The sequence below is a fragment of the Zootoca vivipara genome, chromosome 14 (genome assembly GCF_965207765.1).
Source record: "Zootoca vivipara chromosome 14, rZooViv2.hap1.1, whole genome shotgun sequence".
In the NCBI taxonomy this organism is placed as follows: Eukaryota; Metazoa; Chordata; class Lepidosauria; order Squamata; family Lacertidae; genus Zootoca; species Zootoca vivipara.
Window position 1 is genome coordinate 28,379,799 of NC_142597.1, and position 144,179 is coordinate 28,523,977.

At 44.4% G+C, this 144,179-nt stretch overlaps 2 protein-coding genes across 5 annotated transcripts; one reads left to right on the plus strand and one right to left on the minus strand.

The window, feature by feature from the left end:
• Positions 1–5,499: 5,499 nt before the first annotated feature.
• On the plus strand, positions 5,500–64,175 carry APLP2 (amyloid beta precursor like protein 2). 4 transcript variants are annotated; one of them, XM_035138844.3, is made up of 18 exons: positions 5,500–5,646; positions 31,144–31,317; positions 32,661–32,790; positions 39,508–39,620; positions 40,653–40,843; positions 41,402–41,613; positions 43,886–44,053; positions 46,463–46,593; positions 47,042–47,116; positions 49,394–49,552; positions 49,975–50,103; positions 52,809–52,908; positions 53,189–53,362; positions 53,918–53,953; positions 58,423–58,505; positions 61,280–61,354; positions 61,756–61,911; positions 62,674–64,175. In XM_035138844.3, exons 1-18 carry the CDS (start codon positions 5,533–5,535, stop codon positions 62,773–62,775), a joined length of 2,322 nt encoding a protein of 773 aa, XP_034994735.1. In that variant the 5' UTR covers positions 5,500–5,532; the 3' UTR covers positions 62,776–64,175. The 4 variants fall into 4 exon arrangements, with proteins under 4 accessions (XP_034994735.1, XP_034994736.1, XP_034994737.1 ...); XM_035138845.3 differs by lacking the exon at positions 53,918–53,953; XM_035138846.3 differs by lacking the exon at positions 43,886–44,053.
• A 2,680-nt stretch (positions 64,176–66,855) lies between these two features.
• On the minus strand, positions 66,856–71,171 carry TMEM45B (transmembrane protein 45B). The gene is given in 6 exon segments (XM_088658196.1): positions 66,856–67,018; positions 69,400–69,458; positions 69,460–69,543; positions 70,653–70,770; positions 70,772–70,814; positions 71,090–71,171. Coding segments are annotated over 6 exon segments (549 nt in total).
• Between the last annotated feature and the right edge of the window lie 73,008 nt (positions 71,172–144,179).

A 144,179-nucleotide genomic window follows, 5' to 3' on the forward strand; every position in this document is an offset into this window, starting at 1 on the left:
CCAGAACCAGAGCTGAAATTAAGCTTTCAAGGGTAATTCAGGTGGTCAGGATTCTATCCAAATATCTGCTCCTTTCCCAAGTGCAGATCTCACAGGTAGTTCTCATTGGAACTGACCAATGATATAACATGGCAATTCTTCATGGCTGCATCATAGGATGTTGTAGTTACAGGTAGGTAGCCGTGTTGGTCTGCCGTAGTCGAAACAATTTTTTTTTTTAAATTCCTGTATCTGAAGAAGTGCGCAAGCACACAAAAGCTCACACCAATGACAAACTTAGTTGGTCTCTAAAGTGCTACTGGAAGGAATTTTTTTTATTTTGTTTCATAGGATGTTGGAGTTTGGTAAATATATTGCAGTTGGGTATGGAAAGAAAAGAGTCTGGTAGGAAGGAAAACTTCAGATTTACGTATTAGTTGTGGCAAGCAAAGCCATTCTATGTACAGACTGTTTTTGGTTTTTTGTCTATAGTATATCCAAATGGAAGATTCAGCAACCCTGCTTAGGTCATATCCTCCCATTGTCAGCAAAGTCAACTTTGTTCTCAAGCTTCGCAGATAAGCCTCCCATTACTCCTGCGCCTCCCCCCCCCCAGTTGATTTCAAACTCCTGGAGTCAATTTTGGCTCCATCTCCGAACTGTCTCGTCTGCACGGATTATTACAAATGATCTCACCTTCCATTTCAATATTCAATCAGGGGCCTAATTAAAGTGCTCCTACTTTAAAAAAATGTACTGAAGGCTGACCTGATTACATCCTTTCAACTGAAGTGCTTAAAAAGAGAATGGAGGGATTTTGCTTTTTTTTCTTCACACTCACAGACCTCCCTACAAGCAGCAGTCTGAGTCTGAAAAGAACATAAGAAGCATAGCTGCCAGGTTTTCCCTTTTCTCGCGAGGAAGCCTATTCAGGATAAGGGAAAATCCCTTAAAAAAGGATAACTTGGCAGCTATGATAAGAAGAGCCTGCCAGATCAGGCAAGTGGCCCATCTAGTCCAGCATCCTGTTCTCACAGTGGCTGAACAATTGCCTGTGGGAAACTAGCAAGTAGGATTGGTAGTTTGTGGTATCCAGCAACTGGTATTCAGAAGCATCGCTGGCGCTGACTGGGAAGAAAAATTCACAATTGAGGAGCCACCACCGAGAAGACTCCATCCCCGGTCATCTTCACCAATGGTGGGCCAAAGATTAGGAACTCTGAGGCAGATCTTAACATGGGTTAACATGGGTTCTGGTATTCCTTCAGAGAATCTGGTCCTACCCAGTTTAAGGCAGAGGCGGGGAACTTGTGGACTTCCAGATGTTGCTGGACTCCAACTCCCACCAGCCCCAGCCAGCATGGTCAAGGATGATGGGAGTTGTAGTTCAGCAACCAGCCCTGCTCTATGGCTTTAAAGATCAGCGCTCCTTCTGCTTCGGAAGATGTTGGGAAGAGGTGCTGCACAGCACAACAACCCCATTCTGCCTTATTAGCAAAAACTTGATTCACTGTCAGATTTGGGCTTAAACAAGTCGTGCCTGAGCTACTTACACAAGACACCCTTTGGAAACACCCCCAGCTTCCCAGTTCCAGCTCCCTTCCAGCTCCACCTTTGCAGTCTTGACTCTGAAATGCAAACAATTGTGGCCATAGGCGTTTCCTGTTTGCATCATACCAAGGGCTCCTCCTTGAACTTTGGCTGCCGTGAAAATAAAGGGAGCCATCCTGAGTTTTAAGTAACCAGCACCATCACAGTTAGTTATTGATTAACTCGGCAAATATCATCTTGAAAACTGCATCTGGAGAAAAATCCATGGATAATTATATTACAAGTTGCTTGGGAAAGCCAAAATGCCTTCCTCATTTTGGATCAATGTTCTTAAGCAACAGCTTCATTTTTCCTTTACTTTCATAATGGGCCCTGGTCTCCTGTGAATTCCAAACAGTGTTTTTACACTACAACTCTATAGTACTATATAGCATGTTTGCTCACAAATAAGTCCCACTTGGTTCAAGGGTGTTTACCCCAAGTGTGTGTAGGATTGCAGCCTTAAGCACGTGACACTTTCATGCCCTCCCAACATTTCTCCAGCGGTAATAGGGACATCCTATCCATACCCTCCAACATTTTTTTCTGATGAAAATAGGCATGTCCTAAGAAAAACAACAACAGGACATTCCAGGATGGTTTCTGTAAATCTGGGCCGTCCCTGGAAAATAGGGACATTGGAGGGTCTGCACTTTATATATACTGTAATTTTTTTATACAGTGGTACCTTGGTTGTCAAACATAATCTGTTCCAGGTGTCAGTTTGAAGTTGACTCCTGAAACGGTTCAAAAACCAAGGCACGGTTTCCGATTGACTGCAGGGGCTTCCTGCACTCAATTGGAAGCTGGAGAAGCCATGTCGGACATTCGTCTCCCGAAAAACGGTTGCAAACTGGAACACTGACTTCCGGGTTTGTGGTATTTGGGAGCCAAAACGTCCGAGTACCAAGGCGTTCAACAGCCAAGGTATGACTCTATAATCTCCTGCACAGGGACACATGAAGGCTGATCCTATGCATGCTTACTTGGAAATAAGTTCCACTTAAGATCATAGGCTCTTTCCCCCAAGTAAAAGTGCACAGGACTGCAGCCTTAGCAATGTGACTTTTTAACCTGCAAACTTCCTGCATTACATCTCACAACAACTACAAATTACCGTAGGTATGCAGCCAGTGTGGATAATAACTGCAGACCTACCTCAAACCACATATGCTGAAGTGATTACTGGCATAATGAGTCTCAAATGCTTTTAAATTTCAAATGTGCTATATATAAAGCATGTAAATACCATTAAGCACCAGCTTATCATACCTGCTGTAAAATTCTAGGTGCGCCTTAATAGGTTTACAGCTAAAAGCAACATCCCTCCAGAAGCATAAGGCTGTTGCAACAAGTGACTGACTGAGGCGGAAAGAGGGTGGCCAGCTTTTTAGCAAACCTTGCTCCTGTGCTTTTCATAACAGCTGAATCTGCAGGCATTGCCAAGTCATTACACTTTTGTGGCAGGAAGGCAAGTGCTTTTGCTTGCTAATGCTTGCAAATCAAGTTGCTGTTACAGGTGCATTTGCAGGCCAGTGTGCTGCTCAGATGCAAACCTTTTAACCTGCTCCTTTCAAACCTTGTTTCCTAGGACTAGCAGCACCAAGAAATTAATGTCTAGTTTGGGGTGTACCAAGGGCTGTGCCAGGGCAGTGTTGCAAAGCATGACGAGAGCCTGGCATTTGAGCGGCATTCTAGTGGTGCTGCAGGCTTGCACGCTGGCATAAACGCTGAGGATTAGGGTGCCAGAGGCTCATATAATAGAGCTGGAGAGCTGGAAAAGACACAATGGTCCATTTACTCCCAACTGCTGGTTGTAGCAAAATAGTTTGTTCCGAAAGCAGATGCCCTGGAAATCTCCAATGAAAAAGGACCTCCGGCCTCCTTTGGCAGCTTTTTTATTATTACCAAACCGCTTTTACAGTTAGAAAGCGTGTCCTAGACCACACACAATTCCTCTAGCCTCGAAGGACGATAGCAATGGGGAAGAAGCATAGCGGAGTGGTAGAGCATCCTTTCCATGAAGAAGGTCCCTGGTGCTGGGACAACTCTGTTGCTAGAACATGAAACTCTTTATCTCCAGGTCATGGAACTTGGGCCCACATTGGGCAAAGTATTCCTGTAGCCCCTTCCAAATCTACAATTGTATGATTCTATGATTCCATCCCTTGCAGCATCTCTGGGGTGGGGGCTGGGGAAAAACCCCTATCTGAGGAATTGAAGAGCTGCTGCCAGTCAGTGTGGAACAATACTGAGCTCAGGTAAACCAATGAGTTGACACTATATAAGGCAACTTCTTATGTTCCTATGTCTGGATTAGAAAGGTGATTCTTTAGTGGCCCCATTGCCCTTTTCTGTTCAGGAGCAACATTGTTTCCAGTGAGGCCTGCTCCCCTAGTAAGGGGAGCCCTATGGCAGGGTCTCCATTCATCCTCAGATCAGGAATCACACAGTTGTGTTGCTGCCCTTTAATGGGGTTGGTGCCCCTGGCCAAGGCTAATGGCAGTTGCAACCCCAAAGAGCTGCAGGTCTTAGCTAATCCATCCTCATGAGAAGCGTATGAGCTAGGTTGTCACAAGAACATAATGTTGTTGTTGTTTAGTCGTGTCTGACTCTTCGTGACCCCATGGACCATAGCACGCCAGGCACTCCTGTCTCCCACTGCCTCCCGCAGTTTGGTCAAACTCATGTTCGTAGCTTCGAGAACACTGTCCAACCATCTCGTCCTCTGTCGTCCCTTTCTCCTAGTGCCCTCCATCTTTCCCAACATCAGGGTCTTTTCCAGGGAGTCTTCTCTTCTCATGAGGTGGCCAAAGTATTGGAGCCTCAGCTTCACGATCTGTCCTTCCAGTGAGCACTCAGGGCTGATTTCCTTCAGAATGGATAGGTTTGATCTTCTTGCAGTCCATGGGACTTCATGGATCAATGCCTTGTCGTGGCGAAGGGGCTTGAAGCTATGAGCTATGCCATGCAGGGCCACCCAAGATGGACAGGTCATAGTGGAGAGTTTTGATTAAACGTGATCCACCTGGAGAAGGAACTGGCAAGCCACTCCAGTATCCCTGCCAATAAAACTCCATGGACAAAGACAACAAGAACATAATACTGTAACATAAAAAGTGCCTGCTGGGTCAGGTCAGCGGCCCGCCTAGTCCAGCATCGTGCTCTTAACAGTGGCTGAACAATACCTGTGGAGCCTGCAAGCAGGACCAGAGCACAAGAGATCTCTCTTAATATGCGATTGCAGAAACTGGTATTCAGAAAAATTGCTGCCTCCCCCTGTGGAGTCAGGCCTAGTAGCCATGAATAGCCTTCTCCTTCATGAATTTATCCAATCCTTTTTCAAAGTTGGTGGCCATCACTGCCTCCTGTGGGAGGGAGTTCCATAGTTTAACGATGCGAATGGAGATTTCAATTGAGACGGCATGAAAAGCAGCATTTGCCGTGTTCTGACGCTTAGCAACCCCCCCATATACACCCACCCGCCCTGACTGCGATGAATTTATGCCTCTCATTTTTTCTCAACGCAAAGACACCCGCCAGGTACAGTTGGAACTACAGCTCCCATTAGCCTTCGAGAGTGGCGCAACGCCCACTTAGGCTGCTGGGAGTCGTAGTTCAACGACAGCGCCAGGTTGCGCAAGCCCCGCCTCCTCCGAACACCGCATTGTGCTGGCTCTCGCCCTCGATTGGCCGACACTGGCGGGGCGGAACTGGAGCGGAGGAAAATGAAAAAAGGAAAGAAAAGAAAGCGAGCGCCTCGATCTCTCTTATTGGCTAAGAGATCAGTCTATTCAAAGCGGGGCGGGGGGGGGGAGGGGAAGAAGCTCTTTCCCTTCTCCAAGCCCGGCCCACGCAGGGGCTGTTGCTCCTCCCACGCGGGTGACGAAGGCGGCGCTGAGGCTGGCGCGGCGGCAGTTGCTTCCAAGCGGCGGCGGAGAAGGGTAGCCTCAGAAGTAGAGGATGGAGACGGTGACGGCGGGGGGCAGGACGGGCACCACCGAGCGGCTGGGATGGTCGCTGCTGCTGCTTTTGGGGCTCACCGGCCCCGCGGCGACGCTGGCCGGCTACATCGAGGTAAGGAAGAGGAGGAGGAGGAGGAGAGCACCCGCTGAGGGAGCCGAGAGCGCTTCCATGGCTCCCCTCACCACGCGCCTCCTCCGCACCGACCACGCTCGCCTCAGTCGGGGGACCTGGGAGGGTCCTTCTCCGGCCAGGCTCGTCCTTCCCTCCCCTCAGATCTATTTCATTTTTAGCCTTAATTCCCCCACCTTCCAGAAATCCTCCTTATTATCTATTGATTCATTGTGTAATCCTAGGATGAGTGATTATAAACTAGGTTTATTGGTATTTATTTTATTTATTGCATTTGTATCCCAACCTTTTTCTTGTTGCTGCCATGTCCGCAACAACAACCCTGCGAGGTAGGTCAGGCTGAGAGGGGCAGTGACGCACACATCACCATCACCAGCAAAGCTCGCATCCAGTGAGCTTCATGGTGGCTGAGTGGGGCCGGGGATTTGGACCCCCTGGTTTCTTCCGAGTCTTAGCCACTGACCACTGCCCCCCACCCAAGTATGTAGCATAATTAATGTTTTATCATCATCAACATCAGTGATGTTCCTCACAGTAGTAATGAGAGCGAGTGATTATCATTGTCGTTGTAATTTTTCTGCCCTTCACTATAAGGTCCCAGGGTTGCAACATTGAAACAGGTACTAGTAATGGTTTAAAAAGACTTACAGGTCCGAAATATATACACCTCCAATGTTAGAAGCCAGGGTAAATAGGGGATCAGTGCTACAACATAGTACTGTATTCAGTGTATATGGAATGCTTCTGTGTCGCCAGAGTTCTCCAGGATTACCCTTACAACCCCCTTGCAAGGTAGGGCTCTGCTCCACTTTGATCCAGCAGGACTTGTCTTTAATACGGGATTTCACCTTGTGTAATATGTTGACGGGTAAAAACAAGGCAGTGGTGCCTCTTGGTGCTGCTGCGTACAGGTTCATCAAGATTTCATTAGGACAGTTCCTCCAGTGTAGCATTCATGCCCTTTAAATCTGAAGACTTCAAAGGACTGGGTTGTTTTCAATTAGGATACTTGAGCTAAACATTTTAATAGGGAGTTGGACTTGATGACCCTTAGGGTCCATTCCAACTCTACAGTTCTATGACTCTACTTCCTCCTCCTCCAGATTCTGTAACTTACCATACCTTGCCCTTCAGTGCCTATGGCTTTCTCTCTCCCTCCCCCCCAGTCTTCCAGGAATTTCTCTTGCCCGCCCTGCTTTCCTACTTCCACCTCTGTGTCCTCCATTTGCTTACAGCCATTTCCTTTCTCTCTCCCCCACCCTGCCACTTCAACACTCCCACAATGAGAAATCCTGTCTCTTTCTGTACAATCTGCCTTAAGCAACAACCCCTTCAATCAGAGATTTTAGTGTTCTGGAGGTTTTTGCCCCCCCCTTCCCCGCCCCTCCCAAAAGAAGAGAAAAGAGCTGCGGGGGGGGGGGGAGAAGATTGTGCCTCATTTTCCACTGTCCTTAATCTATCCCTTCTCCTGGCATACCTGGCTCTCATGACGAGATAAGGAGGGAAAGGCCCAGAAAGAACCCTTGCTGAGATTTCTGCAGTGCATGGCAAAATGTCTCACTTAACCATTTCCAGCATTGGTTTCGGATTTGCATTGTATATTTTGTGTGTGGAAAGTACCTTGCTTCTGCTGTATTTGTGGTGTTGTTCTCAGTTCTTTCTCAACCTGGGGGGAAACACTGCTGTGCTAGAGGGTGTGTCATACTCAGCCCCTTCCTGAGCCTCCTTGGATACTGTAGTTTTCCACTTTCCTTGAAGCGTAGTGATCTCAAGTCTGTTGTTCTGCAAGCTGAGGTGTTCCTTACCTGCTTGCTTTGACAGTCTTTCTGTGTTGGATATGAAGCTGATCAGTGTGTCCGGTTTCATCCAGCATTTTAAGTATTCTTATCCAAAGATAACGACTTGGTAGAAAACAGTGCTGCAAAACTAATTTACGATGTTGCCGGTATTTTATATTCTAAATCTAGCAAGCTCTTACCTCTTCTGGTGCCATTTCATAACAGGATTTTGCCTGTGTTTGTGAAAGCATTTCAGGGCTCTTGATATGTAAGGCATTGGGGGCTTAAATGAATATGGGTTTTTGCCAAACCTTTATGGGATAAAAACAAATGGTTTTCTGTAGGAGTTCAAGAAGGGATGCTGTAGTGGTATGCCAAGAATTTGGATTGCTATCTTAAGATTGAGTCTGAAACCTATCTTCTGAGTCTTTGTTTTACCCTGGATGTGTGCTTGCAAATGCATGAGAACTGACCTCTGCATTCTTGGCACAGTAACAAGAAATGTGAGTGTCAGATTGGTCTAGAAGCTTAGAGGACAACTTTGTAGGGAAAAATCATTTGTTTTCTGTTATCTGCTTAATATATCCTTTCTAAATCTTCTGGTTTCAACTGCCTATTTCATTGTCTTTCAGTTTCAAGCTTTATCAGAGCATAATGGGTATTTATGAAACATTTAAATACTTCCTCTTCTTAGATGACATGGAAGACCTGCCTTCCCATCAACATTATTTTAATTCTCAAGGTCCACATTAAAACATAATACAGAAATTTCTGCACTGTAGGATGGTTTTGGGCAGAAGTTAGCTAGAGAAGCAGGATATAGCACATAGGTAGTTCAGCAGAACTACAGTAAGTCTACCTTACACAAATAGAGATGTATATACCCATCAATAACATATTCAAAAGTGTTCAGAAACATATTTCAGACATTAACTCAGCTTTCAAAGCAGCCCTGCAGGGATAATTTTTCATGGATTATTTTAAAAGAAGATCATACTGTTTACATGGGAATTGCCTTGTTCACATTGCTAAATTCTACAGAATATGATCTTGAGCAAAAAGATAGACTCGTATCTCATATTTTGCCCTTCAGAATTCACTATGAGGCTTCCCAAATTCATTGGCTTCTCAAGTTTTGCTTATATGAAAATTATTCAGATTCCTCAACAATTGTTTGCAATGTGATGACAGTTCAGTGACAATAACTGATCTTGAAAAACCTGCCAAGATTCTACCAGGTTGATAGCAAGACTCAATGAGGCTGGGATTCCAGCTAAAGCCCCTCTCAGATTACTTGGCATGGAGGGGGGGCTTCCTGATTATGGGATTAATCCCTCACACCTGTTAAAATCTCTTCCAACTTCCTCTCGCATATCCGAGACAACTTCAGCTGCTTGTTTGTATCCTGTCTGGAAGCTGTATCATGTGCAGGAATTAGTGGCAAAGGCCTGCCTTACTTCCTTCCAGTATAGAGCTATATATGCAAAGCAAAATCTCAAGTATGTATTGATTACGTAGCAGCCATTGAAGTGGAGGCTGTAGCTAGACAGAAGGCTGCCATCTAAGCTTACAGCTTTGTGTGGTAGGTTAGCAATGGACCTTGCCGTCTAAGTTCTAGACATCCGTGTTGCTATTTTAATCATGAGAATAAAGAGAGAAATTGGGGTACTTTGGGTCTGAAAACATATTGCCCAGAGTAACTTTTGTTGGTTTATGCCCATTTGCCTTCCATAAGAGGCCTTAATAGTGCTTAATAAAGTTTAGTTCTATCACCGAAAAAACAACGCAACAGTAGATTTGGCATCTGTCAGGTGGATTTTCTTTCACTCAATTATCTCAGATAACCAGTCCCTGTCCCCAGGACACCCATTAATCTGTTTAACATCTACGACATGCCTGTTTTCAGTTTGTGCCTCATGTTTGGATGTGCATGTATGTGAAGTTCAGAATGTTGAGTAAGGCATTCTTCATAGGCCGTTCAATGGAATGGCAAAAGAAAATTGATCACTACTTCTTAGCTGTCTCTTCCCAGACAGGGCAGATTTGCTGGGTTCTACTTGTTTAGACACTTCTGCCCTACATTTTGGCCACAAAGGTTCCTAAGGTAGTTTACAATGAATAAAAAGGCCATTATCAAAGATCCAATCTATAAAAAATATCTATAGCAAGGAGGAAATGGTTCTAAGGGCTTGGTGGAATAAACTTCTTGACAATTTATCTAAGGGTCAGAAGAGAAAACTAGGCATGCTGTTTTCCTCTTTTAAATGATCTTATTAGCACGAAATGGTATTTTTGCACACTGGCATGCAGGAAGAGATGAAATGAACTCAAACTAGATGCTTACCTGCTGGACTACTAATATATTTAGAGCTGCCCTGAAATGGAAACTGGCTGCACTGAAACAAATCACTCTACAGTATTAGTGTGCCTTCTTTGAAGGGGTGAAATTAAGATTGTTGACTTTGAGCTGCAGCTCTGTCTGTTAATGCATTCTGTATACACGCTTTTTGAAACTATCTGTTTCATTTAATTTAGCACATGGTTTCTGATCTGTAAATTCACCTACACATTAAAGAACAAAGTTATGTCAGGTTCCAAATTGGATATAGCAGCTCATGAATCAAATATATATATATATATAGAGAGAGAGAGAGAGAGAGAGAGAGAGAAAACATAGAAGCTATGCTTCATATAGCTTACCTTGACATTCTTTGCTGCAGCAGGCACATAACTTAAAAAAATTGGTTTTTAAAACAAGTCATAACAATGAACTTTAAACAACATTAAAGGTTATAATACAACTTTGTCCATTGCTTGTCTTCACTGCAGATCAAGTTACATGAAAGAAATAGAACTTGTTGCACTCAATTCTGAGTAATAGTTGGAGTAATTTGAATTAACATTCTGACCCTGTTGGTGTTTCATTGTGGAATTGATTTTGCACATTTACATTTCTAGTTGTTACTCATTCCAATAAAATTTCTACAGCTGGAATTTTTGTTGTTATGGATGAGTTGCCTTCTGGAAGGTATTGTACATATAAGGACAGAAGATGGATGTCACACAAAAATCTAGTTTTGAGGAACTATGGTATCCTCTGGAAATGGCAACTTCCAGCTTTAATAGTGTCTTCTAAATCAGAACTTGCAATTTGTTTATAGCCTTCAGCTATACACTCTATGCATTCAACCTTTTTATAGTACACAGCTCATTGTGCTCAATTGCTCAATACGTTTTGAGCTAGTAACTTTACCCTTGAAGTCTTATAAGCAGCATATACAGCTTCTATGTACTGCTTCATTAGTTCCATTTTCAAGTGTGCATTAACTTTAGCCCCTGTTCTTAAAATATTCCCTTTCACATCTTTTGTTCTCTGCACAGCTTTCTCAGGTCATGAAACAGAAAAGGTCTTGAACAGGCGATCTGCTCTAAATGTTTTTGCTTGCTTACCTTTTCTCATATACTTCATTCTGCTTTGGTGCAGCATTATGGCAAAACTTATTACTAGTACTGCAGGTATGCAAAAGCTACAGTACTTATCACACCTATCTGTAACTATTTAAATCTTAGCAGATACAAGAATGCTCATTGATGAGGTTGAAATTATGTCTTGATTTATTTTTCTCTGTAGGAATTAGAAGGCAAAACTAATGGATCATGCAAATAGAGATTTGCATGATGTGCAGTTGAAGACTATGGGCACAGTCTAGCCCATGTTTGTTGTATGACGTGAGTTGTATTCTAGCATGTATAGACTTGGCTGGTTGGCTAGATTAAAGTAATTGTTTAAAACTGTGTATGTGCCTGTGAAATGGATTGTGCACAGAATAGCAAGCAGATCTAGTAGCTAGCTGTTCTTAACTACTTATTGTAGCAGAGCTTACTGACATACTGCTTTAGAACATTTTTAGGTGCTGCCCACAACCCTTCCCTGAATTGCAGTTTTCTTGGAGAACCACTGTACTTGCTGACCAGAGTTGAAAACTAAAAGCTGAAGTCAGACTTGACATATGATAATGGGTTATCAGTAGTAGGTCCACCACATTTTCCTCCATGATTGCAGTAGTGCAAATTGTCGGCCAGCATGTAATGCTTGCTAACAGCTGTGGTTTTGACAGCTTAAGATACTGTCCATGGAGGTAAAGTGGTGAAAGAAAAACCCTTCTGTCTTCTAAAATGTGGCCTGTAGAGGTGAAATAGGAAGAGTTGAGATCTATGTTTGGTAGATTGGTAAAGCTCTGTTTTTTTTTAAAGCCAAAAGCCACATACCTACCTATTGGAGACAGAACTGTAGCCTCCAGGCTGGCTGCTTGCTTCTGTAACCCTGGTATGGATGATTTATGCTGTTTTATCCTGTTCAGGTGGCATATTTTCTGGACGATGATTTTGTTTTTGGTCTGTTGGCGTTGTTTCACTGATGTATTACATTTTATGTTGCTCGCTATAACCTTTAGTCTACAGCAAAGTACACATTGTCTATTCTTATATTGATACAGCATAGTTTGCAAACAGCAAAACACAATAAAAATGAGTGTAAAATCTATTTAGACACAATCATCTGTTTCCTCCTAAAACTGTTATGTAAAATGCTATAAGATGTTTTTTCTTTGTGGCAATGGAAGTGTGTTAATTTTTCTTAACCCTGCTTCAAGATATAGTCTAGTATTGCAAATCACCCTAAATGCCTGGCAAACAAAAAGGTACAGTACTAGAAATTGCAGCTGGAGATTCCCAATTAAGTGCAATCACAAACAGAATGCACTGAACATCAATTTTAGATGTGCTTCAAAAGACTATCAGTTTGCAGGTAATACTTAGCTACCAAATATTTTATGTTTCCCCTTTGAAAAAGTACGTATTTAATCCGGTATTGTTCATGTCCCTCTTCTTGGTATTTCCACATTTGATTTATTTTGATCAATTATGGTATTATTGGAGATAGTATGTTGGATTTGATAATAGAAGTTGGCACATGGCCATCAGGATCTGTATTTAGCAAGTTTACTTTTCATTTGCAAAGCCCCCCCCACAAATCTTTGTTTTGTTATGTTATCCAAATGCTATAATCTGTTAGCATTTAGTATCGGTTGTCAACAAGGCTGTGGTCTGTTAAATTTGTGGACACTGGGAATGCAGTGGCAATATGTACAGTCTTTTGGGCAACTGTAATCAAGCTTTATGTATTTTTGTGTTGAAAGTAATTTGCTACGTTTGATAACTGGCAAGTGTAACTATTGGGCATAATTCATGTCTAATTCATTGGAGACAGTTTATTTTTGTGGTTGGCATGCATACTTTTGAGTTTCTCAGTGGTCCATGTCTAAACTAATCAAATCTGACATGAATATCCCCCATTTCTGATCTTAAACTGGAAAACAGTCCAGTTTAGTACAGTGTCTTCATGCTTTTGCTCATGGGGGAAATCTTTAAAATTATTCATCATTTTCCTAGCCATGGGCTACAAGGCCTCAAGATCATCAGTGCTATAATCAATTTGCCCTTCAGACCAGCTCATCATTGATGGGATAAAAATGCATGGTGACAGCACACTGACTGATGTCTGAGTCTCTTTCATAGTGGAAGGAAGTTAAGACTGGTGGTATGCTTTTTCATTCTTATAAAAATTGGTTTACAATTAATTCTGTTGCCTGCATTTTGGGGAAAGTGTATTTTTGGCAAGATGTCCAGGAAAGTCTTCTTGTAAGCTTGTAGCAGTTTTTATTTTGTAATTGCTAATTTAGAAACATCTGAGTATTAAGAGACTGAGGGCTAGCATGCACAGTATTCTTTCCTACCATGGCATCACTTCCTGCATGTTCAGCTGGAAAATAGGTTCATGTCCACATGTAGGCACAGCAGTGGCTAGTTGGATGGGTGAGATGATCTTGGAAGGCCATTGTCCTGCTTTTGCCTCTTTCTGGTGAACTTGAGCTCTAGTCTGACTTCTGCCATGTAACAACCAGTCTCTTAATTTAGTGACTTAAATCTAACAATTTGTAAGGGAGCTAACAGCTTCTGTGGTTAACCATACAGACTGTGGTAGGCCTACTGCAGTCAGGATAGAACAGCAATCCAGAGGTAAAATTCTTCAAAGAAAATGTCATGTTTCTCCACTTGAAGCAGGAAGCAGTAGGGCAATTCTTCTTGCAGAATGTAAACCTCACATTTTAGAGTTTCTTTAACAACAAACCATAATCTGCCATGGTGGAAAGAATTAAGAGACATCAAAGAAGGCATGCACATCTAGAGTTTAAAAGTTTAACAAATTTGCTCACAGCACATGCACTTGGCAGTTTCTTGTAATGATTACAAGAGTGCCTGCTGAAAATGTATAGACTGTTTTTCAGGATCAAACAAAACCAGTTGAACTGGCAGATTCTCTTTGCCAAGCACTGTAATTTACTTCTTAATTTTATATTACCGTTAAGCTTTTTTCTAAGCATAGATTTGTGTTGCCTTTGGCTGAACCATCCTTTGAATTTTGTTACATTGTTGCCCTGGTATACAATTTTCATAACTAAGTATGGATACCAATATGTGATTCAGAAACTTGTTAAAGGATTGGCTTGCTTAGTGATGATATTAATACCATCATGTTGTTGAGACTTCTCTTTCTCTCAGCATCAACAAAAGTGGGTCTGAGGGAAGAAACAAATCCTCTTCACTTTTTACTTTGGTCATGCAGGTGTAAATGAAAGGTTAATTCTTGTTATCGGCAGATTTATTAGTGGTGGAAGGAGATGCAGGAGTTATAGGACTCTGCATTTCAATAGATATTAAGGTCCTGTCTGGACCTTGGAGCCTATAAAACCACTAATTGAAGGACTGTAGTCTTCCTGTTCAGGTGGGAATGCAATTTTACAGCCAAGCTATTCAAATAACTGCAAATCTGATATATTTTAATAAAGTTGCTGTTCTTTCCGAGATGTTTCTCTTTGCGGAAGTAAACCTGACGCTTTCTTCCTTTTCTTCTCTACATACTTGCATTATTTCTTTAAATAAAAAGTTGCAATCAGGGCTGTATTTGTTCCTCTTGTCTTTGTGGTTCTTAGCATGATATTTAAAGTTTTATCTATAACTTTAATATAATGTGTTAAATTTAAATATATTTTTATCTAGAAGCCCTTTATAATTGCAGAGAGAAATTTCATAGGGTTGTAGGAAAGAACCAGAAAGTGGTTTGCCAAGAATTGGGAAGTAGTGAATCACTGCTCTTTAGAGCTTCCCCTTTTCGTAACTTCTTCTTCTGACATTGTGGGCAAGATTTTAAAATGGTGTTTCCCAAACTTGGGTTTCCAGCTGTTTTTGGACTACGACTCCTATCACTCCTAACTTTCAGGACCAGTGGTCAGGGATGATGAGAACTGTAATTCAAAAAACAGCTGAAGACCCAAGTTTGTGAAACCCTGTTTTATATATATATATATATATATATATATATATATATATATATATATATATATATATGCCTCAGGAGAACAAAGCAGATACTCCCAGTGTAACACATGCGCACAGGTTTTCCAGTTTTTGTATGTGTGAGAGCACGCAGATTTGCCTCTGTGGATATATTCCGAAAACTCTGGCACCTGGAGAGTGTACACTAAAATCAGTTGTATGGGCTGCTTCATACTTTATAAATGTTGTCCATGGAGTTGCTGTATAGGAAATAATAATATCCTTTTCATTTGTGAAATGTGTTGCCTTCATTTTGCCAGGAATGCATGGGTCAGCTAGCAGCTGTTGATTCATGACCCCTGCACTCAAGGCAAAATAAGCATAACACACTTCATAAGGTGTTCCTGCCCTCCCTCCCTCAGCTTAAGTATAAATGAATGGCTGTTTCCCTCACCTTTATTGCATTTTCACTGAACGTAGGGACAGTGCTTTGTGCTAGCAAGTAAATACTGAGTCACAGGCTCATCATTGTATTAATCAATTCAAAGCAAGAGTTAAGCCTTATATGATACCAATATAACTTGTTCCTGTGTAATGTAGGTGGTGGTGCCAGCAAATATATGAATATATTGACACCAAGTGTCATTTTGTAACAAAAACATATTTCAGTTGAAGTTGCCAAGCTATCAAAAGCATTATCAAAGTGAAATGGACAAAGATGCACCTTGTCGATGCAATGGCAAGAAATTCAGTCTAGGGTTTATCCATCCATGCTGAACGGTCCTAAGCAATATCTGCTCCATGACTTTGAGTTACTGTTTCTAGTCCTCTTTCATGTAGTAAAAAGGAGACATCTATACTGTAGTCTGGAGCAGTGGTTGGCAAACACACCTTTGGCTAGGGAAAAAAAGCTCATGGTTCTCTAGGCCATGGTTTTGATGTGTTATCTCTGAAATGCAAACAATGCTTACCATAATAAGATAATCCCTTGCTATGGTAGACTGGGTGATGACTTTCTATACGCCTGTGCCAGTTACAATTATCCTTGAAAGACTGATATGCGAATTCAGCACCATTTTGCAGATCAGATATCTTATTTTGTGTTTCCTCATTAACTGCCTCATGCACCTGGACATAGTCTCAAAGAGGATATGACCTCTAATCAGTAACTAAACATGTAAATATTCAGAGATGTTAATTCCAGCACTGAATATGTATAATTGTTGAATAGAGTTGGGCACCTGTAGTTTTCCATTGGTTTTGAGTGGGGTGTGTGTGTGTGTGTGTTTATGGCTATATTAAGTGCTGGATAGCTTTTTTACTCTTCCATCATAGCTTGATCTCACTACTTTGTGACCACTGAATTTGTTAGTTTGGGGGTGATGTGTGGCTACACAGTGTTTGCCTTTAGGTTCCTGTTAAGGATAAGAGTTCGCTGAAATCCCGGGGTGCTGGGCATTTTAATTAAAAAAGCTTGTCTTTTATTTATTCTCCCACCTTTAGAAGTGAACTGGGTGGACATGAGACAGGTTCTTTTCAGTTGTAGCATTGTGTTTTTTGAATTACTTCCTGAGGGAGCCTGCCTTGTACTGCTTGCTTTTCCCTAGCCTTTAAAGCAAGCTTCTAGATCTGGGGTCAGCAAACTTTTTCAGCAGGAGGCCAGTCCACTGCCCCTCAGACTTTGTGGGGGGCCGGACTACATTTTTTTTTTGGGGGGGGAGAATGAACAAATTCCTATGCCCCACAAATAACACAGAGATGCATTTTAAATAAAAGGAGACATTCTACTCATGTAAAAACATGTTGATTCCTGGACCATCTGTGGGCTGGATTTAGAAGGTGATTGGGCTAGATCTGGCCCCCGGGCCTTAGTTTGCCTACCCATGTTCTAGATGCTGTTTCTATGATGGTGCAGCATTATGTGTATTTTTCTGCTGCCTTTATATTTCATTGTACTATTCCTAAGGGGGCTATTAACGGGCTTGGGGGAACCCTAAAGTTTGCAAGAGTAGAGTTTTCCTTTTAAAAATTGGGTTGAATTGAGGGTGCATAGTCACTGGTAGGATGACAGGTGTGTGAGAATGAGAGAACCACTGGATGAGCAAATATTTCTTGAGTACTTGGTAAGGGCGAAGATGTTGAAAATCATGGTTTGGCCCTGGCTGTTGGGGGAAAAGATGATCCCAAGATCTTTCCCAATTGATGAATGTGTGTGTAATGTGATGGTAGTAGTAATAATAATAATAGCAATAATAGTTGTTGTTGTTATTAATTTGTATGGTTAGATTTTAGTGCCTGCTGTGTCAGCAACAGACAGACTCATATTATCCACATAGATCAAGCAGAACTGCAGCATATCTTAGTAATGTTTTTTTTTAAAGTTCTCATTGCAAAAGAGAAGTCCTACTTTTGAAGCTGGTTGCCCACAGTTGAAATAATCTAGGTCAGGAGCAAGGAATACCTAGGAGTCTAAAGACTGTTCCTGGTGCTCACCTTTTTAAAGGAAGTTATGAACTCCTTGTAAAAAAATGTTTCTGGGGATGCTGAACGATTGTTAAATGTTTTATTACATTGCAGGGGGGAGCAGGGAGCAGACGCCTTCCAAAAAGTGCGTAACTCTAAAACAAAGGCAACTTCTTTAGCTTTCTTTGTGGATTAAACTTTCATAATTCCTGTGGGAAAGCGGTAATTTATCATCCTATAAGACTAATTACAGAGGTTAGTGGGAGGAGGAGGGATAGGTACTAATCCAGTCACAGTAATTACCATGACCTTGAATGAGTCCTCTGGCTTTGCACTAAATTCTACCAGTAAAACTGATCTGTTTATCTAATGCACATATGTATCAAGATTTGACATTGCTTCAGTAAAACAGGAGTCATCTAAATGCATGCAAAAAGAAAATAAACTCCAGTAGCAACATGCACCACATTTAAAGGAGTATCACTAACTTTGATTCGAGATAAAAAATACCATGGCTTGACAGTTAATTTAGTTGATTAGTCTTGGGACAAATCTTGTATCTGATGTCCTGGTACTGTCATATTCCTTGGATATCCAAGAAGATTGAGGAATTCAAAGAAAAATATATTTTTGCTTACATTTAAATAAGTAATGTTCCAGACTGTTTAAATTACTGTTTTATGGTGGCATAAGCTGTTGTGAACAAGAGCCTACCTTATCAAATGTTTTGGTACACACAATTCACACTCATGCACACAGGCAAGAGAAACAAAATATAAACATGTCAATGATATACAGTACATGATCTGAATGTCATTTTAGGGGAATTTTTGCAAATTTATTCAGTGGGGGGTCTTTTTTTGGGTGTGAGGAATTCAAAACTGCTATTTTTTGTGATTGGACAACATTTAGCTTGGTAAATCTATGTTTGATTAAAAAGTGCATAAATTGCTATAAAAAAACCAAAGAATTTTTACTTTACCTTCTAAATATGTCAGGTAATGTTTTTTAAAAAATAGTTTCTCTGCATAAAACATATCCTGATAAGCATACAACATTAGCTTGTCATCATAAAACAACATTAGGAAGTAATTACAGTACATCAGTTAATAAGATATACAGTATAAACAAGTTTCATCAGTTTTTTTTAGTCAAGTTTAAGTCGAGTTTAAAATTATTGGAAATGTCACAAAAACGTTCAAAAGTAAATATTATGTATGTATTTACCAAGCAAAACAAAACTACTGTATATTTAAACACAATATCTTTTGAATTCCCAAGTCATGTTGCAACTTTTTAGCACCCCTCATTTTGGGAATTTGAAATTGGATGAAAAATTCAATGTGTCCTAATTATGTACTGTGTCCATGCTGAGGAAGCAAAACTTATTCAAACAGTGCAGTGTATATCCACAGCAACTTTATTATAACAATTATAATTAGAAGTACTAGTATCCATATTGATAAACTATATTGAAGAAAAATGCAGCCATAATGTTCCCAACATCCACTTCTGAAATGTAAAAATTCGAAAGGCTGATGCGTTCTTCCAAGGTATTTTTCTGTCCAAGACTACAAAATAAAATAAGCTGAGTTGCTTACACATGACTGTGCTGCCTCCTAAAAGGCATTAAGATTGGGTGATGGTAGCATATTCCCTTGAACCTTGATGTTGGCCGTAGAGTAGATCTGTGCACTAGGGTTTCCTATAGAAATCAGGTGAAACGAATTCCAGAAAACCAGAGAAGTATCGGTATGCTGTTATGCACCGTTTCAATTCAGAGTCACTGAGTGGCTGGTATTATCTAGGTGCACCAGATATGACTACAAGCAATAATTATTCTCCTCTTGCCTGAGTATGTTGTTGCAAATACTAGCTTTTAAAAAGCTAAAAAATACTAAAGCTTAAAAGAGTTGCTCATCTTTAGATCTATGGCTTGTTATGTTAGGCATTAATTAGTTTTCCTGAGCTCAAGCCATCTAGCTGCTGAATAAAGGCAGGAAGAGCAACTAGGAAAAAACAGTTTGAAGCACAATGCAGAATTCTTTCCGCGCCAACAATAATTTCAGAAAACTGATGGATTAAAAACCTTCTACATCTACCTCCTTAGTCTCATCCTAAAAGGCATGCACATCACAGGTGAACCATATATGAACCTGAATCATATGTGAACTTGATCTACTGTATTTGTGTAAATTATTATTATTATTAATAATAATACCATCCAGTGAATGTATGACTGTGACCTCAGAGATTAAAGTCTACAGCCAGTAGAGGTTTGTAGTCTTGTGTGTTCTTTCTGCCTCCCAGTGTTTTTTCAAGTGCTGGGGAGTTGGTGCGGAAGGGAATACTTGAGGCTAGCTCCTGATCGCATACTATCTCTAAGGATCAATTTCCTAGGAACAAATTCTTTGTCCTTGCTGAAGAGAGTGAATTACATCAGTGCTCCAAAGAAACTGCTGGAATTTTCAGTACACTGAAGTAAAGTGAGAGCTAATGGATCACTGAAAGGTTATTCAACCTCTGAATAGTTCTAGAACAGACATTCCCATGGGCTGAGTACACTGAAATTTATGGCTAAGTCTGCATAAGATCTAAAGAGTAATGTAAGCGTACTTCATACTACAGACTGGCTCAAACTACACTTGGCTGGTTTATTTGCAGCATTTGCTTCATGTAACAGCTTTTCCTGGCTAAATCAAAAGTAATGGCAGTGATTAATTCTTTTTACATCTAGCTTAAATGAAGATGGATCATAAAAGCTGGTTGGTCAAAGTTCTTGATGTAATGAAGTAGTTGTGACTTTAAGACAGGGCAGAGAACCCGTGACTCTTCAGTTGTTGCTGGACTTAAACTCCCAACATCCCCAACCATTGACCATGCTCTTGCATCTACGGCTATTCTCAGTCTAATTAAGGCACAAGTCATTGTTGTTCAGTTTGATTAATTTCACTCATTTGTTTTAGTTTAGTTAAGTATTAAAAAATCTAAGTGGTTACACAAATTACAATTGAAACCACAAGCAGTGAATCGATACATAACAGCAAAATACACTAAATATCCAGGAAAAAATTAGGCACAACATTAAAGAAGAAGTGCTGAAATTATGCCTGTGGCCTGTTACAATGCTTTGAAGAAAAGGCATACAGTGGTGCCTCGCTTAACGAATGCCCTGCTTAACGAAATTTCCGCTTAACGAAAGGTTTTTTCCAGCGGAGGTTGCCTCGCTAGACAATATGAAAAATTTGTCTAGCGAATCGCGGTTTCCCATAGGAATGCATTGAAATTCAATTAATGCGTTCCTATGGGCAAAAAAAAAAGTCAAAAAAAAATTCAATGCATTCCTATGGGATTCGCTAGAGGAAATTTTCGTTATAAGAAAAGACCTGTGGAACGAATTAAATTCGTCTAGCGAGGCACCACTGTAGTGACCGACAACCAGGGGCGTAGGAAGGGGGGTGCCCCGGGTGCCATCATGGGGTTCCCCCCAAAACAAATTATCAAGGAACAATTACTGCCCTACTAGGGCGGTTCATAAATAGCTTTTTTTTTATTTTTAAAAAATGCCTGCTCCAAAGGTCCTATCTTTGGGATTATATAGCTATATATTAAATTTCATGCATATCAGTTAATACCTTGACCCTCCTCCACGGAAATAGCTGTTTACTTGGCCGTTTTCCTATGTCGTGAAGGCTGAAATTTCAATTCAGTGGAGCTGAATGAATAAAACAAAACCTCCCCTTCAGTAGTTTCAAGCACTACTACAGGTTCCACATAATATCTGTACTGCATTGTTTACTGTGACAGCACCTGCACTTTGGAACTCCCCACCTATTGCTACAAAGCACGTGCCTTTGCTAGACACTTTTCAGGCACCTGCTAAAAGCATTCTTCTTTAGACGAGCATACCTAGATGCTTAGGAAGTTGAAGTAATCTTAATCTGAATATTTTAGCTTTTGTATGTTTTAAAGTAGGATTGTTAATTTTTCTTGATTTTACTGCTGTGGTGTTTTTTTGTTTTTTAAAATAAATTTCATTAAATACTGTAAATAAACAATAAATATAAATAAAATAATACAAGCAAAAACACAATCCATCCTGTAGATTTAAGTATCTGTCCATAGTCACCTACTTGTTATCGGAGGCCCAGAATCCACATTCCTTTGTTAGAAAATACGAAATAATGTAAAACCATTTTTGCAGGCAAAAGAAGTTGGGGGGGGGGCGAGAAATTTTCCGCACCGGGTACCACCTGACCTTCCTACGCTTCTGCCCACAACCCTAAAGAGTTACTAATAGTGAAGGCAATGCTGGACAAACATGGCAGCCTCATGTGCTCCTTTCATGACATCATTGGAGGAAGTTGATAGGATACCTACAAACTCAATGAATGATCCCCCCAACTTCCTTTAAGGATCAAACTCTTCCCATGAAATAGTTCAGTTCTTAGGTCCCAGCACCTAGTGTTATTTTAGGAGATAACTATTGCAGCTAACCAGTGGTCACTCTCTCTTTTGCAACCAGCACATTGACCTGCTCAGTTGACATCTTACTGGGCAGCTTTTCACACTCTTGACAGCTCATCCTTGACTGAGAACCGCAGGACAGGAGCCCTTTTGTTTGCGTTCTTGCCAGACATGAGGTTTAATACAATTCAAAACAAGGAGCCACAGCTGAATTATTAGTAGCAGTTAGGACAACTCCTGTGTCCACATTGAGCCTTTCTGGTTTATCTAATTGCAAACAAACTGAAGCTTCCAGGTGGGCGCATACAGTGTGCTTTTGATGCTGGAAGTTTACATTCAGTGACATCGTGCTTTCTGGAACACTTCTTATTTTACTTACACATATTTACTGTCTCCCCAGCCTGGTAAAATCAGTTTCCGGCTTGGGTTATTATCTCTAGCAAAGATTAGGTGGCTGGCTGGCTGGCTGGGTCTGGGAAGTGATCTCGGCTTCATTATAGAAAATTGGTACAGCTGCTGGAAAAGCTTACCTTGAACTAGTACCGTGTTTCCCCCTTTTTAAGACACCGTCTTATAACTTTTTTTCCTCAAAAAAGCACAAGGTGTCTTATTTTCAGGGGATGTCTTAATTTTTCATTAGGTTTTTATTTTATTTTATTATGGTACCTTCTGTTGCTCGTTGGTCTTATAAGGCAGGCAGGAAGGGTGGAATTTGCAGAGACTGGCTCTTGGAATACAGGAAGGGAGGAAAGTCTATCCGCTGCTGGGTGCTCCGCGGGCGCCGAGGCCATGCAGCCCACAACATTCCGGTGGGGCGGAAGGGGGCCAGCAGCGCTCCCGCCGCTGTCCGTTCAGTGCCGAAGCCGCGGCCTGAACCTGCGCACGCGGGAACCGGGCAGGTTCCACGCCGGGGGAGCTTGGTGCTCGCCGTGAGCGGGCGTGTGAAGCGATGGCGCGAGGCTCCCCCAGCTCCAGCCTAGGCAGGGATTTTGCTAAGGCAAAGCCTTCAAGGAGCCAGGCTTGGGCGGCTGGCTGGCTGGCTGGCTGGCGGGGGTTAGGTCGCACAGCGGCTGAGGAGGCAGGGCGGGAGTGGGGCGGAATCTGAAATGGCCCACTCGTGGGTGGCAAGGCGGATTGGGAGCGGGGCGAGACGTTGCCGGGCTGCTCCGGCACAACATGGCTTTAAGGGAGGGGCGTGAGGGCTTCTGCGGGGGTCAGCGGGGCCCTCGGCAGCTGCGCTTCTCATGCTTCCTCTGTGTGGGAGGTGGTGCTACAGAGCCCAAGGCGGAAGCCGGGAGAGCCTCTCTGAAGAACTGTTCTCCCGGCACGCGCTTAAACAGAAAGAGCCCAGGCGGACCAAACCAAAGGTCCCTCCAGTCCAGCGCCTTGTTTTTAAAAGCGATTAGAAAAAAAGCCGTCCGTCGCCCCGGCAGCGCGAAAGGGCCCACAGGCCTCCCGTCACTGTTCAGCCTTGGGCCATGCAGCCCACGACGCTCCAGAGGCGCGGGAGGGGCCAGCTGCGCTCTCACCGCCACCCATCGCCCCGGCAGCGCGGAAGGGCCCGCAGGCCTCCCGTTGCCGCTCAGCCTTGGGCCATGCAGCCCATGACGCTCCAGAGGCGCGGAAGGGGCCAGCAGCGCTCCCGCCGCCACCCATCGCCCCGGCGGCGCGGAAGGGCCCGCAGGCCTCCCGTTGCCGCTCACCCTTGGGCCATGCAGCCCACGACGCTCTAAAGGTGTGGAAGGGGCCAGCAGCGCTCCCGCCGCCGTCCGTTGCCCTGGCAGCGCGAAAAGGGCCAGCAGCGCTCCTGACGCGGGGGGGTTTCCCTGTCCGGGCGCTCGGCCCGAGTGGAAAAAAGTCCTGGGAAGAGCGGGGAGGCTCCCAGCGCGGCTCGCCTGGCAACGCGCTCAATTCATGCACCCCCTCCCACATGGTCTCAAGCCTCTCCGAGGTATGTCTTATTTTCGGGGTATGTCTTACGTTTCGCAAATGCCTAGAAATCCTGCCATGGCTTACTTTATGACTACGTATTAAAAAAGGGGAAACACGGTAATAGAAGAGGAATTTGTTTGGTCCACATTTTACAAAGCAGTAATCTGATGACCAGAAATTGCTTATGGATCAGAGTAAAACTCAAAGTCACATTACACATTTCATGAAAATTGTGTTGTAGCATTTGGTGAACAAAAAGTATGTGCACATGTATTATTTAATATGTATTGTATGGATGAATACACTGAAAAGGGTACATTTTACGCAAGTATGTTCACAATGTGTACAGTTTAAATGTGAACTTGTCTTTCCGCAAAATGGGACAGAATGGGACCTTTGATTGAATGCCATAAGGCTGAAATGGGAACAGGATTAGGCTGTTCAGACTGTCACACCATGGAACCCAGAATATCTGAGCAGCAACAGGGTGGTAGGTAATATCCCTTCCTTGGGCAAGGTGCTGGAGTGGGTGGCTGCTAGCAAAATCCAAGCACTCTTGGATGAAATAGATCCATTTAAATTGAGGTTTAGTCCTGCTTTTAATATAGGGACCCAGGTGGCGCTGTGGTTAAACCACTGAGCCTAGGGCTTGCTGATCAGAAGGTCGGCGGTTCGAATCCCTGTGACGGGGTGAGCTCCCGTTGCTTGGTCCCAGCTCCTGCCAACCTAGCAGTTCGAAAGCACGTCAAAATGCAAGTAGATAAATAGGAACCGCTACAGCGGGAAGGTAAGCGGCGTTTCCATGTGCTGCTCTGGTTTGCCAGAAACGGCTTTGTCATGCTGGCCACATGACCTGGAAGCTATACGCCGGCTCCCTCGGCCAATAATGTGAGATGAGCGCACAACCCCAGAGTCGGTCACGACTGGACCTAATGGTCAGGGGTCCCTTTACCTTTACCTGCTTTTAATAATGAAATAGCCTTGATCACTCTGTTGGATAGCCTTTGTGGGAGATGGGTGTGTGTGTGACCTTGTTTATTATTCTTCACTATCCAGTTTTTAGATCTGATTTAAATCTTTTTAGAAGTCTGTGGCTTTTATTATGTGAGCCTTCCAGATAATTTCTTGTTTTAGGGTCGCCTATAAATAATGTAAATATGTTGGTAGAATTACAAGTAAACAAATCTCCCCCTGCCTCCTATATTGCTTAACTGTGCAGTTGTTTGTACAAAAGTCTTTCTGTTCCGAATAGCCTTATATAAATTGTCCCAGTTTTAGTGCCTTGGGTTAATCTATTTCAGTTTATTCCAACCCAAGTTAATGTGCACAAGTCTGTGATCCTGCTGTGTGCCTTCTTAAATATTAGAACCAATAGTCTCGCTCTTCCAGTTAGTTCATGCTGCAATTACAAGATGTGACACCAAGTGTTTGCTTTGACAAATCCTCTTTGGTGTCTCATGGGTGAACTTGAATCCAAGTTTTGTTAGAAGTGCTCTGCAGAGTGACAATGCATACTAATCTCAGGAGTTTATTGCTATTGTCTAACGTAAAAACTTGTTCACACAGCATCCTGCATTCAGAGGTCTTCCATTAGTCTCTCTACTTAGTTTTTGTTGTAGTGGAGTCTGGGGCCTGCTGACTAATAAAGTCAAATGCAGATGGGAATCAGGATGATTGTTGGGGAGAATTCAAACTGCTGTTCTCTTGTTCCTCCATTAATCCCCCTTCCAAAAACTTAGCTTCTAACTCTAGGGTTACCATATTTCAAAAGTTGTTGAGCTTTTTTTTTGGGGGGGGGGGGATAGAGTTGAGCCAAAATCTACACTACTGGCATGGGTTGCCATGCACAGTATGTAAATTGTACATTTTTCCCCCTGTTCGGTTTACAATACTAACAAGTCAAATGAACGTACTAAATAGGATCCACCTAGGGCATCAGAACCTTTTCCAATTTTTTAAAAAATTGAGATTTCACATCACTTGCCTCATATGAACCACCAGGCGGGGGTGGGGCTGGTTAAAAGCTGATGTAAAAGCTCTGGTCTCAGTATTGGTTGATTTTGAGGCTAAATGATGAGGACTAATGTCAGGGGTCCATTTACCTTTACCTTTTAATGTGCTTTTAAGTAAACATTCTTTCCATGTGTACTTAGATTGCACCAATAATCACCATAAATACTTGAGCAAGCACTCACGACAAATTTTGCATCCTGCATAAAGTAAAACAAAGAGCAGTTAGGCCCCCACCCAGGACAATGAAAATTTCAGAGACCTGCCTCAGCTGTGCAAATGCCATCGTAGAACCTGCTGCTGTTTTGAAGGAAACACATAGTTTAGCAGCCTGTTGGCTGGATTAAGATTCTCTCCATTCCAGGGGACATGATTAAAAGTCTTTTCATCTCCACTGGCTTCCGGTGGCATAGAAACTGTTGTAAAGTGGAGCAATTAAGGCAGCTAGACATTAAAAATGAAAAATAAATCAATATTGTGGTTGGATGCAAAGACATTGAAAAAAACACAACGCATCCTGGAATTTTCCTCCCATCCGTGCCCCATTCCAGCCTTCAGATTAATGTCGATTCTTGATCATTTATTTTGCAACCCAGTGGAAATTTTTGAAATTGACTTTGTTCAAGAAAAAAAAAACAAGCTTCACCAGCTTTGCCCTAGACTGGGAAAATGCACATACTGTCCATTTCAATGAAGTTACTAAAGAGCAGAATATGTCTTTGTGGAAAGCAAATTTGCAGCAGAATTTGGCAGAAATTGCCCAGAACATCTAAAGAAAAGCCTTGAAGGCTTTTTGCAGTGGTGGTGGGAGAGCAACTAGTGGGATGTCACAGATGAACCTAGTATGAGGTTTCTCAGCCACATATGAGAGTGAAACCTGCTACAGTCATACCTCGGTTTACGATCGCTGTGGTTTGCGATCGGTTTGCAACCGCCGCGGACCCGGAAGTGCTTACATCTGGGTTCCGTGGCACGTGGATGCGTAGAAGCTATCGGCGCTTCGCGCACGCGCATAAGACAATTGAATGCTTTGAGCAGCCTGATTGGACTCTGATGTTCAAAATGTTGTGTACATGGTACTGGCTAAGCACTGACCTGTACTGCTGGACATGAAATGTTCTTTTCTGTGGTTCATATATCTACCTGAAATTGCTTTAGGTAACAGGAACATCTTGAGGGTGAGTGACTCATTTAGCTTATTCACTTGTGAATAAGTATTTTAAATGTCTCTATGGCAACCTGTCTCCAGTGATATGCAAACAATCCAAGGAGGAGCGATACCTTTCCCTTAGTAATGGGATATGCTTCCCTTAGTAATGTGGCGATAAGCTGAAAAGATGGCTAAAATAAACACTTCAGCATTAATGTTTAAACACAGCATCCTCTTGACTTTAAGATCTCTGTTTGAACAAAGTTCATGCTGGTTCAGAACATATTTTGGATGAATTTCTAATAGGCATAGCTGACTTTGCAGCTTCTTGCACTTGATTTTGCTGTATACATTTGTTAGTACCATTCTAAGAAAGAAAATTACAGTGGCTCACAGTAGGATAGACCTTATAAATCCTTTGCATGTTATAAGTCAAAGTCCAGGACTATTTTTGCACAATGCAGCATGTGAACACCCAAGGTTAACATTCCAGACACGCCCTGTCTCCTGTTTCTCCTGGCACTGAACACTGTTCCACCCTCTCTTTCTGAAACGTTTCATTTGCTTGCTAATATGGTCTTCAAACGACAGGCATTTGCATTTGTCCTCCCCTGATATTTGAGTAATTCCAGGTTGTTCAAGACCTGTATGTGAATACCATAGTGTGTGGTAGAAAGGCTCGTTTTAATCAGCCTACAGACTAGAAATCAGTGTGCCCTGCATGCAACTTTTGTCAGTTGTAAACAGATTTTGCTTAATGGAGAAGCTACATGAAGGCAAAGAAGGGAGTACAACCTTTATTTTATATTCATTTCAGACTCCCTTTACTTTTCTGTAGTACAGTAAATGGATTCTGTAGACTAGGAAGGCAATTAAGACTGAACGTTCCAGGTCTGTAGCAGGTACTTTGAAAGTGGGATACCATAGCTCAAGGGTAGAAAAAATATTTGGCTTCCCAGTAGATGGAAGACTGCCTTTGAGCCCAAAGTGATAAGGAGGGGAAAGTTGTGTTGTAAGAATTTAAGAGAATTATCTAGATAAAGGGTCCGATTCCGGGTGGAATCCTGAACCCTGGCAAGACGGTTTTAGAAATCCCTGCCAGCGCAAAATTAACAGAGACCAGACCAGAGGTCTAATGGAAAGCAAGGCAGATAGTTAAGCCTGATCTTTATTAAAAGCTGTTGCAACAGGGTATTCCCCCCCCCAACACACAGGAGGGGGGTGGGAGAGACCCAGAGCCATGCATGCAAGCCCTTATATAGACAATTTAAATTCCCGCCCTGGAGTCTAAGACCACTCCCAGAAACATCATAGATACATTTTTTTTTATTTTTTAAAAAGGCGGTCTCCAGCAGAAATCTGAGTGCGTTGTTTTGGCAAGTTACCTGATTGCATTATTTGGCTTGACCACTCTTTTGTTATTATAACTACTTAATTCCTGAATCTAGGTCACAGGTCACAGACTCACACCCTGCTCATATCTTGAATGTGCCCTTAAGACAGGATTTGTGAGGACAGGATTTTGTGAGGAAAGAGACAATGGGGAGATTTCCCACTTTGACCTTTCAGAGAAATAGTGAGGTCAATTCATTCAGGACCTAAACTGTGGGGTTTCAAACATGTGGTCTTATATATACAGTTATGAACCTTAAAATTCTTATAACAATTGGAAGGGTTTCCAGAGGACATGGGCACAGGGAGCTGGTGCTTTGTTTGTTAGTACAAATGAGAAGCTACACAAGTGTGGAGAACAAGAGGTTTATGGTGTGGATTCTCAGACTTGCCTGCAAGAATTCAATTCAAGGGATCAGGCTCCCTTGACTTGTTTGTACAGTGACTTAACAATGTGTTCAGAGGACAAAACACACTCATAACAGGCTGGTTATTGAGGCTAAAGTCAACCATTTATCAGTTAATGTGCAAGATTGTTTAAGACAGAAGTCATTCCTCTCAATAAATTTGCCAAGCTGCCCCTGAAAGAAGTCTCTTATCCCAAATATTGAGCCTTTATAAACGAATCTCTCTGTGCCATTGTGTTTTCTTCTTTCCTTCCTGTGAATATGCTGTCCCTCCCTTCCCAAAGAGAATATGAGGCTGTTTTCTAGAAGTGTTAAGAATGTTCCTGGTGTTGGGGCCAAACAACTTTCTTCCTAATTTAGACAAAGTATTGGAAGGAATCCTCTTCTGAGAGAACAAAGTAGTAAATCACAAATTCTCCATTTGGGTCACTGGTCCAGTTGGTGTATTGATGTCTGGTTTAGGTTGAGTTTCCAAACTTTTGTACCTGTAGTATGTCGTATAAGCCGAAGTTTTTGGCTTTCCTTGCATCAGGTTCAGGCCCTAGGCAGAGAATAATTTGTTGGCCTTACTAAATATTTGTCATCTTCTTTAGAATGTGTTATGGAAAACACTGAAACCATCATGGGATATATTATTAAATGATTAGTCACCAAGTATACTAGGTTTATTGATATTGGATTCTCAAAGGGAACTGAAAATTGTAATGAAGGTTGAAAATGGCAAACAGTAATGATGAGATTCTGCTTCACTATCTAAAATTGTACCCCTCAAGTTGATTTTATTTGGGGAACAGCAGCAGAGTGAAGCTGCTATAAGTGAAGCTCTTCAGCTCTGCTAATTCATAACTTCTGGCATTGACAGTGAATGCCATTGCATCTTTACTGATCGAGTCCTCTTTCTTCAGGGGCAGCTTAATTTAGCCTGAAAATTTCTTGTCTTTTTGAACTGGTTCGGGCAATTGTATCTTGCCTTGTTAAGTTGAGATATGCAGCAAGTCTTGCTTGTGCATGGAGCCCCTTGGTTCCTTGCTTTCCTTTTAACTATACTGTAGTTTCACATTTAACCCAAAGTGGGAAAACAAGGTTAGTAGCTTCAGTACAAGCCAGGAAATTAAACCAGATTCAAACCATTGTTTAGTATCTTGGCTTGTTCTGAACCTGCAACCTTCTTTTTCAGTCTGGAAGAAATAGCTAAATACCGTATTTTTCGCTCCATAAGACGCAACCCCCCCCCCCCCAAAGTAAGAGGAAATGTCTGTGTATCTTATGGAGCGAATGCATGGTCCCTGGAGCCGAATTGCCCAGGGCGGAAAGCAGATAGCCTTTAGCTCTTTCTTTTAAAAAAAAGCGTTAACAAGAGGGAAAGAGAACTCAGCTGATTGCAAGAGATCAGAAGGGAGACAAGAGAAGCTAGCTCCCTTCCCGGCCCCACCCCCTTGCCCAGGCTTCCATTGTTGTGTTTCCCCAGCAACATGTGACTGGCTGATTAGATTATCTGTCTGGAAACTGTAGAAATGGCTCCCTTTCATTTTCTTTCCTAAAGAAGCTGCAGAACTGTGAGTTGAACTCCATAAAAACAGGGTTTCTCCCCCTTTGCAAGGTAAGCTGCACAGCTTTGAGCTGATACTCAAAAAAATTGGAGCTTTCCCCCTTTGCAAAAAAGCTGCACAACTGTGAGCTGATCCCAAAAAACAGGGCTTTCCCCCTTTCCTCCTCTAAAAATTAAGGTGCATCTTATGGAGCAAAAAATACGGTAGTTATAGTAAAATAGGTTTGATGGCATGAGGTCTATGCATGAACAAAAGACTTGCACATATCTTAGTTTAATAATCTTAGATATGATGCTCCAAATGTGGCTGTTAGATATGCATACTTGGACGTATACACACTTTACTTTCCTGATTAAGGAAATGTGTTTTGAGTTCCTTTGTCTGTTTTGAAATGCTGCAGAAGGGTCACATTTATCAGTAAAGAAAGACATGCATGACACACACACACATCAGTGGAAGGAATTAAGAGGTGGCTTTAAGGACCAGTTTGCCTTGTATTCGCCTTCCAGTGGGCAGAAGGAGCAACAGCCCCCTGGAAGTGTGGCCATGCAGCTTAGTTTATTAGTACCAGTAGCAGGTTTGGATTGGTCTGTCATGCTGCATTGCAGTGAGAGGAAGTTTTCAAGTTCTGAAGGCTCATCATATGCATGGTGCAAGAGAGGGTAGTTTTTATGAAGTACAAAGTTCTTTCCTCAGTTCTTTTCTTTCCAAAGTTCTTTTCCTCAACATGGTGCAAGTGTGGTGGGCTTCTAGCTGTTGCTGTTTTTAGTTTTGTAATTGGATTGTTTTATATGTATTTTTAACACGTTTTATACTTCTATTCTGTTTATAACCTCCCTTGGAAGATCTTTGCCATGAAAGGTGGGATATAAATTTCTTAAATAAAAATATGGAAAAGCTAGTTGTGTGTAACATCAACTTCTTTTTCTCCATAGGCACTTGCTGCCAATGCCGGCACAGGATTTGCTGTGGCTGAGCCTCAGATTGCCATGTTCTGTGGTAAGCTTAATATGCATGTCAATATCCAGACTGGAAAATGGGAACCTGATACTTTTGGGACAAAGAGCTGTTTTGAAAGGAAAGAAGAGATTCTGCAGTACTGCCAGGAGGTAAGCAGTCATTCTTTGTAGCTGGTGCAACCTTTGTTTAGATCCTGGTGACTCATAACTCAGCTAAATTTCCCAACTGCAGTGCAGTCCCTTCCGCAAAGCACTTTGCCACAACAGTTTATGTAGAGATCATGAGGAAGTACCACTTGTGACGTAGTTCCCCTGTGCATGAAAACTAGATTTGTGTTGCCCTTGTCTGTTCAGCATTTTGCAAAGGCTTCCATTGTAAAAGGTTTGGGGATTGCATTCCTTTCTCTGTCTAGCTATTCTGAAGTATTTGCAATGACATACATTTTCTGTGTGTGTGTGTGTGTGTGTGTGTGTGTGTGTGTGTGCGCGCACACACACACACACACACACACACACACACTGCATATCTCTAATTGCCTTGTTACCTGAGGTAAATAGTGATAGTTCAACCATCATTTAGATCCTGATGACTGCTAACTTCAGTGATAGTGCATCAACAAGAAGAAGTGACAAAGAATGACTGTAAACTGCAGATTCTGGCCTGATACAATCGCATTTCCTGTGTTTTACCTGGCCATGCCAACCAGGATACTAACCCCAAAGCCATCATAATAGCTGTGCTAGACGATTGGTGTTACAACAGCAGCACGTTTCAGCTTCTTTAAGGTGCTGCATTGGTAGCAACAATCTGATAGTGCCCACCCAAGCAAATAGAGGAGGAAGATTTCAGCATATGTGTAAGTCATGCATATGTTTTTGTGCTTAGGAAGCAAAGAACCAGCAGCATTGTGTTGGCAGTTGTGAATTTTGGGAGATTTTTTTTCTTGACAGGTCTGTTTTACCCATGATAAAATTTGATTTTTCTGCAACTTCCAAGGCTGGAGTATTTTCAAGCCCAGAATAACTACCTTCAGGAATTTCCTCATCTGTATAGGAGATGGTCAGGTCTGAGTGGTGTTCAATTTAAATATCTACCATTTAAATATCAATTTAAACACCACAAGACACAACCAGAATTCACTCATGCAAACTATAGTTTGCTTATTCAAGTGTAGAAGTAAGTTATGGTTTCTGTTAAATAAAGAATTACTTAGGAAAGCAGAATATGTGAAGTGAAGGGGGAAGGAGGAGGCAAAAGGGAATGTGCGAGAAAAAGGGTCGTTCATGTAATGCCAAATTTGGATTTGGCATTACATGTGAACTGGCTTGTTGTTGACCTAGTTTCTTATTTCGATAAACATAACAGGCTTTTTGCACATTTTGTGTCCCTCAAGGAGTCATCTTTCCTTCTTAAAATGTTGTTTTTTCCTGTCTCCTGCCAAGAGTCTATCAATTCTCCATGTGTATAGTATTTCTTTTCACTTTTAAAATAGATTTATCCAGAGCTTCAGATTACAAATGTGGTGGAAGCCAATGAGCCAGTCAGCATTGAAAACTGGTGTAAAACAGGCAAGAAGCAGTGCAAAGGCCACACCCACATTGTTGTTCCCTTCAAGTGTCTTGGTAAGTACTTCCGTTGACATGCCTGACTTTTGTTAGTGTCTATTTCTTTTAGTTATTACCGCCCCACCCCCATATTTGCATGTAGAAACTTCATAACAACATTGACTGTGCATATTGATCATGCCAATGGTGTTTCTTTCAGTAGCAAATGTTCTTTCAGTAGCAAATGTTAAAAATATTTATGCAGAGAGTGCATAGAACACCTTTTCTATATTTTTTAATTCTGGCTGGTTTAATGGAATTAATATGGTAAGGCTCATGTCGTTGATTTAACTATGATTTGTTTAGTTGATTGTTACTTGCATTGAATCTTTGGGCATAAAATGAACCCTGGAATTTTAAGAAAGTGCAGTGGATCTTTCATATACTTAAGAGCTACCTAAGAAAGGAGTTTTGGTTGTTGTTGTTTTTTGTCAGGGTGGGCATATTTCAAGCTTAGGAATTCTCCTTAGTTTTTTCCTAGAACTCCGAGGTCCACCAGTTTGGGGCCAAGTACAGGCTTAGAGAGAGAGAGTGGGATAGGCATATTGTTAGAATTGAGGAATAGTGTACCAGCCTGAAATCAAAGAGAGCCACTTCCAGTCAGTATATACAGTAATGCTGAAAAGCCCACCAGTCTGACTTAGTATAAGGCTGCTTCCTATGTTCCTTAAGCTGGATGGCTCAGTCTTGCCAGTAGAATGTCCTTTGCCTTATAAGCATGAAAAGTCCTGTCTCTGTTGCTGTGGAGTCTCATGAGAAGCACCTCTCACAATTGCCACCTGAAGCTGCCTCTGCGGCACCTTCTCCAAATTTGTGAATGGCTGTGTTAAGACTGCTCCTTTTAGTGTGGTATTTATTTTGCTGATCCTTTGTGTCTCATACCTGATCATAGTTTATTCAGATCGATGTCCTAGGTTGTGAAATGTGGTTTAAAGGTGAAAATGAACAAAATGGGGCGTTTTCCCTTGTACCAGTGCAGGCAGGTAGTGGCCATCATTTTTATGGCATCCGAGGGAGGAAGAGTTTGTGGAGAATCTTTACTGGGTGACCCCTGACAAGCAACACAATGGTTTGCCACTGGAGCATGTCATGCAAACAGAGTCTGTCTCTGCATGGCCATATTGTGAAAGGCTTTCTCCAGTTTCCTAAGTCAGTCACATGTACCAATATCCTTTAAAGAAAAAAAAACAAATTAAAGTGAGCTCAGATTGTGGGAGATTTCTGAAATTCTCTGCAGAGTCAGTAAGCATAAGATGTGCTTCTAGATGAACTTGGCCTGTGAAAGGTCTAGTTTCAATGAAAACAGGCCACTACTGTGTACTGTGATTGTGCTCCTTCTCTATCTTCTGTGCAGCCTCAGTTTTTTTGTTTTTTTTTACAGAATTTCAGATGCAGGTGGAAACTTAACCTCATACACCTTGTAGATAATTAGCTTTGCTTTTCCTCTAGTTTCCCTTTTCCTATGGCTGTGGAGAATGAGGCGCAGTTGGCACTCTTGCTGAACTGTAAATATGTGAGACAATAGGTTGATGGGAGTGGGAGCAGAGCTAGGCTTGGTGAAGAAGGAAAAGCAGACTATATGTAGACTGTTTGGTTAAGCTGCTGTGTGGACTAGAAATGCCTCATCTGTCTGGGCTTAAATGTGAAGTGTTAGCTCTATTAGCAGTGTTCTCGAAGGATAGACATGCATACCGCAGCTTGGGTTACTTCCTTAAAAACTACTGATCCTTCAATATATAGGAGATCATTTTAACAGGAACGAGAAACTTCTTTAGTTGCACAGCTGAGTTGGAATTCATGTGTGCCCTTTCTAAAATTAACTTCATTCACATTGTATTCTGGCTTCCATGAATCCATAAGAAGATATAGAGGAGACATATTTCTTTCCAGGTTCATTGTCCTCACTGTGTAGATGTGCAAGCCCTTGTTCTTGGCTCTGATACCAAGTCAAAGCAGACTTTGGAACAGTTTAGAGTTGGCAGCAAGTTAAATGAAACTGTAGTGGCAAATACTGTATTGTTGGGCTTTTTGGCATGGATGCCTTTCCTGTACATTAAAGCAGGTGAAAAACACTAGTGCAGTGTTTCTCAAGCTTGGATCCCCAGCTCTTGTGCTACAACTCCCATGATCCTTACCTAGCAGGACCAGTTGTCAGGGATGATGGGAGTTGTAATCCAACAACAACTGGGGATCCAAGTTTGAGAAACACTGCACTGGAATCTATAAGTTTCTTTTTATTGCGTTTATCCCACCTCTCCTTCAAAAAGGACTCCTCCTTGCAGGTTTTTTTCTTCTTCAGAAGAACGTTATAAATAAGAAATCAGTGTTGCATGTTGCACTGTGAACTTCTGTGTCATGATTAAGACCAGGAGGGTGAGAGGCACAAGCAGCTTCTACAGAGCCAGTGTGGTGTAGTGGTTAGTCTGCTGGACTAGGACCTGAGAGACCAGGGTTTGAATCCCCCCACTTGACCATGAAGCTTGGTGATCTTGGACCAGTCACTGCTTCTCAGCCTATCCTACTTCACAGGGTTGTTGTGATTAAATGAAGATGCCATGTACCCTACCTTGAGCTCCTTAGGGAGAAAAGTTGGGCTAAAAATACAATAAATGCAGTAATAAATAAATATTTCCTAGGCCGTGGTTGCCTTTTGGCTACTTGGTGGTGGCGTGCTTCCTTCTCTGGGCTTTGTTGTTGCACTTCTCCATTTCAAGGAAGCCAAGGGTGAATTCCCTTCTATCACCACACTGGCTCATCCAAGCAAGCTGCGTCATTCTGGTGCTGTGGAATAATATAGGAACACTTGCCTAATACTGTTGGTTTCAGAATTGCTTCTGCTTATGGCAGGAAATACCCATTGACCCTCACGCCCTTGCTCCTTAATTCTACCCCTCACTGCTGTGCTTTCTGCCACACGTCTACATGTGGCATAGCTTCTCTGGCCCTTATCCTGCCACTTCTGATACAGGGTGGTGATGCAGATAGTATTTGTTATCAGGGGACTCTTGCTTCCACTTCCCTTGCCCCACCTGAAGTGAGATGAAACTGCACAGAAGCTTGTGGGGGGATCACAGGGGGCTCATTTCGTCAGCCTCAGGTCTGCTTTTGGGGCATGAGGCGTGTTGTGCTACCTTAAGCACTGTATGCTTTAATGAGAACAGGACTAGCAATGAGGGCATCACCCCAGACAGAGGCCTTTCCCATCTTGCCTCTCACAGAGCTTTGCTGCCTAGAGATGGGCATGGGAGGGAGGAGAGGTTGTAGTGAGGACACAGTTTCTTGGCTGGCAATCACAGTGAAAGGAGCTCATTCTGTCACTAGGGGGTAGCATGCAGAGTCGTACCTAGGCTCCTTTGCACCCTTGGCAAGGAGCTTTATTGGTGCCCCCCATGCTCTTGGCAAGGAGCTCCACCAAGGCTCCTAGAACAGCCAGAGTGGAGAGGTACAATTTTTGTGTCCCCCTGAGCCTGGGCCTTTGGTGGGGGCCAACCTTGCCATCCCTTAGGTGCACCCCTGGTAGCATGCCTAAAGAGCCTTGTCGTTCACCTTGCTGTTTGGGAGTATAGCTGGAATCCCAGTGTGGGTGGGAGTCTTACCTCAAACGAAAGCAGGATTTTTAATTACCGGTTTTTACCTTTTATTTCTTTAGAACATTTTTATATCCTACTTGTCAGCCAAAAAGGCTCTAAGAATATCTTAAAGGTAAAGGTAAAGGGACCCCTGACCATTAGGTCCAGTCGTGACTGACTCTGGGGTTGCGCGCTCATCTCGCATTATTGGCCGAGGGAGCCGGCGTACAGCTTCTGGGTCATGTGGCCAGCATGACAAAGCCGCTTCTGGCAAACCAGAGGAGCACATGGAAACACCGTTTACCTTCCCGCTGTAGCGGTATCTATTTATCTACTTGCATTGATGTGCTTTCGAACTGCTACCGGTAGGTTGGCAGGAGCTGGGACTGAGCAATGGGAGCTCACTGACCTTCTGATCAGCAAGCCCTAGGCTCTGTGGTTTAACCCACAGCGCCATACAATCAAAACAAGACAATACATACTCATAGGCTTACACTTAAAAAGAACCAAACCAAAACCCACGATACACAATTTGTTCCTATATGGACCAGTTGACGAAGTTCAGGGTCAGGAGGCACCTGGTGGAGCTTGGCCTCCAGAAAAGCTGATGGACTGAGCCTTCTGTTTCCTGTCTCTCCCACTGAGGCAGTCTGATGGAATGGCTGCCCCCAGATGACAGTTTGAGGGAGAGGAGTGAGCTCTGCTTCCCAGTTCTCCCGTTGCTGGAATAGCTGCCACCACATCACTGTTTATGTATAGCAGGGGTGGCTCACCTGGTGGCCCTCCAGCATCACCCCTGGCCAGGGATGATGGGAGCTGTAGCCCAGCAAACACCTGTATTTCAACAACTTGCTTCCTATTAGCTACTGAGCCTAATTCAGTGTTTTCCTTAAAGCAAATTGGGACCAGGATACCTAAGCAGGATTGGCTCTCCTGGACCAAGCTGGTTTTTCATTTTGCTTTTGTTTTATACCCTGCTCAGTTTTATTTGTGATACACAGTTGTATTTTGCATCTATCTAATTTATCTAGCCTTTATTACACTTTATTGAAACCTCTATTTTTTATTTGAACTGCTTAGATATTTATTAAGTGGCATAAAAACTTTATAAATAAATAATGCTTCAGCTGCCTTGGTTGGAGACTGCTGTATCTTTTCCTCTTGTTATGGTACTTGATTTGGGCTGTTAAATGAACTCCTGAACAGATTGCTTGATATGGTTTTAATGTTGTTGATATTATTAGTATTAAATGCTCTTAATTGACATATTAGTATGCTTTATGCTTATTTGAACTTTATATGATTTGAATAAATTGTTAATTCATTTGTCAATGCTAAATTGCAACCTATTATGCTTTTTATTGTGTTTGTGCTACTGTGTTTTAATTGTCTATTTTCTGTGACCCACCTACTCAGAGTAGGCCCACGGAAATCAATAAATTTGACTAGCTTAGACCTTTTAGTTTTAATTGGCCTGCTCTAAGTAGGACTTTGTTGGATGCAACCCAGTGAATTTGTGAAAAATGTCATATATAAATAAACTGACTGCTATACTTGCTTTTTATTCAAACATTTATTCAACAGCTTATTGCCTCATCTGTTGTGCAGCTTCTTTATTTAGTCTCAACTTCTTCTAACTTTTGTCACTCTTCCCTTTCCCTTTCCCTTGATTCATCTAAAACCCAGCTTAGATTAGTGGAACACATGATATAGGCCCCATGCAACATTGGGACTCCCAAATGCATGAGGTTGAGCAGCACACTTAAATGGGCCTCAACTCAGAATCTCCCTGCATGTGCAAAGTTGGCATAATACTATTTGCGTAGTCTAGTAGTGCCCAGAGGACATAATGTTCCGTGTAGGACTTGGCATGCTGTTAGCACTAAACAAGTGTTAAAAAATAGCATTAGTAATAATAATAGCCGTGTCCATCTTGGATACTGGACAGTGAAGTGGTTCACATGTCAGGCTAAGTCATAATGGCTCCAACAAGACTTTTTCAAGCCTAATTATTGGGGGTAGTACAAGCTTGCTGGAGTGTGCAAGCTGGCAAAGGAAAGTTAACTCTTTCCTCCCCAGCTGCACACTCCAGGAAGGTCCAAATCCAAATCACTTTATTTCAGCTTTAAGCTCATAGACATAATAAAACAAGAACAGAACCACGCACGATTACCAGGAAGGTCTGGCCCCCCCCCCGGACCAAACTAGGCTTGGTAATAAAAGCAAAAATATCATTTTCTAATTAATTACTGAGTGGGGAGGGAGGGAAGTATGTATGCAGTGTGTGTGTGTGTGTGTGTGTGTGTGTGTGTGTGTGTGTGTGTGTGTATGGTTCTGGCAACAGTTTCTCCAGTTTGTACATATACCTGCATGCCCCGAAAGGTTACTGACCCCTGGCTTAATTGCGAATGTGACACAATCAAGAACAAACTGTGGCTTATTTCTGACTTAAAACAATCTGTGTTTGTACAACATGACAAGCCATAATATGGCTTGGCTGTACTGCCCATGCAGTATTTGTGAGATGGGTATGGGAGCAGAAGCATGTTCATTGTTTAAGATGGGCTATGGCTTAGTGTGGCATGTGAACATGGCCAGTGGCTGTAGCCTTTATTAGAGAACAGAGTACTGATTGTTCCTTTCTGGTTAACTTTCTTATTGTATTGGGTGTTCAAAGAAAAAGTTGAAGTAGCTTAGGGTGCAGACCTATTCATACCGGGCTTACTCACAGGTAAGTCCTATTTGTGTGACTTACTTCTGAGGAGACATATTGGATTTTGATGTCAATCTCAAGTTTCCAATTATCTTCAAATGCATGTTTTAAAAGCCTTAGTCATGTCCTCTCCCTGTTTCAATTAATTTAATATCCTGAGCTCCTAGATAAAATTGAAAATCCTGACAGTTGAGAGGCCTTCTAAATATAGAGATATTTTACCATTGCTATGGATCCAGTTGCATCCTTTTTCTGAGACATGAAACTTCAGTAGCATCAACAAGGCATCCTGTGGTACCTTATAAGCTAACAAATTTAATGTAGCATAAGTTTTTAAGGTTGATGGTCTACTTCATCAGATGGAAGTAAATGTCTCTAACTAGAAAGTAAAGCTTGGGACTTGTGTGAGAGATATGATTTTGCAGTTGACTTGTGCTCTTTCCTTCTCCACAGTGGGTGAGTTTGTCAGTGATGTCCTCTTGGTTCCAGAAAAGTGCCGATTCTTCCACAGGGAGCGGATGGATGTGTGTAAAAGTCACCAGTACTGGCACACAATATCAAAAGAGGTACGGTACCTTGGCTGCAAGAGAAGGAATGCTCAGGCCTTCTCCCATAAGATGCCATGAAGTGGTATTTGAGAGAAAGCTTGAAATACAGAATTAGAAATGCCTTTCTTCTTTCAAGGAGTAATAGAGGGGAGAATTTGAAGAATATCTTCAAGTTACAAAGTTTTTGACTAACACTGAGCCACCAAAATGAAGCAATTTAGATCCTGGGTGTAAATCATTGTTCAGCCTGATTTACTAAGCAAAACAACAACCTGTTTTCCACAGAGTCATGATTTCACTAAGTTAGCCGTTTGAGAACTCCAGTTTGTGCCAGTTTCATGCAGGCTTTGTTTGTCATAATTGTGGAGTTCTGTTGACATTTGACTCCCTTGCTGCTAGGACAGAGTAGCATAATTGGGGCTTCAGGGTTCTCAATTTGGAACACTGGAGTTTTTGGTCCAAGTTTTTGGAAGGCAGATCTATTTTCAGATTTTTATTTGAGCATCATCTTAACATGCTTCTAAAGCGTGATTCCTAGAATGATAAGGAATGTTCACCCTTTCACTTCCTTGGTTTAAAGTGCAGAAGTAGTATATGCTCTTCATAAAATTACTGTTGAATTGCACAACTTGGTTTCAAGCTAAATTGTGCATTGCATTAATATGTAACTTTGCACCAAGGCTGTTGAAGTTATAAAGCCCCAACCCCTGCTGGAAGGTCTAATTGAGTCAGCAACAAGTTGGTATCTTACTTCTTGGATGTTATGTGCAGTTTCAGCTTCCAGGCATGGACCTTCCTCGACATTCACTGCCCTATCCTTAGTACTACTTCTAAACAATCAGCAGTTTTATTGCAGATGATTCTAGTGACCCTTTGCAACCTAGGCTAAGATGCAACGCTATACCAAATCTGTGTGTCATCCTTTAAATGTGTGTGTGTGTGTGTGTGTGTGTGTGTGTGTGTGTGTGTGTGTGTGTGATGGAAGAGGTTCACGCATTAAAACAGCCAAGAGTTTCTGTTCTGACCCATTGCTTTTAATACTTATTCCAGGCCTGTTTGACTGAGGGGATGATCCTGCACAGCTATGGCATGCTGCTTCCTTGTGGAGTAGACCAGTTCCATGGCACAGAGTATGTGTGCTGCCCTCAGGCCAAAATTGTTGATGAAGCTCTTTCCAAGGAAGAGGAAGAAGAGGAGGAGGAGGAAGAGGAGGAGGACGAAGACTATGACAGTTACAAAAGGTAATCGTTACAAGCTCTTTCCACATTTTATTGCAACGTTTTCTTCCCATTGGTTGGGCAGAGAAAAGCTTTGTGAGGATCATTAAGGGCCACCTTAAGAGCATAAACATGGGATGGAATCATGCTAGCTTGTTACGATCCATAGATCATTAGCATTACTGCATGGGGTGTCTGCCTGGTTCAAGAAATGGGTTTTATTTTTGTTGAGCTCAATGTTTTGAAATTCTGTGCTCCTCTTTACTTCTCCCCCTGCCTGCTCCTGGGTCCCTTAAGTGTGGTTGGGCAGGTTGAGGGTCATGGACTACTGAGGTGCTGGCTGTTGTGAGTCTTTGGAAATAGACCCATATAATAAAACTTAAGAGCCCATCTTGGAGCCACTGCTACAATAGCTTGTGTAGATGCAATAGGGTAGTTTCCAGAACTGAAGTTGGTTGGGCTTCCATTCTTTTCTTCCAGTTCTTTTAAAGTTGAGGTGAGGAGACCCAAAGCCAAATCGCTGCACATTCATGCCTGCAAATAGCAGTTGGTTTGCCTTCTAATTGTATGTATCTTTTTTAGTGAGTTCCCCACTGAGGCAAATACAGAAGAGTTCACAGCGGCAATAGCAACAATGGATGACGAAGAGGAGGAACAGGAAGAAGATGAGGAAGAAGTGGTGGTAGATCGGGATTACTATTACGATGGCTATAAAGATTACAACGAAGAGCCTCCGACAGAACCAAGCAATGAGAAATCGCTTGCTGAGAAGGAAATAATGAGTGATGTGAAAGGTAAACAGCCACATTGCAGCTTCACTCGGCTCTTCTTTATTCCAGTAGCTGTCAAATTGATCTTGCCAATCCATATGTTGAATGTTCCACTTCTAGTCTAGTAGCCTTTTTCCTATTTAGATGTTTTAATTGCCAAATAGGTCAGTGGAGAAGAGCTTGTATGCCATTCATTAGAGACTAGTCTCTTCCTGGCCCCAAATTGTGGGACATATAGTGCCTTCTTGCCAACTGTATCACTGGCAACTCTTAACCTCTGGCACTCTTTCTTGAGACTGCCTGGAAATAGCTTTCTGCTATCTAATTTTGGAAAACATTGCAAATCAAAACGTTGTTGTTTTTAAAATATGGGTTACTTGGGTGAAAAGTTGTTCAGATTTTCTCCTTCATAGAAAAACTAGGAAGAATACTATCAAAAATGATGAAATGGTTTGTCATTTATACATTTCTTATGTATGCTACAGTTTATCCATCAGTCAGCCCATCTATCCCAAAGTGGGGCAAGCTTAGTATAAGCAGTTCTGCTTTTGGCTACATGCTCTTATAGTGACATTTACAGCAGGCCAGTTAACGGCATCGGCATAAAATGTAGATAAATTCAGATTGTCAAACAGATGCCAGCAACTCCTGTAACCTTGCAGGTACAAACTCTTTGGTAATCTTCCAGAATACTGTGATTTCACTTGCTGGAAGCTTAGTTAGTATGTGTGGAAGGGCCACCTGGGATCTTCATGCTTTTCCAGCTGCTTACTCTTTCCCCCTTCAGTATGATACCTTCAATATTTCAAATTGCACCAAGTAAGCACTCTTCCTCAAACAACAACAACCTGAAAACTACAATTGAGTAGTCAGAGGTTTTTTGGGTGGGTGGGTGGGTGGGGTGGGGTTTGGGGAAAACACACACACACACACACACACACACACACACACACATTTTCTGACTCAAACAGTGTCTCCTAAAGCCTCTTTAATGTGAAGCAAAAGGGATTAAGGTGCACCAGTTTTTGTGACTGATGTATGTCAGTTCCAAATTTTGGACTTCTCAACATGGTGCAAATACATAGCCAAGAGGAAGCCATGCAGTAGGAAATGCTCTTGAGGAATGTAGAAATGCTTTAGCCTCCTTGCTTCTGCCTTCTGTAATTGTTCCTCAGATGACAAAGTACACTTTATGACAAATACACTTTTGCTATGTAGAAGAGCAAATTCTCAATCTGAAATTTATAACATTGTCAGCAAGTAGGCTTTAAATCCAAAAGTAACTTTCTTCTACGTGCGTAGCGTTAATAGTCAAGTTGTTTCTAAGTTTCCATTCAAGTATATTGGGAGTACAGAATGCCATCCATATTATGTGGATGTATTTCAATGCTTCAGAGAGAAATGGTCTCAAATTCATACTCCCCTCCTAAATTTACTGTGTCCGTTCCAGGTTTATCGCCATAAGTGAGAACTAGGGCAGAGCCTCAGTTTTTAGGAACTTCTAACCCAATGATTCCACTCTCCTGAGGTCCCTTGAAAGGGAAAGGTGGTGGGCATGGTTGCAGCTACCTAATCTGCTACCATATTGAAGGTCTTTTTCTTACAATGTTCTTTGCTTTTAACCAGTGTGGCCTGGCCATTTAGGACACCCCCTCCCCCTCTGAATGAGGTTATGGGCTTACTTTCCACAGTAGATGACCATTTCATATGCCCAAAGCAGTATTTGTGGATTCTTCAGACCGTTTTCCAAGTTGCACAATTTACCTAGTTTCCAAAGAAAGGTGCTGAAAGGTGGCAGATACAAAGCATTAGCTGTGGTTGAGAAAGGGAAAGGCTAAGCTGAAGGAACTGAGGCAGCAAAGGAAATCCCCCATCCACCAATATTGTCCTTTCTGGGAAGCAGGAAGAATAAAATCTTTCGCCACATAACCTGCCTAACCTGGTTGCTAACCACAGAACATCTTATGCATGAACTGAATGGAAGCTTTGGGACAGTTGTTTGCATGGTGCAATGTGGCCTAGATGTTTCTGTGCTACAAAATATTTTTTTCTTCCTACTTCCCCTTTGTGGAAGTGGCACAGATGAAGTTGAGTGGGATAGCGTTATCATCGCTGGGCCTACTTTTGGCCCTAGTAAACAGATTTTTCTTTTCAGTGATGGGAAAGCTGGATCTGTAGCACCCCAGGCAAATGTCAGTTCTTCAGCTAAGACTAACCTAGAGCCATCGCTGCTGTTGTAATAGCTTAGCTAAGCTGTGCTTGTCACCAGCTGATGCTTTAACCATCTCCCACACAGCTGTCTGCTCCCAGGAGGCGATGACAGGTCCCTGCCGGTCTGTGATGCCTCGTTGGTACTTCGACATGTACAAGAAAAAGTGCATTCGCTTTATATATGGAGGCTGCGGAGGAAACAGGAACAATTTTGAGTCAGAGGACTATTGTATGGCTGTGTGTAAAAAGATGAGTAAGTCCTGCCTCCCACCTGCCCTCTTGCAGCAAGCTGTTGTCCTGTCTGTCTTCTCATCCTTGACCAGGTCAAGGAAAGAGCTGTGTGTAGCCTTGTTCTATGAATCCTGGTGTCTGCTGAAACGCTGTCTGTCCTGCAGTAGTCTTTATTGTCTGTGCTGCTTTAGGTTTTAGGTCCAGCTTACGTTTCTGCAGCTTGGGAAGACTGGCTTCCCCTTCACACACAGGTCTGCTTCTCTAAACGCACCTCACCTTTGCAAGGTCAATGAAGGCTCAATTGATCTCTTTCTACTTTTTGTAGTTGGAATTGAACGTTTTTGTTTGTTAAAACTTCTGCCCTGTTCACCTCAGCCGACCTCCTTTCTTGCTCCCATCCCATGGAATCCTGCATCCTTTCAAACACTTCCTTCATATGTCGCTACTGGTATGAGATACACACTGGTACTCTCCCTCTATCCCCCCCTCTTTTTTTGTATGGAAGATACTGCTTCATTTTCTGCACCATTAGAAATATGAGCTACAGCTTGATGACTCTATTTGATAGCTTGAGGCTTTTGCCTGCTCTCACAATAAAATATCCCCCCCAAATTAAGTTATTGTTAAATTCCAGCACTTTCCTTTTTGGCTGTTGCAGAGGCCTTTTGAAAGGCTTTTTTGTGCTTTCTAGGGCTTGGCAGTCTGTCTATACAGCAGTAATCCTGTTTACAAAATGGGTTCCATGCAAATGCTTTTGATTAGGTTGATCTGATTGAAGTGGTGGAATAAAAGATGTGGATGTCAGGAGCTTTTTGGACAAAAGTTCATCCCATCCGAGGAGGATTTGGGGGTGGAAATTGGAGCCTCCATATCAAAGCCTGATTCAGAAACACTAAACAGTATGCGACACATCCAGTCTTGGCTTCCATCTGCAGGGAGAGAGAGAATGCCTTTTTACATGTGCAATGTGTGCTGTCTTGCCACTGTTTCACTTAATGCTTACCATGTTGAACTAAAAATGTTGTGGGTTCAAGTGCCGTGTTGCGACTCCCGCTCAGGGCTTTATACAAGGTATTGGATGAAATGTGCAGTTCTATGAACAAAATCTTTCTGCTTGAAAGCAGTTCAATTTGATATGAGATTTATTGACTTCAAAATGGATTGATCCAGGTGATCAGGATTTGTGATGAACTTATTCTTGCAGAGATATTGAGTGATGGCTCTCATTTACTTAAAATATATTTTTATTTCCTTAAGACATTAGTACCCCATCTTTTTACCAAATGTAGGCAATGCAGCTAACCAAATAATTGAATAAGAACAATATTTTGAGACTAGCTTAAAATGCTTCTGGAGGAAGAAGATAAAAGCCCAACAAGATATAAGTCTGTTACTCATCTTCTGGGGAAAAAAATATTGGAATTCAAACTCTGGAATGCAAGCATTGGTTGCGACAACAGGAAAAAGTCCTTTCCCCAGTCACTGTATTGGTTCAGGTAGCATGGGCACCAGGAGCAGGACCACTGATCTCTGCACAGAAGCATGTTTATATGAGAGACAGCAGTCCTTCAGATATCCTGGTCCTAGATGGTTTGATGATTCCTAGCACTAATTGCTCTTAGCTGCAGAATGGGTCAGGATGCAGACCATGCCCCAGCGATAAGCTGGAAAAGGCATAACCAACAACCTGTCACTTAAAGATAATACTGTAGCCTGAACAACTGTTGTGTCCTAATGGCACAAATATGGTAGTCTCATCCTTTCCACTTTGAAAAGCTGTCCAATTTGCTGCACAAGTCATTGTTTTTACTATGCCTCTTTGTGCTGCATAGCTCTCTCTCTCTCTCTCTCTCTCTCTCTCTCTCTCTCTCTCTCTCTCTCTCTCTCTCTCTCTGTGTGTGTGTGTGTGTGTGTGTGTGTGTGTGTGTGTGTTTGAGAGAGAGAGAGAGAGAGGCCATATCACCTGATAAAGCTATTGGGGTAAATGAAGTTTGAAGTGTGTAAATCTCTCCTTGGGGACTGAATATCTGAAAAATCTGGACATTTCTGCACTAACGATCTGTGGGTAGTTTCACTGAGCAACAAATGTATGCAGCCTTGCATAAACCTCTTGCGAGATTAAAAGCAGCATTCTAAGCAATGGTTTGGTTACTGATCCTGCATAATACTTGCCTTACTGTTGGAGAATGGGGTGGTTTTAAAGATATCCCAGTATGTTGCTTGTCTTCCCGTAATACCGTGTGAGGTGCTGTAGAAAATTGTCAAGTGATAGAAGCGAGAAAGGAGTTCTGGAAGGGATTGTTAAAGCCTGTTTCTGAGAGGGGAACCACCGGCAGCATGTTCCCCCTGCCCTGGCACCCTTAGTTACAGCAGCAGCTGACTGATCCAGGGCCATTGACACAACGGGTCCTGCCTTCTGTCATCTCCCCAGTTCCTCCTACTCCTGTGCCTACTGATGATGTGGATGTCTACTTTGAAACACCAGCCGACGACAATGAGCATGCGCGTTTCCAGAAAGCAAAAGAACAGCTAGAGGTTCGACATCACAACCGCATGGATCGGGTGAGCCTCCTCTTAAACTGTAGCAGGGCTGCCCTTGTTCTACAAATTCAACTCTGCAACCTCGTTGTGGCTAGCCAGCTGTTTCCAAGCCATCGACTTCAGGCTTTTGCTTTTTAGTTGGGCCAAGTATTTTTTTTAAGCTATCTTTTTGGATAGTAAAAGCAATAAACCCTCCAAGCCAAATTGCTCCTTTGAGAGCCTAAATTAGAATTTTCTTTCCACAACAGGAATTTTTCTCTGCAGCTTTCTGTTAAACCTTTAACAAATAGGTTTCTTTTCTTTTTCTTTTTATTTGTTTTTTTATAAAAAAAATGTTTATATTTGAAACAGCTGTGGAAATTGTATTGAGTGGTGTATTAAATAACCTAAATGAAGTTGGTGTGTTACATGTGGATCAGCCACGCTTGTCCTCACGGACCAGATTTGTGTCTCTTTCTGACCTGTTTAGGTGAAGAAGGAATGGGAAGAAGCAGAGCGCCAGGCTAAGAATCTCCCAAAGGCCGAGAGGCAAACTCTCATGCAGGTAAACCAGGGGTCAGCAAACGTTTTCAGCAGGGGGTCGGTCCACTGTCCCTCAGACCTTGTGGGGGGCCGGACTATATTTTGAAAAAAAAAAAAGAACGAATTCCTATGCCCCAGAAATAACCCAGAGATGCATTTTAAATAAAAGGACACATTCTACTCATGTAAAAACATGCTGATTCCCGGACCGTCCGCGGGCCAGATTGAGAAGGCAATTGGGCCGCATCCAGTCCCCCGGGCCTTAGGTTGGGGACCCCTGAGGTAAACTATCGGAGTGAAGAGGGTTGTTCTCTCCCAGAGCATGAATGGATGGGTGGGTTTTACAGTTTCTCAACAGTCAGAATAAGACCACAAACTTGAATTGTTTTTGCCATCTAGCTGTTGACCTAGGGATGACTCGTTTCTCATTCATGGGTTTCCCCCCCATTCTTGGATTCAGTGCTCCGTAGTACCTACTGCTCCTCTGGCTGGTAGTAGAAGATGAAATCAACCACTGAGCATGTTGGTGGCTTGCTAAAATAGAACTGTAGAAAACCAGCCATGTTTGCTTCAGCTGAGACTGCTCAGATGTGGCCCATTTGAAGAACCCACAGATCTTGTTTGTTCAAAACTGGTGAAAAGCCATGAGGATGAGGAAACCAGCTTCCTGGTAAAATAGTTTTGAGAATAAAATCTGCTGTGACTTTTTGTTAGTTGTGTGCTGGAAGTTGGTTCATACCAGCCGAGAAACATGTAGAGAACAGAACGTTTTGCAAATGAACAATTCCAAATTGATTTTCTTCTATTATCTTTTTAAAATTGTGTTTGCCTTTATTGCCTTTAAATTGGTTTGCAGTGGCATAAGCAAATTTGTTTTCTCTTCATGGCAGAAAATCACAAGCATTTTTTTTTCTAATTTAGCCTTATAAAAATGCAAAGTTTCATACAAGCTACTAGCAAAAAATGCAAAGTTTCATACAAGCTACTAGCAAAAACACACACACCAGCCTCCTATTCTTCTAAAATTAAACTGCTCAATCACTTCATCCTGAAGGATTGTAAGATTGAGGTTTGGAATCTTAGGAAGTAGTTAATGTGCTGGACCCTCAATTCAGACATTATTTATTTACAGTATTTGTAGCCCACTCTTCATTGAATGTTTTCAATCCCAGAGCAGAGAACACATTAATAAAGATGAACAGAGAGAAACAATATACAGTCAAACCTCGGTTTACGCCTGCTTCGGCAAGCGACCACCATGAACCCGGAAGTGTTTACATCCGGGTTCCGCGGTGTCGGATGCGCAGACACGATCTGCGCAGAAGCGCTCTTTCGGCGCTTCACGCATGCGCAGAAGCGTGCCTTCGGTGAGCGACCGCCTCCGCGGAACAGATTGTGGTCGCAAACCAAGGTACCACTGTACACAAATTACAAAATCATATAAACAGGACAAATAAGCAACTAAATAATTCAATTATAAGGCAAACAAACAAACTTACAGTAACATAAATTAATATTTCCAATTTAACAAAATATGGACCTCAAGGTCAGCATGGGTGCCAGGTAGTGATATTCGGATGGATTTTCTGGCCTACCCCATCTTTCTTCTCCTTACCAGCTGGTAGAGACAGGATCCTTCAGGGTCTTGAAAAACAGTGCCTTAGCAAAATAAAAAAGTTCCTTCCAGTAGCACCTTAGAGACCAACTAAGTTTGTCGTTGGTATGAGCTTTCGTGTATCTTCAGATACCAACACGGCTACCTACCTGTAACTAGTACCTTAGCAGAAATGCATGGGTTCCTGGAGAGGATAAAGTGGCTGTTCTGCTTCCCCAATGTTGTGACCGCCACTTCCTCTCTGAGAGTCTGTACATTCGCACTAAGCCATGGTTTGGCTTCGGACTACATTTGAATTGAGCCATTGGCAGGCTTTTGGCAAGCCCTCAACCTGTTTGCTGTCACTAAATAGGCAAATGGTCACCAGTACTAAAATAGTTATTCAATTCTGTATCCTGAGAGTGACTGCGGTGTTAGATTGTCCAGGGCCAGTACTGCTCCTGTTCAACTGACTGCAAGGGTTTTTGCATTTTCTGCTCCAAAACCAGTTTTGGACTAAGTTGCAAGGACCGCTACTCCACCTGCAGAATGCACCTACCATAGATTAAGAAGCCAAATCTGTCTCCCAGGTGTCTTTCAGGTGCTGTCTGACTAAATGCATCTGAAAGTAGCTAATCAGAATAGCAGTAATCAATTTCTTTGCCACCTGTTAACATGTGTTACTGCACCATTTTCCTTCTGCAGCGATTCCAGGCAATGGCTAAATCTCTAGAGAAGGAAGCAGCCAGTGAGAAGCAGCAGCTGGTGGAGACTCACCTCGCTCGTGTGGAAGCCATGCTGGATGACCGCCGTCGCATTGCCCTGGAAAATTACCTAGTTGCTCTGCAGACCGATTCTCCGCGGGTACGTTCCCCTTGGGATGTTTCAAGTACATGCATTAAAGGGAAGGCCAGGAGTGTCTGGAAGAAGTGCAAACATTGACAGCTAGTGGAAGAAAAGGGTGGGTGGGTGGGAAGAGAGGCAATAACTGATTGAGCAGCTGTAAGGCAGACATTCTGGGCGTATAGCATTAGTATAATGGCTGCTGAATTTTCCTATAAATCTGAATCCTGTCCAGATATGTCTTACCTGGCCTAGCTCCAGCTTCTTGCCTGTGGTGCTGCAGCAGCTCATGTGTCTTGTGCTCGCTATATCACAATATTTTAAGACAAGTGTACTTTGTCTTGCTTTTCATATAAAGCAGATGAACCTCAAGGGGCACAGTTGAAATCATTGGACAGTCTTCCATTCTCTATTGGCTCACCAGTTTGGTTTAACTTCTACAGCCTCACCGTATCCTGCAAGCCCTGAAGCGTTATGTCCGGGCAGAGAACAAAGACCGCCTGCACACGATCCGCCATTACCAGCACGTTTTGGCTGTTGATCCAGAAAAGGCAGCGCAGATGAAATCACAGGTGCAGAGTAATCCCCGGGAAACATTTTTGTCTAACGTTTTAAGACCCACTCCTAGCTGGGTGTTGCAGTTTATCTCTTCTGCCTAAATGTGCAGGCTTTGAGCTGGTTTGGACATCACAATGAGCCATTGTCCTTCTGTGCATTTTTGGTATTAACGTGGGCTGTGCCTGTTAAACAAAAATAGTGCCTATTTACATTTACCAGAGTTACACAGCTTTTGGGTGCCAGCTGGAACATATATGAAACATGGCCACTTCTTAAACTGACAGCACCCATCCCTGATGCATCATTTATTTTGTTGTGTCCATACTGACTCTGCGCTTGTCCAGCCAGCTTGTTGACAGTAATCACTTTCTTGCATTTCTCATGCGTCTTTTGCTTTTACTGTTTGCCAAAACTACCTCCCCTTCTTAGCAGTAGTATAGCTTGAGTAAAGCATAGATGCATTTGATCGCTTACCTGAGGCTTCGTTTTTGAGGAGCAAATTTTCCTCACTCTTTTCGATTTAGGGAAAGGAAATTGCAACAACTCTATCATGCATTATCCACCAAGCTACTTCTCTGAGCAATTTTGCGTTCCTGTTTTAAATTTTGTTTCATAGCCAGGATATTCTTCTTTGTGACTGAGAGGGTGAGAAGAAAAAAGGGGGAAGGCATTAGAAGGCCTTGCCAAGGTCAAACAAGGTCACTAGCAGAGCTGGAAGCCAGTTTTCTGTAAGATGGGTGCCTTCCTGCTAGACAGCGCTGCTTCTGAGCTCTGCCAAGTGATGTTCTTTCAAAGAAAATAGCTGCCAAAGGTGATAAGTGGTTATTTTGCGTTGAATTCAGTAACTTGCATTGTCTGCTTGAGAAGCAGGACTGGAGCATGAACCCAATTTCACCCAGCAGCAGTGGAAAATGCTTTCCCATTTGCTTAGATTGCTTAGTTTGGTAATGCTGAAATCGATGCTGCAGATCTAAGTGTATTCATATTTGTACTCTCAAGTGCTGGGCAGTTTTCTGAATATTTTCCCTTTAGTCATTTGACTGGCAAATGTTTCCCTATTCTTTAGTTTTGGCCCATCCTACTCGGATACCTTTTGTGTCATGCAAACTTGTCTTCCCAGGGGATGGAGTCCTGTCTTCACACAGCCAGCTCACTTGATTGAGCAGTGTCCCTGCTTGTGAACTGGAGGCTTAGGCCACGGTGGGCAGGCTGTGTCATTGACCAATTGACATGCAAGGGACATGGGTGATCCCTTTTGATTCCTTACATTTTGGATTCACGTCAAAGCTCCTCGATCGATCCAGGAGATTGACAGGCTGCCACATGGAAAATTAAATTGCTTTCCTTCTTCCCTTTAAAAGTCAGATACACTTCAGACCATAAGAAGCAGTTCATTAGTGTTCCAGCTTGGTTATCCATATTAATGCAGCTCTGTAGAATCCGTTAATGTGCAGCACCCTCTGCAGGTCAAATACATGGTAGCCATAAATTCAAGAAGCCAGTGGGAAAGGTTGTGCCTGTGTACAGAAACAGGAACCTGGGTTGTAGATATGAAACCACACCCGGCCATTTTGTCCAGGCAAGTCTCCCTGAACAAAGGCCAGCATTGTAAGAGAATGTCACTGCCTCTGCTTTGAACAAAGTGCTGTTAAGCTACGTAACCTCTCCTGAAAAAGCTGTTGCTTAGGGTAATGTCCTGTGGGGGAGTATTATTTTATGCTAGTTTTATCGGAAGCGTAAGCATGACCCTTCAGATCTATATAGACCCTTCAGATCTATATACATAGATTCATGCAGATTTTTCTTCTGCTACATAATAGAAATTATTGCTGGGTGTGGAAGGAGTCTTCCCTTGCCAGGCACGCAACTGGACAAACTTCTGAGGTTCTCAGGGTTATGGCTTAAATTGCAGGGAAACTGGGTCTTCTCTCACTGTAGAGAACCTGCTATTGTTCTCCTTTTCCTTTTCCTCACTATTGCTTTAGCAACAACAAAGGTTTTCTTACATCCTATATTAGGGTGAAACCCAATGCCTGGGTTGCCCAATTAAGGTGACCTACAGGTGAGAGCATTGCTTCGCACAGCACATAGTTATCTTATGGGTTCCTCAGTCACAGCATGTGGTGATGAACACTAGCTTAGATTGCCTAAAAATATTCCAAGTGTGTGTTTAGCCCTATTAAATGGCTGAGTTAGCTGCCTTGAATATCAGATGATGAGACAAATAAAGATCATGATTCCTTTCCTGACATACTTAGGCTATTCCAGAGATATTTGTGTGCCATCTGCCTAGAGATAGTATTCTGGGCAGATGCACTGGCCTGATCTGATATGGCAGTTAGGTTTTTGCCATTCCGTTTAAGACTGGTTTTATGAGGTTGTGTTGTATCTTTTTATGTAAAGATTAAGAACAGCCCTCCTGGATCAGGCCAAAGGCCCACCTAGTCCAGCAGAATACAGTAAACTAAAACATCTACCATGCAGAATACAGTACAGTAAACCAGATACTTCTGGAGAGCCCAAATGCAGGATTTGAGCGCAAGAGCACTCTCCCCACTTGTGAATCCCAGAAGCTGCCTCTGACAGTGGAGGTGGAGTATAGCCATCCTGGCTAGTAGCCAATGGCAGCAAATATGAGGTTTATCTCTAGAGCAGACTTACTTGTTTAAGTAAAAATAGAATTGATACTCTTTGTGAACTCTGCCCTCTCTCTTGGTAGGTGATGACGCATCTCCATGTGATTGAAGAGAGAATGAATCAAAGTCTGTCCCTGCTCTACAAGGTACCTTATGTGGCAGAAGAAATCCAAAGTGAGATTGGTTAGTACCTTTGACCTCTTTTTACGATCCCTAAGCTAGTTCGCCAAAAGCGCCAAAGCATTTTGGCACCTGAGATCAACAACAACAACAACAACAAAATAGTAGTACAAACAGAGTATATACAGTACTTGTGAAAAGTTCCACCCCGAGTATCTAGCAAATTATTTCCTCCATAGATGAATGAAAATAATCCTGACTCAAATTCAAGAGGTTGTGTTGAGATTCTTGGAAACATCTTCTAGGACAACGCTTCTAACTAACTGAGCACTACTGCTTACAGATGAGCTCCTTCAAGAGCAGCGGGCTGACATGGACCAGTTTACATCTTCCATCTCCGAATCCCCTGTGGACGTCCATGTGAGCTCTGAAGAGAGTGAAGAGTCTCCCCTTTTTGATGGCAAGCCCTTCCGTCCATTCCAGGTGAAAACTTTCCCAGCCTCATTGGAAAATGAAGGTATGTAGAATTGTGAAAGTGCTGCTGTATCTGGCCTGAGCTGACACCATAGATCAGGTTAACATACTTGTCTTCACTTTTATTCTGGATATTTTTCTTGCCAAAGCTGCTTTAAAAGTAGCTCCTGACAAAAGAGCAAGTAGGAAACTAGTTTTGTGTCAGACGTCATGTTGAGGCACCTCCAATTCTGTATTCCTTTTTAAGTTTAGAATGCTGATTTTAATTTGTCCACAAGACAATGCAATAATGATCTAGCTTTGCTTTCTTCCCCGGATGCTTTGCTTACTTTATTTTGAAACTTGGCTGTGAATTAATTCCCATTTTCTTTCATAGGGCCCTTTGCCCAAGCTCAGTTTCATTGCACCTGTTGCTTGCTTTCTGGTGTTCAAACGTTGGAATAAAACAAAAGAAGCTAGAACTTGCTATTAATCGCTAATCTAAATGTTGCCCAGGATCTGAGTTAGAAATCGTACACAAGCCTTTTTCTTATCTCTCCTCTTAATCTCCTTTCTCTGCTATTTTTTTTTTGTTCTTGTGTTTTCCTGCCTGCTATAGATTCTCAGCCGGATTTGTACCATCCCGTGAAAAAAGGTTGGTTCTAAGCTGATCCCTCAAAACGCCTTCTGTCATGTCCCCAGCCTTTCCAGTGTGTTCTGATAGCTTTTGCTTTTAGTTTCATAACATCAACTTCCACCTCCTTCTGCTGATATAAAGCTTCAGAGATTAAAGCAGCCACCCCCTGTGCAGAATGAGTCAGTTTGGCTGCCCCTGATTAGTTGGCTAATGTTCCAATCATGGTAAATGGTATACATACAGTGTTGGCAACAATGTAATACTGGCTTTAGATGTGAGAGTTTGGTGTTCTCTAGCATTGGTAGGAACATAGTGCTGTGAATGCTAAATCAGTTTGTTTTTAGAGCTGCTTGGGTGAAATATCAGTTTTATTTTAATAGCCCTTTGCCATCTGTTCTGCGTCATAAACTTTATATGGAATGGCAAAGCTTGAGTTGGGCAGATCTTTTGGAATTCTACAGGTTCAAATATGTTATCTTACATTTTGAATGTCCTGCTCTGCACAGAAAGACAGAATGCTGCTATTCCATATGAAATGCCTTGCAAGGCGTCTTGACCCACAGTGTTTCCAATGGACAAGGCATATTTGCCAAAATGCAAATTCCAAGCTGCAAATTCCATAAGCCTTCCTTCATTCGGGTTGGAGACCCATGTGCAAGATCCTTTCCTCAGTTTCTCTTCTGGTGTGTTTATTTATTCCAAGTCCTGCTTTGTAGCAAAAGCTTCTTTTGAAACAAAAGGTGCAACAACTGCTTAGAGGTTGTCCTCTTCTCAATGTGGGCTGTGTTGCATTTCAGCACCTCATAGTGGTATTAGGAACTGACACTCTTTACTATTTTCTATAGTGTATCAGGCTTTGTTTTATAATTACTGACTCTGAAGCGACTACAAAAATCTTAGCAAGTCTCATGCTCCTTGAATCAAGTTTCAACATGAATAAGCAACTGCAGCTGCTTCAGGAAAAGGGTTATACTTATTCTGAGAGCTGCCTTGGCTAGGACAGATGTTCTACTCCAGACCAACTTCAAGGGCAGTCCCACATAGAATGCATTGTAATAGTCTGATCTGGAGGTCACCAGAGAATGGAATCCAGTGGCCAAGACATTCCTGTGCAAAAAGAGCAGGAGCTGGTGCATCAGCTGGAGCTAGAAATAGTCTCTCCTGTCCAACAAGGCCACCCGAGCCTCCAGCAACAAATGATGGATTGAGGAGTTCTTGCAAGCTATGCACCTGCTCCTCCTTGTGGGCAGCAACCCTGTACAGAGCAAGCCATTTCCTTGCAAACATAACACCTCTGTCTTACCTGAATCCAGCCTCAATTTATTGGCCCACATCCAGCCCATCGCCACCTCCAAACCCTGAATACAATGGAAGCTCTTGTCCCTTGAAACTGATTTGTTCTGTCTTCATAACTGCCCTGGAGTGAGCTTCACCTCACTGGGTCAACACGGCTGACCCAAACCAAGAGGAAATGGAAAATTTTGCAGTCCATTCTCAGCTGAGTTGAGGCAGCTGTGAAGTGTGGTGCATTTGTTTCTGCCTTCTTTTCCTTTCCTGTTGTTGTTTTTAGCACAGTGCCTGCCAGCTAGTGCTGCTTTTTACCCAGAGATGTATGTGAGATATAAAGAGCTTTTCCTCCAACAACTATTCCACTTAAGGCTGCTAAATGGTGCAGAACTATCTAATGGTACTTCTCTTAGCTGCCGAATTCCGTGCCTGAAGCCTTTGCTGTGCTGGCTCCTGAGAACTGGAAGTGCCAGATAAAGGCCTGAGGTTGACTAACCTGGAATGGTTAGGCTGAAAGTCTTTAGAAAATATCAATGATTGACTTTCACACACACAAAAAGCTACCAGGCTTAGTGAGCAAGGTGGACTTCCTGGAGCGTGATCAGAATCTGAAATAGCATTTCCTGAGCAACTTAGGCAGAGGCAGTAAAATCAGACACTTTGTCGTCATGGATTGCTTTTAGTGGAACAGGTGAGCTGGGTTCTTTGACCAAATCAAGCACTTTGGTTTAAATGCAACCAATTCAGTGCTTATGTAAATAATAATAATAAAAAAATAATAATAAATACATTCTGATATGGATATCCCCTCATATCTGCTCCAGCTTTGAATAAATGGGTTTTTAATATTTACACTGTTTCCTTAAAAACTAATATTCTCAATTTCGAGAAAATGTTCCTAAAGGTGTTAGTGAGGTCCCAGTAGAAATAGATGGCAAATGTAAATATAAAATGGATGCATATAGACAATGGAGGCAGAACAAGGCACGTGCATGTCCACAGTGTAATTTGAAATCCTTTAGCATCTCTTTAAATAAATGTACATAAGCAGTTCACTTGAAAAGGTTACACAGTGTAAATCCTTGCTCAGCCACAAATGGGGAAGACGAGAATTATGCATGCCACTTGGAGTTCCTTGGAGGAAAGGGGGGATAGAAATGTCAACAACGATACTGTTTTTGGAAAATAATTTCATATTAATCAGTGGTGTGACATTAACGCCAGACATTCATAACCCCCCACCCCACCCCACCCCAGATAAACCTGCAGACTTCTTGATCACGTCTGCAAATTGACAATGTATTATGTGACACGAATATAGCAGTGTACTATATTTATATATCAGTTTGGAAGCTAGCATGGCTTACGTTCACTTTGTGAAGTATGTCACAACAGTTAGCCAAGATGGATTTTTCTAAAACAGTTTCCTTCACAGTGGCAAAGAGCTGCGGTCAATTAAGGCTGGCTTTGTAGCACCTGCATAGGTCTCTGCATCCCCTCTTACAGATAGCCTTTCCTGTCCTGAGCTTGGCCAAGAACGATCTGGTTGCCCACACCTCAGTCATTGGGATGTGTTACAGGCAAGATGCATTGGCGCCGAGTGCCACATCTGTGCTGGCTTTCGTGGCCATGACCTTTGGCCAGCTGCCATGTTCTGCATCTTGACATGTATTGGCTTCCTCGTTTGAGCGTACCTCAGTGTGCCTATTGTCCTACGCCTCCCTGGTGAGCAGAATACAGTGAGCCTGCAACTTACACACACTTAACTCGTGCACATTCAGCTTTATGTGCATAGCCAAAAATTAACAAAATTTGGAAAGGAGGAAAAACAACTTTTGCAATCCCACCCACCATTGAACCCAATGTGTTTTCCTTCGCTATATGTGACTTTGGCTTTAGGTGTGGTTCCCAGAATGTAACCCCTATGTAAGTTTGCAGGCTTACTGTACTTGAACCATGAAGGTGTTTGCCTTTTAAAATGAGCTAACGTGTCACCAGCAGATGGAATAGGCACAAAGGGAGCTGTGTCAGTTTACTTGGCACCCTTGATGCAGAATCAGTCCCCCACCACAACGCTTTGTCTCTTTCTGCTTGCTGTTTTTAGACTTCCTTTGGTGTGGGCATCCTATACGATGTCTAACCTGCCCACATGCTCTAGGCAAAATGTGACTGCGCCACTATTTGGCATTTTCAGGCAGTGAAAACAAAAGAAAGTCACTGTGACAGATGCCCCAAAACACAATTAATCATTCACATGCCCTCAAAGAACCTTGCTAACAGAATACATGAACTCGTCCCTGAGCACAACAAATGGTAGGGCAAGACAGGCAATCAGTTATGAGGTGTTTAACTGGTGTATATTGTATTTCCTTTGCACCCTACTATGCAAAATTTGGATATGTGGAGCATTTCAGAAGAATCCAGTGGCTACCTTAGTTCCTTCTGCAAACCCATAATGCATGGCGACATTTTGCAATATTCAGATATCAGGTGCTCTTTGTGACTCAAGAGGTTTGACTGTTGCATCAGTCTCTTCTGCTATTCCTCCCGATCAATGTATGAAAGCTCAGGTCTTAATGGAAATGCAGAGCGGGCTTGTTGATATCCTCCTCCATTAACACTTGCAGTGTTTCATTGGGAACAGGCTGACTGATATTTGGAACTTCATTTGCTCCTCCCTCGAAATTGATTCTGGACTTTAGCCAGACACAGGACAGGAACTCATTAAGTTTGCTCAGTGGGTGAGCTGTTTGGAATGACTTTGAGGCTCGTTCCTTGGTTAGTTGCTGATGTGCAGGCTTTCCAAAGGGACAGTGCTGACTTTGCTGTGGCAAGAATATCTCTTGCATGCTGGCTCACATCCTGGATTCATGGGGCATTTATAGCAGCCTCTAGGGACATCTCCCCTGGACCCCCATTGCTTTGTGCCATATCATACTAGCTGACTGTAGAATGGGTGTGTGCTTGAACCTTCTGGAAAAACTTCCATCATGTTTCCCCCATTTGCCACCCCCCCTCATTGTTTGTCTTGCTAGCATAACACTTTGGTGTCCTTCTAACAAGTGCATAATAGAGAGATATAATATGTATATATACAAGAAGCTAGGAATCGTAGTGTGCCATACAGACCGGGTGCCATACAGACAGCACAAAATGGCCTTTCCCATTGTCTGATCTCCTCCTCTGTTTCTTCTGCACAGGATCTGGCATGGCTGACCTGGATGGACTGATTGGGGCAGAAGAGAAAGTAATCAACAGCAAGAACAAGCTGGATGAGAATGTGGTACGTCCTTTTGCATTTTTTTTGCAGATAACACAGAGCCTGAGATGTGGCTTGCTTTCATGTCGCCCGCTGCTTGCTTGATAGTCACTAGACTCATTCCATATGGTGCAGGGGAGGCGCAGATTACTGACTTGCAGCTCCCGCAGGCTTTCCACATGTGTCAGAGATGGAAGGGTAGGAGTGTGAGGGAAGCAGAGCTAGCATCCTCGCCCTGGACAGCTTTATGGATGTGGGAGGGCGGAACAGAACCCTTTGATGCTCTGGCACAGGCTCCACTGACAGATTTGTCAGCTATTTTGAGTGGCAGCATCTTCTGTCAAGTGTAGCAGGCTGTAGTGTTTAGAGCTGATGCTCAGATGTACTCTGTGTTTGCACCGCCTGTCTACATCCTTGTTGAAAACTGTAAATAGGAGCTTCTTTGGAGGCAAATTACTTTTACTCGTTGATGGAATGCAAACCAGGCTTATTCTACTAAAATGTAGCCAACTGACATCTATGTAGCATCACAAGCATTCACCACCACCAGGGAAAGTTTTAAATATAACCTAACCAGACAGACAGACAGACAGACAGACAGACAGACAGACAGACAGATATAGAGATAGATTAGATAGATAGATAGATAGATAGATAGATAGATAGATAGATATAGAGATAGATGATAGATAGATAGATAGATAGATAGATAGATAGATAGAGTGAGGGGGGGAAAGTAAATTTGCCCTCTGACGAAGAAATGACCAGTCCATAATTTTAATAGTAGGTTTATTGTAGCTGTGAGAGACAGAATAACAACAGGAAGAAACCCAGAAGACAAAAGTCAGAGATTAATGTGCATTATAATGAGTGAAATAAGTTTTTGATCCCCTATCAACCAGCCAGATGTCATGCTACCTGGTATCTTCACTGTATGTAATGAGCTGAGATCAGAAGCACCTGCTATAAGGGAGAGATCTTACCTATAATCCCAGCTCATTACAGTACCTGTACAAAAGACACCTGTTGACAGAAGCAATCAATCCAGCAGATTCCAAAGTAGCCACCATGACCAAGACCAAAGAGCTGTCCAAGGATGTCAGGGACAAGATTGTAGACCAAGGCTGGACTGGGCTACAAGACTAATGCCAAGCAGCTTGGTGAGAAGGTGACAGCAGTTGGTGCAATATTTTGCAAATGGAAGAAACACAAAATAACTGTCAACCTCCCTCGGTCTGGGGCTCCATGCAAGATCTCATCTCGTGGAGTTGCAATGATCAAGAGAACGGTGATGAAGCAGCTCAGAACTACATGGGGGGAACTTGTCAGTGATCTCAGGGCAGCTGGGACCATAGTCCTCATGAAAACAGTTGGTAACACACTATGCTGTGAAGGACAGAGACCTTGCAGAGCCTGCAAAGTCTCCTTGCTTAAGACAGCACATGTACAGGCCCATCTGCAGTTTGCCAATGTACATCTGAATGACCCAGAGGAGAAATGAGTGAAAGCGTTGTGGTCAGATGAGACCAAAATCGAGCTCTTTGGCATCAACTCAACTCACTGTGTTTGGAGGAGGAGGAATGCTGCCTACGACCCCAAGAACATCACCCCCACTGTCAAACATGGAGGGGGATATATTATGCTTTGGGGGTGTTTTTCTACTAAGGGGGCAGGACAGGGCACCTTCATCGCATCGAAGGGACAATGGACAGGACCATGTACCGTCAAATCTTGGGTGAGCACCTCCTTCCCTCAGCCAGGGCATTGAAAATGGGTTGAGGATGGTTATTCCAGCATGACAATGACCCAAAACACACGGCCAAGGCAACAAAGGAGTGGCTCAAGAAGAAGCATATTAAGGTCCTGGAGTGGCCTAGCCAGTCTCCAGACCTTAAGCCCATCAAAAATCTGTGGATGGAGCTGAAGGTTCGAATAGCTACACATCAGCCTCGAAATCTTACTGACTTGGAGAGGCTCTGCAAAGAGGAATGGGACAAAATACCACCTGAGATGTGTGCAAACCTGGTGACTGCCTACAAGAAACGTCTGACCTCTGTAATTGCCAACAAGGGTTTTGCCACCAAGTACTAAGTCATCTTTTGCAAAAGGGATCAAATACTTATTTCACTCATTATAATGCACATTCATCTCTGACTGTTGTTGTTCTGTCTCTCACAGCTACAGTAAACCTACCATTAAAATTATGGACTGGTCATTTCTTTGTCAGGGGGCAAATACTTCCACCCCCCTCACTGTAGATAGAGATAGTCACTTGAACCTTCCTACATCTTGCTGGCTGCTGTACAAGCATCTTGCTGGGCTTCCCTGGCAGCCATGCATATTTAGTGTGAAGGAGCCCTGCATGCACACACGTAGGGACTTCTATTTGGGAACAGGAGGCCTGATTAGCCAGGATTCTTGCTTGAGTGGAGGAGTCCCTGGGTACGTGTAATTGTATGTATGTGCGACTCTTTTACACTGAATATGTGGTGCATAGCCACCATAGTTAGTGGGCCAGATTCCTTTCTCTTGTGTTTGTGTGTTTGATGCCTTCTTTTACTGGTTTTGCAAAAGCTGTACCTTTTTAGCCCTGGAAGCTAGTAGGGTTTTGCTAAGCACATGAAATCTGAGCCCGAGAGACAGGTCTAATGACTTAGCAAAGTTTTGCTAGCTATTAGTTTAGTAGAAGCCGCTCCTTTTTGCAAGCCCAAGGTGATTTTTTTATGCACACCTCTGCCCAGTATTCCTCCTTTCTGTCATTAGCTCCTTGTGTAAAATTCCTTCATGACTATTTTCAGGTAATTGATGAAACCCTTGATGTGAAGGAAATGATTTTCAATCCTGAGCGAGTCGGTGGACTGGTGGATGAGCCGGTATGTATATAGCCACCACCCCAGGCTTGCTGTTAGGGGATTTCATGCCCTGACCTTGGTGTTAAGTAGCACTGTGTATACCTCTTCTAGTTCTGAATATGCCATGAGCATTGCAAAGAGCAGGAGGCCCAGAGTTTCCCGGAAGAAATGTTTTGTTATGGGCCACGTAGGAGACACGTAAGCAGAAGAGGTCCCATGTGTGTGTCGCATTATCTGAGAAGGTGTTTTGCAAGGTGCCCCCCGCCAGCCAGATCACAGAGAGAGGGATCAGGGCGAGACCCATGACCAGGCGCATCTCATGCTTGCTGTGGCAGTTGGCCAAAAGAAGGTGCCTCCCAAGCTGGTTTATTCATGTTCATTTCCAGCTCTCAGCCCCTCCACATCACTTTCTTCCTGTGCAGGAAAACGACAACGCGCTCCGTGACGACTTCAGCTTCAGCAGCAGCGCTCTCATTGGTCTCCTAGTGATCGCTGTTGCCATAGCCACAGTCATCGTCATCAGTTTGGTGATGCTGAGGAAGAGGCAGTATGGAACCATCAGCCATGGGATCGTAGAGGTGAGAGGGTCTCTCAAGATGCATTGCCTCTAAGAGGGGGGGGAATTGGCTCAGCCTGCTGGGTGGGGGAATGGGGTGGCAGCAGTTGCTCTCTGCTGATTTGAGTGTTTGGCAGTCAGTGGTGTCCAAACTCTTTTCCAAAGAGGGCCAGATTTGATGAAGTGAAGGGCCGTGAGGGCCGACCAAAGAGCCACCCAAAGTTGTTGAGATTTTTTTGGGATTGAAGTTGTTGAGATTTTTTTTAGGATTCTACCCCAGGAAATAAACTGGCACAGGGGCTGGATTAAACCAACTGGCGGATTAGGCCCCCCCCCCAAAAAAACGGACTTTGGGCATGCCTGTCTTATGTGGTTCAAAGCAGTTCTCTAAAGGTATAGCTTTACAGAGAGAGAGAGAGAGAGAGAGAGAGAGAGAGAGAGAGAGAGAGAGAGAGAGAGAGAGAGGGGACTTCTAATATCCTCTCGGTTCACACATGCACAGAACATACAAATCATCAAGTTCAGAGTAGCCACTGTCATTTTAGCCATTGGCTTGATCATGTGCAATAAGGCATGTGGGAAAGAGCATACAGACGGGAGTTGGGGCTGCTTTTCTTAGGGAGATGGTGGAAGTTGAATCTCTTGCAACGAAGACCTCAGTTTTGATATCCAGAGATTAATACCCTTAAATTTTATCTAAGGGACAGGCCCCACAAATGTGTTTAGCCCAAGATGCTTGTATACCTCCTCTTTATTCACTTACTGTTCATTCTCTTCTTTGAAGGTTGACCCGATGCTCACGCCAGAAGAGCGGCATCTGAATAAGATGCAAAACCATGGATATGAGAATCCAACTTACAAATACTTGGAGCAGATGCAGATTTAGAAGTTGTTGAAACTACCACAGCCCTGACCAGTAAAGGATCAGGGTAGGAAGGGCCAAAAATGGTCCAGTATTTTGGATCAGCTGCTGACCAACTTTTGCTTGGAGAGGACTTCATATTACATTCAGAGCTCCTGGATCATTTAAGACTTAATTACTACTGTAGAGTTGCAAATTCCATTCTTTTAAATGGGTGAGGAAATGATAATATAACAATATATGATATATAAACCTTAAATGGGAAAATGGATCTATTGCAGATATTTGAGATGTAGTTTTTTTTCTTTTTTAAAGAAACTTAATCTAATGAGAGAAAACCCCAGTGCTGTCGTATTGTCTGATAACAAACTCTCTGTATAAATGAGAAATGTTGTTTTATTTCTGATATACCACTTATATATTCAAGGTCATGTACCAACCGCATTGTATAAACAAGACATTTGTGGCTCTTTGGTCATTCTGGCTTTTATACACACACACACACACACACACACACACACAAGCAGTATTCCTTTTTTTAAAATAAAGTTTTCACCAAAAGTCACCCCAAAAATTGAAATATTGGGGTTTAGGGTCTTTGGGAGACAAATAACCAGGGAAGCAAATTCACAGTAATGGAAACCTTATATAAATTCTCAGATGCCAGTGACCTGTGCACGTCGTCTTCTGCTGCTGTGTGGCTTGGTTTTCAAAAATCCTAGACCCTGTAGAGGTAAGGAGAGGAAATGCTTCTGCCTTAGTGAAATATTGGGACCTGGTTTGTGCAGATGGGGATTGCATACTTTGCCAACTTTCTGAACCTGGTCCTTGTAGAATTGGAAGCCTGCAATGTACGACTTCAAATCCTCTCCCTGCTGCCTCAGCCAGCCTCCCTTGGCAGCCACTATTGCAAGAGAGCCCATCTTTGTTAATGTACCCCAGGCCCACTCCCTTCCTGGTAAATCATGACCGTTACAGATTAGGGAGGCTGCTGTGTCTTCCCAAGGAAGCTGGAGTCGACACTGGGGTGTCTTCAAATAGCCCAGGCATTTGGGGGAGCCCATGAATTATTGCCACTTTGCTCTCCATTATGGGTGGGGTTAGGGAGGGTAGAGGGGATAATGTCTGAGCGATGGACAAGGGAAGGGAATTTGTGAAGCGTCACGGACACCGATCCGTTCACCACCATGTCTTTGTAATGCTTGTATAGTTGGTGTTAATGCTCACAGCTTTTTAAAAAAAATTCTGGAGGTTCTGGTAACCTGTGGTGTATTATTTTATTTTCTGTGACCTTTCTTTTACCCTCCATCCCTTACCATGTCTCTTCCCACTATGCACAGATTTACTTAACCTGCAAACTCCTTAGTGTGGTCTGTGGGGAATGTAAAAAATTGGAATCACATCAATAAACACTTTAACTTCCAGATCGGTTCCTGTGTCTATCCATAAAGGCGCCTGGTGGTCTCTCATATTTTCTAGCCAGAGCTCTGGGAAGTTGTAAATGTAACCCATAGCTTTAAATTGGGTTTGCCATAAACCTCAAGGACTCTCGAGAGTCTCTTGCTACCGAGAGGAGGCTCTTTGCCTTGGCCTCCTCTAGCTTTTCATTAACATTTCCTTACAGAGCAATGACAGTGCCGAAGTGGTTGGGTTTATTGTAATGGCTGTGTTGCCAAGTTGCAGCTGCTCTGTTGTGAATTGATTTGCTCCCAGAAGGCACTGTACTTTGCTAGACCGATCATAAATACAAAATTTAATGCTTGGTGTAAGGGATAAAAAAGTGACAAGAGGCCACTAAGACCCATTGGGTCATCCTGACATTTTTTATCTCGGGTTATTCTTGTCGCGAATTCCTTCACGGCGCTTTAGCAGAGATGTTAAGAGTTCCAGTTTCTTTAGTGGAGTATATTTATTGTGAGCTATATACAAATATCTACAGGCAGTTCATACACTCTCTCTAAACCTCTCACTGACCACACCCTTCTACAACACCACCATCATTGCAGGAAAGGTTTTCCTTTTAAACCACTGACAGCACATTACTGCTGAGTCATTCTGACCCAGCACTTCTACATAAAGTATTGCATTAGCCAGTTTCACTTTACTAGTACACTCAGGCCTGCAGACTTACTATTTCACACAGCATTCTGTGGATCCCAACAATTCTTTCCCATGAACAGTGGAATGACACAGAGCAGTTGGAAACACCCAAGATTAAGCATCTTTAACTGCAATTCTGGAGGAGTTTGTTTAATGCTGCAGGTGCCCAAGAGGCAAATTTGAACTGAATGCCAAAGCTGCGTGTGCGACTAAACTGTATTATTATCCAGGGGATTAGGATAGATTAAAAATACCTGAAAACACTGTGTTCAAATGTGAATCCAAAGAACGTAACCACAAGCTTACCTGAAACCATAACCAGGCGCGTAGCAAGGGAGGGGCGTAGGGGGCGCGCCGCCCCTAGCTCCAGTCTGGCGGGGGCAGCACACGGGGACAGCGCCCCCGGCCCCGAGCCCACCCCTCGCCTCCTCCGCCTGAGCAGGAAGCAGCAGAGTGCGCTATGGAGCAGGTTGCCGGGTGGCGGCGGCAAACTGCTCTGTAGCGCACTCTGCTTCAGAGTGCGCCAGCAGAGCAGCAGCGTCAACCCGGACGGACTGCGCATGTGTGAACATGTGCATTGTGTCCTGGCGCGTGCGTCATGACGTCAAAATGCATGCAACATGACACATGCGCGCTGCGGAGCGCCGCCCTGGGCAGCCAAGCAGCACCGTTCGCCACTGACCATAACAAGACTAAAATGTCCCCAAATAGGTAAACTTCTCAGTTACCCAAAAAGAAGGATGCTGTACGCCTGGAAGTCCTGTGAAATTAATAGTGAAGCTATCTATCCATGGATTTCTATGTGGTTCTGCCAAAGTTGTTATGGAGATTCTATGCTTGCACTTACACACAGAGGCCTGGTTTGCAAGCTGAACTGCGGCTAGGTGTGGCCAAGCAAGTATGCAAGTGCTTGGAGCAAACATTGTGTATTGTGTACCATATGTCACTTCTCCCTCTGCTACTTCACCACCAGGAGTAAAGCCATACTTTGACTTACCATTGTGCTTGAACCTGTGCTTGTGGTTTCTCTCATTCCAGCCCACATTTTCACTCTGGGTGGCAGCAGGAACTGGGAAGGTCCTCCCATTTTTGCTCCTTGCCCTCGCTTGCTAGTTCAGTGTGCTGAGAAGTGTTGGGAGACTTCCCTATCCCACCCCCCAGATACAGTTCCTAGAATTCCCTGGGGAAAGGGGTTGATTTTAAAACCACTCTGAAGATTATAGCTCTGCACCCTTAAACTTCCAGTATCCTTTGGGAGAAGCCACAACAGTTTATAATATCATGATACTGCTTTAAATGGATAGTGCTGATGTGGCCTAGAAGATACTTGGTTATGTTGATGTTCCAGGAAGCTGTATATATCACACTGTTGTTATGTTTCCAATACATGTGTGGAAGGTGAATGAGGTATCAATGTTCAATAGACATCATATAGATTGCTCCCTTGAAAAGTCTCTGCAGAAAACCACCCTTTATTGGCAATACACATATGTACACATATGCATATAGATGAATTAAACTGCATGCAGAAATTTCAATACAGTATCAAATGTACCAGTCAGAATCACGATCTGGACAACTGCCATTACAGATGTGGCTGTAGCTCTAATGGACTCCAGAGTGGTTTTTATAATGATCATGCCTAAAGGGTTTTGCCACTCATTTAACTGGGCAGCTTGACATCCAACCCATTGCTTACAACTAAATCTAATTACAAATTGCATGTCCCATGCAGTGTAAACACAAAGTCCTCAAAAGGTCACAAGATTTGATGTTTTTTTTTTAATAGCCACAAAGTTCATTAGCAGGACATTTTCCAGGGCACACTTTGGCCCTCGGATATAATTTTTTGGGAAGTTGCTGAGGTGAGTGTGCTTGCAGCTAAAGGCTTTGTGAACACTTACATAAGAGGATACAGCTTCTTCCCTTTTGCCGTTGATTACTACCGGTATGCTTGTTTTTAATATAAGGAGCACCCTTTATGTCAGATGGGAACTAGAAACTTCACAGTTTTTTTAAAAAATAAATCTTGAAGATTAGGGGAAAATGAGACCCTTCATTTTTCATCTGAGATGTTCTTTGGTTTGAGGACAGGGTCCATAGACAAGATGCCAAGTCTAGTTCCACTTTGACGTTTCCATAGTTTACTCCACATCCGTTACTGCAGCTGCAGAATGCAAACCCCCAAATATATTGATAGACGCAAACAGGGAGAAACAAAACCCAGTTCAGCAAGTGCTAAGGAACTGACAGCAGCATAATTGTTGACCTCACGCCCTGTTCCCATGGAGCTTGCAAAGCAATGGTCAAGCGACACAGGCTGGCACACAGTGCAATCATGACGCCAGCTGTTGAGCATTGCTTGACGTCTGGCTGTTGTTACTCCACGGGGTTCCTTTGTCTGCATTTCTCTGCCTACCACCTGATCCTTTTTTTTTTTTTTTACTGTTCTTGGTAGTTATTCCGTTACGTTTTTACAACAGCTTTTTAAAAAATATTGAACTGTTTTATATTGACGGGAGCTTCTCAGAGAGTGCGAAGAAGGGTGGATAAGGAGGAGGGATTTTAAAAACACAGTACTGGCAGGCGGGGGGGGGGGCGTATTTTTGAGCCACACACTGTGTCAAAGAATGGATGTTACTCCTTTTCAAACTGCTATAGGAACAATGTGCCACAGATGTTGTCAGTGTGTAGCAATGCACTGGCTTGATGTGCATGACTCATCAGTATTGGTATGAGATCAGTTACGCGGGTGATGCTGTGGTCTAAACCACTGAGTCTCTTGGCTTGCCGATTGGAAGGTCGGCAATTGGAATCCCCGCGATGGGGTGAGCTCCCATTGCTCTGTCCCAGCTCCTGCCAACCTAGCAGTTCGAAAGCACGCCAGTGCAAGTAGATAAATACACTGGTACCTCGCGAGACGAAATAAATTCGCTCCACGAGTCATTTCATATTGCGAAAATTTCGTCTTGCGAAGTGCGGTTTCCCATAGGAATGCATTGAAATTTAATTAATGCATTCCTATGGGCAAAAAAAGCTCTCCTTTCAATGAAATGGCGCCATAGCAAAGCAGCTTAAGGTGCAATCCAGCGCTCACAAACCCCGACTCACCTGCCGAGCCCAGGAGCAGCCACAGAAGCCACATTGCCCCCAAGCGCCACGGCCGCTCCGGAAGTTTTAAGGCTCTGGGGAGGGGGAAGCAAGAGGAGGGCCAGGGAGAGGCTCCCTCCCTCCCTCCCTCCCCCAGCAGCTGGACCCTTGCACCCAACCACACAGCCAGCCCGTTCGCGCGCAGGCAAGCAGGCTGTCTGGTTGGCCTCTCCCGTTCACGCGCAGGTGGCTTAAGGGGAGAGTGAGGGGGGATCCGGCTGCTGCTCGGCTCCCGGCAGCCATTTTGGTGCGGCGCCACCAATCACCATGTCCCTGCGGAAGCTGGGCAGCGGCGGAAGCGTGAGGCGGGCGGGCTCCCCGGAGGAGGCTCGGTCTGACTTTCTCCTCACGGCACCCTGCTTCGTCTTGCGAAGTTTTCCATGGCACGGCCATAGAAAACTTTGTCTTGCGAGTCTGCCAAAAAATTGCAAAACGTTTTCGTCTTGCGATTTTTTCATGCTGCAAGGCGTTCATCTAGCGAGGTACCACTGTAGGTATCGCTGTGGCAGGAAGGTAAATGGCGTTTCCATGCGCTCTGGTTTCCATCATGGTGTCCCGTTGCACTAGAAATGGTTTAGTCATGCTGGCCATATGAACCGGAAAGTTGTCTGTGGACAAACTCCGGCTCCTTCAGCCTGAATGTGAGACAAGTGCCACAACCCCATAGTCATCTTTGACTGGACTTAACCGTCCAGGGGTCCTTTACCTTTTTTACCTTTTTGTTTAGTCGTTTAGTCGTGTCCGACTCTTCGTGACCCCATGGACCAGAGCACGCCAGGCACTCCTGTCTTGCACTGCCTCCCGCAGTTTGGTCAAACTCATGTTCGTAGCTTCGAGAACACTGTCCAACCATCTCGTCCTCCGTCGTCCCCTTCTCCTAGTGCCCTCCATCTTTCCCAACATCAGGGTCTTTTCCAAGGATTCTTCTCTTCTCATGAGGTGGCCAAAGTATTGGAGCCTCAGCTTCACGATCTGTCCTTCCAGTCAGCACTGGAAGGGGTCCTTTACCTTTTTTACCTTACTATTGGCTATCACAGGCCTGAAGTGGGGAGGGAGTATGTTTCAGGAGTGACAAAAGGAGAGAAGTTACTTGTTTCTCTCCTCTTCCCACAACTTTTTACACTGCTGTTTGAGGCTAGAGGATATGTGCCCTCTAGATGTTGTCGGGAACTCCCAACTCCTGGCAGATGATGGGCCACTAATATATTCCAGAAACACCTGGAGGGCCCACAGATTGCTCATCCCTGCCCTAAGTAGAAAAGATTGAACACGGCCAAGACATAAGTAATGTCCATCCTTGGACTACCACTAGCCAACCGTGGCTACCTGTTCCCACATGAAGCATTCCACTGGATCATTTTGGGTTCACCCACTATCCACCTGATGACCAACACTCACCGCTGACTGATGAAACCATTGGCTGCTATCACTAGAAGGCCAACAGCATATTGCCAAACAGAAGTCCATGATCAGGAAGTTCTTGTTTCCATGCTCCTGTTTCCAGCCTGGACATCCCCATGGTGGATAAAGAACAAAGCCAATCTGAGGGTTGCAAAGAGAGATGTCATATCATCCAGAACTACAGAAGTATAATATAGGAGTTGCCAGGATAGCACCCACTGGCATACAGGTGCCCAACAGAGGCCTTCCCTGGTACCCTCAGAATCCCCTCCTCTTCCCCATCTCTGCTGAAATTCAAATGAAGTGTTTTGTTGCAGCCAGTTAAATTTTGTGTGTGTGTGTGTGTGTGTGTGTGTGTGTGTGTGGCGCCCAAGAATGCTTCTCCAGTTTGCAAATGAACCCTTAAACTCAGAAAGGTACTTTGGTTCACAGAAGTGGTGCTGTTAGCTAATCTTAGGCTGCATTCACACCAAACCTCTAAAGCCCTGTGATGATACTACTTTAAACAGTCAGGACTTCCCCTCCATTTTTTAAAAAGGGGCTGTTGTTTAAGAGTGGTAAAGGTAAAGGGACCCTGACCATTAGGTCCAGTCGTGACCGACTGGGGTTGCGGCGCTCATCTCGCGTTATTGGCCGAGGGAGCCTGCATACAGCTTCCAGGTCATGTGGCCAGCATGACAAAGCCGCTTCTGGCAGAAACGCCGTTTACCTTCCCGTGTTGGGAGTCCTTTATTCCTTTCTCAGAGCCACAGTTCCCAGAGTGGTTTAACAGTCAGTCCCTCTCCAGAGCAAACTCTTGGGAAATGTAGTACAGTACTGGGACAGAAATAGGAGACAACTCCCAGCACCCTTAAACACAGCTTCCATAATGCTTTGGGGGGAAATCCATGACTCTTAATTTAAAGTTCTCCCATAGTGCTTTAAAAGGATGGGGTTAATGCTCTCCTCCCTGCTCTTTTTAGATGGCAATGTATGTGATAAGCCTGCCTTGCTGCACTTGAGGCCCCTCCTGGTCATTTTGCTGAGTGGATCCCTGGACTTCTGCCCTAAGGTCCTGCCCTGATGGTGCCACTGGCTCACAGCAACCTTTTATTATTCCAGTGCATTTCTCAGGGCAACACTTTTCTTGTGGCACACACTTGCACTCCCACACATGTTGTCTGGGGATTATTGAATTACCGTAAACATTTCACAGACCTGGACATTAAATCTGAAGCAAAGGCATCGTTTCCTCCCAGGATCTAACTAACTTGCCAGAACCAGGATCCTTGGAGGATGAAGAGCTCCAGGAGGCTGTGATCTCGTTGGAAGACCTCCAGTGAGGCACAGAGGGCAGCTCCAAACACAGCGATGCTCATGAGATGACACCGTCAATGCGGCATCCTTGTAGTCATGGAAATGGAACAGGAAGCCTGCCAGAATCCAAACCATAGGGAACGATTACTCAAGAGCATTAGCAAAATTGGACCTTCAAGGATTCTTTAATCAATACGCGTTTGGAAGCCTGCCTGCATGTTAAGCAGGTGTTTCCCCTCTGCTTTCTATGTGTGGGCAGCCAAAGACCATTTCAAGCTTTGGCCCATTTTGTCCCTGGCTGGCGGTGGAATATATTTTCAGCATGTCTCCCAAGCTCCTCATTCCATATATCCTGGGGTTGCTGCACTCTAAACGGATGTGGCGTTTTTACTCAATGAGCATTGCTCATTGCACTGCAGCTCTTCGAGCTTTGAGATGATCTTGGCTGCAGAATGTGAGCATTTGTGAATCATGGTGTCTCTAGCACCAAACAGCTGTCATAGGGCGGTCACTTTACTTGTTGATGTGTGCGTTGCATAATTCTCAAAGCGATTGGGGGCTTTTTGGTTTAGAGGAAAGGCAAGGAAGAGGCAACAAGATGGAAAATTTGTGAAATTATTCATGGCATGGAGAAAGGTGGACAGAGAAATGTTTTTCGCCCTCCTTACAACTAGGGCATGTCTAGCGAAAATGAATGCTGGAAGATTTGGGGCAGATAAAAGAAAGGAATCTCTTCACGCAGAGCATAGTTAAAGCATGCAACTCATTGCCTCAGTAGGGCAGTGGTGCCCACCAACTTGGCTTTAAAAGACAATTGCAAATGGAGGCGAGGACTATCAATGGCTACTCTTCCTGGTGGCTGTTCTTGGTCTCCACAGTCAGAGGCTGTTGCTGGAAATCACAAGAAGGGAGAGGGTTCTGGTGCTTCAGAGAAGTGCGAAAGACAAAAAGTAGCTGTGTTGTGGTTCACATACGGATTTGGGAAGTACGAAAGGGGTAGGTTCACATCACATTGCGAGCTGAACAGATTTCATCCCTTAAAAACAGGATTGTTTCTTGCCACCCTGCTAACATTTTCATTCGATAGCAACCGATTAAGGTGGAGATCTGCAACACAGGAGGCTTTTTGCTTAGACAGCCTTTGGAAAAAGCAGTCACTGAAGGTGGGGAATCACCAGCTTTGCATGCAGAAGAGACTGTGTCTGGTTCTTGCACTCTTAAATTATAAAAGGATATAGAGCAGCTGGGCTGATTGTGGGGGGAAGGGGGAGAAATACCCCCTGAAAAGTGTTGGAAAGGTGCTGCTAAGAACAGACAGTACTGATCTAGATAAACACAACAGTCTGACTCAGTATAAGGCAGCTTTGTGTGTCTGGTTATTGCTAAATTAATACATCAGGGTACATTCAAAATATTTTTTTAAAAGCTGGGGTAGGAAACTATAATGGAAAATAAACTAGCCTCTTCCATAAAACGTAATTGCCCCCTAGTGGCCATTTTATGTAAAAAAACTGCTCACCAATTCTCCAGTGCCTATTTGCTGCGATTAGGTGATCTGCATGTATATTCAAGATCACATAATAGAGTCTTGCTAAGCCTCAAGTACTTAACGCCCCATGATTCTGTGCTTATAATGGCTAGCAAACATTAGAATTACCGCTCCACACTTGAACGCATGCTAAAAAGACGGAGGAATAAAGCCTTTCCCCCCATGTCCCTAATTATGTGTACAAAAGACAGTTACACGTTGTTATAAGAATTTTAAGGTCATATATATATATAATAATTGTTCATAAAACATGTACATGAATGTACAGAAACATGTCTGAAGCAGCACAGGAAGATAGGCCCGACTGACACCATTTTGACTCTCTCAGACCTGGCATTCCTCTGCAAGGAAGAAGGGGGGGGAACCTTCTCATTGTCTCAGGAATTAAAATGATAACCCTGGCATCCTGATACCTGAGTGCCAGACAAAAGGGTGTGATTAACTTGGCTGGGAAACAGGGAAATGTAAATATCTCTCAATTTTGTTGATTAGGTTTTGGGGGCAGGGGGCAGGGTCCAGACTGCTCAGATTACTGCCACCAGACCTCCCCGTTCATGATGTGCCTATGATGAATCTAGGGAGGGGGGGTCTTGGGCTACACCCCTTCTGTGACATATGGATGATGCTTCTGGGGGGTGGGCTGAAACCAATTTCAAATCTCTTTTTAAGGACAAGACATCTTTGTTTGGGGTTCCTTCCTTGTTCTCCTGTGTGAGAGGAAGGACCCTGTTGCAACAGCGAAAATAAAGGCTTTGCTTCTCAAACTTCTCTGGTTGGCCTCTGTTATATTCTCCAACCGATGGAGAACCCAATAAGGGAATAAAGGCAGATTTTTGCCTATATCAGATGGCGACCACTTGAGGGACTTTTCGGTTACCCGGATTCTGGGGGCGAGGAGGGAATGATGCTCCAGCGCGCACCAGGCATTTTGCCAGGAGGAGCAGCACTCCTGCAGCGATCCCAGGGTCTGGAAATAACTGGAGTTCTGGCGGGGCTAACCAGAGGAAGCAAAGTTTTATCAGGCCGGCCTTAAAACAACCAATCAAGAAGGAATCAAGAATCAAGAAGGAATCATCAGAAACAGAGTGTGATGGCGGAAGTGAGTATAGTATTAATAGGTTAATAGGGACACTCAGGTGGGCTATTACTGCAGCAACTAAAAATCTAAAACTTCACTCTTCACTGTTCTCTCCTTTTCTGTTTCTTATCTTGGGCTCCAGTTGCAGCTAAGCTGTAAAGGCATAAGGGATAAAGAAGAATTGGAGCCTTTTGGGATCCGTCCTTTCGTTAAAACGAAATCCCTAGAAGGACGGACCCAGCTCGCTCCTGCCAATCTGCGCAGGAGTTCTGAGCAATCTACCCAACCTTATTCCGTATTCCTCTGCTCTTAATCTTCAGGTGAAGACGCCCCCCTGCCACAGCGACCCTTGTTGGGTAGGACCCGTGACCAGGGAATGCAAGTGCGCCTGTTCCTTTCCTACTCTGTATTCCTCAGTTCCGACCTGACATTGCGTAGGCAAGCGTTCAGTAGGATCTGAGCCTAGTGTGTAAGAGGCAGGAAAGTTGCTGCAGGACCCTAGGCAATTAATGACCAGGAGGGGGTCCTTAGGTATCTAGCCACACCAGCCACCTAGTTAGCAAGTGCACGCAACAGGTAGGCAGGAGACGGTATCGTCTGTTGAGTGAGTCTTAGACTCAGGAGTTTAAGGTATAGAGTGTCCCGGATTGGAGGGTCTTCTACCCGCACTGCAGTATAAATAGGCCAGAGAGTTAAACATGGGCGCCCAATCTTCTAAGGAATTCCTACCCCAAACTCCCAACCGGAGCAAAGCACAGTGGAAGCTTGGCTCTGGTAGGGACTTTGAGGGAGAAACCCCTTTACAATTTGTCCTCCAAAGTTGGAGTGATATCCCTGGAGCGGACAAGCTAGACAGAAATCGCTTGCAAAAACTTTGCAAAAAACACTGGGTCCGCTTTACCATGGACCACCCAGATGAGGGGAAATGGCTACCAGGAGGTTCCTTTAACATACAGAGAATCTCCACTTTAAAATTGACCCTGGAAGACCAGTACCCCCTTCAGAATGTTTGCATGTTACATGTTGTCTGTGTTGTCTGTTACGTGTATGTGCGTCTGTTCCTTGTGTCTGCTATAGATAGTGTGTAAAGGTTTGTTTTAAAGAGGCTGTAGAAGGCCATTTTTTCCTTTCCAAAAGTAAAAAGAGGGGGCAGGATGAAGGAAAATAAATGCTTGCTCAATGCCTTGAAAATATTTTAAACTTGAAAATGTTCATAAACTCCAGCTATAAGTGGATAAGAGATGTACTCAAGGTTTAGAATGTTATGGGGTGTGTTTAAATTGGCTACAACATCCATAGACTGCCTTCTTAAGTGTGCATAGTTAAAACTGCCAACTTCTTTAAATTTCTAGTATAGAAACAATGTTGAACCGATCAATCTTAAACATTATAAATATGAGAATGAGGTGTGCAAATGTTTGTTATTGAGAGAGGCTCCAAAGGGGAGTCTTTCTCCAAGTGACTAGATGAAATATTGACTAAAGGAAAATTGAACAGCTATTCCAATAAAGGTGATTTGTTTGTCAAAAGTAGAGCTTCCATAGCCAGGAATTGTCTATCTGAGTCTAGTTTTAACTTCAATTGTGTTGGACAGAAGGGTTATTGTTGGGCTCCTAATATCAGTCTCTTAAGGAAAAAACTCATCTGCTAAAGGGTTCTGTATAAAGTTGGTATTTTCATTCAAATCTTGTGAATCCTGTATCTTAGAGGGTTAGACTAAATGACCTCAGGGTCCCTTCTAACTCCCATTTTAGAGCTATGTGAAAGGCAATGTGTCTGATGTGGTGATGGGTTGAAATTCAGCCCAGCTCTGCTTTCTGGCAAGGAAGGATTATTGGTTTTCAGAGTTGGAACAAGAGTGTAATTGTTGTTTTTATGGAGTGATTATATAAGTTTTTATCACTTTCTCTATTAAGGTTTAAAGTCTAAGCACATATGAAAGTCTTCAACATTTCCCAATCTGTTTGTGAACTCACAATATTTAAGGTCTGTGTCACAAGGGAGCCATGTGCTCTGTATGTAATGTTTCACCATGTGACTATGGAATATGGTGTTCCTTCTAGGGAAATGTTATTAAAAGTAGAGGCTCCATAGCCAGCAAATGTCTATCCGAGTCACTTTAACCTTGATTCAAATGGACAGAATGGTTTTAGTAAGGAAGTAAATTCCCTCTAAAACTGTTTATCCAATCTTAAGGTTTGCTAAAGGCTTCTATATAACGTTGGTACTTTTAATCTTCCCCTTCCTTATTTTTCCCTTAGTACACACGTGTGCTTCCGTGATAGGGCATAGCCTGTGTTTCCTTCCCAGTCAGGCGTCTGTACTCAAATGTATGTGTATCCTAAGGGCAGTGATAGTGTTGAGATCCCCATATTTCAGAAGGGGTGGACTAGATTACTCAAGATCCCTTCCAACCCTTTCCAAACTTGCAAAAAGGAGGGAGAGAAAATGTGTTTGTAAGCACTGAAAAGTGAGTTTAAACCCTGGTGGTATAGTGAAATGGCCTGAATTCAGTCAAGCATTACTCTTTGGTGGAGAAGGATGGAAAGATAGATTTTTAAAGTTTGGCATGAAGAGTTTGAGGTGCCATTCAGAAAGAGGTAGAGATGGTATATCATGCATTGAAAATGAATGTCTGGTGTTATTTTTTCCACCATATTGTCAGCTATTTTTTTTTAACTGCAAAACTCCAGCCAACAGTTCAAGCACATACAAATTCATAATCAAGCAGAATGAGCCTTGACCATCCCTGTAAATAAAGGGCCAGAAAATTTTGTCTGGAATTGGTAAGGCTGAAAATCAATGAGAATGCAAAGGATTTTATGAATTCTGGCTCTATGGCCATATTACCCATAGATAAAGGGGCAGAGAATTTAGTCTGCCATGGCTGTAATAAATTAATTAAAAACAAACAAACGAAAACATTTGCAATTACGAATTCACCCCGAACCCTGTAGATAAAGGGGGCAAATCAAGATTTATTTTGCCTGGGGTATGAGGTGTTTATTTGGTGACTTCATTAGGACTTTAATCTGACCCAACTTTTATTGCAGCTTCCAAGTTAGTTTAATATTTTTAAGCCTGCTTCTTAAGCAGCAAGAAACAAGAAACAATGTATCAAATTGTATTAAGACTCCAAACTAGGAAAACGAATTTAAACTGGCTCTGGAAAAAAAACAAAAACAAAAAACACTGCTATGTTTCTATCTTTTGTTTGAAACCTAACCCTACTTTAAAATCTACTCTTTCCCCTTCCCTTCCTTTATTCAGATGGTAATTTGGTCAAGAGGTGCAGCACTTTAAAAAATGGTATAATAGACTGCCGAATCATGAACTCTGTACATGCACAGAGGCTATGTCAGCTTGAAGAGGAAAATAGAGGAGAAAAAAGGAGGTTTTAACTAAGGGGCGAAAAAGTTATAATCTGCTCATGAAATATTCTAATTACTTAATGTAAAGCTCTGAACCACTGAGGGAAAACAACCTCATGTGTGTTACTGGTCCATCAAGGTTAAGTGGTTGCCAAGTTCCAAAAATCTAACATGCTAGATTCTTTCCACAGGTATAAATAACAGAGTACTCCTACTATATGTCTGTCTCTTGAGTACTTTATAAATTAATTAAGAGGTTCAAGGTTATGCTTTGCACATGAAACTTAAATTTTAATTTCCTTATGTAAAAATAAATAGATAAAGAACCATTGAACCATCAACTGTTTAGAAGCTGCCAATTCCAGTTCAACATGCAAAACTTTTCACAGTTCTCCCACTGTATACCTATACATTTTAGGAACATTTCCTGACTGATTTTCACATGAAATAATTTTCCCTTTCCAGCAGGATGCTGAGATTCAGGGTGCAGAAATTCTTTCAGGACCTTAATGCAAAATTATCTCCCAATGGGGGGGGGGGACACGCCACCTAAACAAGCCCCCTCCACACTTGGAAATTCATAGAAAATTGCTGTCTACCAGTTGACAGACTATGCAAACAAAAGGCTCCATTTCTTTCCTAGCAGGTACTCAGGATGGATACTTATCTCTCATTTGCATTTCACCCCGAAGCATTACCCTATGTTAATATAACCCTCCCTTTTCTAATGTAGCAATGATTGAGTGTTTTGCCAATTCTTTTCTTCCACAGCAAAAAAAAAAAAGTGAGGAGTGAGGAGATACAAACAGTAATTTCATTTCTCTTTGGCGCTTCTCTTTAGCTTATAAATAATCTGCTTCCATTTATTATATCAGTTTTTCCATTATGTCTATGAAATTATTCTAACAATAACCAGGTAAAAATTGTTGTGTGAGTGGTAATCTAAATTTTATTATTTTATTTTTGTATCTTTTTTGGTATTTCTACTTTTTCTTTCTGTACATACAAATGTAGCATCTAAGTCATTCTTTCCTGTAAATAATAATAATATTAATCCCTTTCAAACAAGATACGTGAACCTCAAAGAGAATTCAGAACCACATAAGGAAAATGTTAATAACTTATCGATTGGGTCCTAATTAACAAAATTTTTGTCCTTTGTTTCCTCCACAGCCAAACTAGGTGAAGTAAATTAAACAGACTGAGTAGACAATAACAGCAGTAATTAAATAACTATGATCTTATATTCTTTGCAGCTTCCCAAGAAGAAATTTCTAGAATATTCTCCCCTTTCTTGACTATTGATCATTATTATACTATTGATCATTATTATTTTTTAACTAATTATATCTTCAGGCCCCAACCCCCTGCAGGCCTATTTTCAAAAGGATGTTTTACAGGAAACCAAATTGACATTTTATCTCTTTGATCACAACCTAAGAAGGAGGACCTAGAAAGCTATAACGTTTCAGCAAGGTTAGAAGTGCTGTTATAGAAGTACTGTTAGCTTCCTCCCAGTGACTCGAAGGCAGACAAGAAAACCCCCTTGTTGGAGATACATGCAAAAGCAGCAAGAATTATCTCAAGTTCACCTGATTGCCTCAAGATATACAAGTGGCGTATAATTAATAATTTGAAGGTTTTGTGCATTATGTGTTATATAGGAATACTGAAATGTGTCAAATGACTTTGGGACAAAGGGGGAAAGTGAATTGCAAGGACATTCTCTCTCCTTGACCTCAAGACTCTGTGCCCTAGGATTTAAAAGCAGCCGGAATTGTCTCAAGATCATGATGGCCTCAAGACATACAACTGATATATGATTATGTTTTATGTTGTGTGATATTCGACAGAAACATTGAACTATGTCTGACAGTATGTTATTTCCACAAGGAGGGGGGGGGGTGAACCAATTTTGTGTTTAATTGTTTTTTAATGTTTAATGTATAGTGTCCCAATGTTTTTTTTTGTATTATTGCCATGCATTGTATGCCTTTTAAAGGATCAGGATATTGCATAGTTCAGTATTTAGATTAGATCAAATTATGACCACATTTTCTTGTCCCACCTGGCACTCTGCAGTGTGCCAGCCTTCTTACACAATTTTAGATTGTTTTAAATCATTTTACCAAGAATAAGCCCCAAGATCCATGAAACACCAGATAAATGAAGGTATTTATGTCTTGATTTAACAGGAATGATCCCTTTTAGAGTTAAATTTGACTAATTTGGACATGTTTTATGGGGCTGTATAAATTTTAATTTGGCTTCAGTTCTAATTGGGCAAGTGTATCCAAGGTGCAAGTAGCTTTCTTCCTTTAAGAGCAACTGGGCAACTCCCTACAGTGCAAGGCCAGAGCCTATAATAATAAAGGCCCATAGGAAGCCCAAGGCAAAGGCATCTCTCTCATGACATGTCCAAACCTGTGGCAGCTATGGTGAGTGCCAGGCGACATGGTCAATATGAAAGCCCTAAGGGGATTCACCAGGGATTGTTGCTGCTGTGCCACAATGGAGGTGTGCAACCAGAGGAGAGCTAGCTTTTGACACCTGAGATACACACAAAAAAGACAGAAACAAAGCAGAATGTATTTTTCAGTCTTTGCTTAACCTTCCTCATAACTCTAAAGCATAAACCACTACCGAGAAAATGCTTATCACAAAGTGCTAGAATGTCACAAGTAATTTTAGTAACAAACTGCACTTTCCAGTCAATATTGGTGGACCATCCTGTTAAGTGTAATACATAGACCATTTTTGAGAAATGCTTCTCCCAAAGTACTAAAACAACACATCTGGTTATTCTTTTGTGGGGCAACAATTTTTAAGAAAAATTATAGCCCCAAATGGGGGATATTGTTATAAGAATTTTAAGGTCATATATATATATAATAATTGTTCATAAAACATGTACATGAATGTACAGAAACATGTCTGAAGCAGCACAGGAAGATAGGCCCGACTGACACCATTTTGACTCTCTCAGACCTGGCATTCCTCTGCAAGGAAGAAGGGGGGGGAACCTTCTCATTGTCTCAGGAATTAAAATGATAACCCTGGCATCCTGATACCTGAGTGCCAGACAAAAGGGTGTGATTAACTTGGCTGGGAAACAGGGAAATGTAAATATCTCTCAATTTTGTTGATTAGGTTTTGGGGGCAGGGGGCAGGGTCCAGACTGCTCAGATTACTGCCACCAGACCTCCCCGTTCATGATGTGCCTATGATGAATCTAGGGAGGGGGGGTCTTGGGCTACACCCCTTCTGTGACATATGGATGATGCTTCTGGGGGGTGGGCTGAAACCAATTTCAAATCTCTTTTTAAGGACAAGACATCTTTGTTTGGGGTTCCTTCCTTGTTCTCCTGTGTGAGAGGAAGGACCCTGTTGCAACAGCGAAAATAAAGGCTTTGCTTCTCAAACTTCTCTGGTTGGCCTCTGTTATATTCTCCAACCGATGGAGAACCCAATAAGGGAATAAAGGCAGATTTTTGCCTATATCAACGTCAATAAATCACAATGGTCATAGCCCACAGGCTTTTGTGCTCTGGTGCTCAGGGTAGGAGTGCCATTTCTTACGTAGTCCAAATGGCATCACCCTCCTGCAGGAGAAGAGGTATCAGCAGGCACTGGGGAAACTGTGGTTTGCAGAAGCGCAGCTCATAGCAACCATGGCGCATGCTTTCAGTTTCGTGGGCCCAACTCCATGGAACTCCCTGCCACAAGAGGTTAGGCAGACACCATCTTTACTGAGTTTCAGATGCCTAGTTAGAACTTTTTATTTCAGAAGAGCACTCTGGCTTCCAGCAACTGGTATTTCAAAGCATTATTGCCTTTGACCACTGAGGCAGAGCACAGCCATCCTGGCTAATAGCCATTCATAGCCTCCCCCTGCCTGAATTTTAAAGCCATCTAGGTTGTTGGCCCAAAGCCACAGCTTTGGATTCAAGCAGAGATCCACCATTTCTCTACCTCTCTGGCTTTTCTGCTTGCTACCTTGCTTCTCGGTCACATAACTGCTAACTCTCAACACTGCCTTTATTCATTCTCACTGTCTGTGAGCTGAGAGATTTGCATCTCTCACAAAGCTCCTTCTTTTGGTCTGCTTATGCCTCACCAAGAAGCTAGCCTGGCTTGATTAGCTTTTAATACCTGCTGAATCCAAGTCTGGCACCCAGCTTAAATCGCCACATTTACTGGATCCAGGGATTAGAGAGGTCTTGCACCCACAAACTCAAAACAATATAGATGCAGAGGCAAACATCAGGCACATTTGGCAGTTTTCCAGAGACCATTTGTCAACCCACAAACCTGCAATTTCGTACCCTGAATTTTTTGCTTTGAGCTTTTATTTTATTTTTGTTTCAACTGCAGTTATTATAAGCATAATTGCAACACCGTCTTTCACTCTGCTTCTCTCTGCAATTTAAGCCTAACTGTATATATCTGCATGCTTGCCAGGTGGATAACTACTTCCACAGCAAGGTCTGCATGTTTTCCATCTGCTCAGCTCCACTCAAGGGACTGGGGAGGCTTTAACCCTTCCTGAAAGAACCTTGTTCCTCCCCGTGCATAAATTTGCTTGCCCGCCCTGAAATGGCACTTCCTCTGCGTTCATGCACCCAAAACGCTAAGCCAATTTACGCACATGAAAGCTCTCTAACACATAGCATCAACATAATTTGGCAAAGTATGAGGGCTGTGCTGAAGGAAAATTGCCATGGTTTTGAAGTGCATAGGGAGTCTACATACAACACATTTCCCAACAGGAAAAAAATAACCCTGTTGTGCAAGGAGGACGGCACACTTCCTTTCCAATGTGGCAATTAATTTGGCGGACCAGTACCAGAGCCAGGCTCCATGTAGCTTTGCCAGAGCTTTGAAGAACCCATTTAATGTCTTCAGTATATATCACCAACCAGTGAGCTGCAGAGTCAAAAGCCCAGCCAATGATAGTCCTAATCAGAGTAGACCTATTCAAGTTGATGAGCATGAATAATTGCAGCTTGTTTGTGGAATGCTCTCCCCAGGGAAGCTTCCCCAAGCACCTTTATTGCATTTCTTTGGGTGCCAGGAATACATTCCTTTTCAACTAGGCATTTGGCTGTTAATATATGGCATTTTAAAGTGGGTCTAACAACCACACCACAACCACAACGACAACCACAACCACAATCACAACAAACCGTGTTATGAGAGAGGGAGAAAAACTTCTTTAGCCACTTTCTCCAAATCACGCGTAATTTTATAAACTTCTATCATTCCATGCTGCAACATTCTATTGCAAGTCCCACTAGTTTCCTCCAAGGAGCTCAAGGTGGCATGCAATGGTCTCCCTCCTAGAGAGGGAGAGGGAGACAGACTGGTCTAGTGGGCTTCACGGCTGAGTAGGGTTTGAAGAGGGCTGGATTAAGACACACTGAGGTCCCAAACTATGCCAATCTAAAGATCCCCCATAGCAGCATCAAAAAAGGGAATGGACAATGAAAATAGAAATAATAAAGTAAATATTTCTTCCACATCAGAATAACAATGTCTGATTTAGCCTCTGTAACATTATTTTCCAACTGGACTACTGCAGGGCACTCTGCTTGGGGAAACCCTTGAAAGTTGTTTCCTGTTTCCTTTCCCGAGTTATGCAAAACTTCAAATTCAGTCATTCATTTTGTATTTAGAGGCTCCAAGCTGAAGCTTCCCGAGTTTGTGCATAAATCTGCTGGTGGTTTTGAACCTGGGTCCAGTTCCGGCACTTCTCAGGTGGGTGCCATTGCCATTATAAGACAACAAGGGAGGTGTTCATGGTTTGTTCCAGCACCTCTTTATCTAAAAAACAACAACCCACCACCTCAGTCCCCCCCTATGCATTCCCCTACTTTTCTCTACCAGATTCTGTTTCAGAAATACTTGCTCCGTAAGGACGTATGTACATAATGAAAAACGTCCCTTTCAGGAGGTCACAGTGTGGTACTTACTGGTGCGGCGGATGTTTCTTTTGCTTAGGCCCCCGGCAGATCCTGCCAAATTGATCCTGCCAAATTCAGGCTCTCAAGTGTGAACTGTGGCAAGCAGGTCTGTGTAGGAGTAAATCACAGCAGGCAAGGGGGGGGGCAGGGGAAGGAAGATGCTGCCCTGCTGAGCTCTCCACCCTATACATCAGGCATCCCCAAACTACGGCCTAGGGGCCGGATATGGCCCGAAAGCCTCATTTACCCAGCCCACGGCAACCCCCACCACACGCTGCCGCCGCCTGCTCTTACCAGCGCAGCGCGGTTGCCCACTTCTGGGTCGTAGGAGCACCGGAAATAGCTTGCGCCCATGCGCAAGCGTCATTTCCGGTGCACTTCTAGGTCAGAGGAGGCCCGTGCGCATGTGCACAAGCTATTTCCAGTGCTCCTGCGACCCAGAAGTGCGGCAGAAATAGTGTGTGCGCACTCGTATGGGTGTGCGCTCCCCCGCCCTCCAGCCTGCCGCATGATCGGCTGCAGGCACCGGCCCACAGCACAGTAAGTTTGGTGACCCCTGCTATACATCATTTAAACCAGTTGGCACACATTTGTAATTGGATATGCCTTCTGGAAGCCAAGTGGTCAACTTCTCAGGAGACCACAGGCACACAGTCACCCCAGCATTTTTGTTGTTGTTCAATGGCTTCCTCTAACATTTTACACACTGTACAACACGTCATAGCAGCACCCAATTCCTGGAAAACAGGCATGGCTCCAATAAAGTTCTCACCTGTCCTTCCTCCTGCAATTTCCATCCCTTCTCTGAGCTGCATCAAGCGGCTGTTTTCCTTCTCCCAGATGGGAATGTGTCCCGTGTGTGTTTCTGAGTGATTTTTCAGAATAGTGGAATAACAGGAAGAGCAGCAGCAGCAATAATCATCATGCTGTATTTGCCATCCTCTCCTGGCAGTTACCAATAGGAACAGGGATTCCCTCCCTAGCCACCCCACAGTGGTGGTTGTGATGGGGTCCCTCAATCCCAATTAACAACCCCCATTGCTGGAAGTTCCTGCCCCCACTTGGCAAATGGCTGCCTGCATTCGCTTCAGTGCCATCAGATGATGCAGGTAATAAACCCAGGAGCCCCAATTAATTGCTCTGATTCAAACAACTGCCTGGTTTCCCAACCACAGGGAAATAGCCTGCATTGCTAATGGCATTTTCCTCCTGCAGAGAAGGATGTGGTAGAGGTAGTTGTGTGCACGCGTGCATTTAATTAAAGTTTTGTCAGCAGCAGATTGAGGGGTTCTGTTGTTCGTTGGCAATGACCATTATTAATCTGCATGAAAATCCAGAGGGAGGCAGGGGACCTGTGTGTGGGCAGGGCTGGTTCTGAATCACATTATCCCGTCTTGCAAAACATCTTGCATTGAAGTGGAGGAACCAGTAGGAAGGTAAGAGTTTGGTAGGAAGGTTAGGAGGAAGAGGAAAAACCTGCTAAGTGTCAGGAGCCAGAGTAAACTCTTTATTCGGAGAAACCCAAACAGCTCAGACCTAGTGATCACAGAAACTCTTCCCAGTAGGTCTTGTCCCAGTGAGCCGGTTGTGAGAATTGAAGGTCTCCACCTTCCCACCACTGTCTAAGGCTCCTCCCCTGGTTCCTTCCCTAACAGCCTAATGCTGTGTCACCTTGTCTCTCTTTGCTCTGCCCTCTTCATACCTCTCTTGTTCCTGGGAGACTAGGGGGAGGGGAGCTGGTCACTGCAAGAGGGGGAGACCCCTTGGCTTCTTCAGCAGCCTGACTCATCTCTGCCTCTTGTCCCCCCCCTTTTCTCCAGCTCCCGCTTCTGCCTCCAATTCTGGACTGCTCTCTTCCACAAACCTTAAAGAGAAACCAGCAGACCCTTTGCTTGGAAATTAAACCATTAAAGGTTTCCAGACTCAAAAGAGAGCAGGGCAACTAAAGGCACAGAAGTCCTGTCCTCTATTGAGTCTGGCAACCCTACTGACCACTCATTGCTGTCCCACTACCAATCCCCTGGCTCTGAGCCTTCTTCTACTTGGGGGTTCCCCAGCTGGTCCCTCCCACCCCTCCTCTGCATCCAAGCCAATATAGGACATTGGCTTGAATACTGCTAAGATGGAGGCACTGTGGGTCTGTAGCTCCCACATCCTAGAAATGGGTCAGTTGCCTACCCTGGATGGGGTTTCACGCACCCTGAAGGAGCAGGTTCGCAGTTTGCGGGTGCTTCTTGGTGCAGGTCGGTTGCTGGAGTCTCAGTTGCTAGAAGTGCCTTTTATCAGCTGCAGCTAATTCTACAGCTGTGGCCATTCCTGGACCGCGAAAACCTTGCCGCAGTACTAGTTCATACGTTGGTTACCTCAAGACTGGATTGCTGCAACGTGCTCTGTGGGGGGCTTCCCTCGCACTTGAGCTGCAGTTGGTGCAGAATGCTGCAGCGCCATTGCTGACACTAGAGCTCAGTGGTCTGCGCTATTTGTGCTGATTTGCTACTGGCCCAAGTTCAAGGCTGTTACCATTAGTATAAAAAGCCTTTAGCAACTTGGGAACTAGCTTAACCTACGAGATATGTTCATCCCACCTGTGCCCACTCAACCACTTGGATCAGTGGAACGACCACAGCTGCAGGTGCCACATAATCCTCTTTCCACATTTGTAAGAACTTGGTCATTCAGTGTGTCGGCAGCTACACTTTGGAACTCCCTGCCTCTTGATATCAGGCAGCTGCCTTCACGGTACTCTTTTTGGCACTAGCTAAAAGCGTTCTTGTATAAGTAAATTATTATTATTATTATTATTATTATTATTATTATTATTATTAAGCTGAGGTAATTTTGATCTATTTTTGCATTTTAACTTCTGTATGTTTTAAAGTCTGGCTGTAATTTGTTTCTTTATCATGTTATCCTTTTGTAAACCACTTTGAGAGTTCTCTTTAAAAAAACACAAACAAATGATCAAACTGTGTCTAAATGTTATGAAACAAACAAACAAACAAACAAACAAACAAACAAACAAACAAATAAATAAATAAACAAACTCCCATCATCCCTCACCATTGGCCCTGCTGGCTGGGACTAATAGGAGTCCAACAGCACAGGTTCTCTGTCCCTGACTTAGTCCGTTATTTTGCATCCTGTTAGCTGCTTCTGGGAAGCTCAGAAGCAGGTGCGAACAATGGTGATGCAGCCATTTATTCCTGCACGCTTCCTTATTTATTGGAGTCATGGAGGGTATATGGGCTTGTGATCATGAAGAAATTGGACTCTGTTTCCCTTTTAAGAAAATTTGCAGATTGTTTTAACCAGGAAAATGGACGCAGAGACTCAAAAGTGCAGATTGATTAAATGAAATAAAGCCCCCATCTGCAAGGTATATTTAAAAGAGTCTCTTTTTACCACTTTACACAGTCATGACTCCCCCCAAAGAATCTACGCTAGAAAGTGCAGTTGAGAGTTGTTAGGAGACCTCTGTTCTCCCACCTAGAGCTGCAATTTACAGAGTACAGTGGTACCTCGGGTTAAGAACTTAATTCGTTCTGGAGGTCCGTCTTAACCTGAAACTGTTCTTAACCTTAACTTTAGCTAATGGGGCCTCCCACTGCCGCCGCACGATTTCTGTTCTCATCCTGAAGCAAAGTTCTTAACCCGAGGTACTATTTCTGGGTTAGCGGAGTCTGTAACCTGAAGCGTCTTTCCAGGGAACACCGAGAATTGTATCTCTGAGAGGGAAGGAGGGGCCTCCCATCGCCCATAACAAACTACAGTTCCCAGGATTCTTTGGTGGAAGCCATGCCTATTTAAAGCGGCATGGGTTATTATGGGTTGGAACTAAGACCCCACCCTTTGGTTTTGCAGTTCCTTCCATTTTCTTGTGTAGTAGTATGTTAGCCTGTTCCTCGATAAACAGCCTCTTGTTCTGGGCTTATGAAATTAGCAACCCTGCCTTATATTCAGTGGGGCTGGCCTGAAACATAGAAGCCCAATCAGACTGGGTTTCCCCCCCTTTCTTTCTTGGTTGGGAACCCTTCTCTGATGAGGCCTCTCCAACGGTAGATTGTGTTGGAGAGAACTGCTGCAGTCTTTTTCAGGGGAAAGATTGATGGTGTGGGAGGAGGAGGAACAGACCAGGAGGAAGACAGAGAGAGAGAGAGAGAGATGGACAGGTGTGTTCAGGTAAGATGAAGACCAAGTCTGAAGAAGTATCCTGTATTACGCCACAGTCTCTATGGCTGCACTCATCCCATACATTCAAAGCCCATGACTTTCCCCAAAGAATCCAAGGAACGGGTCATTTCTTGATGGTGCTGGGAATTGTAGCACTGTGAAAGGGGAAACTAGAGTTCCTAGGACTGCATCGAGGGGATGTCATGCGCTTTCAATGTATGGCGTGGTACAGTAATCTACAGTATGTCTTTACTGAGGCTCTGCTGCCCTCTTTTGGTCCTGTAATTTTTTATTTTTATTTTTTTGCACTCAGAGAACCTTTTGAGTCGTGTTCATCACATTAAAATAGCAATGCTTTTCAAAAACAGAAACTGGAGCATGGGAGAGGCAGAAGGTCGATGTGACAGATCTCTGGGTTTTATGATACAGTGGTACCTCTGGTTAAGAACTTAATTCGTCCCAGAGGTCTATTCTTAACCTGAAACTGTTCTTAACCTTATGTACCACTTTAGCTAATGGGGCCTCCCGCTGCCGCCACGCCGCCGCATGATTTCTGTTCTCATCCTGAAGTAAAGTTCTTAACCTGAGGTACTACTTCTGGGTTAGCGGAGTCTGCAACCCAAAGCGTTTGTAACCCGAGGTACCACTGTAAAAACAAAATTGCACACACATACCAAATTTGTACCAGTAACATCATCATCATCAACTTTATTGCACTAGCCAAAGGCCATGGCATTTCATTCACACAGGGAACAAAAAGAAAAGCAACAATAACCATAAAAAGCAAAAAAAATCAGGCACTGCAAATACAATAAACCGCGATCACGTCTCCTAAGAATTATTTGTTGCATACAATAGAATAGCAAGGGGTTCTCAGGTAGAATGTGACAGCTTAAATCTCTGAATCACCTTTGCAATTGACTGCTTCTTATCTAGTTCTTTTATCCTGATCTTCTTAGCTCTCAATGCATATTGCATATAGTGCTACTTTATAAGTTACGAAGTCATCAGTATCATTCAGCAGCCATTTCACCCTTTCCACCCTGTTCGAGTGTGTTCCATTTGTGAGCAGGGGTTTTATAAATTGCTCTTTTGGTTCTATATATAGCGGGCATAGCAATAAATAATGGTTCAGGTCCTCTACACAAGGTTGCCCACGCAGACAAAGTCTCTCCTTGTACTGTACTTTGCCGTACCGACCATCCACCACCGCCGAGGGCATCGATTGGAATCATAATTCTGTAAAAGCGATTGTTAGTATGGCAAGTGGCAGCTTTGTCAAATAACTAGCTCGAATGTGCTCCGTTTTGATAAGTGGGAACCATGGTGAACTTTTGGTAGAGGCAATCGTGGTTAAATCCCTTTCTGCATTGGACCTGAAGAGACAATAACTTAAGGGCTTCTTATCCATCTTCATGATCACCTGAAGTTCTTGTAATTGATATTGGGTCAAGAGGCGTTTGTAGTACTAGTAACATGAAGGAAGCTGGTGCAGGTGAATGGCTTAAGTATCGTCAGGAGCAGATTTTGTGTGTAGAAGGACTCAGTTTCACTAAGAATCTGACGTTATCCAGTTCACTCAAAAATGGTGCCAAACAGTTGCAAATTCTCCCCTGAAATGTTTGGCGGTGGAAACAGAAGGGTTTTTTATCATACGCCAATAAATCAGCCCTCGATGCTTTAACCTGCAGAAAAACATTTTTTTGAAAAAATCCCTAACCTGTTCGGTCACAATTTCACTAAAAATCTGACATCTGATTAACTAAAAAATGCTGCCAAACGGTTAGAAATTCTCCCCTAAAAGGTTTGGCAGTGGAAACAGAAGGGTTTTTTATCATAGGCAAAAAAATCAGGCCTCGACATCTTGACCTGCGGAAAAACATTTTTTTAAAAAAAATCCCTGACCCCCGCGGGTCAGAATTTCACCAAAAATCTGAAGTTATCCAATTCACTCAAAAATGGTGCCAAACTGTTGCAAATCCTCCCCTGATATGTTTGGCGGTGGAAACAGAAGGGTTTTTTTTATCATAGGCAAGAAAATCAGGCCTCGACAACTTGACCTGCGGAAAAACATTTTTTTAAAAAAAATCCCTGACCCCCGTGGGTCAGAATTTCACCAAAAATCTGAAGTTATCCAATTCACTCAAAAATGGTGCCAAACTGTTGCAAAGACTCCCCTGATACGTTTGGCAGTGGATACAGAAGTGTTTTTATCAGATTTTCTTATCATTCCCCAAATATCAGGCCTCGACGACTTGACCTGCGGAAAAGCATTTTTTTGAAAAAATCCCTGACCCCCGCGGGTCAGAATTTCACCAAAAATCTGAAGTTTTCCAATTCACTCAAAAATGGTGCCAAACTGTTGCAAAGACTCCCCTGATACGTTTGGCAGTGGAAACAGTAGTGTTTTTCTCATAGGCAAAAAAATCAGGCATCGACGACTTGACCTGCGGAAAAACATTTGTTTGAACTGCTGCAAATCCTCCCTTAATACCTTGTTTCCCCCTTTTTAAGCCATAGTCATAAAATAACCCATGGCAAGATTTTTTAGATTTTTAAAATACTGTATAAGACATACCCTGAAAATAAGACATAGGTCTACCTGCAGGCGCCCAGCAGCGAAGGTGGGAACGGGGCCCGAGGACGCCTCTGGCCAAAAGTTTAAGGGGTGTGTGTGTCTGGAAGTTCCATTTGGCGAGGGGGGGGGAAGTTGGAGGGAGGGAGACGCCGCTGACCAGGCTCATTGCCTCTTTTTTCTTTTCACGTTGTTTGTTTCTGTAAAATGCCCGCAAGCCGGCTAAGCAGGAAAGAAAGGGGAGAGGACTCACACATTCTCTCTCTTCGACAAACCTTTTCCCTCTTTCTCCCCGCCCCCCAACCACCACCCTGGGAAACTTCCTCGATCTGGTGCTGGGCCCCGACGCGGCAGGCCGCTTCCTGATGATGATGATGATGATATTAATAATTTATTATTTATACCCTGCCCACTCTGGGCAGCTCCCAACAGAATATTAAAAACACAACAAAACATCAAACATTAAATACTTCCCTAAACAGGGCTGCCTTCAGTTGTGTTCTAAAAGTCAGATAGCTGTTTATTTCCTTGACGTCTGAAGGGAGGGCGTTCCACAGGGCAGCCGCAACTAAGGAGAAGACCCTCTGCCTGGTTTCCCGCAACCCCACTTCTCGCAGTGAGGGAACCGCCAGAAGGCCCTCGGCACTAGACCTCAACTTTACATCACTGCATCAGTCTAGAGCAGCCTTTCTCAATCTTGGGTCCCCAGATGTTGAAAGTAAGAACACGGTGTCAACCCTTTCCATTGTGCAGAGCGGAGCAGCCGCCTCTGTTGGCAGGTGCTGGTGTGTGTGTGTGTGTGCGCGCGCATGAGTGTGCTGTGGCAGCCACAACACACCCAGGCTCTTTCTTCTGAACCCCCTGAGCACTCTCTTCTTTTGAGGGGTGGGACTGTGTGTGCCACATAGCCACCCCTGTACTACCTGAGCTGGCCTGCTGCCCACAGCTAGGACAGAGGAGCTTGCCCCATTCTCAGCGCTGAAGTTACTTACCGAGTTAGTGAAATATGCCACCTATAAAGATGTTTAATTTGGACGTGCAGGAAAAAGTGTAGGTTGAGGCGGTGCATAACTTGTCATGAAGGGTAGAGATGGGCAACAGTTTTGAAGAGGCTTGAGAGATGATCCCAAGAAGTGCACATGCGTGCAGTACTCTCATCTCACTGCCTATCACTCCTAGTTAAATGAGGTTTGCTAAATTTTTGAAACGGTATCCAAAATCTTTAAGCAGTGGTGAAAGTGGGAAGAGTGTATGCTGGGATGGGAGACCTGTGGCCCTCCAGATGGCCTTAAGAAGAAAATATATTTCCAAGAGGGTGACTTCAGTATCTGCACAGAGCCTGCTCTTGGGCCACCTCGAGACTTCATGGCCTCCATAAGTCTCTCTCGGGCGGTCATCAGGCCAACACACCAGGCAGGGCACACTCTTGATCTGATCTTTGCCCCACTGTAACTACCGTGTTTCTCCAAAAATAAGACACCGTCTTATATTTATTTTTCCTCAAAAAACACACACGGTGGCTTATTTTCAGGGGATTATTTTCAGGGGATGCCTCTTCCTTGGCGCCCTCTAGAACTGCGCCTATCACTATGTCTTATTTTCGGGGCATGGCTTATATTGCGCAAATGCTTAGAAATCCTGCTACGGCTTATTTTATGGGTATGGCTTATTTTAGGAGAAACAGGGTATGTCAAGTTTTACAGCCTGTGCTTTCTGACTGATGTATGGAGAAGCACATGAACCTGACCTTTTAAGAGCTTGTAAGTAAACCAGATTTTAACTTACCAAACATGTGGCCTTTTAGGGAAAATGGGGAACTTTGGAAGGAACTTGAAAGGGCAGTTTAAAAGGTCTAATGGTCTGTATTTCCATGCTTTACTTTGCTGCATGTTTTGTGATTTTAAATCTCTGCTGGGGTTCTCTCACCAAAGAATACTTGCCACAAACCGAGATCTTGGCATCCAGGAATTCTCGTTTGATACTTTTTCCTTGCCGCCAACACCTTATGCTATATCATTCTGCTTAAAGATTGTTTCACTGCTTTTTAGTCCGTATTCAAGCCTGATAAGAGCACTGAAATTCTTTCCACTAGTGTTACTGTTGCTACCGACTCCAGAAGAACTCTTGCGTCTGGCAAAACATTTATGTATTTACTGTAAGCCAGAGCAATTAATTAGCAGCTGCTAGAGTTGTAATGAGTTACAAACTGAAATTCAAAGGCATCTCATTGACGAAATGGATGATGAGAATTTGGGATCTGCTGCTTGTGTGGAAACTTTGCAAACACTATTGCAATCGCTGAAGTTAGACTGGGAAACAAAAGCTTTGTTGAGTAATTGACCATTTCTGTTATGCTTTAGAGCAGTACAGCGTCGGGTGAGGTTCTGTCTTGTCATTTACTGGGAACACTGTGAAACAGAACATGTGAAACAGGGTTGTGATGAGATAGAGAGAGCAGGATATGAACCCAGAAAGCTGTTGTGACTTATTTGAAAGGTCAGAAAAAAATGACATAGTTCTAGTATTTATTTATGTACGAACCCTTCACCATAAGAGCAACATCATAACCATACAGATACAAAAAACATAAAACGATTCTTTTGATGCCACTCACAATAAAAGCAACAGCACCAAACCTTCATGCTCATTTCCCCTAAGAAATTTGCGAATATGCAATTGCTGGTATTGAGATTAACACTAGAGGGGGCTTTGAATTCACAAATGCCTTCAGAAACCCCCAAAGGAGCTGAAAGGAGCTACAGTATTCTTGTCCATTTTGGAGGCAAGGGAAGAGATCAAGGGCACCCTTCTGGAAAGCAACAGGGTGGGGGGTGGGGCAAAGTTACCTAATTAGCCCTCTTCGAAGCAATAGATGAAGCGAAACACGATTATCTTCCGAAATTTGCAGTTACCTTTGAATGTTACGATGCAGCACAGAAATGTACATATTGCTGTTGGAGAGTATCGGTCCTCTACCCATGCTCATCCTGTACATTTGTATATAAAATGCAACAGTATCCTGTGGCTTCTTTCCAAAGAAAATGAAACCTGGTCAAATGCTGTGCCTCGGGGAAGTCCCAACAGTAGGGAAAGAGGGAAGAATGTAACTCCCGTCTGTTGAATTGGGATAGCTCACTTGACAGAGCATGAGACTCTTAATCTCAGGGTTGTGGGTTCGAGCCCCACATTGGGCAAAAGATTCCCAATGGCCCTTGTGGTCCCCTTCAACTTTACAATTCTATGGTTTTGATTGCCCTTGGTTGTCGTGCTCAATTACAGCGGAACCTCGGTTTATGAACACCTCGGTTTACGAATTTTCGGTTTATGAACGCCGCGGACCTATCTGGAACAGATTAATTCACTTTCCATTACTTTCAATGTGAAAGTTCGCTTCAGTTTATGAACGCTTCAGTTTATGAACAGACTTCCGGAACCAATTACACCCATGCTTCGGGTTAAGTACGCTTCAGGTTGAGTACTCCGCAGACCCGCCTGGAACGGATTAATCCACTTTCCATTACTTTCAGTGGGAAAGTTCGCTTCAGTTTATGAACGCTTCAGTTTAAATACTCCGCGGACCGTCTGGAACAGATTAATCCACTTTCCATTACTTTCAATGGGAAAGTTCACTTCAGTTTATGAACGCTTGAGTTTATGAACAGACTTCCGGAACCAATTGTGTTCATAAACCGAGGTACCACTGTATTGATTTCAGGCTTCCTATATAGGTTATCTGTCTGTCTAATCCACGGGGGAACTGTGCTTGACAGCTGCTTGTCTACAACTCCCACCATCTCGGACTATTGGACATGCTGGGTGGAACTGATGGGAGTGGGAGTGGCTGGGGGGAGGGGGTGGCACTTTGGGACTGCAACTGTGAGGTTCGGGCAATGCACTGGCAGATTCAATCTAGTGCTCCCTTTGCCCCATCCCTGCCCATTCTCTTCCCTGGTACTTGGCGACAATGCTGCTGAGCCAAGGGGCCAGCTCCTTCCCTGCTGGCTGCCCTTGGATGGGAGGTGGATCCAGCAACGAGGGCCACAGGTTCCCCCAATTCCCCATCTGGGTTGGCATGAACCAACCAAAGATAAACACGGCATAGGTTTGGACATCATCGGGTCTGCCGATCAGTGTGGTCCAGTAGGCTTGAATAGGGCAAATCAATCTCATAGGTAAGATTTTTTAAAAAATTGTGTCTAAAGGCAGTTAACCTGAAAAAGCGGAAGAGGCATCCATCAGAAAGAGATGGCCTTTGCAGTAGCCAGCCTCTGATTGCCGAACCAGGTTCAAGGTCCTTGTATTAATTTAAAAAGCCCTGTACAACTGAGGTAAGGGATTGCCTGAACCCTTCTATTCCAGCTGGATCACTGAGATCATTTGCTGGGACGCTGTCAGTCATTCCCCAAGTTGTCAAGGCTCATTTGGCAAACAAAAAACAAAAAAAACACCAAGCCTTTATTGCCACTTGCCCAGTCCTATGGAACTCTCTGCCACTTGAGATTCAGCAGGTGCCTTCTAGGTGAACTTTTAAATGCCTGCCGAAAAACTTCTATTCCACCAGGCCTAAGCAGGCAATTAAGATTACACCCTTCCACCACGGTTAACTGATGTCTGTTTTTTTAAAAAAATACTTTGCATGGCGTTTTATTGTATGGTTCTCATGGCTGTAAATCGCTGTAAATTGTGAGACACAGCAGTATACAGATATTTTTAAAAAACAATAATAAATAAAACAATGAATACGCAGTTTCTGCTTGATTCAAGTTGGTCTGCCATAGTCAAAATAAATTAAAACATTTTTTTAAAAAAGATAGTTAAAAAGACTCTTCTTAAAAACATAAAAACTCCCTTCAAGTCTTTGAAAAAGTTATATGATCTAAGAAAGTCTTTAAAGGAATCCTTCCAGAAGAAATGAAAAATTAAAAAGTAGCACCTTATAGACCAACTGAGTAGTTTTAGGTATAAGCTTTTGTGTGTGCGCACACTTCTTCAGATAGTTCTTCAGATACCGGTAGTTTCTCCTTGCCAGCCGTGTCAATGCTCCACTGCATGTACTTGCACCAGATGGAAGTTCAACTTCCCAAGCAAGTCGGTAAACAAGTGTTGGAAATAATTGCGCAGTTGTCACCCCCGTCATTGAGCAGAGCTCTATTTTAAAACGCCAGTTTAGCCCCGAGGTTCGGGAGGGAGGGTAGGGCAGTTTCTGGCAAGGCCCAGCTGTCTGAGTGCAGCACAAACTGGGCTCTTCAAAGCACCAGGCCGGGTGTCTCAGCGCCAGACTGTCCTGGCTGGGAGAGCAGGGAGGCTGAGAAGAGCAGGCAGGCCTTGCTAATGGTGTTTTGACGTATCACTTCAAGCACAATCTGCGCCGCTCGGAAACAGCTGCTCAGAACCCGATGCTGGATGATGGAAGAGAGGAGGGTGAGACGGAGGTTGGAGGTGGAAATTAATGGGAGGTCTAACCTTTTCCATGTGTGTGTGTGTGTGTGTGTGTGTGTGTGTGTGTGTGTGTGTTATACAAAATTATGCAAAATACAGCATTACAGACCCTTCAAGTACTCTTGTTTTCCAGGGAGACAGTCCTGGATTTGCAGAAGCCATCCCAGTTTCTGATTTGATCCTGGGATGGTCTCCATTCCTTAGGACGTCTCTATTTTCATTGGAGGGTATGGAATAGGTTGCCCTTATTTTCATCAGAGAAATGTGGGAGGCAGGGGCGTCTTTAGCAAATGTGGTGCCGAGGTGCAAATATCTGCCCTGCACCCCCAAATTACCATGGGAGGAGAGCTATCCCCGCAGAGGCTTGGGAGGGAAGCTGTGTGCCCGCCAGCCTTATGGTTGGTAGGGCGCAGCTGCCGGGTGTGCAGGGAAAGGGGAGGCTGCCGGCAAAGCCACACATCTCCCCCACTCACTGGGGCGCCCCTGAGAGGCCGGCACCCTGGCGCGACGCACCACTAAGCCCTATGGGAAAGACGGCTCTGGTGGGAGGGTATGGCATTATCAGACAGGACCTGATGGCAATATACACAGTCCACGTACCAGTGGCAGACTTTGGGCTTTTAATATATCAGCTGCACCTTGTGTGATGCCAAAATTCAGCTCCTCTTCCCTCTCGTCTTTTGTTGCCTATTGATGCAGCATTTTCTGTGGCGCTCTCTCAGCTCGGCACCCACTGCAGGGGAACTGGTTGAGCTCCCCTAAATCTGCCTCTGCGTGTCCAATTATACATCAAATGCAGACATAAAACAAAACAAAAGTAAATAAACCACAGGTATGCGAATGCATGGAAGGTGGTGGTAACTGAAACTACGGATGGCGCAGACATCATGATTAAACATGGCAAGGCTACAAAACATAAACCCTATTATACCAAGGGAAAGTACCGTATTTTTTCACCTATAAGATGCCCCCATATATAAGACGCCCCCTATTTTTTTGGCAACAACCAATCGCCAGTCCACCATTGGCACTTACTGTGTCCCACTGATTTTTTACCTTATTTTTTTTGGGGGGGGGGAACCTAGTCTTATACACAGAAAAATATGGTAATTAAAGTATTCAAAGGCCCCAAGTCACCCATCCAGTGGTACCTCAGTTTCCGAGCATCTCCGAAGCCAAATGTTTCGGTTTTCGAATGGCGAAAACCTGGAAGTAAATGCTTCTGTTTTTTAACGTGCCTTGGAAGTCGAACTGCTTCCGCTGTGCCCCCCCCAATTTTCTCCATTGGCTTTGCAGACCGCCCCTTTGCGCCTCGGTTGTCGAACGTTTCGGAAGTCAAACGGTCTTCTGGAATAGATTACATTTGACAACTGAGGTACCACTGTATTTGTTTGTAAACTGCAGGGGTTCCTCGGCCAGGTTACTCCTCGCTCAAAATGAAAGGAAGCCAGACCAAACAGGTGAAATCATCCATTTTTTTCATGATTGCTTTTCCCTTGGCTGCTAAGTGGGGCACAAGGAAACCAGCTGCTCTGGGACCTCTGCTCTTCCTCAGGAAAGGAGGCTTGGGACGAACAATCTAAGAGTAGAGGAAGGGGGGAACCTCTCAGAGCCAAACCAGAAGTTACCTGGGAAAGTATCCCAGCTGGTTTATTTTTGAACAGAAAAGCAGCCTCGGCAGGTGAGTTCACGAGCAGCACTGAGGATGGGGACACGTCAAGATTTCCCTTCTTGCCATTTTCCCACTCTGCATTGCCCCCCAGCAACCCCCCCTGCCACGTTTTCACCTACAGGGAACAATGTTTACTGTTCAAAGCAGAATGGCCAATGGGTCGGTTGTGACTGGGTGGAGCAGGTGAGTTGTTGGACGTAAGGTACAGATGGGGCCCACCTAGTCACCTTAAACTTACAAGTAAGGCTCTTTTGCTGCACACTACTCCTTCCAACCTAGCAGCTCAAAAGCACCTCAAAGTGCAAGTAGATAAATACGTGGGAAGCTAAACGGTGTTTCCGTGCGCTGCTCTGGTTCGCCAGAAGCGGCTTTGTCATGCTGGCCACATGACCTGGAAGCTGTACACCGGCTCCCTCGGGCAATAATGCGAGATGAGCGCCGCAACTCTAGAGTCGGTCACGACTGGACCTAATGGTCAGGGGTCCCTTTACCTTTACCTTACTACTGCAAAAGCAGGGAGGGGGCATAGTGTTAAAAGAGGTATTAGATCAGGATCAGCACCCCCGTAAGTCATCCTAGGCTGCAGTCCTAGGCAGGGCCGTCTTAACCCCATCCAGCGCCCTGCCCCCCCGCTCCCCCAGCTGGAAAGCCGGAGCCACACACTGTCTTGGGGGCGCATGCGCGCATGTGCACGCTTCATTTTAGCAACTGCGCCTCACGCACCTCCAAGGCGCCGCTCCCCCCCGACGATGCACCATCGTGCCTTCTGCTTCTTGCCCGCCGCAAGTAGGACCAGCAAGGGCAATGCTGGACTCACACTCCGCCGGGCAAGGCCAGGCGCAGAGGGCCGCTGGAGGGGTTGGCCTGACAGGTGGGGAAGCTGCCAGCTGTGGTCCACCTCTGCCTCCTCGGCCAAAGCGGCTGCTGCAGGCGCAGCAGCGTGGTGCCCCCTGGCGGTGCGGTGCCCTAGTGCATTGCTCCACTCAGCTAGGCTACATTCACACCATACCTTTAAAGCACTGTGACACATACCTCTCAACTGTCCCATTTTAAGTGGGACATCCCGGAATTATAGAGGCCATCCTGAATCCCAGGCTGTCCTGTGTTGGTTCCTGGCCCCGAAAGACATGTGTCTTAATTTTCCTGTGCAGCATGTTAGGGCGTATTATGATACCACTTTAAACAGTCATGGTTTCCCCCCCAAAGCATCCTGGGAAATGTAGTTTGTGCAGAGTTGTTAGGAGACCCCTATTCGCCTCATGGAGCTACAATTCTCAGAGTGGTTTAACCCTCCCTCCCTCCCTCCCTCTTCCCAGGGAATTCTAAGCATTGTAGCTTGGGGGGTGGGGAGAGGGATGGGGTCTCATAATATTGCATAGCACCCTGAACGAACTGCATTTCCTAGGATGCTCTGGGAAATACCATATATGTTGAAGCAGTATAAGAGTGCTTTAAACGTCAGTATGGTGAAGCAAAACCTACTCCGGGGAGAAATCGAGGCAGTAACTTGCCTGCTCGTTTCTCCCCCTCACATAATCCATCTTTAATTCCATTTTCTGAGCCAGATCATCCCTCCACAGCCCAGCCTGAAATTCACAGGCTCCCTGAATGTGCAGTACAGGAAGATGTCAGGTTTTCAAAGCTACGGGTGAACGGTTTATATATCCTCAGGCAGTACGTGATGAGATGATGTTGAGAGGAAGAGAGGCAAATCATGCCAAGTGGCCGATTTCAAAGGGGCTTCCAGAAAGTCCTCAATTCCAGCAATACTCTCCCCAAACTTTTTGCCACCGCAAAGATCGGATTTTCTGCTGCTGCACTCCTCTTTCTCAGGAAACTGTTTAATGCTGGAATATGGTGTGGCTTCCAGTTGACCTGTTTACTGAGCACTCATCCTCATTAAGAGCATAACAAGAAGCCTGCTGGATCAGGCCACTGGCCCATCCAGTCCAGCATCCTGTCCTCACAGGGGCCACCGAGATCCCTCAAAAGCAGGACCCGAGCACAAGAGCCCTCCCTCCCCACTACTGGTTTCACCTACTGGTATTCAGAAGCATTACTGCCTCCACCTGCGAAGGCAAAACATAGCCATCAGTACATTTCCGAGCAGAATTCAAAGTGTTGGTGCTGACTTTTGAAGCCCTAAATGGCCTTGGTCCAGTGTACCTGAAGGAGCATCTCCACTCCCATCGTTCTGCCCAGACACTGAGGTCCAGCACTGAGGGCCTTCTGGCAGTTCCCTCACTGTGAGAAGTGAGGTTACAGGGAAGCAGGCAGAGGGTCTTCTCAGTAGTGGCGCCTGCCCTGTGAAACGCCCACCCACCAGATGTCAAGGAAATAAACAACTATCTGACTTTTAGAAGACATCTGCAGGCAGCCCTGTTTAGGGAAGTTTTTAATGTTTGATGTTTTATTGTGTTTTTAATATTCTGTTGGGAGCTGCCCAAAGTGGCTGGGGAAACCCAGCCAGATGGGCAGGGTATAAATAATAGATTATTAATATCATCATCATCATCATCATCATCATCATCATCATCAGTAATCTTATCCTCCATGAATTTGCCTTACCCTCTTTAAAAGCTATTCCAGTCTATGGACATTACTGCCTCTTGTGGAGTTCCTTCCTTTCTTTTGTCTGCCCTGCATCTTCCAACATTCGGCTTCATTGGATGCCCCAATCTTTTCTCTATGTATCCACCTTCTCCATGACATGTGCCCCTACAGAGTTTGTTTTGCAGGCATAGCCAGACCTGTGGGGTTTGTCCATCAACTGTAGAGAGAGCTCCCATCTCAACTTTTGAATCCCATGGGCTGTTTTGTGCCTTTGGGGTCCGTGCATGTGGAGAATGTGATGCTGAACTATGCAGACTTCTTGCCCCGATGCCAAGAAAGCGTCCAGATTTCAGGCAACCAACTGCACGCTGTAAAAATGCAGAGGCCGGCGATGACATGACGAGGAAGAGTTCCAGCTTGGTTGGGTCAGGACCCCGTTTGTGCAGGTGGCACGGAGAGAAAGGAAGTTTTGTTCCAGCCGGAGCTCTGAGCACAGGCAGCATGGGAAGGGCTCTTGGTGATGGATTGGCCTGTGAAAAGAAATGGCAGGAGGGCTTTCTGTGCAATTCTCTTTTCTAAAGGTCCCCACCCCATGCCATCATCCGTAAGATTAATCTTATCTTCAAGAAAACTGATCGGAATGGCATTGGTGGCCGCATCCCTGGAACCATCTATCTTCTAAGACAGTGATAGGCAACCTTTTGAGCTTGGTGTGTCAAAATTCACCAAAAAACCAAGCATAACTCGGGTGGTATGTCACTTTGAGAAAAAAAACCCATAATTTTGCGATATTTATAGTTTAAATAACAAAAATGTATAATTGTAATATATAACTTTATTTAATAAACCAAAAACTAATTATTTAATAAAACCAAACCAAACCAAAAACCCCTTATTTATCACAAAGTGCCCAGAGTTGTTGAGCTTTTTGGGGGGAGCTGCTGACCAAAGTTTTGGAGGTTTTTTTGGGGGTGCAAAAGTTGCTTTGATTTTTTTTTTGGGGGGTGCCCCAAAGCTGCTGCGCTTTTTTTGGGGGGGGGAAGAGAACAGAAATAAATGACAAATAATACCTTCGCTGGAACTAACATGCAGCACAGAACGGGTTAAAAGACGAATGCTGTTACACCCAATCATTGTCTGCCAAAGCGTCAGAAAAAACAGCACAGAAAGGGTTAAAAACCAATCTCTGGCTACCAGCAACAACAACAACAAAAAGGGATCCGGGTTTTAACAGCGGAGACAAGCTCTAGCAGAGACAAGCTGTAGGAAGAGCGGGAGAACAAATGGGGGAAAAACAACAACAACAGCGCTAATGGGCCGATGGGGCGCATGCCAGCAGTGAGGGCTCTGCGTGTCACGCCTGACACGCGTGTCATAGGTTCACCATCACTGTTCCAAGACAAGGAAGAGGGACATTATTTGGGTTTCCTTCAGTCTGCAATCTGTGTTTGTCAGGGATGTTGGAGAATGCTGACAAATTTGGAAAGGGGAGCGGTAATTGGGTGGTGTTGGAAATCAATCCGGCATTCGCTACCGTTGCTGCTTTCAGCCTGCAAGCCATACATGCTTTATTGCTTCCACCCCTCATTTGCACAGCATTTCCTTTGCACAGACAAGAACAGGGTGCAACAATTCAACAACAAAGTGATTTATGTAACTTACGTAAGTTACATAATTTTGCCCCAGCAAAAATTTCATTTTTGGTGGAAGTTGGCCTGCAATGGAATGCAAACAGTGCTGCATGCAAAGAGTACAGGGTGGAGTGGGGAAAGTTGCCTTCTTACACCCCTAGTAGTTATATTTGGCAGCTGTGGACATCTGTCGGCCACACCGTTTTAGTGCCTTTGCTTACAGTCCAACCACCAATATCTGATCACCCCATCTGTGCATATGTAGAAGCGAAAGGGCTAAGATAATAATATGAGCAAAGGTTGTTTCAGCCTTCATCAACCTAGTGCCCTCCAGAAGTTATGGGCTACAATTTCCATCAGTCCCAGCCAGCTTGGCAGAGGTTGGTGTACACATTTTCGTTGCTTTTGTGTGTGTTTTTGTTTGTTTTCCTGGGCCATGTGCGAAATCAGGGTTGAAATTGCTGTGTGCCTTTGTTCTAAACCCACAGTCCCCAAATTGCGGGTTGCTCTTTTGATTTTAATAGGAGCTGAATTTTACCTCTTCTGATGCGGAGGAAAGAGTTTCTATTTATCTGCTATAATGTTCTCGCTCAAGACCAGTTGAAAGGAGGAAAACCTTTTAGAACATTAAGGGGAAGATCTGGACTATTAATTTTAATGGGAGCTGGGTCTGTATATCCCTTAGGCAGCTTGAGCATGGGAGGGGGGAGTCCTACACTTAATGCCATCTCTGCATTTCAAAAGCCTCTAGAATGCCTCTATATTCCCCCCCCCCCCAAAGGTGGTCCTTGAGAGTCGGGCCTGCATGTAGATCTGGCGAGGAAAGTGGCAATTTATCCAGGCCTGCGACAAATGAAGGAATATCACTATCCACTTTGCATTACAACAAGGGGAAAAGGGGGTGGCTTTGGATTTGCTTGTGCTCCCAGGAGGTCATTGAGAGTTGAAGTCCCGTTCAGCCGCTCGCCTCACCAGGTGGAACAATCTGCGCCGCGTAGCCCCATGGCGTCAACACACAACATCCCGATCTCAGCCTGTTTTCCCCATCGGCAAATGCCACAAGCTTGGCTGGGCGGCTGTTGATGTTACAAACACACAGAGAGATGCAGAACCTGTTGGAAAAAGGGAGCCTCTGAATCAGAGTGTCTCCCCCCCCTCCTCCCCACAAGAAATGGGCCGTTTGAGCACGGAGCTCAGCAAGAGGAGAAGGAAACCAGATCGCTGGCTTTGCTCCTGCTGGGTCTTCCTCAGACGAACATGGAATGTGTTAACATCCATACGTCTTCTGAGTTGATGAATGGAGGAAGGGTTCAAGGTCATAAAGTCATGGAGAAGAGCTGCCTCGAAATCCACATTAAGAATGTAAGAAGGACCCTGAGCTGCATCAGAAGGACATCTAGCCCAGCATCCTGTACTCACAGTAGCCAATCAGATGCCTACATGGGAAGCTGGGAAGCAAGACTTGAGCACAACAACCAAGGGCAATAAGAAGCATAGAACTGAAGAGTTTGAAGGCACTGTGAGGGCCATCTAGTTCAACCCCCTGCAATGCAGGAATCTTTTGCCCAACGTGGGGCTCCCTCGAACCCACAACAGTGAGATTAAGAGTCTCAGACTCTACTGACTGAGCTATCCCAATCAAGAGGGCAGAGCAATTCCTCTATGAAGGAGAATTGCAGCATTTGGGACCTCTTCGTTTAGGGAAAAGGCGAGCGACAGGCAACATGGTAGACGTTTATGAAATTATGCGTGGCATGGAGATAAGTTTTTCTCCCTTTATCATAACACCAGAACTGGTGGCCATCTAATGAAGCTCAGTGTTGGGAAATCCAGGACAGATAAAAGAACGTCCTTCTTCATGCAGCGCATAGTTAACCAATGGAACTCGCTCCCACGGGAGACTGTGACGCCCAACAACCTAGATGGCTTCAAAAGAGGATTAGAAAATTCATGGAGGAGAGGGCATCTGGTTGGCCATACGAGAATGGAATGCTGGAGGGGATGGGCCATCAGCCTGATGCAACAAGCTTCTTCAATGTTCAACAGCACTCTCCCAACTTGGGATGCCCAGGAGGAGCTGGTATTCAGAGGCATACTGTCTCTGGCAGTGGAGGTACAGCATCGCCTCCCTGGCTAGTAGCCACTGATAGCTTTATTCTCCATGAATTTCTTTAATCCTCTTTTCAAAAAAACATTTGAGTTGGTGGCCTTGGCTGCACCTTGTGGAAGCAAATCCCATAGCTTAACTAATGCATTGCATGGAGAATTACTTCCCTTTGTCTGCCTTGATTCTTCTAGTCATTCAACTTTATTGACTTTCTCCGAATTCTCATATTGTGAGGGAGGGAAGAAAACTGCTCCCTGCTCACTTTCTTCACACAACACATAGCCCCTCATCCAGCTCAATATCGTCTATATTGGCCAGCAGTGGCTCTCGAGGTTCTTAGGCAGGATGCTTCCCCTGCCCTACCTATTAGATACTAGGGTTGGAACATGGGGTTTTGCAAGGCACATCCTCCATCACTGAGCTATGACATGCCCTGCAACTTTTCTCTGATGAAAATAGAGACGTTCTATCCTATATAATAATGTCCAAGATGTCCCTGCGTCCAGTTGTCCCGTGTGTCCCTGGGTCACTGCGCATGTGCCCCAGGGATACAGGGATTGGACAGCAGAGACTGCGCGCGCGCACTCTCCCCCCACTCTGCCTCCTCCAACCGCCGCTCCCGCCGGACACCGCCTCACTGCAGGGCACGTCAGGGAAGCGAGGGTGGAGGCCGGCAAAGGCCTCCTCACAACCCTCCCTGGCCGTGAGGAGCGGCGGTTGGAGGAGGCGGGGGGGGAGTGCGCGCGTCCTTCCTGTCGGCGGCTGGGGGAGAGGAAGGAAGGAGGAGAAAGCAGCGCTTTCTCCTCCTCCGTTCCTGTCCCCCTGCCGCCGACAGCAAGGACAGGTCCCAGGGTTCGGAGAAGCGCTGCGCAAGCGCTTCTCCTAACCCTGGGATGTCTGCTTCCTGTCGGCGGCTGCGGGAGAGGAACGGAGGAGGAGAAAGCAGCGCTTTCTCCTCCTCCGTTCCTGTCCCCCTGCCACCGACAGCAAGGACAGGTCCCAGGGTTCGGAGAAGCGATGCGCAAGCGCTTCTCCGAACCCCAGGATACTAGCGCCCGTTATTGAACGGGCTGAAAACCACTAGTTCAATAATAATAATAATAATTTTTATTTATTTATACCCCACCCATCTGTCTGGGTTGCTCCAGCCACTCTGGGCAGCTTCCAACAAATGTAAAAACATAATAAAACATTAAACATCTAAAAACTTCCCTATGCAGGGCTGCCTTCAGACATCTTCTAAAGGTTGTATAGTTACTTATCTCCTTGGCTCGGGGGGTCGCATAACTCCATACCTTCATTTCTCCGATGAAAATAGGGACATCCTAAGGAAAAGCAGAACATTCCAGGATCCAGTCAGAAACCAGGATGGCTTCTGTAAATCTCGGACTGTCCCTGGAAAATAGGGGCACTTGGAAGGTCTGCTACAGCCTGACAAGTGCCTGACCCCCTCTGCAGCCTCTCTCCCTCAACTGCCTTCCCTTAGGCATGAACTAGGTCAGCTTTTGACATGCTGCTAAATGAGTGACCAGGTGGGTACCAACCAAACAGCCCAGGTGAAATACGGCTCACAGAATGCAGGTGAGCTATTAGCAAAGCCGCGGCTGGAGTTTGGTTGCCCTGTTGCTAAGCCCGGGGGCTGTGCTGTCTGGGGTCTGGGCCGTGGTGTGCCTGCCTGGAATCTGGGCCATTTGTGGATTTCTGTGCCATGTTGAAATGCTGGTCTCCGTCTAGGAAAAAGTTCAGGCAGGACCCCTTGGAAGATCAATGGAGGGTGTCGGCGAGGGGTAGGGGGTGGGAAGCAGGTGACCGCTGGAGTCTCAGCCAGACAGGGCTCGTCTTTCAGCAGCTGTAAGCCATTTATTAGTTGGGTTTTAATGTTTCCGAAAAAGCCCTGTTGGGTGGGCAGAGGGGAGAGAGACAAGTGTGGGGAAGGGGGAAAAATGTGTTAATTACCAGTCCATTTGTGTGACGCAGGTCTGGCTCAGTCTGTCATCTCTTCTCCCCCCCCCCACTAGCCTTCCATTTTCATGCGGGGATCCCGGCGGGGCCTTTGTTGCCCGGGGTCACCATGGAGACGGCAGCTGCAGCTGACTCTCCCTGTTAGAACAAACCGCCAGCGCCTCAGAAACCATTTTGGAAGCATTTGTCCCGACAGCCTCTGCTAATCTCTCTTTCATTTGTAATTATCTTATCACACAAGCATTCTCGCGGTGCTACCATGGCATTTCCTTTCTTCCTCTCCCACCCCCCCTCCCGCCAATGCCACCCACCCCACTCAGCCACAAATGCCCCTCGGGGCACTTGGGTGTGTTAGCAAAGGTAAAGGACAGCGGCAGAGTGCCCGGCCCACGATGGACAGAGCAGGCTTCAAACAGGCCTGAGTCCAAACAGGCTGCCTTGTCATGGGTCTGGCGCGATTGAAGTTGGCCGAGTTCTGGGGCTTGGAGCCCTTTGAGGCTGGCCATGATATCTCTGCCAAGAATAATTGAACAAATAGTTTTATCAGGGAGAATCGACAGCTGTAGAGAGAGAGAGCAGGCGATTTCTAGAGGATTAGGGAAGAGCTGTGAAAGGGGACTCTCACGGGAAGTGGATTCGGTCAGCCAAGAACAAATGTTGAAGGCTTTGGGTTTTTTTCTTATTTTGGGGTTTGTTTTCATTTATTTTTTCATTTGTGAAAAAATTATAACTTGCTTAATAATAATAATAATAATAATAATAATAATAATAATAATAATAATATCATCTCTGAAAGTGAGGACATAAAACAAAACAAAATACCCTCTTCTGCTATATTGTTGCATGCTATCCCAATCTCTGAGTGGTACCAATCTCTGGTTTCCTCGGAATGAGGGACAGAGGAAATTGTGTGTCTTTATAGAGTTCATCACATACCGTACATACAACCTGAGCCCACGATGGAGGTGGGGGAACTAATTTAGCTAAAAGTTCCTCCATTAAAAAAAATATTATTTTACATAGAAATCTATATACTGAGGAAGAAGGTTCTCGCCACTGAAATCTTCATTTTATTGATCTGAGCAGATACCAGGCTGGAAATCACACCCACAAATTCACATAATATGCAAGGACAAGACCATTAGAATTCCTTCCAACCAATCGGAGCACCTAAAACTAGGAGTCACCCAACGCCAGTAGACTAAATGGCTGAAAACCCCTGGTCTTTGCCAGACATTGAATTTTGCGAATTTTTAAAAAATCCCCATTCATCAGTATTTTAGTGCAGATTTCTTCTAACAGGCACATTTTTGTCAAATATGCACATCTTTTTGGAAAAGCTATTTCTCCTAACGTAATGCATTTATGTATAATATGCTACATCCCCCAGTGGGTGCAAACTTTGCCCTAGTGCACACAGTTTTGTAGGTATCACTTGGCTGGAGACTTGCATGGCAAAATTCAGGGAAGTGCAAATTTCAAAGTGGGTTTGCCTTTAAATGTGAATGGAATCAGATTGCCCCACCAATCCTCACCTCCAAGTCCCAGACCCATTGAAATAATGGCCTTGTAAAAACAACATTTTTAAGAGGGTCACAGTGTCCTTTCTCAAGATGAACAGATGACAGCAAAAGCTGCAAGGTTTTTAACCGGGGCATTTAGAATAAGATCCATTATTTGACTATTGATCCAAACCCCCAAAATGTATTTTATAATATTAACTTTTTACCTTTATCCCATGTATACTGCATTTTGTTTTATTGCTATGGCTGGTGGCTGATGCAAATAAAGATTCACTCATTCACTCATACATTTTTAAGAGCGTAGGCTTATGGGCAGGGGCGTAGCCAGGATCAAAATTAGGGGGGCAAGGGGCGGGGCCAAGGGGCGGGGGGAGGGGCCACAGTAGGGTAAGGAAAGCCATGGTCGTTCAGGGGCGAGGGGGCGCCAGGATCAGCCCGAAATCGGGCTGCTCCGACCCCCTCCTCCCCCTCCGCGATCGGCAGGGGCGAGGGGGCACCAGGATTAGCCCGAAAATGGGCTGCTCTGACCCCCTCCGCGATCGGCAGGGACAAGGGGGCGGCAGGATCAGCCCAAAATTGGGCGGTTCCGATCCCCTCCTCCCCCTCCGCGATTGCCGGGGCGGGTGGAGGGAAAGCTAGCTTTCCCTCCACCCGCCCCACAGCCAGCAAGGGAGAAGGGAGACGTCCCTTCTAGCCGGCTGGCTGTGGGGCGGGTGGAGGGAAAGCCCCAGAGCTGCGCAAAGCATTTGGCTGGCTTTCCCTTCACCCGCCCCACAGCCAGCCAGGGAGAAGGGAGACGTCCCTTCTAGCCGGCTGGCTGTGGGGCGGGTGGAGGGAAAGCCCCAGAGCTGCGCTAAGCATTTGGCTGGCTTTCCCTCCACCCGCCCCACAGCCAGCCAGGGAGAAGGGAGACGGCACCGGGCGGTGGCGGGCAGCGGGGCAGGCTGGCCAGCGGCCCTCCTTCTGGGGGGGCAACTGCCCCCTCCTGCCCCCTGCCTACGCCCATGCTTATGGGTTATCAAACGAAGGAAATACTTAGCAGAGACCAGAGGAGGAAGGGAAGAGGCTAGGAACAGGATGTCAGGCCAGAAAGGAGGAGAATCAGGAACAACTGGCTTTCGTTCATGGGAGAGGATGAAGCCAGACTTGATCAAGGCCTGGGGCTCGGCAGCCTGGGATATGAGATGTGCACTTTTTAAGCAAACAACTTCCCCAGAAAGAAGGATACTCATAAATAATAATGTTCTGGCATGTATGAATTCATGAAGCGCCCATGACCGGAGGGATGAGAAAGAGCGAGGGGGGGGGGAATGCTATTTATTCTGGAGAACTTTAATTTAATTTGACAAATAGACATCATGGCAACTGACACCATGTTATATCCATTTCAAGAGGCAGAGATTTACAGTGCAACCCAACCACAGATTTGCAAAGATTGGGAAGGTTTGGATACAGCTCACCTTGGCCTTTTCTCTAGAAACCACCGAGACTGATATAACGGATGAGGCTCTGCCTGTAGCAAAAAAAGACATACAACGCGATCCAAAGGGTTCTTATTCTGAAAACAAATATTTGATTGTTTGCTTGAGTCCTGATCTCTCAGCTCTCATCTCCAACTTAAACCAAGCTGAAGTTTGCTCACATCCGTCCCTTGAAAGGGCTGTAACTGAGTGGGAGGACACCTGCTTTGCCTACAGAAGGCCCCAGGCTCAATCGCTGCTGGCATCTCTAGTGCACAGCTAGATGGACCAATGGATCTGACTCTGTATAAAGCCACTTTCTAGGTTCCTGGTTAGCTATCTCTCCCTTTGCTCTCTCCCCACTGTCAAAACTGAGCTCTTCTGACCTGACCCCTCCACCCCTCTCTTTTGCTTGTGATACTCCATATACATCAGACCCTCCAAGTGTCCCTGTTTTCCAGGAACAATCCCGGATTTACAGAAGCCGTCCCAGTTTCTGAGTTGATCCCAGAATGTCCCACTTTTCCTTAGGATGTTCCTACAGTATTTGCATCAGAGAAATGTTGGAGGGTATGGAGATATGTGACCCCCCCCCAAAAAAAAACCCCAAGGAGATAAGTCACTATACAACCTTTAGAATACATCTGAAGGCAGCCCTGTATTGGGAAATTTTAAAATATTTAATGTTTTAACATGTATTTATATATGTTGGAAGTTTCCCAGAGTGGCTGGGGATAGCCAAACAGATGGGCAGGGTATTATTATTATTATTATTATTATTATTATTATTATTATTGGAATGTATGCCCCTATTTTCACCGGAGAAATGTTGGAGGGCAATACAGTGGTGGTGCTATATAATAATAATTAATAATATAATAAATACTACTACTACTAATAATAATAATGTTATTATTTGGCTATTTGGGTCCAAACATGACACCTGCCCATTGGCTGAATGAAGAAGAGAAGAATCCTGTGAGAGATGGAGAAGCCTCGCTTTCGTATTAAGAGCGTTGATTGCTTATTTCCCCAACACAGTTCAGTCGCTCTGCTTATCAAAGAGCCCTTCAATCAAATCTCATTACATTAGTTAGTGCTGAATTGATGTCACTGCCAAAGAATTTCCTCTTGGCTTGGCCTGTCTGCTGCAACATGCTGATGGCAAGTTGGAGACATCTACATATTTGCAAAGTTGAAACTCCTTGGATACATCCTGTGTTTGTTTGTTTCCCTTTAAATGGAAGTGAATTAGTTTTTTTTTGGGGGGGGGGACATTTTGAAATATTTGGAGAGTCTCCTGGCAGTGGTGCACATGGGTGCGGTGACCTTGGAACATGGATGCGCACATCCCAGTATAAACTGCAGAGTGGGCAAGTTGGTAGTATTTAGGGGCAACTACATCTGTCTGTGATTCTGAAGGACAGAACTGCCCAGGGCTGGAGCCACCATGATGCTCAGGAATGTACAGAGCAAGGCTCCCCGACTCAGGTGGTTTCCCATGCTGCAATGTACACCTGCCATGCTTCTTGCAGAAGCACGCTAAACATTTTCTGCAGCTCTGAACATAGCAGCTTCTGCTGCCCTCAGAGAGGAAACGGGAGCTTGCGTTCTGCTTCTAGTATATTTGCCTGCTCTCAATTCATTTTATTGTCTTTCTAAATTTTGTGAGCTGCCCTGGAAATTGTATTCAAGGGTGTGATACTATTCCCTCGACTAAATTACTGGTAATAATCCCAGCTGTAGTAGAAACCAGGACACTGATAGGCCAAGACAGGTGGCAGTTGTTGCATGAGTGTGGTGGCGAGGTGTTATAAGAGAGCCTTCCCATGGCCCCTAAGCTAGCCTACTGCTCTCAGGATGATGCTGTTGCAGTGTCAAAATAAAATTCAGCTGCCGATCCAATCAGCTTCTGTATCTGAAATGGGGGTGCTATCTTGTCCTTCACCTCAGGCTGCAGAATGCCTTAAGCCAGCCTTACGAGCCAAGTCCTAGGGGCTGAGGTTCCTTCGGACCCCCAATTAAATATTTGAGAGGGGCCAGCCCCTTCAAAGTTGATGGACATTGCCTGGCTCACCCCAGTATTGTATCCAACTAGGCTGGATGGGAAACTGGGGTGCTCTCCCTATGGGTAACTACATTTGGGCACGTCTTGTGATTATTTCTGACCAATGGAACTGCAGAGGCCTAGCCTGTAGTTTAGCATTGGAATTTTATGGTTTTTTTTTTTTACTAGTTCTGCTGGTGAGAGTTCCAAACCAAATGAGTGGAATGTCTGAGCATAGACCTCTGCACATATATGTAAAGGTAAAGGTAAAGGTACCCCTGACCATTAGGTCCAGTTGTGGACGACTCTGGGGTTGTGGTGCTCATCTTGCTTTACTAGCCGAGGGAGCCAGCGTTTGCAGACAGCTTCCGGGTCATGTGGCCGCCATGTCTAAGCCACTTCTGGTGAACCAGAGCAGTGCATGGAAACACCATTTACCTTCCTGCTGGAGTGGTACCTATTTATCTACTTGCACTTTGACATGTTTTTGAACTGCTAGGTGGGCAGGGGTCTGGCACTGAGCAACGGGAGCTCACCCCGTCGCGGGGATTCGAACCTTCTGGTCGGCAAGCCCAAGGCTCAGTGGTTTATACCACAGAGCCACCCACGTCCCCGCACATATATGTACTCAAATCCAAATCAAGATATGGAAGATCCTTGCAGATCTTGGTGTAAATGGTGTTTCCAAGCAAATAAATAAATCCACCTTCCTTGCAACCAGGATCTGTTCAGGAACTTCCTGTGCTTTGTGGGAGCTTTAGACCAGAAGCACCAAATGCCTAGCTGCTGTTGTGCTCCAAGCACCATCAGGCTTAACCAGCTCAGTCAACAGTCTTGGATGACAAGAGCTGGAGTCCAACAACATATTGAAGGCACCATGTTGGCTTTGGAGATGATGTGCTATAAGGACCAGGTATTTTATCTGCAGTACAGCATTCAGCCACCAGATGTACCTGTACACTCACAGAATACACTTTTAGGGCACAGCGACTGGGGAAAGAAGAGGACATGGATCCAATTTTCCTGCTCAAGTGAGAATCTCTGTGTAGGGGGGAAAGCCATGCACAGTTCTTGAGCAGAAGTGTGCAGAAAGTGTTGAGGCAACTACAGAGGTCATAAAGCCACTCACTGCATCAAACGTATGTTTGTGGAAGGATAAAAATTGATGCTATTTTTCTGAAGTTACGATGTGCAAGGCGAAATCGAACAACATTATGTGTGAGATGGGACTCCTGTCCAACGTGGCAATACACCACGAAGTGGCCATGGGGAGGATTTTCGTCTGGACCTAAAGCAGAAGCAAGCAGATTTTAGGCTTGTTGGATCTCTTTTGTGTTCCGCTAGAACCCCAAGAACTACCAACCAGAGCCATGTGCAAAGTACATATAAGTAGAATTAAAGCCTCTCAGAACATTCTGAGCCTAGGATTTTGTTTTCACCAGCAGTGCTGGTAGATTATTATTTATTTATTTTCAACAGCTGAATTTAAGTGGGAAATCAGTGTCTGAATGGAATATCTCCTGAGAACCACTTATAGATGTCACCTTGGGCTCGGAAGAAAGGTGGAATATTCATGTAAGAAGATGTATTTATTATTCACTGTATGTATAGTGAGTGGTCTTGGGAATTCTTTGACATCTTACTGACATAAGACTAGGGCTTCCCCCCCCCAGCCAGAACTCATTGGAACTCCATTCTAGCACCTCTCAAGTGGGCACCATTGCCATTATAAGAGAACAAGGGAGGTGTTCATGGTGAGTTCCGGCACATTTTTTAATTTCTTAAAAGAAAAATAGCATTGCATAAGACGCTTATAGTATTGGATCCTTGGAAAGATGGGTTGAGCCAGGAGGTTGTAAGTTACCTCAGAGTTGTGTCTATGAATTGGCTATCAATAAAATCCTAGCTGTTTCCTCTTGTCTTTCAGTTGTATTGTTTCTAAGGATATGATTCCAGCTCTTCTGAATTCCAGGAGGCACACATTGTCTTGACTCATCATGCATGTTCTTTGTAACCATAGCAAGGTTACCACCTCTAGGATTCTCCTTTTTCAGAGGCATGGTGAACACATGTCTCCAAAAAGGTATATATCTTAATTAGGCAACACACACACGCGTATATGTATATATATTGCCTAATTTAAAAATGCATTAAACTTAATTAGGCAGTAGATAGTTAGACATGGCTTAACTTGGCTGATGGAAATATTTATATCCAGACCCAAAGCAGCTTAACAACCATCCTAAGAAACAGTGAACAACACACACCAATCAAACCAGCAGCTGGAATAACTATGGATAGGGGAGAAATTCAGCTAAGTTTGCATTTAAATACTTTCCCCCGCCCCCGATTCACACGTCCTGAAACAATAACTGGAACACCTTTCCTTCAGAGTTGCACCTCTGACTTGTGCAATGCAGTTCTCCAATTAAATGACATGTGCGGAAAAAGTTATATTAGGGGAAAGAATGTCTATCAATGCATGTAGTAAAAATAAGGCACCAAAAATGCATCTTATTTGGGGAAATACAGCAATGTGTATGTTTCCCTCTGGCTTCTTATTCTTCAATCTTGTTGGAGTACTTAAATACTTTCTGATATTCAGGGTTGTAATTTGGTGTACTGGTTTGCTCTTGTTAGTTCATTCTGCAACTCCGTATTGCTTTTCCTTTTCCTTTGTCACCTCCTTCATTCCCCCCTGTCTATATGTAATGAAAATTCAATAAAATGCATTTTCTAAAACAAACAAACAAACAAACAAACAAACAGACAGACAATATGTATGTTAAGAGAAAATGCATATCTGAGGAAATCTGCACTAAAAATTGAATGAATTTTCCAGAGCACATTTAAAAAAACAAGTAAATCCCAAACTGACGTCCGCAATGTGAAGAACTCTAAAGCTGGAAAAATGAGAAACGCAGGAACCAAAATGGACAGATTTGTCTATCTCTTGTAAAAGCAGACACAAGTGATATTAAATTATCCAAGAACACCCTTACTGAAAAGTATATCTGAAGATTGTTGATGTTGTTGGTTTTAGTTAATGCCTACGGTAAATCAGTGATGGGCAACCTTTTGAGCTTGGTGTTCAAAATTCGCCAAAAAACCCGAGCATAACTCGGGTGGTGTGTCACTTCGAGAAAAAAACCATATTTTCACGATATTTATAGTTTAAATAACAAAAATGTATAATTGTTTCCCCTTTAAAAAAAAGGGAAAAGGGGAGTGAGGCGTGTCAACGAAAATGGCTATGCGTGTCAGTGCTGACACGCGTGTCATAGGTTCGCCATCACTGGCCTAAATTAACAAAGAGAAGGAGCCATCTGGATCTCCTGTAACATGCCCAGCCTGGGTGTCACCAACAAGGCTGGGTGTCACTGATCAAGCTGGGTGCCACTAACCAGGAAGACATGGGAGAAAATGCTGGGGTGCGCTTGGGGATGGCCCTGGTAAGATCAGCTCTTTTCAGCTCCATCCCAGTGGTTCCCAAACCTTTTCCGGCCACCGCCCCTTAGTTCCACAAACCCATTCCCAGTGCCCCTACCCTATACAAAGCATTATTCATTATTTGTTTTGCACGACCCACTAAAGGAGATAACACAGCAAAATTCAAAGCAGTAACAATTAATTGCACATTTATTCCAAATCCAATTTAAACTGTTTAGATTAATTAATTCAGCAAAATGGATGGGTTTGATCCAGTGATACCAGTTTTTCGAATTCTGATAGTCAGCGTCCCCCTTGCCTCTTAGCAGTGACATAGCATGGGTTGCCGGTGCCCCCGGGCTGCTCAGAGGGGTGTGTGGGAGGGAGGGAAATGGACAGTGTATGCATGAGCACTCAACTGCCTAATGGCGTCTGTGTCACCCAAGAGATCTCAGCCGCAGAGATAAAAAAAGAAGAGTCATTCTGTTGTCTGGTTTGCGTGGAGAAGCCGATTTCAACGGAGCCCAGCGACGGAAGCATACAGCTGATTTGAGGCAGCACCAGGCGTTGAACTTTTTCGCCCCTAACAATTTTCCACCTGGGGCAACTGCCCCTGTGCCCCCAAGCTACACCACTGCCTCTTAGCACCTTCCCAGGTGCTGCCCACTCTGGGAACCACACGGCTCTGTCCTGAGTTCTGCTTCCAGGTCATGCTCTCCTGTGATGAGATGCTGGCGAGTGGAGGGCACACATGCAAAACTGCAAGCTTGTAACTTGATAACCCAGGCGTTGGCAACCTGCGGCCCACGGGCTGGAAGCGGCCTGTGGAGGTTGTTTAACCAGCCATGAGCCGCCCAAGAACCAAGCCGCCCACTTGGCTGTAACCAGCATGGCGTAGGACTCGCTTCCACGGCATTGGAAATCACGTCTGCTCACATGCAGATGCCGGAAAACGCATCTGCGCATGTGCAGACTCATGCAGACGCCAGAAATTGTGTCTGCGCATGTGCCGACTCGCACAGACGCCAGAAATCACAGGTGCACGTGTGAGCTGTCCAGCTCACAGAGGGGGCTCCATGGGACTGATCCAGCCCAGGCAAGGTAAACTTTGCCGACCCCTGTGATTAGAAGTCCAGAAATAAACAGTAAATTGCAAGAACTCGGGCCAGGAGGAAGATGAATTTCAAGTAAGTCTTCAAAAGGTTTTATTTATGTAACGATAAGATGAATTCAAATAGGAATCAATTCCAGTATGATAGTGAGGCAAATAAAGATAAATTCCAGTGAAAAAATCCCAGGACAAGGCCCTGTTTTGACAATTCTTCATCAGCTGGAATGCTGAAAAATTGAACATTAGAAATAAATCTTAGAGTAATTATCCTTATAACAAAAATACGTTCTGATTTCTAAACACAAAGTTTAATCGTTTGTAAAAGACAGAGATAACTATGTTTTAAATGAACATTGAAGGTATATCTAAGAATAACTATCCTTACACCAAAATTACATTCTGTTTTCTAAATACAAAGTTATATTGCTTATAATAGGCAGAGGTAGCTTACCAATGTTTTAATGGTCAGAGTGTACCAAGTATGTTTGCCTTGCTAGCTCAGACTGTTTATCGAAACAGGGCCTTGTCCTGGGATTTTTTCACTGGAATTTATCTTTATTTGCCTCACTCTCATACTGGAATTGATTCCTATTTAAATTCATCTTATCATTACATAAATAAAACCTTTTGAAGACTTTCCTGAAATTCATCTCCCTCCTGACCCCTGTGATTATGCAATTGAGTAAGAAATTATGATTGGGATTGCAATTATTTTCACTTACGAATCACTTCCTCCGAAGTACCTCAAATATAAGTAAGGCAAACTAGGCTGTGCTTTCCCCCACAACACCATCTTTATGAGCAGTAAACAAATGAGTAGGCTCGGAAGGGGGTTAGGCAAGTGCTCTCAGGGGTGTGTTGTCTGGATAATGACCCTGACTTTGTAGCCCAGGAGATGAGCCACCACACAAGCGATCCCTTGTGTGCTCCTCTCCCGACTGGAGGTCTTTTGTCTTTATCTCGGAACAGAACAGCTGGGTTACTTGAGCCAAAGCAATGCCTCTTTTAAACCCAAGAGCCAGGCCGGCTTTGAAATATTTCCCTGGTAATGGGGGCTGCCAGGCCGTGAGCAGCCTCTTGGGCAATTTGCTCGTACAGAGTTTCATCTGTTGCTTAATGAGCCCTGGAAGGGTCAAAGCACTTGAGTTCTGCGGTCGGAAAAAAAAGAGGCCCCCACGAACTGATGATAGCTGAGTATCTTAAAATGGAAAGTCAGGAGGAAGGGATGGAGGGGGGGGGGACACACACACACAGAATGAGCAGTAAATCATGGTGGGTTGTTGACACATTGCAAAAAAAAAGAAGAGAGGAAAATGTTGCAGGAGGAATGGAGGAAGACTGGCCTGGTATGATGTGCCTGTGACAGTTAAAGAGATTTCACAAACTGAGAAGCACACTGGTTGTAGTGGTTAGAGCGTCAGGCTATTAAGACCTGGGAGAGATCAAGGTTCAAATCCCTACTCGGCCATAAAGCTCAGTGGGCCCGGTCACTGCCTCTCTCAGACTAACCTACCTCAGAGGGTTGTCGTTGTGGGGATTAAATAAGGACTAGGATCTTGGAGAAACCAAGGTTCAAATCCCCACTGGGCCACGGCGCTCACTGAGTTGCTGCCTACCACACAGGGTTGTTGTGGGCATTAGATGAGGAGGGAGAGAACCGCATATGCCACGTTGAGCTCCTTGGAGGAAAAGGTGGGATAGAAATATAATAAATAAATAAAATTTGCAGGGAGGAGGAAGGAGAATTTTAAGGTTTAAACCAGGCCATCCCCAACCTGCAGCCCTCCAGATGTTTTGGCCTACAACTCTCATGATCCCTAGCTAACAGGACCAGTGGTCAGGGATGATGGGAATTGTAGTCCCAAACATCTGGAGGGCCGAAGGTTGGGGATGCCTGGTTCAAAATGTTTCCTCAAACCTCTTCATTGTTCCTCCCAACCCCAGCATTACTTGCACTCGTTCTTTCCCCTCTCCACCGCTGGTTGCTCTCCTCTTTTCTTGAGTCATCCCAGCCCAATCAGAGAACCAGTGATAAGGATGCCAGAGTGCCGCCTTTGCCAATTAGACTTGTCTGTGTGACAACAGGCGACAGCGATTCGGCGTGAGGAGAAGAAGTGCTGAGTCGCAAATGACACCCATGTCCCACCCTTCATCCATAGTGTATGAGGCTCCTCACAACAACCCTGTGAGGTAGGGCTATACTGAGGGTGTTGACATTTTGTGCCCCTAGCAATTTTGCACCCGGGGCAACTCCCCCGGTGCCCCCACCACCACGCTACATCACCGTTGTGAGAATAGGGCGCAGGCCTAGACGGTTGAGACAGATTTATGAGAGCGCAACCAATTTGGTCACACTGAATGCAGAGAGAACGCAAGAGATGCCACAACTACGATTTAGAATGGAGCACAAGAGGCGGAGGGGCACCAGATTTTGGCGTCGCACAGGGCACCGTTGACATTTGACAAGGTCCACCCCTGTAGATGCGTCATTGGACTGATCCAGCAGGCTCTTCTAATGTTCTGACATTCCATGGATAGAATCTGACCGGACGTGTTGTTAAATCTCCCTTCAGTACCAGCAGTAAGGTAGTTTCCCTCACTGTACCTGAAAGCAGCAGGCAAAGCTTAGGAGGGATGGTAGGGGAACTTTCTGCCATTCCAGGTAAGTGCCACCTGAAGCAGCTGCCTCAGCCTACCTAACGGTTGGACCTGCAGGAGAGAAGGTGCGCTCTCACTCCCTTCTGCATAGAGGTACCTTTGCTGCTTGAGAAGCACAAATTATTAAATGCAAAGAAAATTGAATTGTTCTCCTCCCCCCGAGTTTCCCCCTCCCTTACAGGGCTCTCGACAGTTCCATACAGCCTCCCCTCCCCGCCATCGTCTTCACCCCTCCTTGACGCACGTACAAAACTTCTTTCCCTTCCGCCCAGATGCACACCTGCAAGAAAACTTCCTGGCTTGCTCTCCTTTGGAGCTGTCATGGAGTCAAATAGTTTATGAGTCACTCGATGACAGATGAATTAACTGTGGAGAATGCGAATGACTTAATATATTCTGTGTTTTAAAATTACTTTTATACATGAGGTGTCACCGTTTAATTTATAACTCAATCTGCACGGTTTATGTTAGGAGCCGCAAGCTTCCTTAGGTTCCTGCTATCTTAGGTGGCACCCAACTCATTTTCCTTAAAAGACAGACAGACAGACAGACAGACAGACAGACAGACAGACAGACAGACAGACAGAAGATTGTTAAAATGTAAAAATTTAAAAAACAAAACATTTTTCGTTTAACAGCTCTGCAGATCTAGGCAGAGAAAAACTATGAAGTCTAGTCGGAATCAAACAACAATACTCTTGTTAAAAGATGGGATAACAGGCAAATTAAAAGATTGGATAATGGGTCTGTTTCCCCCCTGCAGGGTAAACAACAGCTACAGAAGGCTGATCCAGATTGGGAAAATTGAGAGAGAGTTAAAATCCTCTCCTGCAAGCCATGTCTCCAATCTGATTCAGCCTGCCATCAAAAGCTGCTACACGTTTTTTTTTAAAAAGGGATCTATCCTGTCAACGGATCTCCCTTGCTTCACATCTGATTTCATCCTGAGTTTGTTCACCAACCTGGGACTGATTTTGCAGAAATGCATGTATGTTTCCTTATTTTCTATCCAAGCCTGTACATGTCTACTGAAAAGGGAGCCTCTCTGAGTTCGGCGGGGCTCACTCCCATTTATGTGGGTGTAGAATTGCAGACTAAATGGGGATTTCACACCATGGGTATAATACAGCAGGGGAGAGAGAGAGAGAGAGAGAGAGAGAGAGAGAGAGAGAGAGAGAGAGAGAGAGAGAGAGAGAGAGAGAGAGAGAGAGAGAGAGAGAGAGAGAGAGACTACCTTAGTTATCTCTACAACAAACCTGTAAGGTGGATCAGTATTGCAGACAGGGGCTGAGGTTGAGAAATGATTCCCATGTTAAAAGAAGCATCTGCTTGCTACAGCCTCTTCCCCAGCCAGGGCACCCACCCCTCCATCACGCCTCTCCAGTGACCTGGGTTGTTACCAAAATGTGCACCCTCCTAGCTTGGAAATGCAAATATCAGTACTGTATTTGCAATGCCTGCCTCAAATGTCAAGCTGGGTGGTACCGAACACATGGGGTGGCATTCAACGCTAGTTTTACTCAGAGTAGACCCACTGAAGTTAATGGGCACGAGCAGCTTTGGTTCATTCGCTCATATGCTTTATTTGTGGTCAAGGACAGTCACTAACCCTTTCATTTGTATAGGCGTAAATTCTTAGAATGTATTTTGTAAAGCCAACCGCTTAGTTATAACTGACTGCACTTTATTGTATTTGATTCCTTTGCTGTGGTTTGTGGCTGGCACAAATAAAGATTTTTTTAAAAAATCTAATTTTAATGGGTCTACTTCAAGTAGGAGTAGCATTGAACGCAACCCATCTGATTAAAGGCGCATTTTCTTGGGCTGTAGGATCTCCCAACACAAGCTCTCTTGGCATGAACGAAAACATTCTTCACCACTGGAATTCTTCAACAGTAAGGATTGGCATTGCAAACTGCCATTTGCTGATGGATCTAAGAGAAGCAGCTTTCAGAATCTTTTCCAAATATACAGTTTCATTAATAGCTGCCACAAAAGCTTCCTGTTTTTCTGGTTCTTTAATTTCGCTCCGAAGGGAGGACTGATGACAATAGGAAACCAGTGAGCCTCGGCTATGGGAAGCTTAAAACACCTGCAAATGTCTCCTTGAACAGGAGGTGATACAAGAAAATAAACCAGCAAATCCTCAGGAAATCAAGTATCTGACAGCGAATTAGCCGGCTGAGACCCTGCTTTGGTTCAGGGGGAGTTCAGGCATTCTTTGCTCATCAAAGAGTAGGAACTGGCTCTCTTTTTGAACATTCCTGTTGGTTGCAGATGGAAAGGCATTTAAAGCACAGACTAAAATCTCGGTTACACCTTCATTTTTCTGTGTCAGTATCTAGCTTTGTACACCTGACATTAGCAGAGTCCTATTCTAGTAAACGGCTCCATGAAATTTGTAAATAAAAAATCCTTCGGTTGGCGTTTCGTTTGAATCCCCTTTAATGCCTGACCCAAAACCAAAGCTGGGTCAAAGTTGTTATTGTTTTTAAACTCAATTTTATGAGATGTTTTCAGCATATAATACAATGAAAGTCAAACAAAGCTAATATCTAAAGAGAACAGAATAATAGGAAAAGGAGAGAGAGAGAAAAGGAAGCAAAAACAAACAAACAAACCCGCATACAAACAAGCACTAAGCAACAACAAAGCTGAGTCAAAGTTTTGATCCAACAATTGTATTATATTGAGAGAGAAAAAAATCTATATATCCCCCCCCCCGATCTGTGGCATTCTGCCGTTATGGCACTTCACTTTCCTATCTTGTTTCTGTTTAAAATATACAAGTTTGTAAAGCATTCATACTTCCAAGATTTAATGTTTTACTAATAGCAGGACTTCAGGAAAATCACATTTCCAAATAGGCTGCGCCCATGTAAGGTGGGAGTCCCTGAAACCCATGTGAACTTTTTTGTACTGTAACTTCTACTTTGACTTGAGTTGTCATGTAACTTACCCTCTTCTGACTAGTTTGCCACGGCATCCAGAAGATTTGTAATGCCCTGTTTATTAGGCAAAGTCCCATAAATCACCGAACAGGTGGCTAACTTTTTCCTAAGTGTCGTTTGCGTAAGAGTTCAATTGATTGGTTGCAATACTTAAACTGGAGAAATGGCACCTTGACTGTATTGTTGTTTGTGCTCTGGGTTTTAACCCGAACTTGGATTCATGACTGTAAGAATAAACCAGAGATTTCAACAATCATGAGTGAGAGTTAGAGCACTTTCCACACTGGGTCAAATGTTAAAGTTTAGCAAATGGATGAAATGTGTTCCAAGCAATTTGAACACCTCTGGCTGCCTCTGTGCTGGTCTGAATGGGAACCATTGACTCTAAATAATGCTATTGGGTGCTTATGCAGCACCATGCGCATTCTGGACAGACCAAATTAATTTCACTGTTGTGGCTGATTCTGCATTCCAAAGTTTAAAAGCAATCAGTTTAAGAGAGGAGCCAGGCTGCGTCAAAATTCACTAATGTATATCAGAAAGCACAGCAATTGCAAGTTAAGGCACTGGGGCTTAACTTCTGCACTATGTAATAAATCAGGCATAGGCAAACTCGGCCCTCCAGATGTTTTGGGACTACAACTCCTATCATCCCTGACCAATGGTCCTGTTAGCTAGGGATGATGGGAGTTGTAGTCCCAAAACATCCGGGGGGGCGTGTTTGCCTATGCCTGTAATAAATAAACACTTTCTACAGTATCATTGTTTACGCTCCCCTGCAGCAGCAGGGATGCAGAAACTTGGGCCCTCCAGAAATCCCAGGACTCTTGCTCCAATCAGTCCCAGACAGCATGGCCAATGATCAAGGATAGCTCAGTTGGTAGAGCAGGAGACTCTTAAACTCAGGGTCGTGGGTTCAAGTCCCACATTGGGCAAAAAGATTCCTGCATTGCAGGGGGTTGGACCAGATGACCCTTCCAACTCTACAATTAGAACAGCCTCTGGAGGGCCAGAGATGTCCCCCACCCTAGCAGGAGCTGTTTCAGGCATTAGGTCTTAAGAGGGAAGCCCCAGCGCCCTGAACTGGACTTGAAAGCAAATGGGTAGGCAATGTAGCTCTTTCAGAATTGGTTTCTGTGATCCCATCTGGCTACACCAAAATGGGTGATGCTCTAGCTCCGCTATCAGAGGCATTACGCCTCTGAATTCCTGTTGCTCAGAATCGCAGGTGGGGAAGATGCTCTTGTGGTCAGGTTCCACTCATTGACTTCCCATAGGCAGCTGACTGGCCACTGTGAGAGCAGGATACTAGACTACGTGGGTCTTTGGCCTGATCCGGCTGAAGGCTCTTCTTATGCTCTTGTGAACTAGTGACTATTCTGACAGCGACACTGTGTGCCGATCAAAGCTTCCAAGTCATCTTGAAGGGCAACCACATGCCATGCATTACATTCTTGAGGTAACCAGAGCATAGGAGACCGGCTTACATTAGGAACAGCAGCAAAGGGTGTTGGCTGAGTCTGATCTTTGTGAATTCTGAGATGAACGGACTTGGTCTTCACCTCCTGGATTAATATCAGAACTTGGGGGTTGTAGCCAACTAACATTGACCTAGAGTAGACCCATGCAAATTAATGGATGTAAGTTTGCCATGTCTATTCATAGCAATGTGTCTGCTCTGGGTAGTACAGTCATACCTCGGTTTAAGTACACCTCGGTTTGAGTATTTTCAGTTTAAGTACTCCGCGGACCCGTCTGGAATGGATTAATCCACTTTCCATTACTTTCCATGGGAAAATTCGCTTCAGGTTAAGTACGGACTTCCAGAACCAATTACACTCATACTTCGGGTTAAGTACGCTTCAGGTTGAGTACTCCGTGGACCCGTCTGGAACGGATTAGTCCACTTTCCATTACTTTCAATGGGAAAGTTCGCTTCAGGTTAAGTACGCTTCAGGTTAAGTACAGACTTCCGGAACCAATTGTGTACTTAAACCGAGGTACCACTGTACTAGCAACTGAGACAACCCCTAGGCTGCGATCCTAACCTCGCTTATCTGGGAGTAAGCCCCCCTGAATTCAGTAGGTCTTATTTCTGAGCAGTGGAGGTTGGTCCATTAGGGCCAAGGGGCACAGCCCCACCAATCCCAGCCTGCCCTCACCCCATCCCTTCTTGCTTGCCTTCCTACTTCCAACCAGCCCAGGGGGTGCCCCTGCCTGCCAGCTTCCTCCTCCTCCTCCTCCTCCTCCTCCTCCTCCTCCTCCTCCTCCTTTTCCTCCTTAGTCTCGTGGTTGCCCTTGTAGAACCCAGCGGGGAGGATCATGGAGCAAAACTAGAAATGGTTGGCTCCGTCTGGTCATTGGCTCTGGCGCCCCCTACTGTGGGTCTCCCTTCCTCTCATCCTACCCGTCCCCAATGGGCACCAGCCACCACTGGTGTAGCTCTGCCTTGTGAAGCTACCAGCTGCATGCAGCTTATTTTATGACTACATCTTAAAATAGGGGAAACAGGGTATTCTTGCACTTAGCTTGCAATCTGCACATCCTCCACTGGAGGCTAAGTGTCTTGCTTTGCCTGCAATGGATCCACGTTGCTCTTCTCCTCTGCAGAAACTCTTGAGTGCCTTGGCTGATACCTTTAATCCACTCCCTCCCCATGTGCTTCCAGTTCCGTGAGATTCTCTTTGCACTTACGACAGCGGCTGTCACCCTGCTGGCTTGCGGCTCCCCATCAATTTATGCACAAATAGGACTAAGAAGAAGGAAAGCCTTTGTCTGGCAGATGCTCCTTCGTAAATCCGACCACAAATGATTATTTCTCTACACCTATCGATGACTAACTCTTTTGTAACCAGGATGGGAAAGTGTCTTACCTAACTGACGTTTAATGGGCTAAGTATTTCTGCGGTATTAAATCACCGGGGAATAATTGCTTTATTTAGATTTAAATGAAGGACACTTTGTGGGCTGAGGAGATCTATGAGAAGGTGTATTCATTTCCTTGGGTTCCCACGAGTAATGCACATTAATCAATGACTAATCGGTTTGTGCATGTGTGCACTGAGACATGTACAAGGATGAACAGAAAACCAGGTCCATTTCTATGACTCTCTATTTTCCCTTGAGCACCTGGGAAAGTTCTAATCATCCCTTTTTGACAGATGACTCCATTTTTCTAAAGGGAAATGCAGATTTCCAAAGGACAGCTGTGCTTCAGTTTGTGTGTTTGCTTTGAGAAGGTGAAGCTAGGTAGGTTCATATTAAGATGCAAACTGGATGAACTTTTCTCCTATCCCCAATGTGGGGCCCGCCTGCTGCAGTTGCTCCTTGGGTTACCTGAAAACCAGCCAGCTGTGAGTCCTGCAAGATGTGTTCCTTGATCATTTCCATCTGGCTTAGGATGGGGGAGCCCTGCCTGACTCCAGCTACAGATGCTGCTAGAACAGATGTACCTAGAAACCATCAAACTGGAGTCTTAAGAACCTCCCCATCTGGGCATCACAGTTCAAGAAGGATACTGACAAGCTGGAAAGTGTCCAGAAGAGGGCAACCAAAATGGTCAAAGGCCTGGAAACGATGCCTTATGAGGAACGGCTTAGGGAGCTGGGTATGTTTAGCCTGGAGAAGAGAAGGTTATGGGGTGATATGATAGCCATGTTCAAATATATAAAAGGATGCCATATAGAAGAGGGTGAAAGGTTGTTTTCTGCTGCTCCAGAGAAGCGGACACAGAGCAATGGATTCAAGCTACAAGAAAGAAAATTCCACCTAAACATTAGGAAGAACTTCCTGACAGTAAGAGCTGTTTGACAGTGGAATTTGCTGCCAAGGAGTGTGGTGGAGTCTCCTTCTTTGGAGGTATTTAAGCGGAGGATTGACAGACATCTGTTAGGAATGCTTTGATGATGTTTCCTGCTTGGCAGGGGGTTGGACTGGATGGCCCTTGTGGTCTCTTCCAACTCTATGATTCTATGATTCCAGTTTCTGATGCTGAATTGGCCATTGAAAAGATCCCCTGCTAGATTTCTTTTTTTAAAATAGGGGTTTCTATTCCATGGTGGTCTTTGCCTGAAAACAATATACCCATTTTTGGAATTTTCTGTGTGCATCTGTGGCTGCTGGGAGTGTGGAAGTTTGTTCCTTTTAAGCTTGTGAATTCCAGAAAAGAGATCACGGATTTTATATTTTTCCGTCGAGTTATTTTTCCATAGAGAATGACAGGCGTGTGCAAGAAATCTGTGTGACCATTACAATCACCACCTTGAACCATCATTATGTTGTTGTCATCTTGTGTGTCTCCTAAATCCACAGTAATCTAGCTCAGTGTTTCTCAACCTTTTTTGGGCCACGGCACACTTGTTCCATGAAAAAAATCACGAGGTACACCACCATTAAAAAAGTTTAAAAAATTAACTCTGTGCCGCCCTATATTGACTATATAATTATGACTGTAAGAAACACTTGCCAATTGCTGTGTTGGTTGCAATCTCCTGTAATAAGGCTTCACAAGCTGCTGATTTCTCTGCCAGCACAATCCTTTGCTCAGCAAGTTTCAGGTTGAGCTCATCCAGCCAGCTTCTTTAAGTTTGTCTAAAACCACCCTCCAGTCGTTTGCACTGAGCTTTGGGAAATAGGAGGAGAAATATTGCTTTCCGGCGGGTCAGTGCTGAGTATTGGCGGCCGCCAGGCACGTAACAATGCAAATCGCCCTTCTCGTCGCCGCACGTCACGGCACACCAGCCAGCGTCTCGCGGCACACTAGTGTGCCGCGGAACAGTGGTTGAGAAATGCTGATCTAGCTGACTTGTGTGTATAAAAAGTTATTTTGTCCAAAGCAACAGTAATTAAAAACAAAAAGTGGAGGAGGAGGAGGAGGAGGAGGAGGAGGAGGAGGAGGAGGAGGAGGAGGAGGAGGAGGAGAGCCCTGCTAGATAAGCCCATCTAGTCCAGGATCCTGTACTTACAGTGGATGGAAGCGGGTGGCGCTGTGGTCTAAACCACTGAGCCTCTTGGGCTTGCCAATCAGAAGGTCTGCAATTTGAATCCCCGCAATGGAGCGAACTCCTGTTGCTTTGTCCCAGCTCCTGCCAACCTAGTTGTTCAAAAGCACACCAGTACAAGTAGATAAATAGGTGCCGCTGCAGCAAGAAGGTAAACGGCGTTTCCATGCACCCTGGTTTCCGTCACGGTGTTTTGTTGCACCAGAAGCAGTTTAGTAATACTGGCCACATGACCCGGAAAGCTGTCTGTGGACAAACGCCGGCTCCCTTGGCCTGAAAGCGAGATTATGGGAATGTTAGGGATGTGGATTAGGATATATTATTAGATAGATCCTATCCAAGCTTGTGTTAGAAAGCTTCCAATATTAGCAGAGTGACATTCCCTTTTTGTGCGCAGCAAAGCATGTGCGTTAGATTCGCTAGAATCTCTATAACAATATTACACTTTATAGTTCAATATTACACTTCCTGGCAAAGGTCCCCTTTGTCCCTCTTAAAAGAAATACACAACACAGTGTTTATAAAATAAGATAGAGTTTACTTACAGTTTCATCCTGAGTTACAGCATAATCTCAGAAAGGCAGGCTTGCTTAGAAAAGTTACAAGTATATATACATCTAGAGACTACTTAGTAAAGTAAGACTCCATTTGGTCTCACTCTTGGCTGCAGGCCTAGAGTGAGAACCATGCTAACTAGAGATTCTCTGAAGATGTGTCCTCATCGAGGGAGGAAGTAGCTAAGAGAGAGAGAGTGATTGCAGGCTAGGGCTTTTGTCTAATCCAACTCATTTGCATGTCTGAGGGAACAGGAACTGACCTGTAGTCAGGTGTCCCTCCAGGTGAGTTCCTGTTAGTGGACACTCTAGGAACTGTTGTGACTTGTCTGCCCCAGTGTTCCATCCCACAAACCCCTTCTCAGGCAATTCACAACATTCATTACATACAAAACAAAACATAAGCAACTTTATTCAACCACCCAAGAGTCCCAGCTTGACACGCAGGTTCTGGAAACTTTGTCTTGGCAGGGGTTTTGTTAGGATGTCTGCTGTCATCTCCGATGTGCAGCAGTACGACAGTTCGACAAGTCCATCTTGTATCATCTGGCGAACGTAGTGGTACCTGACCCCAATGTGTTTTGAGCGTGCTAGGAACTTCTCATTCTGCGCCAGCTTTAGACAGCTTTGGTTGTCCTCCAGCAGGCTTATAGGTTCCTTTCTCTCCACGCCAAAGTCTGTTAGGAGTTGGTCCAGCCAGGAAATCTCTCTGCACGCTTCTGTAGCCGCAACATATTCCGATTCTGTAGACGATAAAGCTATACATTTCTGTTTATAACTGCCCCATGTAATAGCTCCGCCCCCATACATAAAGACATGCCCGCTTGTGGATTTATAATCAGAATTATCACCCGCCCAGTCAGCATCAGTGTACCCAATGAGCTTAGGGTCACTGACAGCTGGTAACTTTAATTTACAATCCATTGTACCCTTAAGATATCGAACCACCCTCTTCACACCAACCCAATCATGCTCAGTGGGACTACTCACTTTCCTGCTGAGAATCCCTACTGCATTGGCTAAATCAGGTCTGCACGTGGTAACTAAATACAAAAGTTTACCAATCGCTGACCGGTACTCTGTGTTGTCTGGCAGCAGCTTCGAATCCTCTTGGTTCTTTAAGAAGTCTGTAGCCATCGGGGTGTCGACGGGTTTTGCATCCTGCAATTGCATACTCTCCAACAGTTCAATTATCTTTTGCTTCTGATTGAGTAGAAATGAACCATCCTGTTCTCTTTCCACTTGAATCCCGAGGTAATACTCAACTGGTCCTAATTCCTTCACTTGCACTTCCTTGTTGAGGTGCTGGACTACATTTTTATAATCCCTGTCATTTGACGTTGCGATTAAAAGGTCGTCAACGAAGGCAAGAATATAAGAAAATTGTCCATTACTCTGCTTAGTGTACAAACACTTGTCAGCTTCACCTTGCTTGTACCCAAGTTTCACCAGCATTCCATGCAATTTCAAGTTCCAGGCTCTGGCTGCTTGTTTTAAACCATACAGTCCCTTTTGAAGCTTGCAAACCAAATGTGCCTCATTTGGCTTTATAAAACCTTTAGGCTGCTTCATGTAAATTTCTTCAGAAATTTCCCCATGCAAAAACGCAGTAGCTATATCGATGTGTTTCACCTCCATCCTTTTAGATGCTGCGATGCTTAAAAGTAATCTTACGCTACTGTATCTCACTGTCGGTGCAAAGACTTGGTCATAGTCGTGGCCATATTGCTGTGAAAAGCCTTGTGCCACTAGTCTTGCTTTGTAACGTTGCACCTCCCCTTCTGAACCCCTTTTAACCTTGAACACCCATTTGCTCCCAATTGCTTTCTTACCAGCAGGTAATTCTGTGAGTGTCCAGGTCTTGTTCTTGTGCAGTGCGTCAATCTCCTCCTGCGCGGCTTTCCTCCAGAGACTGGCTTCGGTGGCTGGCATCTGCTCTACCTCTTCCCAAGTGGAAGGTTCTGGTGGAGACGCCGACCCTGCAAAGTAGGACAGTCGTAGTGGCGGAACGCCCTTGTTGGTTCTGGATGAGCATCTGACCTCTGGTTGTGCAACCGCATCAGCATCCTCATCCTCCTCCAACGCTGGCATGTCCACGTACAGCTCCTCCTCTTCGTCTCTGGTGCCGCCAGGGGTCTGGACCTCTGCGTCTTCTGGGGTGTCGCCTGTAGGGGGTGTTGTGACACTAGAAGGTATATTAGTTCCTTGTGCTAAAGGAAAACTTATAAACTCTTCATCTGGTGACTCTCTAGAACAGTCAATAACAGTGTTCTTTGTATCAAACTTTCCTAGTTCATCAAAATGAATCACATGATATGGGTCTACTCTGCCACTCTTTGGATCTAGAACTCTATATCCCTTTCCTCCAGGAGCATATCCAACCAGGATACCTGCTTTTGCTCTGGAGTCAAGCTTGTGTCTGCGCTCTTTGGGCACGTGGTAATAACAGACACTTCCAAACACACGTATGTGCTGCAGACTTGGGACTCTCCCGTGCCAAAGTTCAAATGGTGTGCGTTCTGCACCCTTTGTAGGCAATCTGTTTTGCAAATAAATCGCCGTATTCGCCGCTTCAGCCCATAGCTTCTGTGACAAGTTGGCCTCTTTTAACATGCACCTTGTCATCTCCATAATAGACCTAAACTTTCTCTCAGCAATGGAGTTCTGTTGAGGCGTGTAAGCAACTGTAGTTACATGTGCTATGCCTTCTTGTGCCATGATGGCCTTCATCTGCCGTGAGCAAAACTCTCCACCATTATCCGAAATTAAGGTGGAAGGAGCTCTCTGGAATTTGTTCTTCACCATGTTTAAGTACAGTTTGAACAATTCCGGTGTCTGACTCTTTTCTTCTAGAAAATATCCAACACAATATCTTGAGAAGTCATCTATAAATATCAGAATGTACTTATTGTTTCCTAGGGAAGGTACATTCAGCGGACCACATAGGTCAGTATGAACAGTGTCCATGACTTTTGTGCTTCTCTTCTCTGTACAACGTGGGAAGGAAGGCTTGACTGCCTTTTCAGTTATGCAAGTTGTACAGTTTGGCATTGGTGTACTGCAATTCTTTACCTGTAGACCTTTTACCAGATTTTCCTTCTGCATTTTCAGGATAACGTTGGTGTCCCTGTGTCCAAGCCTTTTGTGCCAGAGTTCCAGATCTGGTTGATCCTTTCTGCTGGGTTGTGCAACCCTTGCAGACTCATTCTCTGAAATATCAATCTCATACACATCATTGATTAGTTTGGCTTGAATAAACACTTCACCATCTTTTATCACATTGCATTGTCCATTTTTAAATATAATTTCAAAACCTTTCTTGTCCAAGCTAGACACACTTATTAGATTACAGTTCAGCTTTGGTGCATACTTAACATTACTCACTGTAGTATCAAAAGACTCATTGTTCACTTTGAAATTCAAGTTCAAAGATCCTGCACCTATTGACTTTATAACATTTCCATCAGCAATTTCAATCTCAGACTGTTTATTATTGTCTATTTCATTGAAATATTCCCTTTTATAACAGAAATGGCTGCTTACTGCACTGTCCAGAAGCCACTTATTGCGCTTTCCTTCACAGCTCTGGAAAGCTACATTTCTTTCTTGCAATATCATTGCACGCCCACGACCCCCCTTCTTTTCGCCTTTAGGTGGAAAGGGGCGGGATTTATTCCTAGGTGCCCGGCATTCCTTTGCCATGTGCCCTTTTAAATTGCAGTTAAAGCAAATTATTTCCTTTGGCGTTTGTCTGGACCTTTGAAAATGCTTGGAAGCATAATTAGTGTCCTTTCTCCCTGTATTCCTTTCTGAAGAATCAAGGTAATCTCTGCATTCCTCTCTCAAATGATCAATCAGTTCTTCAAAAGTCAGGTCCCTTTTGTGATCCATGCAACTCTTGAATGAACTGAAGCTTGGTCCTAGAGATGCTATCAAAAATGAAACCTTTGTTTCTTCATCAAGGGCTTTAGTAGTAAGATCAATCCTCTGAACAATTTCACTAAATTTGCTGATATGGTCAGTGAATTCTTCTCTTGAATTCATCCTCAGCGCAGTTAATTTGCTCATCAAATTCCTGTAGGAGTTCTTAGTAGATGCTCCATACCTGCGCTCAATATCTTTTAAGATTTTAGCTGCATCATCTTTGCTATTAACTGATGTTAGATGCCTGTTGCGAAGTCCACTCAAAATTATGTATCTGGCCTCGCTGTTCATGCGTTTCCAATTTGCTATCTTGGCTAAATCCTCTGCTGTTGTGCCAGTAGGCATAGGTTTTTCAATGGCATCCAAAACATTCCTTGCATCTAAAAATGCTATCAGGCGTTGTTTCCAAAATACATAATTGTCATCATCTAGAGCCATGAATCCTGGCTTAACTCCACTATCAAAATCTGCAAAAGCCATCTTGGAATCTCAAAATTCTAAAAATTTCTCAAAAATTCCAAAATCAAAATCTCTAAAAATATCTCAAAATGCAAAATAATCTTCACTGCCTCTGAGTTCTCAGTGCTGTAAACTCTGAGGGAGGGGAGGGGTAGCTAATCCCCTAGGCACACTGGAGAACAATAGACCATGTGCTCACCAGGAAGTTCTAACTGAAAAAATCCTACTCAGTTCAAAATCACAATCCAAAGCAATCCTTCAAAAATACACAAAAATACGCAGTCCTGGGCCGTAACAACCCTTTATGGGAATGTTAGGGATGTGGATTAGGATATATTATTAGATAGATCCTATCCAAGCTTGTGTTAGCAAGCTTCCAATATTAGCAGAGTGACATTCCCTTTTTGTGCGCAGCAAAGCATGTGCGTTAGATTCGCTAGAATCTCTATAACAATATTACACTTTATAGTTCAATATTACACTTCCTGGCAAAGGTCCCCTTTGTCCCTCTTAAAAGAAATACACAACACAGTGTTTATAAAATAAGATAGAGTTTACTTACAGTTTCATCCTGAGTTACAGCATAATCTCAGAAAGGCAGGCTTGCTTAGAAAAGTTACAAGTATATATACATCTAGAGACTACTTAGTAAAGTAAGACTCCATTTGGTCTCACTCTTGGCTGCAGGCCTAGAGTGAGAACCATGCTAACTAGAGATTCTCTGAAGATGTGTCCTCATCGAGGGAGGAAGTAGCTAAGAGAGAGAGAGTGATTGCAGGCTAGGGCTTTTGTCTAATCCAACTCATTTGCATGTCTGAGGGAACAGGAACTGACCTGTAGTCAGGTGTCCCTCCAGGTGAGTTCCTGTTAGTGGACACTCTAGGAACTGTTGTGACTTGTCTGCCCCAGTGTTCCATCCCACAGAGATGAGCGCTGCAACCCCTTTGACTGGATTTAACCATCCAGGGGTCCTTTACCTTTACCTACCTTACTGGACACTCCAGTGGGAAACCCACAAGCAGAATCTGAGTGCAATAGTGCTTTACCCATTTGTGATTCCTATCACCTGCCATACTGCCTCAAAAAGAGGAGGTAGAGCACAGCCAGCGTGGTTTGTGGCCATTGGTTGCCTTCTCCTCTATGACTTTGCCTAATCCTCTTTTTAAACCTTCTTGTTTCAGGGCATTTGCATTGCTTCCTTGTATTTCTATTGTTAGTCCTTGGTATGAATTAGCCACGGATTGCCAATCCTTTGTGCAACATATATGAGGTGTTTCGATTAGCTTATATAATATTTGTATTATTATTTGCATTCATCTGTCCCTTTGCGCAGACGAAAGGTCTCAAAGTGACTTACAACATAATGAAACGCAAAAACAGCTCAAATCAGTTTTTAAAAATAACAGCAGCAGCAATAATAAATTTGACAAAACTTCCGAAAGTGCTCATCCAGTAATACTATGAAAAAGACAAATCTTAGCACACACCCTATTTAAAGACGACCAGCACCTAAGAGGCCAGAATCATAATAAGGTGTGGTCCAAAATTAGCAACCAAAACGTCTGGGATAACGTGGAGGTCTTCTACTCGTGCCTAGAAGCTTATAATGATGGCGCCAAATTTGCTACTCATTCCACAAATGCGGTACCACCACTAAAGAGGCTCAACCTCGCATCGCCACCCTCTGGTAGACATTTTTAATGTATGCTGTAGCTGCTACTATTTTAGTTGTTCCTCTATTTCACTCATTCCCAAAGTGGATGGTACAGTCCCCTGCGAGGTGGTGAGATTACTTGTTGTTGTTTAGTTGTTTAGTTGTGTCCGACTCTTCGTGACCCCATGGACTACAGCATGCCAGGCACTCCTGTCCTCCACTGCCTCCCGCAGTTTGGTCAGACTCATGTTGGTAGCTTCAAGAATCACTGCCCAACCATCCCGTCCTCTGACGTCCCCTTCTCCTTGTCCCCACTGGCAGAGGAAGAGGAGTGCGGGGGGAGTGCACTGTAACCAATAAAGAGATCCACAACATCAGAAAAGTTGGCATAATAAAATAGAGCAGTGGTTCCCAAACTTTTTTCAGGTCATTGTCCCCTTGGTTCCGTAAACTCATCCCCAGTGCCCCCTGCTCTGTAAAAAGCATTATTTAGAATAGTTGTTTGCATGAACCACTAAGGAGGAAAATAATGCAACAGAATTCAGAACAGTGGCAATTAATTGCACATTTATTCAACATCGAATTAGAAGTATTTAGTTTAATTAATTCAAAAAGAAAAAGATGACTTCCTAAACTCCATCAGAGTAAAAAGTAATGGGATTACTTTAACCAAACAGAACCACATTTCACCTGACCACCTGTGCATTGCACTATCTGGGCAAAGCATGATGGGAAATCGCAAACAACCTGGTGCTGCTTGCTTTTCTTTTTTGGTCTCCAGGTGAACTTTTACAAAGCATTTGCTTAGTTTGTGCAGGAGCTCCATCTGAAAGGTGATTTTATGGCAGTTTGTTCAGCAATGTCAGCGACAGCAAATGCGCCTTCTCCGAGGAACCACCAGCTACACCATATTTAATAGTCTGGTCTAAAAGGGCCTGGACCACAGACACTGCCATATGAAAAGAGAGTAAACAGATATGCATACCTTTCCCCTCAAAAAAGGCTGAGAAACAGGTTTTATTCATGGAACACTCGACTACTAAGGCCCCCTGTCTGCACTTCACATTTAAAGTGGTGTTAAACCACTGAGCCTAGGGCTTGCTGATCAGAAGGTCGGCGGTTCGAATCCCTGTGACGGGGTGAGCTCCCGTTGCTCGGTCCCAGCTCCTGCCAACCTAGCAGTTCGAAAGCACGTCAAAATGCAAGTAGATAAATAGGAACCGCTACATCGGGAAGGTAAACAGCGTTTCCATGTGCTGCTCTGGTTTGCCAGAAGCGGCTTTGTCATGCTGGCCACATGACCTGGAAGCTATACGTCAGCTCCCTCGGCCAATAATGCGAGATGAGCGCCGCAACCCCAGAGTCGGTCACGACTGGACCTAATGGTCAGGGGTCCCTTTACCTTTACCTTTAATCGCCCTGTACAGTATTGTAACCTCTTCGCATGTAAAAATAGATGTGTTATTTTCTCCCATCAGCTGAAAGGGGTGTTTGAGCAGTGCTCCCCTCAGGTCATGGCAGATCAGCTCCTTTGTATGCAAAGTGCCCGACAATTTATTAACAGTTTCCATCATTACCCCCCCACCCTTGCTGTCGTGACTGCTAACGAAGCAACTGAATTCCAGCCAGGGTAATTAATTTAAGTAGCAGAAGTGGATCCAGCCTGACTTCTCCTCCGTTTACATGATGTCAGCAGAAACTAAGCCAAGCCAGACATAACAACGACTTGATAGCCGAATCCAATAGAAATCAGATCTACCTAGGGCCATGTTCTCCTCCCATCCACACTGAGCCTGCCCTGGAATAACCTCGCCAGCTCTGCCAAAAGAGCTGCTGGTTGTCCTGATGAGACCGAGAGGAGAAGAGATGCTTGGCAGGTTTTTCCTTCACACGACATTTGCGTGAAGATGCTGATGGACTGCGATTTCAACTAGAACATGAATGCATTGATAAATCGGGTCCTCCCTAACAAGAGGGCAAGTGTTGCGGTGTGACCTGGCAACCAGACCCTGTGTTGTGGGTGGGGATGTTTGGATGGCCACAACACCCTATTGGAGGTCCCTCGATGCTGGGTGCAATCAGACCAATGGGTTGCCAGCTAAATTCTACCGAGGGACCTCTATATAAGCCCATGCAAGTGTCCCTGAGCTTCCTCTTTTGGGCCAGTGCATCGGAACACCTGCCCACCTCTCCCTATTTTTAGGGCTTGCACGCATGACCTTGCTATGCTGTCATGTGTCGCCTGTCGTCAGGACAGGGGCACAATAGGAATTTTCCCCACTTGGCTGATTAGCTGGTGCCATTTGGATTTTGCCTGCCGCGTAGCAAATCGTCACAACTTGTAAGGTTGCGGATAGGTTCTGGTTCAGGTGATAGGGGTGGCAGGACGCCCTAGCCATCCCTATGCATTGGGTATTCTGCTAAAGGAATCCACGGACTCATGGTTGGTCTTCCCTGTGAGGGGTTGTGCCCTGAGCCTGAGTCCTGGGGGGCATCAGGCTGGTGGACCAGCTTGACCCCGCCTTCCACTTTGCCGGGTGTTCACCCAAGGCTGACCTATGGTGTGCCCTGGGTCAGCGCTACCTGCAACGGTGCAGGGAGCTAGTCGAACCAGAGCCTGTGCAACCACTCACTTGATTGTAATCAATAAAGTTGTGGCCTAAATTCTGCCCAAAACCAAACCAAAATTCTGAGTCTTGTCTGAATATATTTGGGGGTGGTTAAAAGGTCTACACACGCAACGTGTTGAGAAGGAAACTGTGCATTTTTTGTGTGCGTGCAAGATCACAGTTAGAGGAGAAGGAGATACTTAAGAGTCGTAGGGTTGTGTCCAAAGCAGCTCGTTCTGCAGGCAAGGATTTCTGCTTGCGCAATGCAACTTCTCTCTCTCATCCCACACTGCTAAATCTGCTCTGAGGGATCCTCCAATCCTCCGGAGCAGATTTGGGAGAAGATCCATTGCATAAGCGGAAATCCTTGTACGGGCAGGATGCGTCAGTTGGACCCTACCCTTTGGGTTGCATCCAATGCTTGTCGTATGGAAGTGAGTGGACATGGGTCTACTTTGAGGAGGTCTTAGTTGGGTACAACCTATTGAATACAGTAATGGAATTAGACTTCATCTAGTCCGGCACTGGAGTGTTGGCTGTCCAATATCAGCAGGAAGACCCCCCCTGGTCATTGGTTCCATTCCCAAACTGCTCTTAATATCAATCTAGCGCAGACCCACAACATTCATTTAAGGTGCATCCAATGCACATCTCAAGCACATGGCTTCCCTCAAAGAATCCCAGGAGCTGTAATTTGTCCAGGGTGCTGGGAATTGTAGATCTGGGAGGGAGAAGCTTTGGTTCCTAGGACACTTTGGGTAAGTCACATCCTTTAAATGTGTGCTTGATATGCTTTAAGTCTATGTGCTTATTATTATTGTTATTAAAGGTAAAGGTAAAGGGACCCCTGACCATTAGGTCCAGTCGTGACCGACTCTGGGGTTGTGCGCTCATCTCGCATTATTGGCCGAGGGAGCCGGCGTATAGCTTCCAGGTCATGTGGCCAGCATGACAAAGCCACTTCTGGCAAACCAGAGCAGCACACGGAAACGCCGTTTACCTTCCCGCTGTAGCGGTTCCTATTTATCTACTTGCATTTTGACGTGCTTTCGAACTGCTAGGTTGGCAGGAATTATTGTTATTATTTGTTATTAAATTTATTTATATCCTGCCTTCTTCCCAGAACAGGATTCAAGGCAGCTTACAGAAATAAAAACAACACTGATAAAACACAGGAGGCTTACACACACACACACACACACACACACACACACACACACACACACACGAATTAAAACAATATAAAAGCAGAGCTGTTAAAATACAGATAGTAAGAACAGCACGGCACCATTTAAAAACCCTTTCCTTTAAATAAAAGTTCCCAAAGGCCTGTTGGAATAAAACAGCCTTTGCCTGCCAGCAGAAGGATAAGGAGGGAGTCAATCTAGCTTCTCTAGGGAGAGCTAAAGTCTGGGAGCAGCCACCAAGAAGGCCCTGGTGCGTTGTGTGCTTTTAGGAACATAGAAAGCTCCCTTTTACACAGTCAGACCCTCAGTTCATCTAGCTCACTACTGTCTACACTGACTGGCAGAAGCCCTCCACAGTTCGGGACTTGAGTCCAGGACCTTCTGAATGCAAGGCAGATGCTCCCTTGTCGAGCTGCATGCCTGGGCTACAGTTTTTAAGCACAAGGCACAACCTTAATTGTTGTGCAAGTGCTAACCTTTGTTAGAAGCAGCGGCATGCAGTCAGTGGACTAGGGGTACTAGGCTAGTCCCCAAGATGTTCCCGGTAAATTAGAGTATTAAAGTATTTAAGCCTGCCACCTCCTTCCCAAAGCCCGGGAAGCATCTGCCCAGCTTAGGGAGGGAGGCACGATGCTCACATACACAACATCACACACACACTGTTACCCCACCCCCAATTGCCCTTGCAAGCTGGTGCCTCTGGCCCTAGCTGTTCTCCTACGAAACATTTCACCACACGCCACTGGTTAGAAGCTGACGTTTTCCTTGGAGGCGCAAGCTTTTGCTTATCGCTTTAGCATTTCCCTTCCTTCTTTAATACTGAGTGAATGCCACAAAGCTAAGCAACAGCTCTTCTCTCTACAAAAGGTAGGAGCCAACAGCCACTGTTTGCCTGCCCTACAAAATTATTCCCCTCTCCCCATCAGTGCCTTCTCTTTTAATTGCTGGGAAAATGCCACTGCACACTTTGAGAAACGCTTGAAAATCTTTAAAACATGACATAGCGTTTTTGGAATGCAACCATTGAGCTGGGTGCCCTCTGGGCCCTTCAGATGTTTTCTTTTCTCAATCCTTTGGTGTAAAAATAAAAAGCACAGAAAATAAAGAACAGGCTTATTTGTTTCTGCTCTCCTTTCACTGTCCTTTCCCCTGGTGTCTCTCCTTGAGATGCCTCCGTCTGTAGTCACATGAACAAGTGATGTCTGTCAAAACAGGTTCATTGTCTTGGAGAATTGGAAGAAGAGGATGAAAGTTTGACGGGGTGATAAAAGCAGAATAATCCACAAGAACCCCAAACAGTGATGGCGATCATCTCAACCTTTAGGAACATAGGAAGCTGCCAGAGTCAGGCCTTTGGTCCAACTGGCTCAGTATTGTCTACACTGACCAGCAGCGGCTGACCAGGGTTTCAGGCAAGTAATCTCTCCCGGAATTCATCCTGCAACCTTCTGCAGGCAAAGCAGATGCTCTCCCACTGAGCCATGACTGTTCCATTTTAATCATGCCTATCGTTATCTAGTGGAGTGATAAGAAATACTGAGGGTCGATTCACAGGACCTAGGATTCATGCTCTAAAGGTGGCTCAATGAATTGTGTGTGTGTATTTTAAGAAGAGTGTATTCACGATGCTTTGAACATTGAAATAATCACGTATTCTTCCCCTGGAAGGCCATGCTTCCATCTTTCCCCTTTCTCTGTTGTCTCCTCTAGCCAATTATAGTTTGCCAGTCCCTTGAAAAAGGAACCCATCGGACCTGTTCTTTGCAGACTGTCATGCTAAACAAACAAACAAACAAACAAACAAACAAATAAATAAATAGGGCTGCGTGACTTTCCTATTTCACTCTGATCCTGCAATAAAAATGCCTCCGTAAGCTGAGAGTGAATGAATGAGCAGGAGATTTATTCTAGGCAGAGGAACAGGGACCTGGGGCCGCTGATAGTGCCTCTTAAAACCAGCTGCTGTTACAGGCAGCTAGAGGCTTCTGGTAAAAAAAAAAGGTGGTGCTGTTTATGATTCCTGTGCAAACTAGGAAATACAGGTAATAAGTTTAAACAACAAAAATCCAATAAGAAAAGGAAAAGTGAAGGCGTTTCTATGAGCCATGTTAAAATACTTGTTCCGCATTTGCAATAACTCTTATCGTAAAGTGTGGTGGCACCCACACTTTGGAACTCCCTGCCTACTAACACCAGGGAGATGCCTTCAGTGCCCTCTTTTTAATGCCTGCTAAAATCATTCTTGTTTAGACAAGCCTACCCAGATGTTTAGAAAGTTGATGTCAGTTTTAATCTTATTTTTCTTATTGATAATTTTATTGTTTTATCTTTTTTTTTTCTAAACTGCTTTGAGGTTTTTGGGGTTGTTTTTTATACAATAAAACAGCGTATAAAATTTATGAAATAAATAAATAAAATAAAATGCACATTTACATTTTGAACGTGCTTTTCTAGTCTTGTGAACACGGGAGAACATTCAGGAGAGTAATCAGATGCACATGCCCTGGAGACTATGTATTTTTTTAACACAATGCCAGGAGCTAATTTAACAAACTGCTTAAAGACTTGGGAAGCGGTTTTACAGGCATGCATAAACAGCCCTGCTCTGTGATATGCAACATGGACTCCTGATCGCATAGGAGACGCTGAAAGAACATGGTGCATAAAAAAATAGTCATGTTCCTTTTAAAGAATGCATCCATTCGTTTAATTGCAAATAAATAAATTAAATTAAAATCCTCTTTTCTTTCATCATTCCCCCAAAAATATTTGCCACCCTGACGTTTTCAGGAAGAAGAAAAATTCAATAGGAGCAAAACAGGCATGACTGTTAAAAAGGAAGTAAATTAAGAAGCAACGGGGGGGGGGGGGGATAAGATAAAATCAGTTCAGTGATAGAAAAGAAGGCTCAGGAGAGTTTCAAGGACAGGAGAGTCTGGGATGGGTTATGGGGCTGTTAGATCATCATGCCCAGAGGCAATGGGTTGAACTAGATAGAAGGCCCATTAGTTTCCTTCCAATGTTATGTTCCGGTTCACACAAGAGCCCACAAACAGGGCTCCATGTAGCAAGGAGCCTCTGGGTAACTGTAGTAGCTGCTGATTGCATCAGCTGATAGAGTTTAGGGCCTTTTCCAGTTTTCTCTTGTTGCTCCCCATGCATTCAGTCATCTCTGCTTGCTCATCCTTCTCTACCAGTGCCTGGTTTCGTCTTTGCAGCTGGAATCTAGTCACCACACAAATGTACACTGTACAAACGACAAACAGAAGACCTTCTTTGCTTTGGTGGGCAGATGGTGCCTCATATTGCATCCGCACCAATGACAGTAAGCTGAGTGGGTGACATTCTATATTACAATTTCCAAGCACCCAATCATTTGATATGTATGTTTGCATGCTGAAAACTATGCAGAATGTGATTACCGTATATACACACACCCCATGGCTCACCTGAAGCTCTCAAGAAGTTCAGGCCGCTGCCATGCCAAGCAAACCATCGTCTCTCCATTTGACTGTGTAGGTATTGAGGCTGTTCTGTGCAAAGGGGTGTGTGTGTGTGTGTGTGGGAGGTGCCTGTTAGGGATGGTAGCAGATTAGGAATCACAGGGGACGAATTTGCCCGGGAGATGCCCTGCACAGAGATAGCTCATACCAAAGCTATCCTCAGAGAGTCATTCAACCAAGCAAGGGTTTGTACTTGGGAAAATGCTGTCTCCACATGGCAGATAAGACTTCAGGCATGCCACCCATTGACTGTTTCCAAGCACAGTGTTGTCAGGTACTTAGATGAATTGATTAACTAACGAATTAACCTCAGTTCAGTGCCAGCAGTTGTTGGTAGCGCACTTCGAAACCCAGGTGCATGTCAAAGTTGTAGCTCAAAGTAGTGGATGGAGATGCTTTCAAGATGGACACATCTTAGTGCTCGCCCCTCATCAGGGGCGTAGCCAGGATCAAAATTAGGGGGGCAAGGGGCGGGGCCAAGGGGTGGGGGGAGGGGCCACAGTAGGGCAAGGAAAGCCATGGTCGTTCAGGGGCGAGGGGCCGCCAGGATCAGCCCGAAATCGGGCTGTTCCGACCCCTCCTCCCCCTCCACGATCAGCAGGGGTGAGGCGGCGCCAGGATCAGCCCGAAATCGGGCTGCTCCGACCCCTTCCTCCCCCTCCTCGACAGGCAGGGGCGAGGGGGCGCCAGGATCAGCCCGAAATTGGGCTGTTCCAATCCCCTCCTCCCCCTCCACGATCGCCGGGGTGGGTGGGAGGGAAAGCTGGCTTCCCCTCCACCCACCCCACAGCCAGCAAAGGAGAAGGGAGACGTCCCTTCTAGCCGGCTGGCTGTGGGGCGGGTGGAGGGAAAGCCCCAGAGCTGCGCAAAGCGTTTGGCTGGCTTTCCCTCCACCCGCCCCACAGCCAGCTGGCTAAAAGGGATGTCTCCCTTCTCCCTGGCTGGCTGTGGGGCGGGCGGAGGGAAAGCCAGCCAAACGCTTTGTGCGGCTCTGGGGCTTTCCCTCCACCTGCCCCACAGCCAGCCAGGGAGAAGGGAGACAGCACCGGGTGGTGGCGGGCAGCGGGGCAGGCTGGCCAGCGGCCCTGCTTCTGGGGGGGCAAGTGCCCCCTCCTGCCCCCTGCCTACGCCCATGCCTCTCATGCCATTTCTGTGGTGCTGTTTTTGATGGCAAAACCCGAACAACACCGAGGAAGGCCTTGCTCCTTTTAAAATTTGGAAATATGGCACAATAGTCAAATGCAGCTCCCACAAACCCCAGCCAGCATAGCCAGTGATCAGGGATGGTGGGACTTAAGAACATAAGTCGAGTGACATTAGATTAGGCCACTGGCCAGTCTAGTCCAACATCCTGCTCTCACAGTGGCCAACCAGGTGCCTGTGGGAAACCTGCAAGCAGGATTCGAAGACAAGAACACTCTTCCCTCCTGCAGGTTCCGTAATGGCCTAATCACACTGTTTTGATTCCCATTCTGCAATCAATAGGATTAGTATCTGATTACAGCCTTTTGCACAACGCCATTTTTCAGCACCCATGATGTAAGAAATGGTTTCTCAATAAATAATTGACACACTCCTTGTACAATTCAACAAAATGTTCTAACATTCTTCTGTCCTCCCCTCCATTGCAGCATGTATCTGTTCCCAAAACAATTTTATAAGGCTGTCAGCACACTGACCCATTTATAGTAGTAGTAGCAGTAATACTACTACTGCTACTACTACTAATTTATTATTTCTACTCCGCCAACTGGCTGGGTTTCCCCAGCCACTCTGGGCAGCTTCCAACAAAAGATTAAAAATACATTAGGACATCAATCATTAAAAACTTCCCTAAATAGGGCTACCTTCAGATGTCTTCTAAATGTCATATAGTTGTTTATTTCTTTGACATCTGATGGGAGGGCGTACCACAGGGCGGATGCCACTACTGAGAAGGCCCTCTCCCAGGTTCCCTGTAGCTTCACTGCCAGAAGGCCCTCAGCACTGGACCTCGGGGTCCGGGTTGAATGATGGGGGTGGAGACGCTCCTTCAGGTATACTGGGCCAAGGCCGTTTAGGGCCTTAAATGTCAGCACCAACACTTTGAATTGTTCTTGGAAACATACTGGGAGCCAATGTAGGTCTTTCAAGACTGGTGTTATGTGGTCTCGGCAGCTGCTCCCAGTCACCAGTCTAGCTGCTGCATTCTGGATAGTTTCTGGGTCACCTTCAAAGGTAGCCCCACGTAGAGCGCGTTGCAGTAGTCCAAGCTGGAGATAACTAGAGCATGCACCACTCTGGTGAGACAGTCCATGGGCAGGTAGGGTCTCAGCCTGCGTACCAGATGGAGCTGGTAGACAGCTGCCCTGGACACAGAATTGACCTGTGCCTCCATGGACAACTGTGAGTGCAAAATCACTCCCAGGCTGCACACCCAGTCCTTCAGGGGCACAGTTACCCCATCCAGGACCAGGGAGTCCCCCACACCTACCTGCCCCCTATCCCCCCAAAACAGTACCGTATATTCCGGCGTATAAGACGACTGGGCATATAAGATGACCACCAACTTTTCCAGTTAAAATATAGAGTTTGGGATATACTCGCCGTATAAGAAATACGACCCAGCGTATAAGACAACCCCCCCACTTTTGAGAAGATTTTCCTGGGTTAAAAAGTAGTCTTATACGCAGAAATATACACTTCTGTCTTGTCAGGATTCAACCTCAATCTGTTAGCCGCCATCCAGCCTCCAAACGCCTCCAGGCACTCACACAGGACCTTCACCACCTTCACTGGTTCTGATTTGAATAAGAGGTAGAGCTGGGTATCATCCACATACTGATGAACACCCAGCCCAACCCCCCCTGATTCTCTCCCTGCGGCTTCATGTATATATTAAAAAGCATGGGGGAGAGGACGGAACCCTGAGGCACCCCAGAACTGAGAGCCCAGGGGTCTGAACACTCATCCCCCAACACCACTTTCTGGACACGCCCAGGAGGAAGGAGCGGAACCACTGTATCACTGTTTCCCCAGCTCCCCTAGACAGTCCAGAAGGACATTAAGGCCACTGAGAGATCCAGCAGAACTAGGAAACCAGGAGCGTCTTAAGCCCATCCAGCGCCCTGGCGCTAAGTTCCCTCCAGCGCCCCCCTCCAGAGCCCCTCCAAGGACCCGGGAATGCCAAGTGGACCGCGGCAGCAGCGGGAGGCCACCTCTGAGGACTCCGCGCTGCGCCTCCTTCTCGTTCCTCCAGCGCTGGGTTCCGCTCAGTCAAGCTTCGCCACCAGCGCGCGCACCACGGGACCAGCAAGAGCTGCTTGGGCGCTGTGCGCGCACTGGTGGCGAAGTTCGACTGAGCGAAACCCAGTGCTGGGGAAACGAGAAGGAGGCGCAGCACGGAGTCCTCGGAGAAGGAGAGAGACGCGGCACAGCCTCTCAGCTCGTGGAGCGCAGTCCTGGTCAGATCGCCGGAACCCTGCGCTCACTTGGCGCCCTTCCAGCGCCCTCCAGCGCCCGGCGCTGTGGTTCTCCGCGCCACTAGCCTCTATGGCTAGGACAGGCCTGTAGGAAGCAGCTTTCACCTTTGTCCCTAGCCCACTGGAGATCACCGACCAGCGAGACCAAGGCAGTTTCAGTCCCATGATGAGGCCTGAATCCCGATTGGAAGGGATCAAAATGGTCCGCATCCTCCAGGTGTGCTTGGAGTTGTTCAGCAACCACCCGCTCAATTACCTTGCCCAAGAATGGATGATTTTATAAAGATCGTTAATCTTCATGGCTATGAGAGAAAACGAAAGTGATTTGAGCTTTTTAAGATGGCGCTGCTTCGACGCAACAGGGAGCTCCAGACTAAGAAGATTTATGGGGAGGCTGGACTGATTAACCCACACAGGAGAAAGAACATTTGTGAAACCTTGTTTGATATTTATCTCAGCAGCTGGGAAACAATCGGTTGAAAGTGGAAAACATCTATGTGACTGTAAGGGGAAGATCTGGATTATTATGAACTTGGAGGACGATTTGAACTTTAGAAAAAAGACGGCAGTGGACGGTTGCGAGGAATCCCCAATTTCTTGAAGCATGGGAACCCAAATAAAAAATTCTTTAGACGATTTGGCATAACATTCGGTTTGATTGATATATATATGTGTATAATTTGAAATAATGAATGTGATATAATTGGTTTTAATTGGAAAATTAATAAAATATATTTTAAAAAAACAAGAATGGATGATTTGAGACTGGGCGATAGTTGGCCACATTGGTTGGGTCTAAAGATGTTTTTTAAAGAAACGGTTTAATGACCGCCTCTTTCAGTGGGTCTGGGAAGGCTCCCTCACAGAGCTCATCACCCAGCCCTTCCTGGCTTGCTTTTATTAGCCAGGATGGGCAAGGATCAAGGAGACAAAATGTAGTTTCCCCGAATCCAGAATAATTCACGATAATCTTCAACCTGTTGCTTTCAATCTAGATTGGTTCTAGATCTTGCTACCGCAGAAGTGGGTGGGGTTACCCAATATACAGGCCTCAGTCCTGTATACCTGAAGGAGTGTCTCCACCCCCATCATTCAGCCCGGACACTGAGATCCAGCGCCGACGGCCCCCTCATTGCGAGAAGTGAGGTTACAGGGAACCAGACAGAGGGCCTTTTCAGTAGTGGCACCCACCCTGTGGAACGCCCTCCCAGCAGATGTCAAGGCAATAAGCAACTATTTTACTTTTAAAAGACAACTGAAGGCGGCCCTGTTTAGGGACGTTTTTAATGTTTGATGCTGTACCGATTTTTAATATTCAGTTGGAAGCTGCCCAGAGTGGCTGGGGAAACCCAGCCAGATGGGCGGGCTATAAATAAATTAATAATAATAATAATAATAATAATAATAATAATAATAATTTGAAAACCTTCCCCTTGGTTAGGTTATCCACACCTTTTCCTCCCTACACATACCGTACTTGATGAATTTTTTTTTTAAAAAATCCTGTTTCCCAACCGTATTTGCAAACATCAAACCTTATGGTTTCTCCTAAATCTCAGCCCCAACTCATGCTGTATGTTTTCACCAGTAAAAGCAAAGCAACATATGATATGATTTTATGTGATTTTGATCACATATGTATTCTATCACTGGATAAATACAGTATTTCTCTTCAAAGGCTGAGGAATATCCTGGTTTCTACTTTTCTTCTGATACTTTTGTAACTTACTGTTTCATAAAACTTGTACACCGCTTGAGTGTTTGCGGCAGCTGTAGGTATTCAAACCAATGGCAAAAAGCAACATTTAATATATCCATTTCATCTCTGAGTAAATTGGACATCTTTCAAGAAATCTATACATGTTATTGTGCATTGTAAAT

Excerpts from the sequence above, each read along its gene's own strand:
- APLP2 (XM_035138844.3), top strand. The coding sequence starts at position 5,533 with ATGGAGACGGTGACGGCGGGGGGCAGGACGGGCACCACCGAGCGGCTG. Across the intron at positions 31,318-32,660 it reads TTCTGCAGTACTGCCAGGAG|ATTTATCCAGAGCTTCAGAT; the intron begins GTAAGCAGTCAT and ends CTTTTAAAATAG. Across the intron at positions 58,506-61,279 it reads ACAAGCTGGATGAGAATGTG|GTAATTGATGAAACCCTTGA; the intron begins GTACGTCCTTTT and ends GACTATTTTCAG.